The following is a 121,896-nucleotide window of genomic DNA, read 5'->3' on the forward strand; positions in this document are numbered from 1 at the left end:
CAATTGTTGCGAGTGGAGATTCATATTACAGTGTATTTAGCTATCTTCTTAATTGTCTACGAAAAATACGAAACAAATTGTTCAAACTCAAATGGTCGCTCTTTTAACCTGAAAATAAGGAAAATTAAATTGTGTATGTATTATCAGATATTAAATTTATATTTCCAAACACGCAGACAATATATTACAAATAACGCAACATCGAATACTCTCAAGTATTCGCGTAGAAAAAGAAAACTCGACAAATAGTCCCGACCCTAGTTTACCTAAGCAACCCACGCCTCTATCTCGCATCTCATCTGGGCACGAAAAATTTATGCGGGAAATGACGTTCGTGCATCGCGTGTTTGCTCGCACGATTATGCTATACCACCTAATACGACGTATATTAATACCGCAGTATAATATACTAAGACTGATGATTATACCAAAAATCCACAAGAAAACCACAACTCTCGAATAATATGAAAATCTCGAAATGAAAAATGTTTGTCGCGGTTCTTTCAAGTCTTTATTAAAATTTCTATTGGAACGTCCAACAGGAAGAAGATACTTTAAACATAGAAAACGAAGAAAAGGGCAAAAGTACATATTTGGTAGTTGCATATTAAATATTCTTTGCTAGTTGCAGCAACTTGCTTCTGCGAATTCCTTATCGATTGATCCGCGATTCAGGCGACAGATAAGAGCTCTTGAAACCCCTCAAGCTATCGGGTCTCAATATCAAAGAGGTGTAATAAATTAGGCGAAGAAACTATGCTAAAAATACCCAGCAAAAACCACGATTCTCGAACGAAATCTTAAATGAAAAATGTCTATTGTTAGACGGATGGTTCGGCAATACCTTTGTCAAAATGTCCGTTAAAAGAATTAATAAACATAGAGAAAGAAAAAGAAAAATTCGTGTATTTTTCCTGATGATTGCAGTAACTTGACAGCGCAAGTTTTCCATCGATTGACCTGTGACTCGCGGGACAGATAAGAGTTCTCGGAACCCTTTCACGCTATCAGATCTCGAACTAAATGCAATAAATTAGAAGGCGAAGAAACGAGCAGCCGTAATTCATCGGTGTTTATCAAAAAAATCGTAAACTAACAGATAGAGCAACCTTGTAGCGAGCCTGTCCACGTGGGAGCAGGTTAAGGACAGTCACGCGGGACACGAAACAGTTAAAAATATCACTGCCTGAACAAAACGATCGATTCGAGGACGAGGAACGTTGTGGAAGCTCGTAACTTGGCCCACCAGTCGAACAACATTAGACAACTTTGACAAGCTTGAAGTATAAATTTAAGTCGTTAGAAGAAAAGAAAGGGAAAATAAGTCGATTTGTTGGTTGTTGATTCGTTCTGCTTTGTGGAACAAGTTTTTTCGTTAATTTCAGGTGAAAATTTGATAATTGCGATATTTGTATGGAAAATAATATTGCGAGAAATATGAAGAAAATAATCATTGGTTATTGTGCAATTTTTGATGTGAACGATCTCTGTTTTCACGAAGTAAGTACGAATTTAAAGTTCTCTAAAGATTTGAAAAACTAAGAAGTTTGTACATCAATGGTATCATCAATTGTATCTATTCATGTGACTTATGTACTCATGTGCTTTTCCTTTTTTAAAAAAAACAATGTGTTTTGAGTCACTTTTTTAAAAAAACGCATAGTAGCAAGAGCGATCAACAACTGCTATCACAGTATCAAACATCCTCAATACTAAAAGCAAGGCTAAAATCCAAAACTCTAAGTCCGTAATGAGTATTCGTATATCTCCAAATTATGTAAAAATATGAACCACGTTTACTTTTCTCGATATTTCTCAATACTGAGGAAATTTAAACAAAGGAACATCAGCAAAAGCAAACCGACAAATTAAGATTAAAAATCACAAAGCACCATACAGTCGACTCAAGTTTATCCAGCGTCTCATAAACGTCAGCTATGCTTTCTCAGGTTCTTTAATCCCTTTTTCTCTTCTCCTCTTCGCAAAGCGAAACCGATTCGTTCGCGTTCCTCGTTCATTGTGCGCAGAAGAGCCGCATGAAAGGCAATTCCACAATAGGCGACCGACGATCCGGTTGGATCTTTCAATAAAGCCAGTGTTCCCTGGTCCCCTTGCCTCGCTCGTCGCGTTCACTCACCGGCGAATACGACTTGGAATTAAAAGTGAACGCCGATAGATCGCGAATATAAGAGGCCACGTCACTTCCTATTTCCGGGTACGGGACGATCCAGATCGCGTAACGCCGAAGCTGCATTGCGACTCGTTTAGAATTCGCTCTCATTTTGATTTTTTCATGGAACGCCGCTGCGGCTGAACAGTTTCCTGGGTTACGGTGATAGACCCATGGTCATCTCGTTGCTGTTACGACAAGGAAATTATTCAGTAACTGTCGATTTCTTTATGGAAACACGGAGAGAGCGTGTTGAGTTTCATGACAAGGGAATCAGAAAATTTTGATGGAATTTTCTATAAAAATGAGGATGAAGAATAATTGAATGCCACTTACAGGTGAATGTTTTAAGCATACATTTGTCGTTATGGGATTAGGAATTTTATTTTTCAAAATATTAAGAAATACTTGGATCTACAAGTTGTTTCAATAATATGAGACTCGCAAAGGTTTGTAATTAGTTTTTCTGCTCCAAATTGTAGGAGATAATTGCATAATTGTTTCGGGATTGTATAAGCCACAGAATGTTTAATTAACTTTATATTTCGTCTTTATCAAGCAACTTTTGAGACAACTTTTATAATAATGAAAGATATAATTGATAAAAGAGCAATAAATACATGCCGCAAAATAAGATTTAAAGATGACAAAAGCATATTGACACTCTGTTATCGTATAAGACGTACTGCAGGAAGCAAATGGAAATCACCATGGTGCCAGTATTAAAAGATGTCTATACTTACTGACGTCATTTCACATACCTGAATACCAATTAAAGGTACATAGATTGCATTATTATTTAGTGGTACGTCGATCTTTTACCAACTCGATTAATAACAATCATAATAATTTTAAACGTGTCGAAAAATGAAAAATATTCTCGTCCCATTAAATTTGTCTACCGTCGAAAAGACTAGAATACGCCATAAAATAATGGACATTGCGTAATAAATGTGAAAGTGGTACGATTTTTTGATACACGATATATCTACTTGTACAATAACTGCCTAAAACTTTTTAGCGAAATTGTATATTCTATCTCCCAACTTCCTTTCATTTCCTACTGAAATCCTACTTAACATATTACAATTTTACTTGAATACGTTACTATTCACGACGATTTTATGGTCAGAAAATCGAAAAGACATTATTCTCGGTGTAACGACCCACCGTTAAGCAATCTCTGGCAATTTCATGAAAAGATTCAACGCCGTTTTGTGTCCAAACGTCGCGACACTTAATTGTGTCCATCATTTGCTCGATGTCAACTTCTCTTACGTCAACGCTAGTTATATCCCTATGTGGCAAAATGCACAAAATTACATAGAACAAAGTACGAAAGCTTTAGATGCTCCTGTTTTTCCGAGTAAACGCGTACTAATCGATACAATAAGATAGACGCGAGGGCAATAAAACAAATCGTTGGTAGCGTGTTATCTGTGTATTTTAATATTCATGAGTTACGCAAAATTGGTGTCCGTGAAAGGATCTGAATCTAAAACGATCGGTTCGTAGCTTTATTTTATTGCAGGATCGTATCGATGATAATTACACGGTTAAGGACTTTTATATTAGAAAACAGAGGGAACCGTGGATAGTGTCTTTGTTGATTCTAGATTGTGAAAATCACTTAGATAATAATAACCAACGGTCTGGAATAATTAGCAGGTTTAAATACTAATTCTTTAAGATACTAGATAAGCCACGCGATTAAATTCGATCTTAATTCGTCCCTCTTTACAGCACAGATTCGTATCAACATCCATACGAAATGATAGATGACGGCAACACACGGAAGCAGGTATGTGCGTCGCGATCAACAATGCCTTTTCTTCTTTTGTCGTGTTTTTATGGGTGAACTTTATCTGTTCTTGTGGTCTTAAGGGTGGCTCTGAGATTTAAAAGTGGTCTTCTGATTTTTATTTCTCGTATAAACAGAGGAGTTGGGTCGGAAATAGATCTTGAATTGAAAATATGAGTTGAATGTAGTATTGCGAATTATTACGCTTCTTCTTTGTTAAACGCATATCTAGGCTCTTGTTACAAGATTCTTACAATTGGACAATCAAAACAGTACACTTTAAAAAATTAAATTTTTTACATACATTTCAGTAATTCTAGTAATCTTATTTATTAAGTTTGTATATATATATTCAACTTAAACATTTCGTTCCTGGAGCTTCGATCTTGGTACTCTAATAATCGATAGGCAACCAAAAAATGGTCATAAATTGTTCTTCAGAAAATTTGTCAAGGGAAAACTTCTATTTCTTCAACTAGTTCTAATTCTACTTATTTGATCTTCCTATCGATATTTCTTAAATGCTCAAGAAGATGACGGGAACTCGAATTTTAAACTTGCTCTTCTACAAAAACAGAAAACGATTATAATAAATTAACACAAGAATTCGATCGTTGCTAGAATAAATTCAAAAGCAATGCCAGAATTAATTATATGTCCTGAGACTTAATAGTTAGCCTTCCGACTTTTATTTCTTCTGTAAAAAATAACCAGTTACTCTGAAGTAGATTTCAAATTCAAAACACGAGCTACACGCAACGTATCATTACATTCCTGTTTCTCGCGAGACGCGTGTCCAAGTACTAGTACTAAAAGAAATAGAAACGCGAACAATTTCCCCTTACTCGACTTTCCTAAAAACCAAACAACCAACCAGAAGACAGAAGTCGAATCGTAAACGTCGGAAGGCGACGGGAACGTTGCGGAAGCGGCACCGTGAAGAAGGGGGGAAAGAAAAATCGCATCTCTTGGGAAGGGTAAAGCGTAGAGAGAGGTAGCGTGACCGGTGGTGGCGCATCGCGACGGAGTATATTTCTTCGGGGATCGATCGATAGATCACGGCCGTGCATACGTTGGCCGCGTAATTTCGTGAATGCACGCACGTAGCCGAGCCGACGCACCGAGAAACGCAGGTGGTGGCGTGCTACGATAGGCGCACGGTCTGCCCGAACACCGGCGTGATCTATAATAGTGGCGGGTGGTGGTCTTGTGTACACGCGGGGCTGGCATGGCAACGGGGTCGATAAATAGCCCGGCACGGCACCGACTTCCGATTTCATCGTCGATGCTGCCGTGCCACGCCGGTATCGTGGCCTGTACCGGCATTCCCCGCGGTCCCAGCAATTCGCCTCTAAATCTTCGTTCAGATTAGTCGAATTACTTGAATTCAAACGGCTTGAGTTTATGTTTATACGAGTCGAATTATTCAACTCGAGGACGTTGACTGGAAGGAATCTGGGTTTAGGTGAACGACTGGAAGTAAGTAGGTATGAAGTTTCGAGTGGCGGATACTTAGAACGACGATGAGGACATGGATGATACATGCGAGCATAAAAGTTGACGTAACAATTTGTTAAGTTATAATATCGTTGTTACTTTGAAGGGAACCAATGGTTGGAAAAATCTTGATTTTACTTAAACGTTCGAGGCAACCGGTTTACATTTATTTGAACGTAAGCAATTTGGGTCGCAGTTCACGCTAATGTTTCTAACGATCTTTGTTAGTATTTTGTAGGTTGATACATCTCTCTGTACTTTATAGCTACGGTGGTAGTATGAAGTGATAAAAACAGGACAAAGACATTTTTACGGTGTCCGACTTTCCAATTATGTCGAGGGTGCGTATGCAAATTCGTTGGTTAAGGCTTCGTAAATAAAGTTGTCTGATACGAAGGCAAATTACGAATGTGGTTAGAGTTCTAAGGTGTAATTAAGATGTAACGTTTAGCTGTACGGAGGGAACATATTCTTGAAAAGGTAATATTATATATTATGTATTACTATATTAGTAAATTTTGCAAAATAGATACTGCATTTATTAACGAGCTGAAATTACATTTTAGAAATCGATTCTTTTATATTCACGGAAGTCATAGTGAAAATCAATAGCACAAAATTTTATAACGCGCGATGAAGTCGACTAAAGATGCTTCATCGATGTATACTTAAAAAGAATCTTTAAATTCTCAAGTTAACAACATTCCGTATTTACACGAGCATCGATTATTAAATTACAAAGTGATGTAACTTATAATTAGGAATTATGCAACCGGTAGTAAACATTTCCAAGCTAGGAATTTAAAAAATCTGTCACTTTCACATCCAAGAATTACAGTAAAAAGAATACAAATATTACCTAACTATACTGATGAAAAATGATTTCCTCGACTATAAATTTGCCAAATCTGTTACAATCCATTTATCAGTGCGATCTACGCAATTGTAACAACTAATAAAATCATCGTTTCACTTTCTGTCGTGCTTTTCACCATTAAAAAACTGAATTTCACCTTTTTCCGCTTAACAGACTCTCTCTACTTAAATATCATTATCTGCAAATTATTTTAACAATCTAATCGTTATTTGTATTAAAATATATCAAGGAAATTGTACTTCCTTGTTCTTAGTTAATTATATTATAATTAATGCTGTGTTTAAAAGGAAAGAGGAAAGGGAAATCCCTCGGTAACGTGCTAAGATCACGAAAAAGTCGCAGCTGCCGCTTCTTTATCCTCGCAACACTTAACAAAGAGTAGCATGACATTTAACTCGGAGCAACAAAGCCGAGGAACAAAAAAGTAACGTTAATTTCACCGGATAGCCGGTAGCCCCCGCATTTGCAACCTGTCGCGATAGAAGCTCCTTATCTGAGGCAGGTGCGCGTCTCTGAGAAGATGTAGACGCCTGTATAATAACTTCAACACAGCACGTTCCAATGTGTGCGGACCGTTTCCTTTTCGCTGCATTAGCTGGACGAATCGCTTTTACAATTATTATCCTTTACGCAACGCGACTCGAGAAAGCGAAAAAGCAAATGTTACATAACTAATTTGATGAAAAAGTTATTGCCTCAATGATAAATTTTTCAAACTCATCCACTTACCAGTCCGATCTTTACGATTGTAATAAGTAACAAACTTATCATTTCAGTTTCTATCACATTCTTTGGCATTGTAACCATAAATTTCATATTTTCTCCTTTCACAAATATATTATTTCAATACTTTGACGTTGATTTAATGTTTCTTCATTTTAACCAAGAAACTATCAGAATTTCTACTTTTATTTACCATGTCATTTCCATCCAAATCCAAAGTGTTGGTTGAACTTTTGTGTAATTACTCGCGTATTATTCAAATTATCTGTTATTAGTGTAAGAATAATCATACTTTTGGAAAGATAGTACGTGTATTTGGATTAATATGCATTACTATCCCTAAGAAAATATTGATAGATTTTGTTCGTGGACTTGTTTAGAAGCAGAGAGAATAATTATGTGATTAATTCATCGAATGTGAGTCATCGCTACAGTTTATATAATGATAATGAACGAGGCAAACCCTTACTCCATTAATGTAATACGATTCCTGTTCGATCAATGTAATACGATTTGCATGACTAATAATCGTTACAGTAATTAGATGAAATTTTTAATTAATTTGTAAAATAATTGGAAGGTGTTCCTTTAGTTGTGGTATATTCCGCTGTTATTATTATATCATAGATATTTAGAAGGAAAAACGTTAAGCTTCGTAACATTAAATTCTAAGAAAAACTGGATTTCTACCTTTTACAAGAAATATACAATGTTTGTTACAGTCTTGCCTATCTTCCTTTAGAATATATTATCTCCAAAGTTACAACGCTTCTGAATATAACTATGATGTACGATGGTATTTATTTATTTTTCTTAAATTCTTCTTTCACGTCTACTTTATAATATTTTAAAAAATAAAAAATTCGATGAGAAAGACAAAGGAGGAAGGGACAATAGAAACGCAGAAGACATTAATCAAATATATTGTAATCTTTTTATTTATTTTATTTTATTTCATTTACATTTTATGTGTTTCATTGTATTACTAATATTCCATATTGTATGCATACGTATCTTTGCATCGTACCTGAACATTTTGAGATTATTTTATCCATTGGTCATCCACTCCTACAAAATATAATTTTCCATAATTTTATTTTCATTCGTATTTATTACACATCTAAATAACGCTAGTGAGTTGTTTATGTACAGATTCGAACTTAATAATTTACAATTCAGAAGTTCTTTTTAAATAAATCTGCATTAAAAATTGCTTTTAAACAAAATTGATTAATATATAAATTACAATTTTGCTAAAGTAATCGAGTCTATTATTTCTTGAAAGGTTTTCCTATATTTGCTTGTTATATATAAAAAAAAAAAGAAAAGAGAAATTACGATTAATTTATAAAAATGTAAATTCCAGCACTGAACTATTTCCAATAATTCTATAAATCTAATCCAATAACGCGTTAATGGTAAATATCATTATTTTCCTCAGAATATATTTTTATGAATTCTTTTATCAAGTTAATGCTTCAAACGAGTTAATTTCATTTCTAAATACCTCTTGCGTTTGAGAAAGTTTATGAGAAGAGCAAAGTAATTTATCGATCATTGACGTTGTGAAAGGATCGTAAACTTCCTTCCTTCATTAACGCTTCCATATATGATTTTTTATCAATTTAGCCGATATCTCTTTTAAACTGATCCTACGTAACATTAATCGTGTTGCTGCTTATCGACATTTAAAGAAAACACTGATAAAACTTGTTTTAAAATTAGTACTAATTTAGCCACAGATTAAGTACGATTATCACCTAACAATTTTCTATTTTCGTTTCATGTAAATATTGGAATTTTTCTACTGCAGAAATCGATAATAAATAAAGAAATAAAATAATTTTCTGCAACAACGAAGAAAAGTTGTACCATTTAATTCACCGCCAGAGAAATATATTTCTATTAAAATGGATTAAAGATTCCATATTGTTAAGATTATTATGAAATTCTTCATTCAAAAATGATAATTAATCGCCTTCGCTCTTTAGCTTAATTTCTAGTTTTTATTCTTTTACTTTTTATTCTTTCCAACCATTCTTTATCATTTTCATTTTTAACTTCTATTATCTCAATTATATATTTTTGTTCTTATCGTTTCTTCTCAAACGCGTTTCTCCCTTTGGCCCAGGATACAAAATACGTTACTCGATCTACGAATGTAAATGCAAAATGGTTTTTGTTCAAAAGTAAACGGAGCAAATCGTCGTTGAGATGGTTTCGTGCGTTGCATTCGCAACACTGCGAAGATGTAGTTAATCTTCGATCGACAACAGAAACGACACGCTCGACGGTGCAACCGTAGATGCATCAAGCGAAGTGAATCTTCTCCGATGCATCTACTTTCACCGATTAAAATGAACAACACGCTCGAACGATTCTCCAGACAACCATCCTCTTCGATATTCCTCCTAGAATCGATATTCGATCAAGTGGCCACCTAGCTACCTGTCTTTTCGTGTCGCAAGATCTTTACTCTTGTGATTGACACGATTGTTGAGATCATTAGGAGTCAGCATAATAGAGCTGCATGTTCGATATTTTAAAATGCTTCGTTGCAAAACGATTTTCGTCACCTTTTGCTCGTCTTCTTTAGAGTTTGCTAATGCATTTGAAATTTGATTGAATTGAGACGGTAGAGCTTTGTAATTGTTTGAAAATGAAAATAAAGGGTGTTATAAATTATTATACATTTGTAATGCCATTCAGAATTAATAGAAAATTTTATTAAAAGGAACCATTGACTTTATATATATTTAAGACATTAATATACTAAAAAATCGAAGAATTCAACAGTGGTTGGCCATCGAAATCTGTTAATTGGGGTTCCTCGTTATAGATCATTTTACAGACTTCTGTACCCACGAAATTAAAAGTTAATAAAGACGAATGAATCTCCATTAAGTCGATCTCGGTTCCCGCAATATGATGTAATTTATTTTCCCAGGTTGATGCCACGTAAAATGTTGGATCCTGATAACGCGAAGTTAACCCTGCTGCAATTTTCGAACATTTATATTTCGATCTTACTTTCATCTTATGAACAAACAAGAGGAATTTGACTATCGAAAATTATGGAGAAAAAATAGCAAAGTTAAATAGAAAAGTGATTGTATCGAAAGTAAATAATCCAAATAACGATTCGAATAGGCCAGTCCAAATAACAATATAATTCGTCTTTTTCGTTTAACAAGTTAAGTTGTCCTTTCTCTGAAAAGAAGAAACATTTGCCAAAGATGCGAACGATTTCGAAAATAATTAGAAATTATTATCAGTATGATCGATGGTCCACGATGAATCGGTATCCAGCAAGTGATGGCATTGCAAGATCCACGATTATACACTGCACATCTGTGAATTCTTCCAGTGCCAAGACCCGCCAGAACCTTTCCGATGTCCTTGATCTTCGCTTCCTCCTCCGCTTTTCCTCCGTCCATGCTTGTGCAACATATTTCCCTTTCTCTTTCTTCTTATTTTACGCTCGGAGCACGTGCTTGTCGATGTCGTGAACCGTTTCTCGAGTAAATCGTTCGATCTTGAACAGAGCCGTTCCTACATCGTTATCGTATTAGAACCGTTAAGTAATTTATAATGAGACAAAAAGTACATTAATTTACGTCGTTAGTTCTGCGCCCACTTTACTCGATATCAATCTTTCTGCAGTCGGATTAAGGTAGTTAAAAATTGTGAAAATATTTTTTCTATTGTCTTATTAGAGAGATACTCTGGATATTAGCGTAGAGTGATTACTGTATCTTGAGAAGTAATTACAAAGTAATTCTGTCGGGTAGAGATGGATGATAATACTCTTTAGTATGGTGTCAGAATGATAAATTACGTTGAATTGTTAGATTCTGTGAATATCAACATCGTAGGATTGTTTCATTTTTTATAATAATTTAGTAGTTATTCTACGAAGTAGAAATAAAAGGAAACGTATGATTATAGTCTTTCGCTCCATAAAATTGAAAAAACTAATTACGTTGAATTACTGGAGATCCTATACAGATTAATGTAATATAAGATACGCGCCCACTTTGTACGACAATTCTAAAACGGCGAAATAATTTTAGAAAATTAAGATGAATCAAAATGTGATATTTTTCATTTCTTTCGTGCTGCAAGATCGGAACGATAAATCATATTAAATTGTAAAAATCCTTTACGATTTAATAATCCTTTTAGCGGTATATACTTTCTACAATAATTTGGCAATAATTCTATAGAAGATAATAGAAATATTCTTGAAGACAATGCCCGTACGAATCATAAATCTTCTGTGATTTACACAAGACAGAAGTTTCAAAAATTTTCAACAAATTTTCTATAAAAAAATCTTCAACCAAAATAAAATTTCCAATACATAAACTTATATAACCATCATTCCTTCATCCGTTAAAAAAATTCCAATCGAAGAAACGAAAAAACCATCCAATTTCACACCGCTAACGCTGATCCATCAAAATTCGAGCAGGTAAACGAAGGTAGATCGTTTCGAACCGCGACGGCAACAGCGTGGAGATTTTACGAAACGAATTCGATAGAAAGCATTTTTTTGCTACGTGGGCGACGAGATTTCACAAGGGATTTGCGAAACGCGTTGACCTGCAGCAACAGTCGGTGAATGATTTACTGGCCGAGGATCAAATCGATTGCGAATTGAAAGTCCAATGAGCTGATTCTGTTAGGATTTCGCGAGACCGATCTTTATCGAATTGGCAGAAATGGTAATCTTCAATTATACGCGAAACAGTCAAAAGTCAAATCGTATTACGCATACGTTGAATCACTGGTCGAAAAATAAGTATAACTCTATTTCGTCGTGGAAAATGTTTAAAGATTAATGCTACGCGTATTTAGCGCGGAATGAGTTAAAAATAATATTCCCTCTTTCTATAAAAATTATTATCGTGTTTGTTCTACATGTGAAATTTGCGAAAAGATATTTGATATGAGGAATTATGGAAGGAACGATTGATTTCTGTGATTATTAATGAAATTTCTAACATAGAAAATATGCAAGGAATTTGTTTTATCAGATAATTTTGTTTGTAACTAATTTTATAATTTCTGAACTAAAATTCGAATTTGATTAATTTTCCATTGATTCGGTCAAGGAGAATTCTTCTGAGAAATCTTCCAATGCGGTATAATTTCTTTTAACAATTAACCAAGGCTTCTCGGCGATTATAAAGTCGTAACTAATTAAATGAACATTTCGATAAGAAAATATATATAAAAATGAATTTAATAAGCCTTTAATTCTGAGTACAACTAGCATCCATATCGAAACACAATTATGAAAACAAGCAAAGGAAGTAAAAAATTAGAACTTTGGCGATCTTATCATGATCGTACTCCGCGATAAATTTACTTCGTTTCGAAATACACAAGGATCGCGCTAAAATTACGTATATCTAATAATTGCTTCTAAGTAAATATTAACTTCAACGTAAGACCTGTTAAGGCTGTATTAAGGTAATCTGTAAAAAGTGCAAACAACAGCCGCGTAAAGTCAGTATAGCTATTTGAACGTATTAAATTACTATAAGCTTAACACTCAAGTGGTATTATTTGTTCATTGACGACGATAGCAATTCATTCGTATTAGAATCAGGTTACATAATACGTAACTTAATATGTATATTGAATTTTACGTTCGGAAGAAAAATTAAATGAAGTAAAAATATTTATTTTAAATTTGGTACATAAAAAGATAAAGTTACGTCACAATTAAACTGACTCGTTATGTTCAATCTGCTGCTACGATTCAAAGATACCAATTAGTTAAAGACATATATTTTTATTTGCAAACATAAGTCAGCAAAGCTAAATAATAATGTAACATTAGATGGTACATCGACTTCCAAATGCAAAGATATTCTCATATAAAATAAAATTTTATCAATTACAATAACTAGACACTAGGATCAAATTCAAATTGTACAGAATTAAATATCGATCTAATATTAAATCAACTTAGATCGCATTTCAATGATATTCTCTTGAAAGCCATTGATACCCTACAAAGAAAAAAATTTCCAATTACCACTACTGCGATAAATCGATAGAATCGAATTCAAATTATGCAAAGCTAAATAATAATCCGATGTCGAATCAATCCACATCGAACTTCCACGTTATGCTCATGAAAATCATCAATTAATCCTAAAACAGAATCTTACCGATTACCCTATCGCTGTAGATTAATAAAATCGAAGTTGAAGTATACAAAATCATCTAATAATTCCGTATTACGATATACGAATCATTAATTTTCTATCAAATAAAATTTTACCAAATAACGTACTGCTACAAATCGATAGAATCGTACTGAAATTATACGAAACCAAATAACAATCCAATATTCGATTAAACGACGTCGAAATTTAGATGAAATTATACGAAATAATGAAATAGAATTTTACCAATATTAAATCAATTAAAATCTGAAATTCAACGATATTCTCGCGAAAACCATTTACTTTCCGTAAAGTAAAATTCTAATAATTACTCCACCGCTATATAAATTAGTGGAATTGAGTTTGAATTACGCAAAACTAATTTCGGTCGGGTCGAATAGAGAATAGCCGGCGAACAAGCGGCGGGTGAGGTCTGTATCATGATCGAGCCACAATCGACGCAATTATCACGGCTGCGCAAAAAGCTGGCCGCAATGGCGAGGTCGTTTATAGTGCATGACGAACGACAATAACGATTCCGTGATAGAGTCGCCAGAAGTTTTCCGGCCGCAGCTGTAAAACTCTTTCGTTTCCTGTTCGACGTCGAATCGAACCGTCGCGCCACTCTTTTGCCTTTCTTTACTCCACCCTGCATTTTCTTTTCTTCCCTGTCCCTTTCTTTTTTCTCGTTGACTCGTCGAAATGATTTCGTCACGATTCCCAACCGCGATAAACCGAAACGAAATGGTTCACGTTGCGATATCGATGACGTGCGAGCGTTGCGAGGATTATCGCCGTGAATCGACGAAAAACACAATGAGCGAAGAAAATGCATCGTCTCGCCTTGCCAACTCGGAAAACTTATCGCGCTTAATAGGCAGACGTAAAAGAAGTTTTCTGAGAAGCGTAAAACGAGATATCTCCAAAGTAGAACGTATTGCAGCGATTTATTTACGTGAAATTTTAGGGTATTGATTCAGATCGATTAATTAAAAATGCGAAGGTGGTCTCGTACTTCGTTAATTAACTTGAAATTTTTTATATTACCTGCTATTAAATAAATTCACCGGGCGTATGGTAGTTTTAATGTAATTTGTTTCAAAGATGAAACGAAAATATTGATGATTCTTTTTAAGTGTATTATATACGATTCAAAAATACCAATTAAGTGTATAAAAAAAAATCACTTAAAACGATAAATACTGAAACAGGATAAAAATGTTTAATATAGAATTAATATCATTTTGTTTCCCAGAAAGCTTTTAGAATTACTTTAAAATTTGTTTATAATATTAGTGGAATACGAGAAAAATAAATTATGTTTGCTTCTTGCTTGAAGGAACAATTTCAAACGTCTTCGAACCACGTGTTATGCATTCCATGCATTCTTAACCACCCCTCTATTTCCATCGTTCTTTTCATGTACGATTCTATCAATTCGCAAATTCCATGGAATCATCTACATAACGATATTTCAATTAATAAAGTATTAGAAATTTGTTACATTGGATATAATTAATATATCAGAAATTAAATTAAATTGAAAAACATAAAAAAAAGTATTAAAAAAAAGAAAAGATCATGAAACGAAAAGTTCGAAATAAAACGCGCAATATCAAAATTTAAACGATCAATCAGCCAAAAATAAAATATCACTTTACATTAAAATCTATTTCAGTATTAACTCGATCGCACCTGAGAACAGTTTTCAGATCAAACCTTCTCATAAAAATTTCTTGACACAAAGAGAAGTACTTCACAAAATAATAAATTTTTCAATCATCGATATTAACACCACAAAAAAAAAAACAAAAAAGAAAAACGGACTAAAGTAAACCCAAGTAAACACCAAATACAATAAATATCATTGCCGATATCATAAACCAAAAATGCAAAAAATGAAAAAAGGCTCGAAGCTGTTTCCACAAAATTCAATAGATCCAATTTCCATGCAATTTTTCGTCGCGTGTATTCGTAAACGATACTCAATTTTCATTGCATATAAAAAAATAACTATACGATTCTAACGAAATATAATGTTTCAACGAGGAAGCGACGTGTTCAACGTGTACCTGTCCAAGGTGAAACGATCGCGTGAACGAAATGAAGAACGACGCACGGGCCGAACGCGGCACACGAACTGAACACGAAAAACCGACTGGACCCCCTCGTGAAACTTCGGTACCGGTCGCCTGGTGTCGTTTCAGCGTATGCAGCGTTCCATTCGGTTCCGCTCGGTTCTGTTCAGTTCCACGGAAACCACGATACTGATGGGCATCGAGCTTCTCCTGCGCGCTTCCCTCTTTTTCGCCCCCATTAATATACTCTCTCTTTACCTACGTTTCTCCCCTCGATTCGACCACGTCTTCTTTGACCTTGTTTTTTTCCTTGTTTCTTTTTCTTCCGTATTAAATTTTTTTTTTATTTTTTTCTGTTATAACAAAATTTCTTTTTAAATTCTTACGTGCGTAGCTGTTATTTAGAATAATCTTTTTAATAAATCTCAGGTTTTTAAATATTTCTTAGTGACTTTGTAGAATAATTTTGCTAAGGATTTTATTAATTTTTTTTTCCATGTTTGTCTAGCATAACTGAAATTCTTCTTTCATTAGTAAGTTATGCGCGAACGTTTCGCCGTTTAATCGAATTTTGTACTGGAATGTTTGTCTTTTTTTTGATATTTTTCTTCTTAATTTCATACTCTGAAATTTACTTTACGACTGTATTTCTTAGTTTACCGTCTTGGTGTTTATTTAATTACTCGGCTAGTCTTTGTTTCCTTAAAAGAGTTTCTCCTCGCGACATTAATTTACGATAGAATAAATTTCTTTTGCTCTTCGTTTAGTTTTTTGTAAAAAAGAACGCGATCCTTTATCGTTTTCGATGTTTCACGATCGAATTATTCCTTCCACTATAATCCGTTTTACCTTCTACCACAAACTTTCAACCACATTTTCAATATTCTCCCCCTTTTAATTCTTAATTCCAGCCCACTTTCTACTTCATTTACAAAATCTTACCCTAAAACTTTCCCTCTATATTACACACCGTTACTTCATCATCAATATCATCTTAGAATATCAAGAATACCTCATCTATCTCGTCAATCTACCTCTGCGTTCTTTTCCTTTCTAGATACTCTACCACAGAATTGTTACCCCCATTAAACACTAGCAAACATGATCTAACAAACCTAAACACTTCCCTCTCCTCTTCAACTCTCCAATTTCCCCTTTACTACAATCTTGCAAAGAAACATTTCCCTAACCAACTTCTAACTATTAGTATCATCAAGCGTAATCCAACTAACCAATTTAAACACCTGGTTTCCTTCTTCGTCCCTCCAGTTTTCCCTCTACCACAATTTTAGCGACATTCTCCGAACCAACCGCTAACCATTATTACTACCAAGCATAATTCACCTAACCAATCTAGCTACCTCGTTTCCTTCTTCGTCCCTCCAATTTCCTCTTTATCACAATTTTACAAAGCGACATTCTCAACGAACCTCTGACCGTTATTACGAATATAACTTCATCATGTTGTACCCTCGTCGTAGCCACGAATTACTCGACCTTACCGCGACTCTTCCCTTTTCTTTGCCTCGTTTCGTTTCTCTCACCTGTCTTCACTCCGTCTCTTCCTCTCTTCCCTCCATCGGTTTCCTGTTTCGCACGACTTTCGGCCGCCAACGACTGACCGAGACTACCAAGCCGCCGCGCGAGCAAGCGTGTCCGCGGGGGTGGCCGTTCGCCGCGACTGCGCCCCTTTTTTCGCCACGACCACCCCCTCCAGCTACCCTCTCGGGCATCGCAGCTCGTACGCGACAACACCGTACACATTCTCCGAACGGGACTAATTTCCTCGTGTTTTTTTTTCCCTCCTCGACCGTACGGTAATTTGTCGCGTCGTTGCTGTTGCGAAATTGTTTGCAATCGACCGCCCCTTGGTGGACGCTTCTTCGCTTTCCTCAAGAAAAGAAAAAAAAAAAGAAAGCCTCAGGAGTGTTGGAATAACTCGATGATGGATGATCTTTTGGTTTGGGTTAGCACAATTTTCAGTTTTACCCTGGAATTTCGTTCGAGTTTGACTCGTGTTTGTTTGTAGGATTTGCGTTAACGTTTGCTGTTGGAGGTACCGTTAGAAGATTCGTAGTGTAGTTTGTGTTGTATTTCACCGGCTCTTCGTGGACACGTCTCTGCTCTTCTCTGGAAAAAAACGAGAGTTCGGGGTGTTTTGAAATAATACGACGATGGATCTTTTGACTTGGGTTACAGTATTTTCGGCTTTATTCTCGGGCTTTATGTGAGTTAGGCTCGTATCTGTTTGAAGGGCTTTGTATTTAACTTTGCTGTAGCATTAGGCGGTTTATAGTATTGTTTGAATTGGTCCTGAGTATTGGCGGTGTAATTAGCAATGGGGATGATATTTATAGGATTACAAGCTTAAGAATTCTAAGAAAAATAAGTAGAAGACAAACAGAGTATACGATATATAATCACGAAAATAAATAGAAATGTCAAGTGTTATAATATTCAAGGAACGAATTAGACTCTACTTAAGAATTTCGTGGAGAAGAGCAAAGACTGGAAAATCTCCCCATTTCATAGAAACGGTATCCGTGTGTTTTATAATATCATGTTGAAAGAATGGCTTGATAATTTTTATAAAAACGACGCAGGTAAATTAATCTAGAGAGGAAAAAGGAGTCACGCAGGAAGGTAGTCGCTGTGTTAAAACATTAATCGTCTATACTGTGTGAATACCTGAAGAAAATGGCGAAATTTTTAAACGACAAAGGCACGTTATTTCGTAATTACCAATGATATCTACATAAGCTTTATTTAAGATTCAAATTTATCACCGTCCATTAAAGTCATTTGACACCTTTTTCCGGAAAGTTCTAAATAAATTATCCAACTCTATCACGCTGCTTTTATCAACTTAGATTCTTTTTATTCGTTTCGTTATTCATATTTTCTCTACTGTACGATTATTTATAAAATAATATGACGAGCGAAAAATCTCAGTGATATAAGTCAAGATTCTAGTCACGTATTTGAACTCTTAAAAATAGTATCCTCTTAGCTTCATAATTAAGTAATTATTTTAACATTGTTTTATGAACTATAATAAATGGACTGATTTACATCACTATGATTTTCATTCCATGTAATACTAGTATTTTCTTAAAATTAGAAATTCTCGAATCTTTCATCGTTAGATACCAAAAAGAACACACGTGAAAAACAAATCATCAACACAAGTTTCTAAAAGTAGTTTATAATATGATACAAATACTAGCGTTACCTATAAAATTCCAATAAACCAACTTTTCAACTCAGTTGTTCAAACTTTGCCCAATGGAATATCAAACGATCTCTCTTTATTTTTATTCCGACTTCTTCTTCTTCTTCTTCTTCTTCTTCAAAACACAAAGACTTCCAAATGATTTATATAAAAATTACCATAAGATTACCATAATAAAAATTCTTTGTCGCATTATTTACCAAACCCCAATGCTTCCTTGTTCGCGGCAAAAATACTCTAACGACCACAAAAGGATAAAGAACGACGAACGTAGAACAACGAAGTAGCAAACACGGTTGCCATAAAAATTCAGCGAACGCTATTTGCATATTGCGAAAATTCTACTTCGGTGTCAGATGGAATCCGTGTTCGTCGAAAAACGAATCATGCAGGTACGTGGTTTGGCCAACCGGAGAATCGCTAGAAATTGAAATGAGCGCGAAGAAAAGAAACGGGCAATTCGGGTCGAGAAAACTGGAACGTCCACGTTCCGCCCACGCGTCTCTATCCGCGATCGATAGTAACACGTCGCTCGGACTACACTGTTGGCATAATCAATACGGACTGATATATCTGTAATAGGAGCGAAAGACAGCCGGCTAGCAAATGGTAACAAAAAAAAAAGCCGAGGGGGAGAAGAGAAATAGCGATGATAGATCGTTGACGGACGAGCACACGATATAACTTGTCATTCGAGGAAGGGCTGACTAGCCGCAAAAATTGCGTGCATCCTGGGACAATGCTTATTCACGTTGTTTTCCCTCGCGTGGTTGCTTGTACGAGTCTTTTCCTCGTTGCTTTATTTGAATAGAAGGTAGTTTTATAAGGCGTACGTGATATTTTCAACTGTGATCGTAGATTTCTCGAATTGATTCTTTTTTAGTCTTTTCGATACGAAAATCGTACAAATAGTAGAGGATTTATATTGCGTTTGCTAGATAAAAGATAAGATATGTAGAGCATGTGAATTGTGATTGAGATTGAGCGACATTAAATTAATAAAAATTATAGTCATTAATATAGTGAGTAATAGAAAATGACGAATATGGTGAATCCAATAAACAAAGTAACACACGCGCGCAATTATTAAATTGTAATTGAATTTTTAAAAAGGATTGCAAAGGTGATAGGAATACTATGAACCACTTAAAATCGATAGAGTTACTTTAATCAAATAAATGTTCGAACTTTCGCGTGTTTGTAATATTAACGTGAAAGTTTAAGATTTATAATGAATGGTAAATGTCAATGTTACGATAAATCTTTCGATATCATGTAGTTTATTTTTTCAGTTACGATACATTCCGATGTCATGTGGATAAACACGATTAATAAATTCAATTCGAATTGGTTTTAATTAAGCTTTCAACAAAACGTAATTAGAGCATCACTTTTACGAGCATATCAAAATTTCTATAATTCGTAGAAGATTTTTATAATAATTACTTATCTCGTCTTTAATTCGTTGTACGTACAGTATGAAGGAAATTTCATTAAAATTAATTAGTTCGTCTCATTACGAGCACTGAAAGAGCGGTAAATTTGTTCATTTTCAAAGCCTATAAACTCCGATCTGCTTTCAGAAAATATTCATTTTTGTTCGCACGTTTGCATAGCACTTTATTGCGAGTGAACGTTAAAAATTTAAAAGTTCAAGTTTCCAAGCAACCATCGACTGACGATAAGTTTTACCGACTACAGGTAGATTCATAAGTAGCTTCGTGTTTCTTGTAATGAATGTCGATTGTCTCTCATCTATGTATTTACGTCTTTGTAAAACATTATGAAAGTAATATTATAAATGAGACCGATTATGAACTTCGTAAGTAACAAATAAATATTTTCTCATAAAATATTATCGACTTATCCTTCACTGCGCTTTTAATATCAAAATCGATATTTGTCTAAAAGGAAAGAAATTAAATACACAAGTTATCAATTACATCTTTTAATTTAAGATGTAACATTAATTTGTGTAGCTTAATATTTCAAACAAGACAAGGATTTGGACGACTAATAATTAGTAACAAATTCTCCTTTAACGTTATACTAATTAAATATGAACCACATAAATATATAATTAGAATTTTGTGTCATGCAAATTAAACGAAACATTGAAAGAACATTAAAGAACCAGTATATTATCAGCAATATAATTAATGTAATTACGTGTTGTTAATTTTGCAACAAAATTCCGTTTTATGCTCAACTTGAACATTATATACAGAATAAATTAATTTATATTATATTGTTTATTATACTATTAATATTAACTTTTCTATTCATATCTTAGTATAATCATATTGTAACAATTTATATTATTATATAGATGAACATTATGTACTAATCCAAAATGTAAATACTACCGAATAAAATACATTTGATTTGAATGTGATTCTACATAATAGCACAAAAGTATTAGTTAGATGGAGCAAAGAAAACTAGGAAATTTAAATTATTTCTCAGATTCAGAAAATAGTACTCAATACATCATGATCATTTCTTTATATCTCTACTAAAGTATCAATGATTGTAATGAGTATCAACGATTTTAATGAGTATAAATGAGTATAAACGAGTAGTACTTATATTGCCACGTTATAATTAATAATACCATCAATCTTCTAACTAACTATTAGACGTATCTACCTACTGTAATTACGTAGAAACATCAGTGAAAGTACAGTAAGCTCATCTCCAAATTACATCATTAGTCTGTAATCTCATTTGAACGTTGCACATGATTTCTCTTCTCCGAGGCATCATCGAACGAGACACAAAGAGAAGAGGAATTACTAAATAGTCATAACAATTTATTTCGTCTCAATCTCGTGTCAAAGAGTATCGCGCTAATTGAGAAGCTCAAGATGTTAAAGGATGGAAGTTCAAAAAATAATAAAAAACGAACCACTTCGTGAAGAAAGGTTCCATGCAGAATGTAACAAAAAGAAGCTATATGTACTGGACGTTTGTTTAAATATCATTAATATTTTACCCTTGGGGCATAGTATAAGGTAGCTACAAATAAATACGTGTAATTAATTTTATATATTGTTTTTACCACTTATTTTCCCATTTTCTTTCTTCATGGCGTTCGAGTGATAGGTGGATTGTTTCTTGTATTATACTTGTATGATTCATCATTTCAACTCATCAATTACCTAGTACAGAGAATATTCGTGTTAGAATAATTAGACCTAACTAATGACAAGCGCAGCTTATTTATTAATCCAATTTCATGGCTGTCAATTTAGCTTTGTTTAAACAAGACAAAGAACGCCGGAATATCACGTGCAAATACTATTGCAATCAGTCGCAAGTTGTTATTGTATAGCACGTATTCGCGTATGCACGCGTGGAATAATCGCTAACCAACTTGCGTGCCTTTACAATGTAACAGCCTTATGTATTCATAAAGTGCATCAATTATTCATCAGGCTTGGAGCTGAATGGGCCACGAGAAGAAAATCGCTAAATTTCCTTGCTTTCTCAGGCTTACTTGTTAGCTATGTTTAAAGAAATGCGAGACGCAGGATGATCCATCGTCGATTATGTAACTTTTTTGCAATTGTTACAAGCTCAATTACGATGTTGGAACACGGAAGAGGTGTACGGATCTGATGAATAACGCGAAAGGAAGCAAATATAGATACTTATACGCAGGTATACACACGCGTAACAACTTATGCGTATAAATCAGATCGCAACGCGTTCCGTATTGCGAGAGAATTAGAATTAGAACAGATCTGCAATTATAGAAAGTATCTAATTATAGAAACGTTAAATGATAGAAAAGTATCCAAGTATCTAAGTTCTTCATGATGTGATGTTCGTTTTCAAGTATTTTGTTGGGAAAGGATTGGTCAAGGAATAGCTTTCTTTGCTCGATGAAAATATTAATTATTAATTTATTAGTAAGAAAAACAAGTCGTTTAAAAAGAATTTATGAAGCTACTTAAAAAAAAAGTTTTTGAAATAAACGCTGCACATATTGCTTCATAATATGTTAATTCTCTGAAGATAAAACATCTTCCCATCCTTCCCAATTTTTTCTTAACGTGAATTTTTTAAACAAATTCATAGAAAATAAACCAGATAGTCCTGATAGTTCAGATAGGCCACATAGTTGAGGAATAGATCAAAATATGTCATCGATAAAAGCTAGAAATAAAACCTGCAATTTCAGTCTAGTCTTACAATGGCCAATTAAACAAAAACTCTAAATAGCACGTTTTGAAGGAATTTTTATTGACAATTTTGTTAAAACTAGAACTACCGAAGTAGTCGAAATCGATGGTTATTTTCCATAAAATCGGTTTTATAAATTTACAACGATCCATTTTGGGGCAGTTGAATGATGTATTTTGAAATACTCGTATTATATAAATTTCTTCGTACGTCGTACATTTTAATTTGTTGCTCTTACACTCCACGAATTATATACTTTATATATTTTTAAAATCTTACGCTGTAATAGTTCCAGTGTTAAGAATCCAATCGTTTTGTTCGCAACGACCAAACACGAGACAGAGAAACACAAAGCGAATCACATTCTGTTATCTACCAAGCCCTGCAACAGATCAAACAACTTCCATTCTCTCAGCGGAATTAAATCGAATCAAGAATAAAGGGTAAGGAAGAGACGGAGCGTTGATTTACTCGGTTCTCTTGGTGCCAACAGAGACTTTATCTTTATCGTTGGTTCGCACGGTCTGTAACGGTGCTGAATTCCCTTGGGATCAGTCGTCGTAGCACAAGTGTAGGATGCAAATTCGCCCGACGAACCCTTGGAATTCGACGACGCTTCCGCTGTTTTGATCGCGGTTCACCGAGAATTCACAGCTACGATCACATTGCATTTACATCTGAATAAGAGCGAAAAGAACCGAGTGAACGCGCTTTCAATTCGTGCGTATTCCGAATTCTATTTGAAGATAGGGTAGAGCATAGGTGAATTTGCTGCTGATTGAGTGGCAAGTTGCATGCGATTTTGATCACGTATTTCAGGATCAGGTTACCGGGTTGTCGCGTTTAAAGGAAGATAGTTTCTGCACAGCAAATTTGGAATATTTGTGCGTGTTAAATATGTAAAAGATACGTAGTATTTAAAATACGTGTATGTAAAAGTGCAAAATATGTCAGCGATATGTTCAGTATAGAGTAAAATTAAAGGGTAGAATAAAGAGATAACAATAAGAAGACGTATTGAGATTGTCAAACCGTTCGTGATAAATTAAAATTTACTTACAAACGCAAAATAGATATTTAACACTAGAAATACCACACCGGTCAAAACGACTGGTTCTACAATTTTATAAATGTGTCAACCCTCGTTTAGGGATCATGGTGCCAGATGGATTAAAATACCAAAAATGTACTATATAACACGGAATTCCTTCTATAAGAAAGTAATAAATCAATAAATATAGAAATATTTTATTATTACGTGTTAATGATAATTTAACACAGATTTTAAGTATTTTCATGTGTACTATAAATCGTATGCGATATTTAATTTGCGATAGAATATTTAACGATAGATATTTAACAATATCTTTGCAATTATTCTGATATTCTATGGTCTGTTTCTTCATAAACTATTTCTTCGAACTTACAATTTGCAAGTAAAATATAATCTATTTATCTACTTCTACGTATAATATATATATATTAAAAAGCCATAAATGTACGACTTGATTAATTAATTATTCTTGATATCGGCTAACCTTCAGAGGAAGAACATTACGAAAGAAAAAGCAACGCATTGATCTTCCTATCCCGGTGTTTGCACACAGTTATATTGATCAATCGTCTTCCATATCTAAACAGATATGCGTAGCTTGCGAAATTTCTTTACACAGAATTGCAATAGGTACAGGGACGCACTTGAAATTTCTTTATGTACCTACATATAAGTACACTCGATGGAAAGTAAGCGAGGCAACTAAGGTGGTATTTTGTAAACGTAATTTTATCGACACGAATCGACACACTTAGAAGAATTATCTATTTCACGCTCTCACGAGCATTTTTCAACCATTTCTAAATCAACAGAATGTCATGTTATATGAAATGTCAATTTTCTAAATCATTTTTTTTTTCAACAACTATCTTTATCTTTTTATTTGAAACGGACAATTTTCTCTTTCAAAGATGATTTTAATTCCTTCGCATTTTTATATTATACAAACGCATTTTTTCCTAACTCGTTGAAAATCAGATATTTCATATGTTAGAGCTTAGTATTTCTTCATATTTTATAAATATATTACTGTTTCAATACTTTAAATATCTTCCATTTTAACGCTGAGACTACCAAAGTAATCGAAGCGAACGATCATTCGTAATTTTTCAGAATTTTATAGATTTACTGCGGTGCATTTTGAAAGATTTGAACGATCTTCTATTTAATTTCTAGATAAACTTATTGATCTGTCCTTTCCTTGCATTATACGTTCTATTACTCGTACATACATATTTTGTATATCCTTTTACATGTATTTTCTTTTCGCAAATCACGTCCAGATATCGTTTTCCATATACACAGAAATTTTCATGTTAAGTTTCCCTTTCATATAAATTTGATACCTACGTGCTTCAATCATTAGCGATGCTGCTATTAAACTCTGTCTAAAATCTTATGCAATCAGCCAGAAACAAACGCTAAAGGATATTGCTCGAGGAAAGGAAAAGGAAATTAGCATACACGATTCAAAGATAGGATGCAAATCCATCGCCGATCGATCTTTCGTACACGATCGATCGTTCCTCCGCGATCGACGTGTTCTACATTTAAATACGCATAAAGATCGGATCGATTACGAAATCGTCGCACGTGGAATAGCAGAAAATCACTGCGTGCTCGTTCAACGACATCCAGAAAAATTTGCAACGGGAGTAGGAAAAAGACAGCAGACAAACCAGAGACAGAAAGTCTATTTGCATAACGAGCCACTGATAAATCAATCTATTCGCGAAGAAAGGAATTGCGAAGTGAAGCGTCGACAGGAATAAACAAGCGTGCAATGCGAAATGTGATTTGGTTTCGAGGCTCGTTTCGATCATTTCTGCCGAGGATTCGTGTTAATTGACGGTGAGATCGTTGACTGAGTATTCAACGAACGGACGTAAATGGGGAGAAAAGCGGCAAGTATCGGCTAGAGCGAAACGGTAACGTCACGAGGTACCGTTATGTACATTATTCGTAATATTAGATTGATATTCGTTTGATATGATAGTGCCGTTTAAGATGAACGATGCTTTGTAATAGCATCGTGGAGATCTGGCAGATACAATGACGAAGAAAAATATCGGTGAACCAACTTCTCCAAATGTTCCCATAAATTTGTCCTAAAGAATATGACTTTTTTACCTACGTAATCTTTTCGTAAAATATGATTCTCCAATAATAACATTCAAACAAGAGTAAAAAACATTTACGATATTTAAACGATATTTATTGTAGATCTAAAAACAGCATAGTTACGATAGTTTTACTTTTTGAAACATTATGTAGAAGATCTAGAGCTATTATTTTTTTGGTTCTAGATTAATCCCAAAATGTTTTCAGGATCAATTCTTGTATCGATTTTACAATAATGTAAATCTTACGCTCATCGCTTTTTTAATTCTCTTCTATTATCCATTTTTATTGCCCACTCTTATCGCGCAGTTGTTTAATAATATAAATTACGATACCTTGTCTAAGCTTTAGATTCGAAGAACAGATTTTACGAAACGATCGGACGAACGATCGTATGTTTTAGCAATGTATACTAAAGTTTACGGTAGTTCCTCGGTACACGTGTGAGTACGATTAGCTCGTAACAAAGATCGTAAGCTGCTGAACGTAACTTTTCTTCTCTTAAGGGGAAGAGATTCGACCACAAGCGGTTAACAAATAAACGACGAGGCTCGTATTCGATGCGTAGTCGGAGATTTCTCCGATCGAGTCGAAGTGAGCGCGAGCTGAAACTTTTCAACGAAGAGCAAAACGTTTCCGCGTTGCACGTCTCTCTACGGCAGATGCGTGCGAAAGGAACAACTGAACGCGAAAGTTCGCGTTTTATGACCGTGGCATTACGCCGGCGGCAGCCCGGTTGAAACGTTAACGATCGAAACGTTTTCCTGTCTAAGCGACGATGATTCGACGAGTTTCGTAATCCGAGGGTGAAATGCTCCAGCCACGCACACCATCATTCTCGAGAAAAGTTGAGAAACGTTCGAAACTCGTTCGATTACACTACATTGGATACAAGCCAAGTTTCAGTCGCTCACAAAATCTCAAGTATCTATCTTAAAATCTTTTCTAATTCGAGCTTCCAATTTTTTGAACGTTTAATTCGACAAGCCACATTAGAATCCCGAGATCCTCGAATTAACTTTGTCAAATTCGCCCAAATGAATGAAACGTATAAACAAAATATATTAAAAGCAACGCAGAAATTCCAATTCCTTATCTATCATTGCCCATTACACGATAAATTCCAACAAAATCTTACAAAATCGAACCATCGTAAAAATCGTCAAACATCTCACATTCGATCTACGATCTTACACGTATTTCACGAAATAGCAATAGAAAAGGAAAAATGGAATATCTTTTTGCCTCGAGCTCTCCAAAGAGAACTTCGAAACTTCGCTGTTCGATTTCCCGAAAGTATGCCTATCTATATACCATTGCATAAAAGCACAGACCTCTGGATAAGAAGGTACAACGCACCTATCAAGAACATCTCATATTCGCTACAGCGTATCCGAGAGATCAGGGAGAAGACGTATGATCGCATCTTGGTGGAGCCTCGAAAAAAACTATCGCGTGCGTTTTAGCCAGCTCGGTGGACGACTCGACTCGCGTTCCTGGACGTTCCGCTTCTTCCTTGTCCGCGCAGAGGCGGCTAGAAAAAGCAAAGTGACGCGCAAGGCAGCGAGATGTATCTTGGGCAAACGCCACCACAAATCACCGCGATCGTTTCGCGAGAACGAGCGGAACCAAGTCCCTCTGGACGTCTTCTTCTTCTTCTTCTTCTTCTTCTTCTTCTTCTTCTTCTTCTTCTTCTTCTTCTTCTTCTTCTTCTTCTTCTTCGACAACGAGGGGGGAAAAGAAATAGCCGGAAAAAGAGGGGAAAGTCTGGCGTGGAAAGGCTCGCGAGCACCATTTTCTCGCCTTCGACCAAGAAGCTTAATTGCGCGGATACCGTTTTAACGAAGTTGCGGGGAGAAGTTAATAAACTCTGGCTGAGCAATCAACGCTCATCCATCAGTTATATCGCGCCGTGTAAAACCTTATTGGCGAGTCGTGTTATGGTATACTATATATGCTCGGTGCCTTACTGTCTGCTGTCGTTTACCACAGAGAAACACTCGTTTAAATACTTGAACGCTTTCACCGTAGAATCTGTCGTACGTTCGAGAAATACAAACTATCAAGACTTATAATTATTACGACGAACAATTGGGTATCCTTCTTTTAAAATTTACTGTACAATCCATTATGAGATGTACGTCTCAAATGTAAATGCGCGATATATATATATATATAGGAGACGATATTTGTTAAATTTTGCAACATCGTTATTTTAATCGACGGTGAAAGGGTTCAAAGTTGTTCAAACGACACGAAAGTTTAAAGAAGGCAAATACGGGAACGAAGGTGAATCGCGTTTCTCGATGAAAGTCTTAAAACTATGACTCGCAAAGTTGAAGGCCTGTATGGCTGGAATTTTCTAATCTGAAATTGAATTGAAGTTGAAACTGGATTCGCACGAACAGGTATTGACGAAAGTAATACGAAACAAATCTTTGGAATTCCTTTGTAGGTTCGATAGTATAAGTTGATCCACGTTCGTTTAAAAGATTACATTAGTGGTTTGCCGTGTAAAATCTTTCCAATCAAAAATCATCTTTATGGCATATCTCTCGTCCAAAAATTCAGATACGTATACCTAGCTCTGTAATTTTGAAACAATTGAAACGATGTTTACAACGAATATATTAACAACGTTAACGAACAGAATTCGTGCAAATGTAAATAGATATAGAAAATCCCACGAAGACATCGATGCTTAATCAGTCAATTTCGCGATTAAATCATATCTTGTAAGAAACGAGTAGCTATGGAAAAACTTTTGAACGACCGTGTACATCCGATTCTTCTGCCGGCGAAACCACAAACAACACCATTCACAATACCTCTCCACTTGAAACCGATCCAGACCACGATGCTCGCAATCGAGGTCATACTCGTCCATAAAAATGGACGCGTTCTCGCACCACTCCCCTGATTGTTAATCGAAGACGCGATCGAAATACGAAAAACAGAGAAACAAATGGGCACGTTGGCTTAATTGCCGAGTTAATCTTCGAACAAACCATGGCACGCTGGTACAGTCGATCAACGACAAGAGGTTTCTTATTTTCACGAGGGGTATCGATAATCTTGCACTTCCTACGACGCTGATTACGTTCCTTTCTTCGTTTTCGTTCGCCAGAATGGCGCCGCTCTTCCAACGATTCGCTACGATTCTCTGAATCCTTGTCGTATATCTCGATCAACTTGGAACGTGCTTATTAACCTCTTTTAATCACCGATCATTCGTTAAATATCGACGAGAGCGCGAAAGGGGAGACGTAATTCTTAAGATGATTCTTCTGTATCCATTAATCGTCGTGGCATCCGCTTCATGATCGTAAAGACAAATTCGTACAAATTCTTATAGCTACGACCTTCCACTTTTCAATCTAATTCTTTAAGTTAATAAATATTAATAAAAAAGATCTATTACTATACGTGATATGATAATATTTGTACTTCTGTCCGCCTTGACTTTTGCACAAGTTCAGAATATCCTTGATCTTCGTAATAAAAATTGAGAATTTCACGGATTCTCCATTAAAAACAAGAAAGACGGATGAAATATCAGTGCACAAATTGAATTTCATCGAAACAGAACTGCTATATCAATTTTACAAATTATCGCCTAATAATAGAATCTCGTAGTCATAATCGAGTAACAATATCTCGAAATTCTATTTCCTGATAAAAGCAGCTGCAGTGCTTGCGAAAAGCCTCGGCTCTAATAATTTGATTGTACAAATGAAATAGCTTGAAGGTACTTGAATATGCAAAATAGGAAATTTTCTCATATTCTCAAATCTACCCTGCTTATCGTACTTTAACGTTAAATAACTCGACCTAAAGTCCTACCAAACTTAACGATATAATAATCTACGTTTTGTTAAATATGCCCCAGAACTCTACTTAATCCTGTTGTTTTCCTCTGATCCGTATGACACAGAGTATTATATTTTTATAGATACTATTAAAATAAATAATTACTAAATATTTAATTTGATATTCAATACTATTTCACTACTTTCTCTGTACATTCCATACATTTTACGAATAAAACGTTCCAAAGAAGAAGTAAGAAGAGCAGAACGATTAATGATCGAAGCAACAGCCCCAATAAATTCTCCGCAACTCCGCAAAATCACGAAAGATCTCAAGGATCCGCAGATTACTCACCACTTTGCAGTTTCTCCAATCCCAACTGCTTCCCACTTCCTCCAATTCCACGTTTCACTTCACAATTCACCTGCCATCGGAAGATTCACCTCCTGTATTTATTATTCTCACTTTCCAACCCCGAGCAACGTCCTCGCTATATTTCGTTGCGCTCGGTCCAGCACGGATTGTCCTAACGAGAACAGAATCGGTGAATAGAGACGCGCGATTAATCAAGCAGAACCCGCGTGCTTTTATCGTGTCCCTTGTGCGGAACTTTATCGTCGCGTTGCAGAGATAATGCCGGACCGTCTGCACACCGACACGCTCACAGCGTCCCCGAAGCCCGACGCGCGTTAAATCGTGTAGAAATCCAGGTTGGATGTGCACCGGCCTGAAGCCGCAGAACTCGCGTCCCTGACCTGCTCAACCGGTGGCCTCGATGAATCACGCGACCGGTAGATCTTCGGCAAGACAATCGACGAAAGTTCTCAGTCGGTTGCAGGGTCAGGGCACTCACTTTCGATTATAGCCAAACGCTTTGTTTCTAATTAATTAAGTAGATTATTTCCTTGGATTTGGTTGGCAGATTGACCTTTTTTAACGTGGATCGATAGCCAGTTTCAACGGTGTTCTGTTATTGGTTTTCCTGCTTCTCTAAGGTTTGCAAGCTTCTTATAGCTGGGTTCTAGGAACTCACGCAGAACACTCACATTCGATCGTAGTTAAACACCTTGCTTTTAGTTGGTCAAGAAGATTATTACGTTGGGTCAGGGTACTAGATCGATCTTTTAACGCGATTCGATACTCAATTTCTGCACTGTTCTATCGCCTTTTTTGCTTATGAAGCTTCTATACGATTTGCAAGCTTCTTATAGGTTGGTTCTAGCGAGGTTCTGTAGAACGCTGTAAGCTTTCGTTCGTTGGTTTCGTAAAGTTTGTATAATTGTGCACGCGGACGTTCGTGAACTCTTATAGTTCACTTTTTTAGATTTTGTAGAATCGCGCGAAGGTTTTTAATCTTGCTTCTATTGTTCACTCGTAGCAGTAGATTTTGCAACCTTTCGCGAACATTTCTTAGATGATGCTATTCTATAAGAATTTTCTATAGCTTTTGCAAAGTGGTCTCTTTAATTTGATTTTCTTGTTGCTTTCTCAGAATAGCGTAGGCTTCCTCGATTTGCTTCTTCTTCGACTTAAACGTAATTCTCTAGCAGTTTCTAGTACACTTTTATAGATTTTCGTATGTTTTGAGACTTTCTTAATTTACTTTTGGAGCTTTTGTAGAGTACTACAATTTACTTCCGTAACCTTTGAAACATTTTACGACAAAATACTGCATACTTTTCTTGCTCGCTCCCTTAATCTTTTACAGATTACAGTAAGCTTCCTTAACTTATCTCTATAGCTTTTGTGAAATTCTCTGAGAATCGTTAGCACGCTTCTGTACCTTTCGTGAAGTTCCGTAAACCTCCTCAACTTGCTTACCTAGCTTTTGCAAAGTACTAGGAAGCTTTCGTAATTCACCGTTGTAGCGTTAACAAAGTTCTCTGAACTTTTACACTTTTCTGTCTCTCTTTCGTCGATCTATTAAATCTTTGATCTTTCTTCACCTTCTACTTTCTTTTTTCTTTCTTCTACCGCGAACATGAAAAATTTCTAATCTTTGCAAGCTACCCTTGCATCGTAATTTAGTATAATTGTCTTACGCTGAAATCAATGACCTGTACGCACACTGGCTTTCAATGAAATTTTAATTTTAATTATTAGTTACTTTTAATTACAGAAACTCTTTTGCTTCGAAAAGTAATAATTAAATAAATAACTTCTGAAAATTTGGAAATTCTATTTCGAAAAATTTGTTTGCACAAACAACGAGAATATTATACAAATTAACGAGAATGCTTCGCTGGGAAAAGTGAGTTATCAAATTAGAAAAATTTATAATTGATTGCAATAATTCTACGCGGGTAGAAAGTATGTATAACGAAGCTGTATTTAATCCTGATTACAACGGAGTATACTTTTACGAAGTCTTAAAATTCCTTCCTTTATTATCTTCAATAATCTCGAGTTTCTTATTTTACGAGAAAGCTCGTGGTATTCCTTGGGAACAATAAATTCGTGGCCTTCGAGTTTAATCTTCAACGATGTTGCAGCCCTTAATTCCAGAAGTTGTTCGAGTTCGTTAGACTCGATTGAAGTGGAAATTTCGCGATCGCGGTTTAACTTCCCGATACGATATTTCACTCGATTTTATTACACTTTTGATCAACGAACTCCTCTTTTGATTCGATCTTTGATTAATGGAAGAAATATGTTTCTACTAACAATGTTGCGATTGGAATCTTATTTCCATTGTGAAAATCTTCGCCTCGTGCTGTACGATGTCCATTGAATAAAATGATCCGAAGAAAAGGAACGTTTCATAGAAGCACGATCACTGAAATAAGGATTTCTGATTTAAAAAAACAATAAATATTACATCGAGACGGCGATTCTCTATCGGTTCATGAAGATTTCATTCAATCCCGGAACTTTAAATCGAATCCGTTGTTGTTATATTTTTCTACAAATCGACTCCTCTTTATCGTGTCAACGATATATTATTCGTTATCTTCGAAATGTCAATACGGCTTATTATCAGGTCGCGTCTGAATAGGCTTTGAACAAACTAAGCCGGTGATTTATTCCACGATTTTACGCTACGATCCTCGATACGACACTTTTCAAACCGGTTTTCTCGCCTGGTTATCTCAATTCCCTCGCTAACCTAATTCTTTCTTTTCTACTCTAATGATCGTCGTATCTCTACGGTAAAGAAAAAGGAAAAACGAAGAAAAATCACCTTATGAATCATCGAACTATTATCGATTAATTTACTTTTCATTTAAAACGTTTCTCGATCTCGATTTCCTAATCCCAAGACCAAGACACTTTGCTCGTCCTCAAAGGAAAAAAAAGTTATCGCCTAATCCGAAGCTATTTTTCATTCAGAACATTTGTTTAATTTTTCAAGAGTACAAAACACTTAGATTCTCGCGGAGAAAAGAGTTATCGATCGTTCGTGCTAAAATCTCCTAATCTCCAGTTTAAGACACTTTATTCGTCCTCGCTACGACAAAAGAAATAATTACCGATCAATCACGCTAAAATTCCTTCCTACGGTGCACTGTGAAACTTCACGACGAACGAGTTAACCTTTCACTGCACGTGTTCGTCCAAACTTCGTCTCCGCCAAATTTCCATCCTTAGAACCCGCAATACTCGGATTATCACCCGGCAACTTGCCAATCTAATCCCTCTGTGGTACCAGGCCTCGTTTTCTTCTCGATCGGACAGCAAGAGACGAGGAACTCTCGTACCAGAAGATAGAACTCTCGATCTCGAGTTCCTTGGACTTCCTCTTGAGAGGAAGTTAACCAACAATCCCGTGGTGTAGCTCTATCTAGATCAGCAACCTGTTGATCAGTCCTTTCGACGACTCCCTTCGTTGCACGAGTCTTAACGAACAGATACCCGATCGAAAGCTTGCAATTTATTTACAGCCAGATCTCGTCGAACAATGATCAGCTATTTGAATTTCCGATCGATTTTCTCGCGGTTAGGTCTTTGTGCACGAGATTCGTGACGATACTGCCGTCGTGAAACGATAGACTAGTCAATAGTCGTTGGAATTACGCTTTCGAGGCTGCTTCAACTGGAAACGGATTCGTCGAGGCGTCCAAACTTGGCCATCCAACTTCTAGATGTCCAAGTTGGACTCTGCGGCGTTGAATCGGCTACTGGGTCTTCCTAGAAAGTGCTTGGTACTCCTTGATTGGAGGCAAAGACGTATTATGATCGATGGAACATTTGTCTCGTTGCATTAAGCGCAATTGTTTCTTAATTGTACAAAGGTATCGTAATTGGATTTGCTTCCTATTGGTTCTTCGACTGTATCTGTTCTTCTCTGATAACGTAACGATTGACCGTGAAGACTTTTTAATGTTTGAAGATAATATAGAAAGACTCTTTTAAAAGTACTTTGTTAGCTTTGTTGAAAGTAAGAAACTTTCTAAGATTCTTGTACCGTTTCTTCCTGTTATTTATTCCGCAAATTGTTTTATTCAACAATTTTACACGCGTAGGAAAGTTGTGCGGAATTTTCGAACGATCGCCGAGTCTTCGCAACCGATAGTTCTCTTCTCTTACGAAGAAGAATCCCTTAGAAATCCTATTCCAGTCTGCAAGCACGATTCATGTCTCTACTCACTTCGTCGCAGTATCAACCACCCTCCTAAACACCAAACAACCCCCCAGAAACACACTTCTCGACTTCTGATAACAACAATCACACATACACGCACAACGAGAGTCTTTCGATCTGTGCAATTATATCCAGACTTTTGCCAGAGTACAAATTTCCAGCAACGATCCTCCAACGATTGCAATTTGATTTTTCGATCTGTTTGCTATCGACGAGTGTCGTGGAGTATCGCGATATCCTCCGAAAGGAGGATCGGGAATAGATCAAAACATCGCGTTACTGGCGCGAACAAGGATCGAGTCGACGTAGAAGCGCGCAGACCGCGCGTTTTCGAACATGTTTCCCGGCGAAGTTCGATCGATTGGGGGCCGCGATATCGCTCGATCGGTAAGAACGGCGGCCGAGGGTTTAGCGACGAGCCGGAAGCGGCGGCGCGACCAAAATGGCGGAAGGTCAGGGTTCGCGCGGTAGATACGGACAGGGCACGCGACAACGAGACCGATCGGAAACGTGTCGAAGGATAAAACCGAGCGCACGGCGCAGGTAAGAGAGGTTTTCGAGCAACTACGAGCCGGTCAGAAGGCGGCGTGTCTTTCTCCCCTGCATCGTGCATCAACTCGCCGGAGAGAGGGAAATGGCGAAACGATGGTAGGAGGTAGAGTGTAGTGCAAAAAGCACGCGGGGAGGGGAGACGTAGGTGAACGCGATAGATCTCTGTTCTCCGGGAATCAGCATCAGGATCCCGATTATAGATCAGATTAAGTACAGTACGTACCCGTACGCGACGATCAAAAAGACGTAGTCGTCTTTGTATAATGCGATCAGAGGATTGCAGCTACCGTCCAATATATCGCGATCAAAAAAATTCCAATTACTCTCGAATAACGCGAACAAAAAAATTGACCTCGTGTCACGCGATCAAGAAATTGCAATCGACCTCGTTCCATATTTCCACGTTTTTTTTTTCATGAATTTTTGAACGGAAATCCTAGCGATCATGCCCGTGTATCGGGAATACTCTTCCTCTCTTAAGAGGATTTATAATAGGATTTATAATAATATTTCGTGTATAGCATAACGCGTCAGATACTTCGTAACTTGAAAAATAAACAGTAATCTACATTTTCGTGCGTGATGTTCCTTTGCCTAGCTTGAAGTCTGGAGGCGCCCCTACAAATATCGCCCACATATTTTTTAACCCTCATGTTTATTTCAAATTATCGGTTACACATTTATCTGTAATTGATACAATGTTAACGTCGAGAGTAAAAAGGAAAGTGTTACGTTTAAAAAAAGATACTTGTTGTTAGTAAGATATCGCAAATAATAGCAAACGATATGAAAAATATTTCTTTCTGAATGGTATCGTAAGATCACGTATATACGCTATTAAAATTATTTCTTCCAATGGAATTTCAAACATCCATCAACTGTTACGTCTTTATTAAGTATTACGTTTCTCGCAATTTTAAACGTCCATCACCTGTTACGTCCTTATATTAAGTATTACATTTTTCGCAACAGGTATTACATAATCGAGATGATGCGTTAATAAATTTAATTGCCGGTTAATTTGAAAGTCACTGAGAAACAAGCGGAGATATAACGGAGATTGAACGAAGATACATCTTTTTTAAATAATACTATATGTACTAGAGCCACGCTCTATTTCCATGATACTGTTTCGTCTGGAAATTGCGCGTCTGAACCGATTCTGAAAATGGAAATCATTAATTATCTGCGCGCTGCTAAAACGGTTAAAGAACATCACGATGTTGAAAGCTTGACTTAGAGGCCGGTTTTTACAGTTACGTTTATGAAAATATATACGTCTGGAATAGTAAACTGTGAATGCTTGAATTTCAATAAACCGGACGAAACTTGACGATTATCTAAGAACGCCGATTTAACGAATATTATTTAAAGCGAAGATAAAGTCTCCAATATTAGGAATTTTTAATAAAAAACGATTCAAGTAATTGCTTAGTTTTTAAAATGTCAGTTCTTAGCTGGCAACTCCAAACAACCACTGACAGATTTCGTAGTCTTCTTTTTACGATTGTTAAAGTCACGCACGAGTCTAGCAAAATTGATGTCCGCTCTTTTTGAGATAAAAACATAGTTATACGTATTACATCACTTTAATTACGGCTAAACCTCTTGGGGGAAAAACTAATCAACTTTAGTTTTATCAATTTTTCAATTTCATTACTCAGTTGGATAATTACTGTTCGACTTCTGGAAAAATAATAAAACAAATAACTTTGAACAAAATGACAAATAACAGAAACTTATTTCTATGATTGTAGTTATCTTAAGAACGTAATTATTTATATTAATCTTAAATCGCAGAACAAATTATAAATGCAATAATGTTTGTAATATCGCCATTATTGTCTGCTCTGTAATTTATCGAGTTGATTAAAGCTATAACTTTAGAACAGCTCAATTATGTAGCATACTTCTTGTAAAATGTCACAGGTCGACAGCTTTAGTTTTAATAACATTGTAGCGAACACCAACTAGATTTCGCAAAAAACTTAGTCGGCTCGAAACAAAGTAAACAAATAATAATCTTATCGACCAGAATTATTACTGTTTTATCAAGTAATCGATCTTTCACGGGTTCCATAAGCGAAGAAACATGTACAAAAAGTTGTACAATTTATAAAATAGTATCAATCGTAATCTCCGTATTACGATAATCCCAACAATACTATTTGTTGACTAGAATTTTATAATCGATCTTTTGATATAGAAAATTGAACGCATTTTTGCGTTTCGAGTAAAATTTCACTAACAAATTTGTTACTTAATTTCGTATTAGGATAAGGAGATTAGAACTTTACAAAGTTTGTGGGAAAATCTCTTTAAAGATCGCTTTTAAAATTATCTTCGTGTTAATTTCCTGAAGGATTCGATATAACTCTGTGAAGCATCGATTCGCAACGTTCACATGCTTGCTGTTGTAGAACCAATGTTCTACAAAGGAAGAAACATTTCAAAGACGACGCATTCGAGTCGCAATTTTACGCACAGCTGACTTCGCTAACCCTTTGCTGTCAGTTGGTTCCTGCCTAAAGCAACAGGTGGTCGTCGATGCCACGTGTCGATCCTGGAAACAACCTGCAATTTTGCATTTTGCAATCGCAGAATCTAATCAAACCAGCTACAACGATTTGAATAACGTAACATAATACCATCGACGTTAATTTCGCAAATTATTCGGGTAAAAATAGGCGAAGATTCGACTATAAATTTCAACAAATATATCGGATGTGAAGAAAGGTTTTGTACAGCTATAAATTAGATTTAGCTGCATTTCTTAGAAGGCTGGGATAATTTCAATTGTTCGATACTAAAGATACAAAGTGTCCTCTTTCACGAACAAAGTCTGATAATTAAAACTAATATAAATAATATCTATAAATAAGATCTAATAGCTTCATTTGTTAGGACGTTGCATAATTTCAATTGCTCGATACTAAAGACACCAAAGTCTCTTTTTCCACGAACAAAATCTGATATCTAAAAGGTACAAATCTGATAATTGAAAGTAAAATCTAATAGATGCAAAGTAAAGATGCAGAAAATCGGAACAACGATACGTATAAAGAAGATTCGAAGACTTCGAATGAAAATTGCTATTTTATAAAAATAAGAAGATTTAATAATTCCAATTAATGTTTATCGTTTTAATATTTAATCAAAGAGACGTCGCACGTGAATGAATTACAAAGCAGCCTTTACCGATCCTTTAGCTGCTCGTATATTGTTCGATAGGGATTTTACAGGTGTACATTAATGGGAACAACATCTATGTGTAACTCATCGTAAATACAGCCAGAGTTTTGTGTCCATCACGCTACAAATCGTTTAATACGTGTTCGATACAACCATCTATTTTAATAATCGGTAGACCTCGTTCCTATACATACGGTAGACAGATATACAAAAACATCATATCGTACAAAATAGTAGCAGTAGTATCACCACCAGTTTCGTTCCCACGGATTCTCCTTTTATGTACGGTACCCTCTCATTGACCTTCGATATTTCCAGCTTATCGTTCTATTTCGTAACAAACCTTATAAAAATACGATCTTCTAACTCTTTATTTGGCCACCGTTCCATTTTTTCTTGATTCGTTTCTCTTTCTAATAAAAATACGCAACCTTCCTTTCTTCGTTTCTGAATCTTAGATATATTTCGTAAGAAGTACGATACTCAAAGAGCTATAATAAATCGTAATTTTGTACTCCGTTCTTTCTTCACCTTTTTCTTTACTTTCAATTAGAAACTACGTACGATGATGAATGTATGAAGTCAAATAGTCTCTCCAAAATCAACTTCCCGAAGATCTCATTTTTTCTTTGCTCCTCCACTTTAACGAAGAAATTAAGAACTACGATAAATGAATTATACAACGACGAATCAATGATAGCAAAATAACAATGTATCTAGATAACGAATATTGATGTATTTCTGAAAAAATATATAAAATATTGAAAGTAAAATACCCATTATGATATCCAATAAATGAAAGGAATTTCCATTCTGATTCAATTTCTTCGGTGATTTCCTCAAAAAAATATGTGTCCATAAAAATGGACATCCACATTGTTCCAGCAATAAGCATACAAAATGATACCTGAATATATAAATAAGAAGTTTGATAAAGGCTTGATTAAATTATTGTCTCAGCCTGATATCAAGAAACTACTAAATATCAATAAAATAAACAAGAACTCTTTTTAACCGGACATCGAGAAACCACATTTTATTTTTAAAATAGTAGCAAACATAAAACAAAGAATAAACTTTGTTAAGCAATTTGTTCGATAATTAACCAAATTATCCTCGATCGTTTCAATCAGTCGCCAAATAAAGAGTTCACCTTATAGAGCAAAGAATCGAAACGATTACGGTGGTCGTCGCCTCGCTAGTTGCGCGTGTGTCTCGACCGTGCATCGTGGAAATTTGGTTCAACATCCTCTCGTTCACGTCGAAATAAGCTTCTAAACCGAAACTCAGTGGCGTTCATAGAAAAATTCGATGCTTTCTCCCGATTTTTCACGGTCGTTTTCGTCAATAAATACATACCATACACAGAGATCGGTCGAAAGAGGAAAAGAAGCGAAAAATCGCGAAAGGATTGGCGCGTTTCACGCGCCTCTTATTATCTACAAAAAGCCATATTAGATGAGCCATTCGATGACGAAAGACTTTTCTCACTTTTCTACTCCAACTTCCTTTCTTTTGCTCTTCTAATTTTCTCCTTTCCTCTTCGCTCTTCTTCTCTTTTAATTTGGTTGTTCGCTTATTTCTCTATCACTAAATAATAATTTTATTTAGTTAATAATAAAATCACTAAATAAAATTCGTTTCTTTTGTACTTGTTTTGTCCCATTTTTAACCCTTAATGGCCACCATGAGCGAAATTTCACTTTGTGCACAAATTTTGTTTCTTCGTAATATGTTAATCGCACGTTATATTCAACGTTACTCAGAGTTTTGTCTTATATTGATAATCGCAAACGATAAATTGCCTACTTTTTTATCGCATACAATAAAGATAACGCTGAAACTGATTGACCGAAACTAATTTGAGTAAACCAACAGAAACTAATTTTTTCAAACGCGCGATAAATTCACAGCCGACTAGTATTCCTAGTTATAAACCTTTGTATTTCTAAATATGAGAGACACTCAAGTATGAAACCTATAGTTTACTCTCTCCTCCAACAAATACAATTTAAATCTGTTGAGAATTGTGGATCTTGATGGCCGAAATATTGTTATGGAGACACTAAATTTACACTGGGCATTACTATTAACGTAGACATATATTTATTTCATAAACGATTTCTGGAATATTTATCGATACACACTTGTACGCGTCTTAGCACTTTTTTCCATACCCGACCTTTCGTAGACTGTTAACCGACCGAACTGTTTACATTCGTCTGTTTCTCAGTCGGCGCGCACACACATATCTCCACACACTGATATCCACATACAAACATCTCCACTACGCATTCGACCTAGTCCAGCACAAAAATTATACATATCTCAATAAAATCATTGCTGCGAGCCCGTCAATTGCATTTGCTTGACTTTTTCATTTATGAAAATAACCAAAAATGTGCCGAGCCAAGGGTGAAATTTCATTCACGATAGTATTAACGTGATTTTCTTGAACAACAGCTTCTAAGGGTTAGTTCTCGTTTTATCCTCGGTTATATTCGCCACGAGGAACTGAACAACGGATCAGAGGAATAAATGAAGGATTAAAGGCGTTTCGACGCGTGTTCGGATTAAAAAATGAAGACGAAAAGAAACAAACGAGGAAACAGCTTTGATTTCTATCCACGAAACCAAAAACGCGCTTGTATTATGATCCATGATTTTTTTATTAAACAAATTGAATACAAAAGGTCGCATCTTTTATTCTCTGTTTTCCTTGTTGCTCGTACTGCCGACCGCGACGCGCAGTCGCTCCATTCTCCAGTTAATATAGATAATTAAAAACAACAGAAGAGAACGAGGGAGGGCAAGGGACATTAGATAAAAAGTAAAAGAAGTCATCGAGGGGTAAGTGGAAGAAGATAGTTTAAAGGCTTTTTCTACATGTTCTGACACTCTTTCTCGCTCTCTCTCTCTCTCTTTTTCTTTCTCCATAAACATACTTGCATGCGCGCATTACACAAACTCTACAACAAGGTGGATCGTTTCGTTTAAAATTAAAGAAAGAAGGAGAACTCGAGCTTCGGCAATTCAAGACTAGTGAAAACTTAATAATCGTCTGTGGTTCATCATATTACTCTCATTCGAACGATTTCGCTCATTTCTTACAACTTTTTCGCTCATTTCTTACAACTTTTTCGCTCATCTCGCTTGCATCTCAAACCACGAAGTTCAATTCATTTTCAAATTTAATAAGAATGCCTTTTTAATCGAATTACGTTACGTTATATGACAAACGTCATTAGTAATTTGCCGATTTCATTCGTCGATTTGTTAAATTTGAATTTCGCGGGGGAAATGAAGCGCAAATTGAAAAATTCATAAAAAGCGACAAAATCGCGAAAATTGAAATAATCGGTGAAGCGTAAATGCTCTTTGGAATGAACCGCGTATCCTCGAACCGCCAAAGATGCAAAAAGAAAAACGAACAGAGGAAAGGAAAATTCACGAGCAGGAAGATCTTTTCGGGGAAAAGTTTGTAAAACAGAACGCAAAAGATGATCGATCTTACGATAAAAAGCTCGGATGAAAAAGAAAAGGGAATGGAAATAACATCGTTTTCCTGCCTGTTTCGTTCGTTTGTTCCTTCTACGCTCGAGTTACGAAGAACCTTCTGATCGATATTTTAAATGCTGCTGGACACAACGCTCGCCATGATCAAGCACTTCCTTCGACAACGTCCAATTAATTAATAATATTTAAAAGTCATAAAAGGATATGTACAAAGAGATATTAATATGAATATGCAGTAAATGTCGCCGTTGCCGCAAGATCCGCGCGAAACCCAGCGACTAACATGGATTTATCGATCGTCCTATGGTTCGACTTGATTTGTTCTCACGGATCGAACGTGACAAGGATCAGCGCGGTGTTCAACAATCTGCTAGTGTCTTTCGCGTTTTCTAAAACAGGTCTGGTCAATATTAACACATTGAGAATAATCTGTGACGTATGGGAAGTATTTGTGTCGGGTACGATTCACGATAGGACGCAACAATTAGCAACGCAAAAATGGCCAAAATATTATATACGAAATAATTTGGAAAAATCTCTGGTGGCATGTGCAGCTGTAACATATGAAATTTCTTATAGCAAGGAAGTATACGAGTAAAATATATAGTTTTAGTCTTATAATTGGTAAATTCATTCTACTGATGTCATTAAAAAGTGGTAATATTTTTACTGCTAATCAATTAATGGGACAATATTTTGACAAAATTGCAAAATTCTTGTATCATGAATATGATGATCTATCTGATATAAAACGAATGATAGAGGCAACAATGGCAATTATACATGAAAAATTAAGAATGATGGATATGATTGAAGTTAAACCTATTGACGTATGTTTCTTTTATATACATAGCAAATTTTTAACTTTTTCAGTAACCAAAAATCTCATATTGTTTTATAATTAAAGAATAATCACAAAGAAACAGTAAAACCAATTTATGCTATGGGAGCAGTTGAATGAGATGTATGGAAAGATGCAAATGCTTCTACTAATAAGTATTGATACTGAGGATTTTTAAGAAAGTATATGCTTTTCCTTCAATATTTTGAAATTTGTACAATATTCACATTAATATAAATTTATATTACCCAATACCATGTATTTATTGTACAGATATGTGACTTATATATTTAATGGTTATAAAGAGAATTTAAACAAATATTATGATGCAATATTAAAATATGCACTTTCTTCTGAAGGTTGTTTTCGTTATAGTCATAACAATTTAATTTCTAATTTAAATACAAGGTGGTCGCATGTATTTCTACCAAGAAATAATGCCTTTAGAGGTATGTTTTGTTATATTCGGTACATATAATTTCCTGAAATAAACACAGGATACCATATTTTTTAGGTAGTATTGGTTTTAGCAGAAGAATAAATGAAAAATGTGACATTCTTCATGAACTACCTATATCAACTTGTAAATTACATGTAGCAACTTCTAGTATAAACAAGTTACAAGTTTAATAATCACCACCATTTTTAAAAGTGAAAATTGATAATTAAACAAATATCATATGGAATAAAATTATATATATAATCATGATCGTGGAAAATTACCTCTATTATGCAGGTCCAAAGGATGACAATTACTTTTCTTTTCTGTCTGAAGGTTGGGAAAAAGAAAAAAGTAATAAATAATTATGTAATCAAGTAGTGGAAACAAAAAGAATTGAATTAACTCCATGAAAGGTAAAATTTCATAGTTTGAATATTCTAAATTTTAAACATTATTTAATTTCTATATGCTGATTCATTTATAGACCAATAAAAATTATACATTATACATTGACAATGAAGAGTATGAACTAAAGGCAGTTGAAATTAAGCTGCTTTCTCAGGCAGTGAAAATATTTTGTTCTCAACTGAACAAAAAATATATATGATGGAAATAAAATTTAAGATCTGTTTATTTCATGTGTTACTATATTGAAAAAAAAGTAAATATTAGTAAAAAAATTAACAAAACTTTTTATTATTGTAATATATTATAAATATAATTTATGATTGCATATAAAAGGTATGCTGTTATCACTCGAACATGACACTTGTGAGTATATAATCTATTTTTACCTATTTTATAACACTTGTATGTTATGTCATATTTATCTTACAGTATGATATTTATTGTTTCAAGTCCTATTAATTTTTTATAAGGTACTACATCGTAAACAAAAAGCGCGCTGATGTTTGTATCACATTCATAGGTTAACATTTTGAATGTAATTTTTTGTTATAAAATATTTCTAATAAAAAGTTTATATGAAATTTAACACAGATAAAATGTAATCTTTCTGACAATTAAAGAAATTCATGACTGTTTTTAAGATTTCGCAGAAGGTATTACATTATCATCACAACACATATTTGTTTCACAGTCTTTTCCAGTAACTTTAAAGAAATTTAATAAAGAGAGAGGAGAATTTCTCGGCATTTTAGATACTTTTTGTGGTTCTGTCGATCGTGATCTAGTATTTCTCCTAGCAAGCACTGTACAAGAGACAGGGCTAGCCGACTTTTCTGATAATGTTTTTCTGACTTTTCCATATTTTTCTCTTCGTATTCTTGTTAACCAATCGACATTTTCTTTGTACTTTTCTGGAGATAATTGAAGTAAATGCGGCGCTGTGCCATCAATTACAAAATTTGGAAGATTCGACGTAGGTGAAAAATGAATTTCATTATTCCTGTTTTCTCTACTAGATGAACTTGTACTGGGTTCATCAGATTCGTAGCCTCTGTTCAGTAACGAACTATTATCATTACATGGACTAAACAATCTTCGTGCACCGCGATTTTCTAAATGAATACGTTTTGCAACGCGAGCAGATGTGAGGTTTTCTTGTATAGGAGATAAAACTGACTTAAATTTTCCATCAGACCAGGATCCACTCATCATTTGAAAATAATTTCTTTTCATTGAAGTAGTAACATTACACTGATTTCGACTATCTTCTACTTGATTGTAAGCATCTGATGAACTTGGTCCAGGTGTAGCATCTAATGAAAGAAAAAAAATAACATTGATAACAATATAGTAGTTATGACAATTTAAATATTTTATGATTACATACTAGGTGTGGTATCAGATCCTGGTGTGTGTTCTTGAGATATAACCCAACGCCGCGTAATAGTTGGTGTAGTTTCAAGTTTTAGATTTTCCAATGGATTTTTATTAAAGATAGCTTCTGCACGACCACGTATTTCTATTTCTTCATTATCTAGTTTATGTTCATGGCCAACTTTCCAAATTCGATGACACGAATCATCAGAACATGTTACTATCTGTTTAAGTTTCAAAGGGGTATTAATATTACATATAATAAATTTTAATATTAAAAATCAAGAATGATATCGTTGTTAATACTTTTGTCTCTCGAACACTACACCAAGCAATGCAAGTAACTTCTTCTGTATGTCCTAAAAGTTGTACGATTGGGGCTCCTGGTTTGTTTGTGTGCCAAATATATGCAAGTTCATCACTGGAACCACTAGCAAGATAACGTCCATCAGGACTTAAACAACTTTTAACATAATAAGTACGATTTTGATGTCCATAAAATTCTGCAACTAATATATGCAAAAGAAATAGTAATATTAGTATTATTTTAAAACTTCGTATCAATAATGTTTCTTATTATTATTCTTACTTGGTTTAGGATTGTAAGATGATATATTATATGCATATATAATATTATCCATACAACTTGCATATAGTGTAATTGTTGCAGGACATATTAACAATGACGAAAATCCATTCCTTGTACTATGTCCAGTATAATTCATTGTATGTTTAGCTAAAGGATCTTTTTTGTGAACAGTATAGTTTTTACGCAAATCCCAGACTTTTATTAAACTATGTCAATAATATAATTATTATTTTATTTGTTCGTATAATTAGTAATTCATATAAGTGTATATTTAATTTACTAAACTTACCCATCTCCAGCAGAACATGAAATTAAAGTGAAATCATCCTGAAATACCAATCCAGTAATACTTTGTGCTCTGGATGAATGGGTGATTACCCTACGCTGTCGTACATTACTTATATTTCCAACATTATGTGCATTAATAATACAATTATCTGGTTTAGGTCGTTCATAATGATTAGCTCTAATATCCCATACCATGATAGAGCCATCTCTAGCTCCAGTTGCAAATACAGCTAAAAGATTTTTTTTTTAATTAATATTTTGTTTTGTGCAATATGTATGTCAAAGCATATTAAGTATTAAAGAGATACCTTGATCCTGATAACGAAACACTGCAGTCTTAACACTTCTAATATGAGCATGGAAACAATCAATTTGTCTTATTTCAGAACCAGATACATCCCAAAGTCTAGCAGTATGATCTCCAGATGCTGTAACTAGCTTTAATTCTCCTGGCATCCAAGCAACATCAAATATTGCATTACGATGTGCCTGAAAGATATCAATTAAATATATTTTTCTTATAGACTCTTAATAATATACTTTATGGTAACTTGATTATATAGGTAAAAGATTAAAGACTCAATACGATATAATAAGCATACCTGTGTTCCTTCCAGTGGTTGATTTGACATACTTTGGATATCTGTATCTTGTAATGCAATTTTTCCATCTTCATTAGCTAAAGCAATTATTTGTTCGTATCCTTTTGTAGTACAAAATCGACATGCAAAAACTGGCGGTTCTGGATTAAAATCCAGTGCATCTGTATTTGGTGTTATACCTTTATACACATCATCTTTATAACATTTCAAACGATACAAAGCAACATCATAATCGTGTATTGATGCTGAAAAAAATGTTTGTTTCTTTAAAATTCACGTTTTATCTTAAAAAATGAATATCATGCACAATCATTAGATTAAATGCAACATTATGTTGGGTCACGTATAACCTATCATTTTATATTCGCAATATATTTCAAAGTCTTTTATTATATAAGATCATAAAATGCAAATTACCAGATCCTTTTTCTCGTTCTACGATAGAATGCACTAAATTCATTCTGAAACTGCATGAAATTAATATTTATTACACAAAATAGTGTAAATACTTAAATTGTAAGCGGGAAAATCTGTCAGTTTTCCCGCACTTCTATGTCAAGATAGTCTAATAGGGACATTCAATTATGGTTGAACAATGGTGAGTTCACAAGTAAAATTTTTTGAGAATAAGACTGAAATAAAGATCAAAGTCCACATCATGTTCAACATTTACTGGTACCAGAAAGGAAATGCTAGTACATAAGTAACCAGTAAAAAGGAATAGTAACATATATAAAAAGAAGCGAGATTTTTAAAAACTGTTAAATTTAAAGTAATTTTAAACATGCATTCTCTCGCAAAAAATAGTTTTTTAATGAAGAGAGGATTTCCTAAATATGGTATGTTAAATTATTTGTGCTATGAATCATTGTAGAACAATAAAAACAATGCAAGTACATAGTTCGCAAGTAATGATTCTTAATTATTTAGGTACAAAGTACAAAATCGGAAACTTTAAAATAAAAATGATTTAATAACTTTTTATGAGCACTGATGCTAGTTATACAATGTAATGATTTTCTACTAATATATAGTCAGTCAATAAATTTATTTAAGATTCCTAATTTTATAACACACTTATTAATATTTACAGCATAATAAAATAGATATAATTATTTCCAAGTACAGAATATACTTAATAAATATGTTATGAATGTGTAATTTATTTGTACTTTAGGTTCTACAGTAAATTATTTAAAAACAAATAAGTTTTATGCAACTAAAAGCAATCATGCTGCTAAAAACATTGTATATATTGATGGTGTAAGAACACCATTTTTGCAATCTGGAACAAGTTATAAAAACTTAATGGCATATGATCTTGCCAGACAATCATTAGTGTAAGTTAATCTAAATACTAATTTTTATTCTAATTCAATTATAATAATGTATCATATTTTATTACAAGGGCCTTGCAAAACAAAATTAAATTTCCTAAAGAAATTGTTGAATACATTGTTTATGGTACAGTAATGCAAGAAATAAGAACTTCAAATATTGCTAGAGAAGCAGCTTTAGCAGCAGGATATAGTGATCGTACTCCTGCACACACTGTAACAATGGCATGCATCAGTAGTAATCAAGCTCTTACAACTGGTATGGGTTTGATTGCATGTGGTGTGTATGAAGTAATCGTTGCAGGTGGAGTGGAATTCATGTCAGATATACCAATTAGACATAGTAGACGTATGAGATCATTGATGTTACAAGCTAATAAGGCAAAATCAATTGGGCAAAAGTTACAACTTCTTACTAGTATTAGACCATCATATTTTGTACCAGATGTATATTACCTTTTATAACAAAATTATACTTTAATTATATCTACTTATATATTATATTTAATTGTACTTATATAATCGTAGTTACCTGCAGTAGCTGAATTTTCTAGTAATGAAACTATGGGGCATAGTGGTGATAGATTAGCAGCTGCATTTGGAATTTCAAGGAAAGAACAAGATGAATATGCTTTGCGTTCACATACTTTAGCTGCTAAAGCACAACAACAAGGACACCTCACAGATGTAGTTCCCTATAAAGGTAATATTAAAATAAATGAAATAAATAAAATATGTTAATTGATCTGGGTACCTTTTCTAGTTCCAAATGTAAGTGAGGTAATAAATAAAGACAATGGTATTCGCGTTTCAACACCTGAACAATTAGAAAAATTAAAACCAGCATTCGTTAAACCATATGGAGGAGTTACTGCTGCTAATGCATCTTTTTTAACTGATGGAGCATCAGCAGCTTTGATAATGACAGAAGAAAAAGCTCTTCAACTTGGTCTTACTCCAAAAGCATATTTAAGAAATTTCACTTATGTTTCCCAGGATCCTGTTGATCAGTTGCTCTTAGGACCAACCTATGTTATACCACAAGTAATACTTTATTGTTGTTAAATGTGCATGTTTAGAATTTTAACACATAATGTTTCAAATAAATTGTAGATACTCCAAAAAGCAAAATTAAATGTTAAAGACGTTGGAGTGTGGGAAATACATGAAGCTTTTGCGGGACAAATTTTAGCTAATTTGAAAGCATTAGATTCTGATTGGTTTGCGCAAAATTACTTAGGAAGGTCTTCAAAAATAGGAGTACCAGATCTTAATAAATGGAACGCATGGGGTGGATCTTTATCAATTGGTCATCCATTTGCAGCAACTGGAGTTCGGTTAGCTACACATACCGCGAACCGACTTATCAAAGAAGATCAACAATTTGGATTAATTGCAGCTTGTGCAGCTGGAGGACAGGTAAAAGACGTATAAAAAATAATTCACAATTATTATTATCTTATATTTATATTAAATAGATTTATTTTAATAACTATATAAATTATAGGGTGTTGGTATGATTATGGAAAGGTACCCTGGTGCTAAGGTTTGAAATGCAAAAAGGGGAAAATGAATGAATATAAATATTCTAAAAGAAATGTGGATATTACTTTAAAGAAAAAAGATTGTGTACAATTATATTGTATAATAAAATATATATATATTCTTTATAAGATAAATATATTAAAAAAAAATTTTGTATGTGATTTTTACGAAAAAAATTGTGTATTATTTGACATTTTTTATGTATAATTTTTTATTAATATATCTAATTTAATGCAACATGAAAAAGAGAAGGAAGTGATTGTTCTGTTAGATATTGTCTAACTGCGTGATCTAAAATAGTTTTTATATCTTGACATCCATATAATACACGAGCTTTTAAAGACTCAAATTGAGACAAATGCAACCTTTGGCCTGCTCCTTGCGCTACTACTATCAAACCATCTTTTGATTTACTATCACTATTTGGTAATGCAACAATAGACAAAGTAACACCAGGAGCACATTCTTCTAGATAATTTACATCTAGTACTCCTCTCCCTAATGTATTATCTTCATCTTCCGAAGATGGATTATTAATTAATGTTACAGTGCAACCTATAGCATAATTCTACAAAAAGAAAACAATAATAAATTTAATGGTAATGGTACTTTTTCCAATGAAAATTACAGGACATTTGTTTCATTTTATATATTACCTTGATAGGAATTCCAGCATCAATTAAAGCAAGTGTAGCTGCATTTACAGATGTACAATATTCACTTCCATCAACTTGTAATGCTTCTACATAAATATCTATCTGTGAGCGTGGATATATTTCTAAATGTATTATGGCTTCCATTGCATGTTTTAATTGAAGAGATCTTTCTTGCGACTTTCTATCTCCTCTTGGTCTGCGTTTACGTTCTCCAGAAGATAAACTAAATACCGCCATGCTATATTGACAATTCACTATGCCTTTAGTTGTATTCCTTCCTGTAGAACCTCTTGGCTAAATAAACATAACATTAATCGTATATGTTTCAATGTATTAATATAAAAATTATAACATACGATAAGTTGTTAACCTGATGAGGCCCATATACTGTAACCAAAATTTTAGTGTTACCCTGTTCGATATAAGCACTTCCATCGGCTTGACCAAAAACACCCATTTTTACACGAATCTGCCTTAATTCTAATGCTCGCCTACCATCTGTACGTAATCCACTTTGATCTTCAATATTTTCTGCTTCGATCATTTTTCTCAGGAACTTTAAAACCAATGTAACCTATAAGCCTATAAGGTAAGACTAGATCGTGGATTTGAACCGGTTTTAATTGAGACCCTTGAATGATTTGACCCAATCGATCTCAACCTTAGCTGAAACTATTGAAGATTTCCTTATAGATTTATAAGAACATATTGCATTGATGTATCTTTTTTTCATAAATTAATTTATTTCAAATGTTTAAATCTAATTTAACTATTTCATTTATTTGAATTTGAAATATCAATACTTTCATAGGTTTTATTTAACTAGTAATGTTTATATACATATAGTGTTTCATAAACATTTAATAACGTTCCGTTATAAAACATTAAATAAGATATGAAGACAGTGAAATGCACATAAAATAAGATATTTTTAACAAATAACAACTACATAATTATGTGTATCATTTTATTTCATCTTCATTTTTAAAGAGCAGTTAATACAATTTGTTTTTTTGCCAGTTTTTTGTACTAGTTCTATCCTAAAACTCCTAATTTTTCTAATAAATCATGTTTATCCTTAAAATAATTTTTATACCACATTATATGATCATACTTTTCTTCAATTGTCATATATGGGTTCTTCGAAAGTCCAACACACACCAATTCCATAAAATGTCGTATTGGACCCTTAGGAGGACACCATGGTGTCAACTCACGTTCTAAGAATACATGCTTTGAGAAATGCACATTTTGCTCCTTTTCCATCCCTATATATCATATAAAGAATCATATTTATAAGTTATATATAAAATAACACAGTCTAATTTTTCTACTCATACCTTGTTCATTATCTATAGGAAATTTCCATAGTTTTCCTTCTTTAGACCATTGAATCATTTCTTGAAATGCATTTGTAGGGTATTTAGAAAATGAAAATTGCAATTCATCTCTTTCCCAAGTGTCCCACATTTTAAATTTAGGAACATCGGTATTTTCCGAAAAATCGTCGAAGATTCTTTCATAATCTGTATTATCTCTATAAAAAAATTTTAAATGGATTAAACCATAAATTTTTAAATTTATTTAATAAAATATGCAACCTCTTATTATCATCAATGATGCTGAATCTCTTTTGCTGGCTGATTAGTCCTGCAGTTACAGGTGATTTACTCTCAGCCATATATTTTAGCATCCCATTTATTGATAGTTTCTTTCGTGTTTCATGTATCGAACCAAGCTTATCACTAACATAGCTTACTTCCTTTTGCTGACTTTTTAGCTCATAAATTATAGATGGTTTCGTTCGTCTTTCATATTCCATTTTAAACTTATCATCAATATCCTTTCTCTTCCTTGACTGGCTTTTAAGCATTTTAATTATTGATGGTTCCTTTTGTGTTTCATGTTTTTCTTCAAACTTATCACTAACATCGCTTACTTCCTTTTGCTGACTTTTTAGCTCATAAATTATAGATGGTTTCGTTCGTCTTTCATATTTCATTTCAAACTTATCATTAATATCCTTTCTCTTACTTGACTGGTTTTTAAGCATTTTAATTATTGATGGTTCCTTTTGTGTTTCATGTTTTTCTTCAAACTTATCACTAACATCCCTTACTTCCTTTTGCTGACTTTTTAGCTCATAAATTATAGATGGTTTCGTTCGTCTTTTATATTTCATTTCAAACTTATCATCAATATCCTTTCTCTTACTTGACTGGCTTTTAAGCATTTTAATTATTGATGGTTCCTTTTGTGTTTCATGTTTTTCTTCAAACTTATCACTAACATCGCTTACTTCCTTTTGCTGACTTTTTAGCTCATAAATTATAGATGATTTTCGTGGTACTTCAGATTTGTTATTAGTAGTCCTTGTCTTATGTTTAGCTGTATCTTTATTACTACAAATAACATCAATATTATATATTTATATAATTTATTAGAATAAAAATATAATTCAAGCAAAATAGTTATACTTAAACCTTTCACTTGATGTATTATCTATAGTCTGAATTTTATTAATAGTATCTAACAAAACTGAAAGAATTTTTCCTTTATCTTGGTCTGATGTTGTAGTTAAAATTTGGGTTGCTTTACTTAACTCGTTCTCTATGATAAGAAATTTCTTGTCTTATTATACAGCTATCTTAAAATAAATTATAATTTCTTACCTATTTGTCTTCTTTTTTGTTCTTTTTTTCTACTTTGTAAGTAGTCTATACCTCTTAATTTCTTCAGAGAAAAGGAACATGAAATAAAAATTATAAACATTGACACATATATTAAAAGAAACAAATTTTATATTAAAAGTAAAGAAATATTTACATTTTTAATTTTATCAGAAATTTCAGCATCAGAATCCGAATCAGACGAAGAAGAATCAGATGATGATGATAATAAATTAGTTTTTATTACATTAAACTTAATATTTAACCTTTGAAATAGCAATGTAATTTGAGTTTTAGTACTCCTAGAAGTTAATAATTATGGGATTATGTAATATTATTTATTTGAATTATCATGTAGTTCATATAGAACTGATAGATAGGTTAATAAGATTATTAAAATTACATAAATGAATACTTACTTCGAAAGAAAGAACGTAGCTAACATTTCGTTACGTTATTATATACATATATTGTTTAGATATATATATTATTTTATTCTATTTTGCTATTAAATCTATAGCACAAATTAATCAAATTCTAAATTACCATGTTACGGATTGATCCTAAATAAAGTTATCCCTGATTTTGTGAATAATATGTTTGTTAACAGTAAACTTAACATACATATTTTCTAATAAAATATAACTTTTTGATAAATTCTTTCTAAAATTTCTTTTTAAAACTATTTCAACATCACTCACTTAATATGAGCGTATAAATACATATATATGTATATGGTTACATATCATATGTACAGTTTATAGAAACATGTTTACTACTTTTAAGTCTAATTTTCAACTTTTCGAACTCAGAAATCTTGTTTAATAAGTTAACACATATCTTACATGTATTTTTGTACATTTTTGTAGATATTCCGTTTGAAATAAATAATGTAAATAAAATATGTAATGTTTTCAAATTGATTTTGGCTTACCTTAAATGAAAGAAAAATATATGAATTTTTACATATTGAAATTATGTTTTATATTTCTTGATATAAAATGTATTTGATTTTTATGAAAAAAGTGGTTTATTTACAAATTCGTAATTTATGAAGCTAGTTTATTGCATACACATAACAATATAATGTATCTTTTATTTTTCCTTTGAAATTGTGAGACAAAATATGTTATTAAAGGTTTATGAAGTTCTATATCTCTTAATGAGATACAATAACTGGAAACTAGGAATTGAAGATACAATTATAATTTATAAATTTACATTTACAAAGCTTATAGTATAATTTTAATATTAAAATAAACTTACAAAATAATGCTATATCAAATCTTAAACGGGTTGTAATAAAACCCAACACCGCCAATCTTGTAACAAAACTTAAAATGTAAAATAAATTGAAATTTCAAAATAATGGAAAAATTTAAAATTTATGCATTATTATACAGCAAACGAATTATACTCTGACAAGAAGTTTACGAATCATCGTTCTTCTTGTCAGTCACAAAATTTAAAAAAATGATTGTTTGGCAAAGCAACTAAAGTAATAATATTACATACGTGCCATTAAAAAACTTAAGTGAGCTGCATGCGTAATTACAAGGCGCGTTCTTTATCATATTAGTTTCTAGTAATTAATTAACTTATGCTTAATACCTAACTTGTTACTGTGATTGGGAAAATAAGTCAATTTAATGAAAGGTACAGCAATAAATTACGTAAGTGAATAAATATATATCAAAATATATGGTCAATATGAAACAGGTCCATTCATACTGCAATAGATAAAATTTCCTTCGTTGGACACATATAACTTTGGCTCTTTTTGCATGCCAGGGTAATAAAAAATATCAAATGTGTAAATGTGATATCAATCAAGACGAAGATAAATGGAGCATTATGTTTGGATCTTCTAAAGCTGATAGTGGTAATTCACTTTTCTCTTCTTCAATGCGGGCATCTGAGACTTTTAGGAACTTAATCACCTTTTCAGTAGCAGCAATTCCACAGCTGCTTACTTCATTCTAAAATAAGTTACTCATATGTTCAAATTTTCTGATAATTTTTTATAAATGTGTATAAATAAAAAAATTAAAAACAATTACCGATGCCGTTAAATTCATGAAATTGAAGAATTTCTGAAGTACAGACACCATAGTAGTAAAATTATTATCTGGAAGTCTACTGCGTACCAACAATTCATAATCCTAAAAGTATATGTATTACATTATTTTCTTCTATAGTATTAGCATTGTAATTTTAAACTTAAAAATTTATTACCTTATTATCCATTATTAAGTAACCAAGTAAAAGCACTACATATGCTCCTATTAAAGTATGTTCCATATGACGTCCCGCTTTTTGTAATACTACAAAAAGAATTTCTAAAATTATATTTTACAAAATTTATAATATCTTAAACAAAAATTATACAAACATTTTGTGACAGTTTCTTCAATGAATTCCTCTTGAGATTTAGTTGTTGTCGATACAGTTTCTGTTTGTTCCGAATCTTTTTTACCATCTAAAATAGCATCAGTTTTTTGTTCTTCGGCACGTGCCAATTCTTCTTGTTTATAAAATAGATCGATTAAACATTCTACTCCACTTTCCTCTGCTGTTTTTTTACAGAAACAAATACAATATATCAGATCCACATCTTCGTGAAAACAATATATTTTGTAAAATACCTACCGTCAAAAATATTTTCTATTGATGGGGGAGCTTTAGATTCGATAAGCAGCTGTTTATTATCATCACATTGTTCTACTAAATTTATTAATAAAATCAAAGCTAACATCATCATATCAAAACGTTTCTCTTCAGGAAGTGACTCGGGGACGCGCAATAAAAGATACAAACTGCAATCTAAAACACCTGGTTGCAGGCCTAGTGATTTACTCCCAAAAGCTGAAATAATTATAAAACATTGTATTATACATTGGTAAAAGTAAATTATTAATATCTTTTGGAAGATAAAATATAATAAAGTCCTACATTGTCTATTAAATCGATGTGTAAGGTTAATAAGAACCTTAATAATAGCAAACAAGCATTCTCTAATAACAGCACCAGTGGAAGTTTTATCACTTGGGTCTATAGTAGGATAAATAGGAATTTCCTGTCCACAAAGATGATATAAATTTGCTAAAGTGCTGACTAAAACTCCATTCTCATATTTCAATAAATACACTTGATTTTCCTCATTCATATGAGTAACCTAAAAAAATTTCAATTAAAAAGGATAAATAAATGTATCGTAAACTGTATTATAAATTTTAAGTATGTATATCATTATATAAAACATAGATCTCACATTTTCTAATACACGTAAACATCTATCAACTTTACGCAATTTGTCTAATAATGGATCTGTCCAGCCAGATTTTGTAATATTTTGGGTATTAATATGGCGATGACAATCTCTAATAGTCTTTACGATATGCTCTAAACCTCCCAATTCTCTAAGTTCTTCTTTAAACCATTCACCAGCACGTTTGGATGTAAGACTAAGAAGTGTCTCCATAGCAAGTTGACCAACCTAGAATTAATTTGTTATATATTTGTTCATTTACTTTTTATATTTCTTTCCTGGTAACTATGAATAGAAATAATACTCACGGTTATATTATCAAGATTTAAATGTTTTGCATGTCCTTGAGCTTGAATATCAGCACATAACTGACGTACTTTTTCTTTATTTTTTAGAAGTTCTGCCCGACTAAGGCCACAATCATCAAGTGCATCTTTGTGACTGGCATCAGATTCTAACAAACTTAACATTAATTCTAAACAATCACGATCTAAATCCATAGCTAAACGATCTTGACTTAATACAAACATTACTGTTGCTGTACATAAAGCAAGACTCTACAAAACACATAGAGTTTCATTTAAATTTTCACATATATTATTAGACCTGATAAAATTTACATATATTACATTCTATGAAAATAAAACATATTACCTGATCTTTTGTTGCATCATGAAGAGCTTTGAAGAATTTAGCAACAGTGCCATGAGCACGTACATGCATACGAAATGCAGGTGCCATACATTTGCTTGCCAATCTTATAGCTGAAAGGCAGCGAGTAGCATTTGGATTGTTTTCTCTTAAAGTGTCTAATATATATTCAACATCATCATTAAACTCTTGAAATTCTCCACTTTCTTGAATTTGATGAGCTTTTTTCACATTTTTTACTACAGTATAGAACTAAAAAGACAAGTATTGTTCAATATCAAATTTGTAATAAATTAATATATTACAATGCATAAAGTATAAAATATACATACTCCCTTTACTTTCTTGCCACAACGAACACTAGTTATAGCGTCAGATTCATCTTCAAAACCTGCATCAGCTTCAGGATATTTTACAACTCTTGTTAATTGTGAAGAATCAAATTCTTCTTCATAAGCTACAGGATCTGTACCACTATGAGATCCTGAAGCGATAGTAGGTGTACTATTTCCAACATTAGAAGTATCTGTGGTACTAGATTCTTTATCACTATCACACCACTTGTGTTTGTACAAAGCTCTTCTTTTATTTCCATTTGTAGTACCTGTTGAACGACTTTTAAAAATACTACCTTTCTTAGTAGCAGGTTTTTGGATAGTTGTACATGGAGTATTTAATGGTTGTAATTCTGTGACTGTACTAGTTACATGTAATGCTATATCATTTTCTGCATTACCACTCACACCTTCACTGTCATCACTCCCAGAAAACCAATCTTGATCAACTAAGGTTTTTGCTGTAGCTGTGTCATTATCAATAATACGGTTAGTTTGTTCTGTCTCTACTTCAGCATCAGGTTCTGGAGCTGGATCTGGTTCAGCTTCTGGCTCTGTTTCTGTTCCTGATCCTAATGCTGGTTCTGTACCTGGACCTGATTCTGGTACTGGGTCTGATTCTGACTTTAATTCATGTTGTAAAGTAGGTCCAGAAACTACTTCATTTGTTGGAATATCTATAGAACAGTGTTGGATTTCATCTGGAACAACTTCTGTATTTTCTTCAGTCTCTGAAGTATTTATCATCATTGGTCTTGTTTGCATAGGGTCAGAATCACTTGACAATATATCAATTAGTTCTTGAGTTGTAGTTGGCAGTGGTTGATCACGCCCAATTAATGGTTCAATTGCTGGCTTACAAGAGTACGTAGAACCACAATCAGTCTTAACAATATCATAATGAGATATTAATGTATTGTTGGAATCAGTAACAGATTTCCTAAGGGTTAAAGAAAGACCAGAACTATGTGAATTAGATGTTACTGGTGCTGTAGACACAATAGAAGATGTTGTTGTTAAATCTAACTGCAGATTTTTTGCTCGACTACGGGTAGTTCTGCGCATTTCTGAATTTTCTAAAGGTATTGATACAGTCGAGATAATGGGTTCTTGAGAACGAACTGCTTTATGATCAGATTTAACATTCACATCCACATTAAAGTTTTTACGTTCCATATCTACTTTTGTGGGACTGATGAGGGGTGTAGAAATTCTATATGTTTCAGGTTCTGGCTGTTGAGTGTTCTGCACATTCCCATAGACTAGTCGTGCTGTACCTTTGCATATTCTTAATACAATAGGAGGTTTCCCTTCTTCTCTAATAGGAGGATCATTATTGATTCCTTCTAAAGTATCTGTCACTTTTTTAGCTGGAGCATTTGATACTTTTGTTAAAGATTGTTTTGGTTGTAGTTGTGGTGGTGGTGGTGGTGGTGGTAGTGGTGGTTGTGGAGAGATTTTTTGAGCACGGGCTCTACCATAATGTGAATCAGGTACTTGTCTATATATTGCCATATCCTGGCGAGATTCTTCTATTGAAGGTGGAACATTTCTACTTTTAAAAAATTTCTTAGGTTTAACAACTGGTGGTGCAACATCTGATTTATTGTCAGGATCAGTTTCAAAGGAAAATGGATCTTTCCCAGAATTTACACGAGCATTCTGATTTCCATAATCAAGCTTTACTCTTTTTGCACCAAAGGTATTATGAATATCATCTCTCCTTCCTATAAATGAAATAATATTCACATAATTTCCTATAAAATTTATTCTTATTTGTTAAATCATCAATCATATAAATATTGCAATTGATAAATGCACAATGTATAGGTAGATTTATCTTTTGAATAGAATCATATATATAAAGGCAAAGTATGTGAAGTATATAGAATAAAACAAAATCTTACATTAAGTAATTTTTTGAACATTCTATGTTGTTAGATACTAAATATATGTTTAACATTTATTAATTAGATATAAATAAATATGTGTGACAAAGGATATAATTTATATTGACAAGGAAAATACATACCATTGATATTTGTACTCCTTATAGATGTAAAAGATGTTATACCCCATTTCCCAACAGTGCCAGCTGATTTAGCAGCGGAAGGTCGATTGCTATTTTCCCTAAAAAGCTTATCAAATTGAATACTCCCAGGTGTCACACTACTGACCTTACGGCTGTAAGATTTTGTGTAACTACGGGACGTCATACTGTATTCTTCAGTATTTCAAAAGTGTTCCACATCTCAAAAGACACAAATAATATTTCTCTTCATTTTTTTAATTTAAGCATGTAGGAAATAAGCATTGATTGTTTGCACACTTGCGGAGAAGTGTTATGAGGAAAAAATCCTCAATTCATCGGAATCGTTATTCGCGTTGATAATTAAAAACTTGAAATAAAAAATCAAGAAGCAATATCTTCGGAACATATGAAAGAAACAAACGCCATGTTTCATTTGCTATTTACCCCGATGCACAAATATATGAAACTGTAACTTCAAATTCGATTTATGTTCGGAAACATTGTTCTTATCTTAGTTATTCTTGATCCTATATTTTTACACTTAGCTTTAATTATTATAATTTTTATATGTCAGCATAAGTCCAACTAGAAATATTAGTCATAACATGATCTTGAGCCATCTGTCGATGTTTTTCGTTTCAAGATTTAGATACATACCATACACAAAAAAAAACGAGTAATACAATATACAAGATTGTAATACTTGTCATCCTATCCAGTAGGTAGAGCTAAAATGCTATCTTCTACCTTTTATCTACCTTACCGGTAGAAAATCCTCCAATCAAAATTTATTTTATCTAATAAATGATGAATTGTGCTTTATGTGAATTTCAAACTTAAGAATCTTTAACTTTTAGGGACTCTTAGAAACAAATCAAATTATATATATTGTATATACACATAGACATGCAAATATGCAGATATGTATTTTGTAGATATGATTTCAATATTTTTCGATCTCACATTTATTTTATTTTGAAATATTTTACTGTATCTTAAGAAAATATTTATGAATGGAATTAGTATTTTATACAACAATAATTTAAAAAAAAATAATCAATAATTCTTAATTATGAGATATTATAGTTATTTATTTTTTAACACTGAAACAAAATTTATTTAATTTTATATATTTTTCAATAAATTAAATTAATAAATTATATGGGGACATTTTTTAGGAACGAAAACACTATTACGATACAATTATACAACAGCCAATAAAAACCGTATTGAGAAAACTTACTACATAGAAGTGATAATCTGTCAAATAATGCTTGCAACTGTCAAGTTTTACACATATCTATACATATTTGACAATGTTTGTTGCTTTAAAAATTACATACATATAATTCTGCAAATATATGTACTGTTTTCATGTGTACCAAATGAGATTAAACAGTTTTTATACCTAAATTGAAAGAATATATACGAAATTTTACTTTCTCTTTTTTAATTTTTAGAAGACATCAAACCAGAAAGTAATCTATGAATTTAGGCGTGTTTAATAGAGTTAATCTTAAGGTAATGGCGTAATACTTTCTTTTATTGTTATAATATTTATTACAATAATTTTTCTATTATTATAATATTCTAATTATTATATATATATATATAGGATACCCAAGGAGGAATGTATTCCGAATGGGCTTCTCTAAGTGTTCTAATTCAACAAGGCTCAGAAGAAAGTCAAAGTGTCCTAGAAAAGTTTTCTCCTGGAGCAGGAAAAGAAGTTGCTTTATCTATTGTACGTCAATTGGCTGCAAATCTTGGCATTACACAAGCAGCTGAGCCTAGTCCATTATGTACAGATAAGGAAGTACAATGGTGTATGGAAGTAATATGTTTTGGACTATCCTTACCTTTGGCTGAGCATGATACTGTTAGAGATTGTGTTAATGTATATTGTGAGTGGTTGTCTGCACTATATTCTACACCGAAGATATGTGTACCTAGACCAATCATAGATGATCCTAATTTCTATGCCAGAAAAATAATCAGCCATTTTCATAATTTATTTGTTCCACGAAAAGGAGAAGGTAAAATAAATCACTGTAATAAAATAAATCACCTTTTTCATATTTTCCTTTTGTTTTTTACATGTTCTTATAACATATAATGTGAATTCCTAACTCCAAAAAAGTTTAGTATTAATTAAATATTTAGCATGTTGGATATATTTTTATCTAACAGTTATTATCTTTTCCTTTGTAGTCTGGCCATTTTTATATCAGGATCTAGGTAATTTTGTAACTAAAATAACCACATTACATGAAGGACTAAATATAAAGAAATTACATTTTAATGGCAGTTATAAATACTTAATGCTTGTAAAATATTAAATATTATTTACAGGAACAGATACAATTAATAGGCAAGCTGTTTTATGTCATAGAGTACTTAGAACATTGCAACAAATTGCAAGAGGACCTGCCACTTTAGAAAGAGAAACATGGGAGAGTTTATTATTATTTCTTATTGGTATTAATGATGCACTTTTAGCTCCTCCAGCAACAAGAGAAGATGCTGGAGAGCAGTTATGTGAAAGAGTTCTAGGTGTATTGTTAGAGGTATTATGTTTTTGTAAAAAAATATTGTTATTGAATAAGCAGTTTATAACAAGCTAATAAGTATATAAAAATACTTTTAGGTATGGTTAGTAGCATGTGAACGCAATTTTCCATCACCACCATTATGGCGCACATTAAGAGAGTCATGTCTTCGTTGGCGACACAGATTAGCATTGGTAGAACAATGGAATCGTGTTTGCCTTGCTCTTACAGCAAGGCTCTTGCAAATTATGTATGGTCCAATGTTTCCAGAATTAAAAATAAGTTAGTTATTTCAATTTATAATTTATCATTATATACATAATTATATTGTTCTTCACATAAGTAATTTATATCGTTATTACACATGTAAATAACATATTTAGGTGAAGAAGATTCTCAACTTGTGCCACCTACAATGTCAGATGAAGCAGTGGCTCAAGCATGGTATAGATTGTTGCGAACTATAGGTGATCCTGTTGATCTATGCAGACCCGCTGTTATTTCACAGACTCAAGCATTTTTACAATATGCTATTGCAAGCCCAAATGTAATAGATCCGTGTCAACATCCATGTTTACAAAGCTTGCCACAAATATTTTTAAAAGCCATTAAAGGTATAGCTGGACAAGTGGATGCTTTCCTTGGTAAGTGCATATTTATATAATTGAATTATGTAAAGTTCTGCAATATCCAAATATAACTGATATCACACTTTTTTGGGGATCATATATATGCAAGTTATAAATTGTATATTCTACAAAAAAATTAAGATGATCTGTTTCAACACTTTTCCTATTTACTTTGAAATACCTATAATAGGATATGGAGTTTCCAACTTGCTTTGTTGGTGATGGTTGCACGCAGTCACAAATGTTTTAGGAGTTTCACAGGCATGTTGCTGGGAAGAATGTTGTGTATCTACCATCACATGTGGATCTGCTAGCACTGGAAGTGGAGGTGTAGGATGGGATAAATCAAGTAGTAAGGATATGACACAACCTTCTCCTACACCTCCAACACAACGCAGACTTGCCAAAAGTTTCAGTGTAACACCTTCTGCAGTGACTAAGGGTATTCAGCACTTATCTTTCGGTGTTTTACATTTATACACATGTCTTCTAAAATTGTATATATTTTTATCAAATATTTCTTTATATTTCTTCTCTCTCTCCTTTCTTATTTTGGAGCAATATTACATTCTAAAAACAGTTAGAAAACATTCTAAAAACTATCAGAAAAATATATTAATTATCATTTATATTTTATAATTGTTTCCTATTATAGGAATTCCAAAAGCTTCCTTGATTGGTTTAACAACAAGTCGTGTGTCAAGTACACCACCTATGTTGATATCTAATTCAGGACCATCTTCAGCCTCCAGTACAACATGTAAGATGTAATAAATTATTTTTATTTAATAACAATTTTATTTAGAACATTATAAAATCCTTATATTTATAGCTATGACTTCATTAGTCCAAGACATTAGACCTCCTTTAGCTCCAGGACGACCAAAATGTAACAGTATATTACATCTTTTTGGTGAATGGTTATTCGAAGCTGCATTTATAGGTACTGATGGATGGTCACAAAATTTACCACGTAAGCATTATTCGATGCAATATTCAATTTGATTAAGTAATATAAACATTAATGTTCTTGATAAACAGAACCATCAGGTGCATCAAAACGTCCATCTTCTGTACTTGTTGAGGGTCCTAGTTCTTTGCAAGAAACTGTTAACGATGTTCCACCAGCTCTTTGCATAGATCGTTATGAATCCGGAAGAGCAGAAGCTTTGGGAGCACTATGTCGAATATTTTGTGCTAAAAAGACCGGAGAAGAAATTTTACCTATTTATCTAGCTAGATTTTATCAAGCAATGAATCATGGTCTTAAAGTTGATGAGGTAATAAATTATTCATTATAATTTTACACATAAAACATTTGTAAAAATATATATAATCCGTATTTAAACCTTGTTTACAGTCCCGAGAATGCGGTGAAACGTTAGCAAGTATTCTTTTAAATTCTGCTGATTTATTTCGTCTAGATCTAAATGGTGTACAAGTGTTAGTGCCTGCAGTAATATCGGCTTTAGAAACCGTACTTCCAGAAAAAGATTTAAAACTTAAATCTAATGTTGTATCAAAATCGGACTTACGAAGAGCCTCAATACATTTGTTAATATCAACGCTGGCGTTACCTCTACACTTTCAAGTAACTAATATATATAAAATATTTGTTTTATTATAATAATACAATCGTAAATTAAATAATTTCATACAATTTATACAATTTTTATCTTACAGAACCTTACTATCAAAGAACTTCCAACGTTTCTAAGTCCTATGGTTACTGACAAAAATCATGTAACGTTTGCACAGTTAAAATCGAGACTTATGAATTTGCTTATAAACGCACTACAAGTTGAAACTGATTCTCAGAATACTCATATGTTGTTAGGTAATATTGCTTCAATATTTAATATACTGCAATTTTTATAATCTATTTTCCTTTTTAGGTGCTCTTTTGTTAAGTGTACAAGACTCTGCAGCAGCAGAAGAAGTTGAGCAAGTCACACAACCTGACGCGCTGGCACATGATTCTGCCGTAAATTTATTATCATCAGGTTTGTTATTTCGTGTATTACTTAAATGGTATTAAGTTGTATCTATACATACTGAAATTCTTAAAATTTTTAAAGAATTATCCTAATGTTAAAATTTGAAAAGTAATTCCAAATTACATAATTCCAGTAATAATAACTGGAACTAATATTTCATTATTCGAGATGGCAGCTTATTAACATTTATCAGTTGCTTGTAAATTAAAATTGAATTTTGCCTTATATCCAATGCAAGATCATAATGCTTAACATTACTTTCTTGTATTTGCTTTGTACCTGCTTCTGTAAGATGTCATTCATTTTTATTATTATAAGTTATGTTTTGTTATGCATTCATCATTGTACTGTTTCATCATTGCTTAATAGTCACCAGCGATTCTGCCAGTCAAATAAGTATATCCAGTGACCAACGTTCGCTCGGTGACACATCTGATATTACAACTCTTCAAGAGGAATGTGTTGCATTTGGTAAATACAAGTATTTTTTATATTAGTTTTGTGTTTAATTATCGTGCATATAAGAAATGTTGTGAAATATCATCTATTTTTATTTCGATGTTTTTGTTATACATTGAAGCTTTCTTTGGATAACATTATGCAAAAGCTTGCATTTCAAAAGATTTGTAACATATATTGTACATAGTATTATATTTTGAAAATTAGTTAAATTCGTACGTTTTTTATAATTAAATATATGGATTACTGTTACAGATTCAGCTCATGCTCTTTTTGTAAGAGCTACATATTTAGTTTGTCACAGATTAATATCATCATGGAAGACAGATTTAAATATTTCTCTAGCAGCTCTTGAGATATTATCAGGATTAGCTAGAACACGTATTCGTGAAACAGGTAAATTATAAAATTTATCAAAATATATAATAGTACTTTTTGATTTAGGAAATATGCCAACTCATATAATTTTAAATATTTTATACGCAGCAAGGAAACTAACAGGTTGAATTATATTCTATGATACAATTTATAGTTTAAAATTTAATTACAAAATACTATATTTTTAATAAATATTGCAGATGCTTTAGAATGTAAACGGGCTGTGAAATGGCTCTGCGACTATATTGCATATCAGTGTTGGCGTCCACCACCAGCTCATTCTAAAGATCTTCATTCTTCTATTGTTGCTGCATTTAGTTGTTTAAAAACTTGGCTCACTGCTCATTCACAACTGTTACAAGTTATTATTTTATTTATATCTAATTGCAACAGATGTTAGCATTGCAACAAATTTATACTTACAATTAGAATCATTCTTTTAGGATAAGGATTGCTTAACAACAGTTCTGGAAGTAGTCGAACTTGGTGTGTCAGGAACAAAAAGTGTAGGAAAACCTGGTGAACCCATTAAAATGAAAGATGAGAAAGAATTAAAACCAGCATCTATGCGTGTTAGAGACGCTGCTGACGCGCTTCTTACCGTCATTTTAGAACAAGTATATTAGGCAATGTTATAATTGACAAATAATAAATTTATAAAAGTATTTTAAGTAAATTTATTTGTTTACAGGTTGGTTATTTCCCTAGTGCATGTGGAGCACAATCATTGTCATCTTTACTAGATGAAGTATCACTTCTCCGACATTGTAATAGTTGGACTGGAGGTCGAGTTCCACGTCAAGCAGCAGTTGAAAGATTTCGATATTTTGTTGCAGAAAATGCTACTATATTAGCATTATTAGAAGAACCACTTGGAAATGATCAAGATCCACAACCTACTGTAACTGTATTAATACGTGGTCCATTTGGAAGACATGCTTGGACGATGCAGCTTCGACATTTACCAAGACATAGATCTAGTATAAGAAGTGTAAATACAAATCCAGGTCGACCACTGCCATTAGCTGAAGCTGCTCCACGAACAGATTACAAACCTAAATTCTTTCCTGATAATGTAGATCGAATTCCACATTGTAAAGTGTATGTTAAATTTCATCAACGTATTTCCATTTAATTCAAAATATTAAAAAATGGGATTTTATTGAAATACCCAAATTTTATTTAGGGATGAATCTATTCCAAGTTTAGAAGCAGTTATGAATGATAATGATGTAATCAGAAATGAACATCAAATTTTGTCACAATTGTTAGAGCGTCAAATGAATATTGAAACAAAATATTGTGATGGAAATGATAAAGTTTCAGAGGAAAAGACAGAAGAATGTGTACCACCTCACATTTGCCATGAATTTCAAACTGCACGTCTGTTTCTAAGTCATTTTGGTTTTTTAAATATCGAACCTAAAGAAAACAATGAATCTAGAAACAGTGGCCTTACTGCTTTAGATCCAACCATTCCAGGATTTTATTTAGACTTAGAAACTTTAGATAACATTAGTCCAAGAACATGTGATACTGTTTACATTTTTTATGTAAAAGCTGGTCAAAAAACTTCTACAGAAATATTATCTAACGTGGTAATTACATTTTTTATTTTAGAATACTTTATCATTATATATTTACATCTTTGTAAAGTAGTTTTATTTTTATAGTTACATGAATCGAATGTATCATCGAATTTCTTAGAATTCTTAAATTCTCTTGGCTGGCCAGTTTCTGTATCAACACATGCCGGTTGGACTGGACATATTTCTACTTCATGGAGAGTAACACCACAATTGAATGTACCACAACCAGCTCATAGTGATCATGGTGGAGCCCTTTATAATGGTGATACTCATGTACTTTATTGGGCAGATGTTAGCTCAGAAATTGCCTTTGTTGTACCCACTCAGTTAAACAATATGGTAAATTCGGACTCACTGGAGGAAACAAGTTATGGTAGTGATATCAGTTCTAATCAAGGTACAACTTAGACGAATGACAATGTATTAAAGAAAATAATATTATATTATGTGAACGAATTATACAATAATTAATAATTGCAGTTTGGTTTGAAAGAAGCATTAGTGAAAGTACTTCACCTCGAAATAGTGGGACAGGACAGAATACAATGCAAAACTCGCGAACAATGTCACTTGATTTAGAAAAACAGCCACCTAGTTTAACAGGATCTAATTCCTGTACCTCTTCTAATGTGGATTTAGTAAAACCAAGAAAAACAGCTAAACAAGTTTTACCTGTACAAACTGACATTAAAATTATGGTTGTTTGGCTAGAAAGTTTAGAGGATTTTGCTCAATTTCCAATTAGTATTATCACTTAAATAAAGATTTTTATTTATTTTAATCAAATAAAGAAAATTTTATAATCCCATTTTATGTGCAGGTGATCTTCTTCCTTGTACTTATAGCGGTCTTGAACAATCAAGAGTCATTCAAGTATCAGATGTACAAGTAATTTTTCTCCAAGCTCTCAGTAGTGGATTAATGAGAGTCAGATTGCAAGGTCCAGTTTCTAGAATTAATTTGGCCACTCCACTAATTGATGGGATGGTTGTGTCTAGAAGGGTATTGGGAACACTTGTTAGACAAACAGCATTAAATATGGGACGTAGGAAAAGGCTTGACAATGATAGGTATATAAAATTATAACTATAGCTTGGTTATATTAATATGTACAATATTTATAATATTTTACAGTTACCACCCACCACATGTACGTAGACGTTTGAAGATTCAAGAAATGGTACAAAAATATAAGAAAAATTTAACCGAACCAGAGCTACTAACACTTTTATTTAGTAGTACCCAAACTTATCAAATTTAGTAAAATTAATATAAATTAAATTTACATTAAATTACACATATAATAAAGATATATTTCTGAATAATAAATATACATTACCATAGAATGATAAATTTAATTTTCCCATACTTTATAATTTAGAATATAACTGTTTATTACACATGTATAATATCCAATATTTATATCATATTAAATCATGATCATATAATATTCATTATATATAATATAAAATATAACACATTCAAAATTAATATAGGAGAATTTTGTTTATATGAATAAAATTTTAGTAATGCCTGATTAACTGAACTTTAACTGAGCTCCTATTATTTGAACTACTACCGAGTGTCAATCTACTTACATGAACATTTAACAATAAGGTTGAAACAGTAAGGACTATAGGGATACGTGTTATATGACATAAATTGACAACATTATTATGCATTTAAAAGTACATGTTTCATGGAATCTTTTATATAAGTATGATCTATTGACTGAATGAAAAATCATAGCTGTTGAAGAGAAATAGGTGGATTCTTATTATATGAATAACCTAGTTATACGAACCAATTCGTTCCGTAGCAGATTCATATAAACAGGGTTCTATTGTACATATTTATAATATACAAGATGTTTTTTTTTATCTCGAAAAATTAAAGTATCTCGTAAGTGATTGGTTCCAAGAAAAAAATTCTTTTTACAATTATTGTTTGATGTCAAGGGCACATCATGTGTTGCAAATTATATTTTCACAGGTAGGATGATGACGAGGAACATTAAGGTTAACTTCATTTTTTTAAATGGGATCATATATTTTTTAATACATTAAACGATTCATCTCAGCATTAGCTATAAAAAAGTATTAACCTATTTATATCGGAAAACTACTAGTTTAGCAGATATTTTAACTTTAATTTCTCAAATTTAAGGTATGAAAGACAAGAAAAGCGCGAGGCGGTATTTACGTTTTCTTTGTCTTTCATTTGATAATTTAAAGTGAAAATATCTGTTACAGTAAAGAGGAAATGCCAAACTAACATTTTTCAACACAGGCAGGTTAACACTTTTTTATAGAGAATGCCAAGATGGTTCGATTAACGTATGTATTAAAAGATATATATATGGTTCCATTTAAAAAAATGAAGTTGACCTTAATATCCCCCCCCCCTATCGCATCTGCAAAAAGATAGTTTGCATCACATGATGTGCCCTTTCATAGTAAATAATATTTGTTTTAAAAAATATTTTTTTATAAGATCAATGCCGTACGAGATATTTCGATTTTTTGAGATAAAAGAAACACCCTGTAGATATGTAGCAATTAAGATATTCGAATCATTGAAAATATGTTATGTAACTTGTATAACAATGTTGGCTTTCTAATTATAAGACAGAATATATTTATTAATAATGTCTATAATTGTAAAAAACAATAACTATATAAGGTAAATACAGCACAATTACATAATCACATCATTTTTTCTTCCTTTACTTTTTATATCTATATTAACGTTATAGTTATATAAAATGTTTTCCAACTAAGTTAAATATAAAATAATATACTACAGCCAATTGCAAAAAATTGCATATATTAAGAATTAGGTTCCTATAAAATTGTTTTATCAATATACGTATAAAAAATATTATATTGTATCATTGCTTAGAATATTATTAAATTTTAATAAAAATAGACATAAATAATCAATAATAATATTTTTCAAAAACAAATCTAGCGATTAGTAGATGTGTATTTACACATACATTGCGTTATTATCTTTTATATCAGTACGCTAAATATAGCTGCGTCATTCTGTGACTTTGCACATTATGTAGTATCGTACACGTACATTGTTATACAATTTAGAGTGATCTTATGAAATACATGGTAAGAAACTTCTGGTATACAATTATCGTTTAAAATCAAAATTAAAAATCTTGTATACAATCAATCATTATCTCAATAAATATTGTTAAATATTGATAGAATATTAAATAATCTTTGGTATCGTATAGTTTAAGTAGATATCACACCTTCGGAAAAGCTTTATATCACGGAGACTTTTTCGTATATGGAAATAAAAGCATAAATAATCTTTATTTTGTTCTTTCGTAATAGTAAAATGTAAAGTACAATTTTTCATTTAATTTTTTTTTAGTTGCTCTGTTAGATAAAGAACTGGGATATGAAACATAAAAATTGACGTAATTTATATTTGATCTAAAAACTTATTTTGATTAAAAAAAGTGTACCTTTCATACATACTACAATACAGCATATATCAAGAAATATAACAATGAAAAATAATTACATAATTAGTTATGTTTCATGACAAATCAGAAAAATAAGCATAAAAATACGAGATACACAGGTATTTTTAATTTAAAAAATGGATATATACTTGCACATGTGAATGAAAATCATAATGAAAATAAAGAATTAGATATACATCTTTAAAAGAAATAAAATATCTAAAAATTCTTATACTTTAATAGAAAGTTATGTTACGTTTTAAATATATTGTTTTATTAATAATATAAATTACTTATGATACATTTTAAAAGTTTCTATTATTCTCATTTTATCGAGTTTTCCATTTTCGGTTATACAAATAATTCTATCTTTTTAAAAGTTGAACCGTTATTTCAGAATTTTGCGCATGTAATGTAAGCGATGACGTAATGCATCTTGATTGGGCAAATAAGCCAGTGTTAAAATGTGAATCGGTCTCTATTCAGACACAGTTTACGTTTGTTTGAGAAAGTGAGCGGATAGTTGTGTACCAATTAGTTTTAGATAGATATATAAGGTAATATACATATAATGTAATTGTATATTTCTTCAATTGAACGTCTTCTAGTTGAGTACGATCATTTATTGAAATTAACTGATATCTGTGTTGTAGTGTACAACACTTTATCTTGCTCAAGAAACCTATAAAAGGGTACTGATAAGTGTAATTCGGATATATAACTGAAGAAAAAACCTATGAAGTAGTAAATGTATTTTTATGAAAGATCATACTATGGATCAATTTTGTGGTACTGACTTTTGGGTAAGAATTCTACTTGTACTTTCGATATGTTTTTGTTTTATTTATGTTGTAAGATTTTTAAATTAAACTATAGATTATATATAATATTTGAAAATATAATATTATGTTTAATATTAAAGAATAGAGATATTAAAACATATTACTTGTATTGTTTTAGTAGTATTTAACAAATTTCAAAACGAAATATAATAATGTCATTTTGTTTAAATTAAGAAGGAATTTTTGTTATAATCTATAATAATATATATTTAATACAAATGTTATAATAATTTATGTCTCCACATTTTAGAATAATAGTTTAACATGGAATACAGAAGATCCAGACATCACAGAATGTTTTCAGAAAACTGTGTTGATATGGGTGCCATGTATATTTTTATGGCTATTCTCTGGAATAGAAATTTATTATTTTTTAAACAGTAAAAGTAAAAATATCCCATACACATGGTTATTTATCTTAAAACAAATACTCATAGTAGCATTGATTATACTTAGCATTGTTGACGTAGGAACAGCTATACATAGAAGTACTTATGTCAAAGTTTATAATGTTGATTATTGTACTCCAGTTATAAAAATTATTACTTTTGTAAGTATTATTAGAATATAAATTATTAAAATAGATTACACAAAAAATTAATGAATTTGAACTTACATATTAGTAATATCATTTTTTTAACATTTTTATAGATTAAGGCAGGTACTTTAGTAATATATAATAGAAAATATGGCATGCAAACCTCTGGACTGTTATATTTATTTTGGTTTCTCCTTACCATATGCGGAGTTGTTCAATATAGAAGTTTATTAAGGTTATATATAAATAACGTATGTAATAATGGATTCAGTAAATAATCAAACAATTGATATAAATTCATTATTAATTTATTAATTCTTTTCATATCATTTTTTTAGCATGAAGTTACTTATCCATTTGTATCATACATGATATATTATCCAATAGTGGTACTTTTATTCTTATTGAACTTCTTGATTGATGCAGAGCCTAAATATTCAGAATATCCCAAGGTAAGTAAACATATATCATATTCTTGATACATGACATTATGCATGAAATAAAATATTAGGATTTAATGCTCTATATTATATTTATAGGTTGAGAACCCATGTCCAGAACAAAGATCTTCATTTCCAGCAAAAATCTTTTTTACTTGGTTTGATCCAATGGCATGGAAAGGTTTTAAAACACCTCTGGAAACTACAGATTTATGGACAATAAATCCAGAAGACACAGCTAAAGAAATTGTACCTAAATTCAACAAATATTGGAATAAAAGTGCACAAAAAAGTAACAAGTGAGTGTGATATTTATGAATATTTAATATTAGAGAATAAGAATATAGTAAAAATGAATTAATAAAATCAAATAAATTTTATCATATATTACATTAGTAATAAGATATCAATTTACTTTTGCTAACAAGAGTATTTTGGACTTACTGTAGGTAAGTTAATTAAATCGTATATATAGCTGAGCATATAAATATAAACTTAATTTTTATCTGTTTCTAGTGTACAAAATACTAAGGCATCGTTCAGAAAATCATCTGGTCGAGTAGATTTTAATAATGAATATAAGAAAAAGACATCATCAGTTCTGCTTCCTCTTTGCAAAGCTTTTGGTGCCACATTTTTATTTGGAGCTGCACTTAAATTCGTGCAAGATATTGTAATTTTCACTAGTCCTCAAATATTAAGGTAAGCAAATGAATTTTAATATTATTTATATTAAAAATTAATTACTTAAAATCATAGCTGAAAACTAATGATGCTTCTAATATAGGTTACTCATCGATTTTATTGAGAAACCCGGACCGCTATGGAAAGGCTATTTTTATGCAGTTTTACTCTTACTTACAGCCACATTTCAAACATTAGTTTTGTCTCAATATTTTCATCGTATGCTCTTAGTTGGATTACGAGTACGTACTGCGTTAATTGCAGCAATTTATCGGAAAGCATTGAGAATATCTAATTCCGCCAGAAAAGAGTCAACAGTTGGCGAAATAGTAAATTTAATGTCCGTGGATGCACAAAGATTTATGGATTTAACGGCATATATAAATATGATTTGGTCTGCACCAATGCAAATAGTTTTAGCATTATATTTTTTATGGGAAATTTTGGGGCCAGCTGTGCTCGCTGGTTTAGCTGTTCTACTTATTCTCATCCCAATAAATGTCTTAATCACTAATAGAGTTAAGACACTACAAATTAGACAAATGAAATATAAAGATGAAAGAGTTAAATTAATGAATGAAGTACTTAATGGTATAAAAGTATTAAAGCTATATGCATGGGAACCCTCTTTTGAGGAACAAATACTGAAGATACGTACAAAGGAAATTAAAGTACTTAAAGAAACAGCATATCTCAATTCTGGAACAAGTTTTATCTGGTCTTTTGCACCTTTTTTAGTAAGTTTTTAAAGATGAGTTAAGGATGAACATGATTTTTATGTTTACCCATGTTTTTATTGTTTTCTTTCATTATTTATTTACTTTTTCTTTTTTTTTTATAAACTTTGTAGGTCTCACTGGTGTCTTTTGCAACCTATGTACTTATAGATGAAAACAATCGTTTAAATAGCAAAGTTGCTTTTGTTTCACTCAGTCTTTTTAATATCTTAAGGTTTCCACTTTCTATATTACCTATGATAATTGGTAACATGGTTCAGGTAAATAAAAATTTCTTATATTAAATTACAATGCAATCACGATTTTTCTTTTTTAATATAATGTATAATACTTAGGCTTATGTTTCCGTAAAACGTATTAATAAATTCATGAATTCAGAAGAGTTAGATCCAAATAATGTTCAACATGATCCATCTGAATGTAAGTTTCTGATGATTTTTATATATTTGCGACTATTGCGTACTGGATATGTCATATATATTAATGTGATGTAGCATACACATTATTAATTGAGAATGGTACCTTCGCATGGGATTTGGAAAATATTGAAAGACCAACATTAAGAAATATCAATCTTCATGTAGAACAGGGTCAATTGATAGCTGTTGTTGGTACTGTAGGATCAGGGAAAAGTTCTCTTTTATCAGCTCTTCTTGGAGAAATGGACAAAATAAGTGGTAGAGTTAATACAAAAGTAAATACTTCATTAGATAAATGTCAAAATTTTTAACATGAAAGATTTCTTTATGTTGTTATATGTTTTTTTTATAAATAGGGTTCTATAGCATTTGTGCCTCAACAAGCATGGATTCAAAATGCTTCATTACAAGATAATGTTTTATTTGGAAAGTCAATGCACAAAAATGTATATAATCGCGTAATTGAATCATGTGCATTAAATCCAGATTTAAAAGTGCTACCTGCGGGTGATCAAACTGAAATTGGAGAAAAAGGAATAAATTTATCTGGTGGGCAAAAACAGAGAGTATCATTGGCAAGAGCAGTATACAATGATTCTGATATTTATTTTTTGGATGATCCATTGAGTGCAGTAGATTCACATGTTGGAAAACATATATTTGAAAACGTAATTGGCCCTAGTGGTCTGCTTAGGAAGAAAACTAGAATACTTGTCACACATGGTATTACTTATTTACCTGAAGTTGATAACATCATTGTTCTTAAAGATGGTGAAATAACAGAAGTTGGAACTTACAAAGAACTTTTAGAAAAAAGAGGAGCCTTTTCTGAGTTTCTAGTGCAACATCTTCAAGAAGGTATATATCACTTTTTCTAATTTTTCTAATTTCTTCTATTCAGTTTCTATTTAGGTATTCTATTTTGTATTAATTTTTCATTATATTTTTCATGAATCTAAGTTGGAAATCGTAAGTCAGTGAAAAAAGTAATTGCGATTCCTTTTCCTACTTCAATTTATGTGATTGTCCAGAAAATGGTTTATATTGCATTTGGCTTGTGATATTAGAGTATCAAGGATGTTAGTATTTTTTGCAACTTGCTACTATTAAAACTTATCAGCCAGCTTGTAGCATAAAGTAACCTTCACATCAATTTTGTTTCTTATTATTCTTGTAGCATAATATATTTTCTCCTTTGTTCAAAAGAGAAAGATATGCATGTAAGATTTTATTGCATGTTAAATTTGAGTCAGAGACTTATTGAAATGAAGTGACTAGTGTTATAATTCTTTCTGTAATTTATTTTTGAACTATTGAAATTAACAGCCATGATTTGCTGAATGCATTCAAGGTTTTGTTATTTTAATGTAAAAGTGTATCCTATTACTATTTTCTAATTTCAAGATACTATTCATGATATTTATCTTTTAATATGTTATGTTAGTTTATATTTTTCTGTGACAAATTTGAAATAGTACATGCTGATGGCGGATCAGAGGCAGATCTGCATGAAATTAAACAACATTTGGAATCTACAATTGGATCAAATGAACTCCAACAGAAATTAACAAGAGGTAGATCAAGAATGTCAGAAAGTCAAAGTGAATCTGGTTCAATGGTTGATAAAAGATCCTTAAATGGTTCGTTGAAAAGGTAAAATTATATTATATATTATTATATTTATATAAAATATATTTGGTATTATTTATATACATATATCTATATGTGTAGATCTTTTATTAATTTTTTAGACAGTATTCTACAAGTAGTCAGCAATCTGGTACTTATGAAAATAGCAATAAGATAAAAGAAACAAAGTTATTACCTCCGAAATCAGGAGAAAAATTAATAGAGGTGGAAAAAACTGAAACTGGAAGTGTAAGTTGTTATTTCTCTTACTTGATAAAATTATTGAAAAAAATGTAATTTTATGTATTACTTTTACTATCAAGGTTAAATGGCGAGTCTATTCTCATTACTTCAAATCCATTGGTTGGTTTTTATCAATATCGACAATTATAATGAACGCTATTTTTCAAGGATTTAGTATTGGTTCAAACGCTTGGCTCAGTGTATGGTCAGACAGTAATTTAACAACTTATAATGATACAGTCGATCATGCTAAACAAAATATGTATCTTGGAGTTTATGGTGGACTTGGTCTTGGTCAAGGTATGTTCTTAAAAATTTATAATTATTTGTCTTTTAATGATTAGTGTTTCTTAGAATTAGAATTTTCCAAATAACAATTATATAAGGTAAGATTATCTCTCAAAAATATGTAATATCCCAAGTATTTTTCAACACAGTAATTGTCTTATTTATCATAAACTAAATATTGTTTTAAAGGCGTGTTCCTTCACAGACTACACAGTTTTAAGACAATTAAATTTTGTTGATTAATTTTAAACTGTTATAATAAAACAAAATGTGCTTGTACAAAATGCGTATGTGACTAACTGTTTGTATATGAACATTATAAAACCATTATATTTTTCTTCGACATTTTGTTTGAAATTACGCAATTAAAACTAAAATACTAACGAAATCTTAAAATATTAATGCGAGTGCGGTTTGCTGTGTTAACAGAATATTTATAAATAAAATAAAGCTTTGTTTTATATAAAGCTTTATATATGTTTTATGTTAATAAAGCTATATGTATGTTTAAATGCAATTATTTCAATTACTTTTGCTGTTCAAAATTAATTTTATCGCATTTTGTCGCAATTAATATGTCGCATGTACTTATTTACTTTATTCACTGATCAATTCACATATATGTATAAACTCATGTAATATTTATGTATAATATTTGAGCATGAAGTAGAGAGATAACAAAGCTTTCTATTACCTATCTATTATCAAAATATATAAATTTTATATGTTTTATATTTTTAAATTTTCATACTTATTATAATTCGATTATTATTGAAACTGCAAATTTATTTATTTTTTATATACATATAAGTGTTTACTTTTATATTTCTATCTAGTCAGGTTGAATTACTAATAATATTAACATGCTATATCATTTTTTCATAATAATAGAACAATGATTATTTACGTAAAAATTCATTTTGTTGTAATAACCAGTACTTAGACAAAGAAAATGTTATTTTTCATACTATAATCTTTACAATCTCTTACCAATTCTGTTTGATACTACATTATTTTAGAAAGGACAGTAATGTAATACTTGATACTTTATCATCAAACATTACATCTACAAATATTGATATAAAAATTTGATCAATCGGTATTAATGAAAAAAATTTATGCAGAAATTCGAAAAGTAGTATCTAAAATTTTAATACGTTTGGAATATAAGAATTTGTTTAAAGAATAATAGCAATTAAAAGATGATAGTAGTAATGTGCACGTTTATTAATTAATTTATGTTACTTAGTTAATTTTGCTAGGATAAATAAAGTTAGGTAATTTTGATGTAAGGATTTATTCATGTTCTGTTAATATGCTACAATAATATCAGTATCTTTTAATTATAAATGCATCTTAATACATGTGTAACTGTAAAAAGGGACTTGCACGTGGTATTAAGCAGATGGTGAGAAATAACGAAACTCGATATTATTGCTAAAAAGATTAATTTTTCATTTAAATTTATAATATATGTGAAATGGAAATATTGCAAGAACTGATGCAGTCCTTGATATATAATCGTTAGGTTTAATGATATACCAAAGTTCTCACCAATCATTGTAGGCTTGACAGTGCTTGGAGGGGCATTAATCTTGGCAAAAGGAACAATACGCGCTTCCGTGCATCTCTTCGAGAATACGTTGCAACGTGTTCTTCGGAACCCAATGTCATTTTTTGACAAAACTCCAACCGGTCGAATTCTTAATCGACTCTCTAAAGACACTGATGTCATTGATAATACGCTGCCATCCATACTGCGTTCTTGGATTACTTGCCTCTTTGGGGTATGATATTTTCAAGTTGTAAATACTGTGCTTAACAAATTCTAAATCTCATCAAAGATTATGAATTAAGTTTATATCCACTTACGCAGTGGCTATGTTTAATAATGGTTCCAGTCATTTATATCTGATTTTGCTCATAAAAAATGTAAGCTTTTTAAATATAAAAAGAATTATGAAACTGAAATACAAATGTTTGCATGCTTGTACAGATCAAAGGGTTTCATGTGCTGATTATTTGAAAAAGAAAGTATTTCTATTTATTAATATCATTATAATAGTCAGTTAATAGTTATTTTATTCGCAAAAGTATATTAACTTATTGGACAAGTGTTTGTTAAAAAATATTTGAGATTTTATTCATAATCTATATTTTTTTAATGTAAAATCTAGTAGAATTTATTCTTATATTTGGGGGTAGATAAGATCTTACTTTAATTCATGATTATGTTTTCCTTAGTATAATAAAATATATTGTGTGGTGACCGTATTTTGTTAATATCTACATATATTTTGTTTAATCAATATCAACCATATTAATGTTTAAATCTTATCATAAAAAAAGGTAATTAGCAATAAATGTCAACTTTAACAATCTTTTGATACAGTCACCAACAATCTATAGTATAAAAACCTACAGAGCAATAATAACATCATAATCAGTAAGGTAATGGACACAATTATACAATCAATGTTTTTATAAAAAATTAACATTGCTTATGCTTCAAAGTAGTATATATCTTTTGTATCAAATATGAATACCTCTCTAAGTATGCTTGATTTGCTTGTGCATTGTTTCATTATTCATATCTGGCATGCCACACCACAGCAAACTTCACCACCTCGCATAACATAAGACAGATTAGTATTTTTAATTTTTTCATATTACAAACTTATAGTATTTAAAAGATATAGATGAAATGAACTTCTATTTGTTTATGGATACTAGAAGCGAATAGTGCTTTCAAACCATTCTTATTATATGATAATAAATTATATTATAAACTATTTGTTTTGAATAAAACTTCAGAATAATAATGAAAAATTCATATAAAAATATTAAATGAAAAGAATTTATAGAGTGCCTTAGATTCTTAAAATTTTGGTCATATTTGTACCATTTTATTAGAATGGTTACAATGAAAGCAAATCATGTCTGATGTTGTAGCGATGGCGAGTTTTTTCTGCGATTTGGCACCGCAACTGGGCTGCTGGCTGGCTGCTCGCCAGATGCACATAATGATGCTGCGTGCAGTGATGCGTGCCCCATTGACCTTCTTTGATACGACTCCTACTGGTCGTATTATCTCCAGGTTTGCTAAAGATGTCGACGTACTGGACACATCTCTTCCCCAACAAATTTCCGATAGCATCTATTGTTTGTTTGAGGTAATTTTTGGAAATACCTGAACCAAATTAAGATGATTGACTATAACCATTTCCATGCTATAATTCCTTAAATCATAATTCATTGGATGCTCGTATACTTCTATTTCGCTAAAGGGTTGGTATTTCCTGAATAATCATCAAAAACATCTTGGTCATTTAATCATTCTGCAATTTACATCGAATGATGTATTACATTACTTCAATTATAGTTCTTTAATGAACTCTAAGTAATTAATAATAATATGTAATTTTAAATAATTTGGTGTAAAAACATTGTGTAAATTGAGATCAAGTATAATTGTGTCCCTTCCAATAAATTACTATTATAATTTATTGTGTTAAAATTACCAAATATGAAGAGAGTATGCCTGTGTAATAAATGGTAGAGATGCTGGTGCAAGCATTCTTTAATTGAAATGAATATAGTTTTGTATTCAATTGTGTATTAATATCTGGAAATATAGATATGGGTGCTTCATCTAAGAACTTGCATGGTCATTAACTCATAAGTTCTTTGTATCAAAGCTAGTTTCTGGTTACTATTTCATGATTATATACATGTATTTATATGTATTGATTATATGTATATGAGTGTTTGATTTTATCTTTTGTTTTTATTCTTTAAGAAATATTTTTTTTTTGTACTGAATATTATCTTCATATTGCAGGTCATAGCCACTTTAGTGGTTATAAGTTTTAGTACACCAGTATTTATAGCAGTCATAATACCGATAAGTGTAATTTATTACTTTGTTCAACGCTTATATGTTGCATCCTCAAGACAGTTGAAACGTTTAGAATCTGTTTCAAGATCTCCTATATATTCACATTTTAGTGAAACAGTTTCTGGTATGTAAAATACTTGTTTTATTATTGATTTATAATTTTAGAATAATTAAGTAGCAAAAATATATAATTATATATAGTTAATATCAGTATTTGATTTATTAGGAGCACAGATGATTAGGGCATTTGGAGTGCAAGACCGATTTATTCAGGAATCTGAAAGTAAAGTAGATTTTAATCAGATGTGCTATTACCCTAGTATAATTGCAAACAGGTATAAATTTTTCCTAAAAATTTTAATGTCAAATGAATATTAAAGTTAAAATGATTGTATGAAATGTGATTCATTGTTTTGTTGCAGATGGTTGGCAGTACGTTTAGAAATGGTTGGAAATTTAATTATTTTCTTTGCTGCATTGTTTGCTGTATTAGGTAGAGATACTATACAATCTGGTGTAGTTGGTTTATCTATTAGTTATGCTTTACAAGTAAGTTATACATATAAACGAGATATGAGATATATGCACCACTCATTACTGATTTTATTATTGGTTTCATTACTGAGTAATGAATAAATGTTGATTAACTTGATTTTAAAACAAATTTTTATAAAAATTGTTACTTTAGGTTACTCAAACATTGAATTGGTTAGTACGAATGACTTCTGATGTTGAAACTAACATAGTAGCTGTAGAAAGAATAAAAGAATATGGAGAAACCCCTCAAGAAGCAGCATGGAAAAATCCAGATTATACAGCACCTAAAGATTGGCCTTTGCAAGGGCGAGTAGAATTTAAAGATTACAAAGTTCGTTATAGGGAAGGCTTAGACCTTGTTCTTCGTGGATTATCATTTTCCGTTAAGGGAGGAGAAAAAGTTGGCATCGTTGGTAGAACTGGTGCTGGGAAATCGTCTTTGACATTAGCTCTATTTAGAATAATAGAAGCAGCTGATGGAAAGATTATTATCGATGACATTGATATTACCAAATTGGGACTTCATGACCTAAGATCTAGATTGACTATTATTCCTCAAGATCCTGTATTATTCTCAGGAAGTTTAAGGATAAATTTAGATCCTTTCAATTATTATACTGATGACGAAATTTGGCGAGCTTTGGAACATGCGCATCTTAAATCCTTTGTAAAAAGTGAATACTATTTTATTGATAAATAGTATTGAGAAATTACATGGGAAATATAATGTCTTATTACGTTTTAGACTTGCCAAATGGTCTTTTATATGAATTATCAGAAGGTGGAGAGAATCTAAGTATAGGACAACGACAATTAATATGTTTAGCAAGAGCATTGCTTCGAAAAACGAAAGTATTGATTCTCGATGAAGCAACAGCTTCAGTTGATTTAGAAACAGATGATTTAATTCAAACAACAATTAGGCAAGAGTTTCAAGATTGCACAATTCTTACAATAGCTCATAGACTTAATACAATTCTTGATTCAGACAGGTATGTTTTACAAATTTGTAATATAATTTTCAAAGTAATGATTGATATTAAATAAAAAAACTTTTAATAGGATCATTGTGCTGGATAATGGGCGCATCATGGAATATGATTCTCCAGACACATTACTGCATAATTCGACTAGTTTGTTCAGTAGTATAGCTAAAGATGCAGGCCTTGCTACATAGATAAAATGCATATCGCAAATACTGTATAAGCAATAAAACAATGATAATTTCTAATCTATGAATATATAATAACAACAAAAGATATAGCAATTCATTTATATAGAGAAAGGCAAGGTATGCTTAGATTTGAAAGAATCCAAAATTTTGTAGAGCATTTTTCAGTCAAATCTTACATCATTTTTAAATATTATCAAGCACAGCCCATTTGTAAAGTAGTACGGATGTCCGTTACTTAAAGTACTGCCATTTTAGCGGCACAGTTGTGCTGAGTAGCAACAATTTTTAAACATATATATATTGTTTTAATAATTTAACTTTAGTAAGCTCAAACTTACACAGTATATAAAATTTAAGCAACGTACAAAATACAACAGTATTGTTTAGTTATTTTTATTTCCATTAAAATTTATTATACCCATACTGCCTTATTTTTATTTTACATCACAGGAATTATATATATATACAAATATGTAGCATTATTTACTTTTGCTGTTGATTTGTCTTGATTAAAATTGTTACTCCATTCTGTACTGTTTGACAAATATGATGCATCTTCAAGCTGTGTAAATAGTATTCTCTAATATTTATGAATTTAAGACAAAATAAAAGATTACAATTTTATATAATATATGAAGGTTTTGTTTTTATTGTTTAATATTTTAATTCTTCAAATATTATAAATTATGTACGTTTTATACATACAGTATATTAATGAACAAAATAATAGACTTCGCTAATGCCATGCAATCTTTAAAATGTAGTAAAGAATAATTAAATTCTGTTTCGTTTACAATTTGTCACGTTTTATGAATATTATTTATAGTATTGTACTCGATAATAATTGTATTCTTAATCTCACATTTCATTGTTTTCAATTATTTTTAATAATTATTTCGAGAGAATAAATGCTTATATGAACATAATTATAATTGATATGGTACTAAACAAAATGATACAAGAACATTCACGAATATGTAGATGCATAGTTCCTTGACCTCAAAGTAATTGTATTTTATGAATACATTATAGATATATATGTATAGCAATTTGTACTTTAAATTGTTTGTAAATCTATATTACATTGACAGTTTCATAGCACATTTTATACAAAAAATTAGTCATTTGATTCAGAAGTATTGTTGCTTCGTTTCCTGGTTACGTCAAGTCAAATTTGTTAATAAAATAATTCATTCCTCAATTTAGCAACACTAATACTCATTTTCGAAAATCAAGTAAGATAAAAATCTTTTAAAGTCAATAAATTATATAAAAATAAGGTAACTTTAACTTTTTTCTCCTTTTATTCATTTTCATAGACAGAATATTCTATTGCTGGTAATTATGACAAAATTAAATATTCGTAGAAGACACTGATTTATTAAAAACAATAATTATAATTTTGTTTAATAGCAAAGATAACTTAATTTTTAACATATTCATCATGTAAATCGTTTAGAATTCACTATTTTTTGCAAAAATGTTACAATATCCGATACGTACATAGACAACAGTAAACACAAAATATTTGACGCAAGATTTATATTATTTATGGTTCATTATATATAGATTTGATGTACATATACTCATTACAATATTTGTGTATGCAAGCAATCAGAATTACAGATCGTTTCATGTATATATATATTATATATATTATACATATATTATATATATAATTATATACATTATATATATATATAAACAATTTGTGGCTTGGGATATCTTTAAACATTCAAATAAACTTTATATGTATATGTTTGATTTGATATAAAATAATGAAGATTATTACAAAGCATTGAAACATAAACGAAATGTACGAGTTTAAATCAAAGCATGATAACAACTGCTTCCTAAAAAGAGTACATTTTTATAACATTCTTTACAATCGCACTAAATCTTTTTCTAATATTTTGCCGATTGCAATAAACATTGATATTCTTATTCAAACACATCAATGTCTCTGCGAGACCTTTCAATTAGCTAGATCTTAAAAGCAAAAGAATATATACATACACACGTAGTTATATCAAACTCACAAAGGTATACGTTAATGCGTATAGATATATCCTTTGGTACTAATAAATTTATTAATTTAAGATAAAGTTTGAATAATATATTTAATGCTAACATTATGCACCAGATATTACTCGTTCTTTTTATTTGCTTCACTTTTTGGACGATCTTTGATAGATTCTTGTTTTTTGTCTTTAATCATTTTAACTTCCATTTCGCCAGAAAAGCCAAATTCATTTACTCTAGCATGATCAGTTTTATATATCCATCTTTGGTATAAAAATATAAAGAAAACGATGTCATCGCGGAAACAACCAATTCTATATAATGTTGGCATCTTTACAACAAATGCAAAAATATCATCAATAAATGTATTTAAAAATTTATAAGACATCATACGCCATGGAAGATGTGCCACGCTTTTTAATTTGTAATTAATAAATAGCTGTGGTGTCATCATAATAAACCCAAACGTTAATAAAAATCCATAGAGCATATTAAGAACCCAAGAATACCATCCTTTATGTTCTAAATACATCAATGAATAAATTGCATATCCTCCTAGAAGAGGATAAAGAGTCCATGATAAATATTTAAAAGCAAGCCTATCATATTCTTTTGTAGATGATTCTACATATGATCCTTTATCATGGAAACTTATTTTTGGGAAGATACTAAGTATTTTTGAGTTTCTATCAACAGTAATATTTACGACCTTATTAATTTTCCATATTTCTATGCATAAACCTATCGCGCAACTAATCCGAACCACTGTATTTGTGTCGTTGTCAAGAACATACAATGAAACAATCAATGATTGAAAAACATTGAAAAATACAGATCGAACTGACAGTCCTTCCAATGAATTACGATTGTTCCAGAATTGTATATCTAAAAAAAATACATAAAGAATGTAATAATTGTCTATTTATAAACATTAAATTATTTATTTTTAACTTTACCATTTTTAAATGCTAAAAATTCGAACACACTGTGTAATACTGATACAATTATAGTCAGACCCAATAGGTAAGGATTAGTTTCCAATAGTGTTTCTTTTAAAGTATCTTGATCATCGTCTTCTTCGTCCGTTGAATCTCCTATATAAAAATATTATTAGAAAATTTTGTTTGTACTTACTTTAATATTATTCACAAAATAACATACCCATAAATGAAGATATCCATTTATTTCTCATTGACTGAGCTGCATAAATTTGCCACTTAAATAATGAAAGTGGTTGATAGGTTAATCTAAGTTCAAGTTCTTTAACAGTATCATTTAAGGGTTGATAATCTCTTTGCATATTCCAAAAATCGTTCATATATAATATAGGCTTATAGAATTTCTCACCAGGTAAAAAATGAATATCTATTGAAAAGAAGTATTTATATTAATTACATGCATTTACGTAAATAAAAATTAAAATGTGTTAAGGAGAAACTTACATGTATCTAAAGGTGGAGATAATTGACCATATACCCAGTTAGTATGATCTGTTACTAAATTAATAGTTAAATTTGGATGCCAATGTGATAAATATTCTTGATTCATTAGTTCAGCTTTCTACAATGAATATAAATATAAATATCTTTACCTTCATATATACATAAAATGAACTACAAGGTATACACACCTCAATTTCTTCTTTACTTGCAGTAGTTTCACCAGTTAATAGATTGTGCCTTTTTTGATATTTAACTTTTTTGAATTTGTTTAACATTTTTCTAGAGTACGACATATAATCTCCTGCATAGTTTTTTCCATCTTTGGGGTTCGGAGACTTTCCACTTTTAGTGACATATATATGAAGATATATAGACCCATTATTTTTTAATTGATTGGTTGCAACGAATTTATAATTTCTAACTTTTGATCCATCTTGAAATGGTCCACTGTACCAATCTCCATATACTAATCCTTGTTCTAACCATACTAATGTTCTTGGATCATCAAATTGCTTAAAATTCTCTGATTCTGATAAATAAACATGTAAGTCAAATAATGTTCCATTTTCAAATATATTTACAGCTTGTGAATGTGCTGGATTGATAACACCAGGAAACTGAGAATTATCAGTTTGAAGTCGTCTGAATAGATGACTAATACAATAGATGATGAGGGCACGTATAATTAAAGATTTTGTTATTGCGAAGAATGATTCTAGGCGTGTTGGTTGATACCTCTTCCTTTGTTCGTCAATTTCTGCGTTTACCTATACATAGATAAAAGAAAAAGTAAGTTTTTAACATATAACTTTGATAAGATTAAAATAAACGAAATCTGCAATATTATCGCTGTATTGAACAAAACAGGTTGCAACGATTATTTACATTAGGTTTATTACACCACTAAACAATCATTTATATATCATTGATAAATTTGCAAATTTGATAAATTATATGTTATACTGGAATCAATTTTTAAAGAAGTTTTCAAATGAAATCAACATGTGAAATGACAATAAAATTAAGCTCATTACTTTTGATGAAATACGATAAATATTTCCAAGGATAAAATAAATTATAAAATGAGAAAATACAAGGCAACAATACATATAATTAACACACATCTATTTCTTCGTTGTTTTCTGTAGAAACTAATTCTCCATTTTGTTGATTGTTATCCATACTATCTTTGATGCTTAGTTCCTTACGATCGTGATTATCATTTTCAGCACCCACCATTTTTGTGTTCAGATTGTTTCTCGTGCCCGTTTATTGGCGTGTATTCCCTTTGCATTTTCAGAGGGAGTTGTACATACCGGATATACAATATATTTCATAAATCACATGTTTCATGACACTGAACTTGAATTCCTCGTATATTTAATCAAATAATATAAAATATATGCGATGAAATGTATTTACTATTTTTAATATTATAACTAAATTCGTTAAACTTATAAATAATAATACATAAATTGATTTTTAGTAAAATTATAGATAATTTATAATCATTAACATTCCAACTTACAAAAAAATAAAAACGTAAAATACGAACTAGTTCTCTGTCAATTTTCAACTTTTCTAAATAAATCTCTTTTAATAAATGCTATTCAGCTTCATGTCTGTTGTTATATTACTAGTGATATCTAACTAGGAGAATAGATAGTTAATTAAGATTGGACCTGAAAAAAATCATATGTTTTGGCGGGAATAATGTGACATCTTGGAACAGGTTAGATGCAACCTGTTATCAATTATTATAATAAACTTTTGTGACGTTATTGTATTATATCTTTAAATTAAAATTATGTGGTGCACTACGCCTGAAATTTCATGGCATAATCGTGATCCAGTTTTAAGTATTGATATACAGGCTGGAGTTTATGAAACACCAGAGAATGAAATTTTTTGGCGACTTGTCACTGGCGGTGCTGACTCGCACGTCTTGGTAATATTATGCAAATAATTCGTATTAAATATTTTTATATTAAATATAATTTAGAATAGAAATTTTTGTTTTTGAATTACTTCATAAAATTAGATATGGCATTTAACAACGAATGATAGTGGAGTTGCTACTGTGAAATGCGTAACCGATTTAGAACGACATCAAAGAGCAGTAAATGTAGTGCGATTTTCACCGTCGAAAGATATTTTAGCATCAGGAGACGATGGTTGGTAATATTATAAAGGATTAATTAGGAAGAGATTTTTATTAAAACTAAAATGCATTGCAGAATCAACTATAATTTTATGGAAACAAAAGGAGGACTGTGAATTTTTTATTAATTCTGATGAAACTAAAGATAAAGAACAATGGATTTCCTGGAAAGTATTAAGAGGACACCTCGAGGATGTTTATGATATCAGTTGGTCTCCAAATTCTAATATGTTAGTTTCGGGATCTGTAGATAATACAGCTATTTTATGGGATGTTCACAAAGGGCGTTCTGTATGTATATTATCCGACCATAAAGGTTTTGTACAAGGAGTTTCATGGGATCCTTGTAATCAATATATATCTACAATAAGTACAGATAGGTAAATATATTAAACCTTAATAATATTTGTGATGCTTTTAATACAATCATCAAATAATTTATTCATAGGATGTGTCGTTTGATCGATATAAATACTAAAAGGACAGTGCAACGGGTTTATAAGGCAAAAATTCCAACACCACCAGACCATCCACTAAAAGATAAAGTAGTACGCTTGTTCTATGATGATACTTTTAAATCATTCTTTAGAAGATTAACATTTTCTACCGATGGATTATTACTTATTGTACCTTCCGGTATAATTGAACCTTTAGAAACTACTGAAAGAATATCTAATACAACTTTAATTTTCTCAAGATATAATTTAAAAGAGTAAGTTATTTATATTTTACATATTGACATATGATTATTATTATATAATAATCTAATTATATAGTAGATATAATATGCGATGTCATTTTTAGACCTCTTCTACTTTTACCTTCTTTGGATGATTGTACTATCGCAGTTCGATGTTGTCCAGTTTATTTTGAATTACGAAAGAGTGGCCCAACACCAGTGATAGCATTACCCTACAGAATGGTGTTTGCTGTTGCAACTCAGCATTCAATAATGATTTATGATACGCAACAAATTTCACCAATTGCTGTGATATCAAATATTCATTATACCAGATTAACTGATGTTGCATGGTAAGCAATGATTACATAACATTATTTTTAAATGAGAAGAAAAAATTAATCTATTTGATGTTCCCAGGTCAAGCGATGGTAGAATATTAATAGCTTCTTCAACAGATGGATATTGTTCTATAATACAATTTCAAAGAGGTGAATTAGGTGAAGAATGTAAAAGGCAAAGTAATACTACAACAAAATCTAGCACTGTTAATAATGATTTTAAGCAATCTACGACATTAAATTCTAGTGCTAAAGATACATCAAAAGAACATTTATCGACCAACGATATAGATAATAGTGCTATGGATATTGAGATCATAAAATCAAAAGAAAAAGAAACTTTTATTAGGAATCCAGAAAGTGCCTTAAATCAAGATAATAAATTATTAGATAACATCATTAACGAGAAAAATGACGTAAATAATAAGGAAACAGAAGAGACTGAAGATATTGTATTAGTTTATAACGAAGAAAGTACTACTGAAGTTACTAAAGCAAATATAAAACATGCACCTAAAGAAAAAGAAGTGCCATTAATAATTTCTAATAAAGCACCCCGAAGAGTACAATTAATTACACTTTCCAGCCCAAAGGGATTTAAAAAAGAGTAATTTTGAGTTTGAAATACGACTAGCAATTAAAAAATATATTGACATATCTATATATATTTTTGTAATATTTCCTTTTGTATATTATATTTTGTATTATTGCAATAAATATATAAATTATAGATTTGATTTATAACTATTATCTTCTTTCATTTAATTTATTAATTCCCGTTTAATTTTCCGCGGCATTCGTTATGTAGTACGATATAATTAATGAATTATGTATAAATCATATATGACCGTTATAATATTTTTATTTATATTTGTATAGCCGTTCACATAAAAAAAAATGCTTGTAATTCTGATAAATTTTCATAAATTGTTTCATCTCCTTTATTTAGTACCTAACGAGTTATGTAATCTATTAATTATTACAATTTGACGATACGTTTGAGGTATCATACAACTTTTTGTCGCATTTATATTTTAACTATACGCGGACACTATAGCGGTAGCCTTTGTCACCTGTGAAACTTAGAACAGATATTATATATCTATGAATAATAATATGGCGTATCACAGTGATCTGACTATTCGTTCAGTCAGACAGTAGTTGAATCGTGGTTCGTCCTGACACGGTTTTTTACCCTTAAGATTTTACATCATCAACCATGGTAAGTATATTAATTATCATACATTTTATTGCTATTTCATAAAAATTATAATTAAAAGCTATAATTATAACCTGTTATAATTAAAGTTATTTTTAATAATTATAGTTATTATAGGCATCCATTAAAAAAAATTTAAATACAAAAATTTGAATTTTCTTATTATATTATCATTGCGAAAGATTGAACTTTCGAATACTTATAGTGATTCTTATCTGCTATAATAGTTAATAGATTATAACTCAATTCAAAACTATGCAGTATTAACATTGTGTATAACCAGCATATCCTTTAATTATAATATACCGTGCTCCCTTATAGTTTAATCGACCGATTAGAGAACTGTCAATAGCAAATCGTGTATAAGACAGTTTCCGAAGTTAAGGTTCATACGACGAATACATTATAGTTGGATAAATATTTCAGGGAATCGAGAGATCGATTTTTAACTAACGCGGCATAGAACCCAATAAACAAAACTCCAATTTACATACTTACAGCTTGAATTTCAATTTAGCTTATTAATTGCAATGCAAATAACGTTTAAATAATATATATTTTTGTCTTTGAAAATATTATAAATAAATAGTCATTGAATGAAGTAAAGTTTTTAACTGCTGGTTAGTACGAGTGTTTCGTAATTCACAGTCGGAAGATTTTACAGAAGACGAATTAAGTCGGTCATTTTAAAAAAGAATATCTTAAAATATTCATGTTTACTGCAACAAGAGTAAAAGGAACGTAACAATTAAATTGACGCGTATACTCTGGCGAGAATCGGAATAATCTAATCTCTTTAAATTCATATCGATGCCATAATAAATTCTGTTTCGTATTAAGAATTAAAATATTCTCTAAATTTAATTACGTTATAGATCATAAGCGTATTAGTACGTACATTTGAATGAATAATATACATGTGTATACAAAAATGATCGATCGAATCGGTAATTGTTCCTTTCGCTGCGAAGATCGTTCGTTTGGAGAACCGCAAAATTGTGTCACGTACAAAACGATGTTCGATCAAGCTGCTATGGTTACAGTATGTCAACCTGTAAAAATCGATTTTTAGCATGATGCACCTAGAGAATGTAAAGTACCGGAAGAGTCTATGACTCTCCTATGCCCCGTACGCATAGCGGCAACGAGTCGATCTCTAACTATAATGTCCTCTTTTAGATTGCGATTAAATTATTAAACGAAGATATGACAGGTCAAGGTAAAATAGCTCTGCGATTTACTGACAGGTATAAGATTGCTTTATGTCGATGGAATTTCGACATGTCAGTTCGTAATCACATCCTGTTGAGTGCTTTAACTGATTCAGTTTAGAAACGTATAAGTCAAGTGATTCGCTTGTTTCAATCTGCCGACGTCTTTTATAAATCGTTCCAACGGAAAAATTCGATCCCACTTATTTCCAACAATGAAAATTCCTGTTTCATACCTTTTTAAACAACAACAAAAAACAGCTTATACAATTTGTGTCATTTGAAATGTTCCACAAAGCGGAAACGTATATAAACATTAATCGAATACATTTAAATATTCTTTTGTTCGTGCTTTGTACTTTTTATTAATCCTCTCCATACAAAGTAATTGATGCTGCAAAAGAGTCAGTCACATTAAAAGATAATGGCAAAAAAGGTATAGCGTTCAAGTTATGGCAGACAAAGTCGTACAAGATCGTAATTAAAATCAGTTTATAATAATAGCGTTAAATACGGCTATGGCAATTACTAAATATTTTTATTTATATATTGTTACAGCGGGAATGTATATCCATTCATATTGGCCAAGCTGGCGTCCAAATGGGTAACGCTTGCTGGGAACTATACTGCTTGGAACATGGAATTCAACCTAATGGACAAATGCCCAGTGACACCACCGTTGGTTACGGGGATGATTCTTTCAACACATTCTTTTCCGAGACGGACTCGGGAAAACACGTTCCAAGAGCCGTGTTTGTCGATCTCGAACCAACAGTAGTAGGCAAGTTATTGTGGAAAAAATCTCGATTTCCTTACTAAAATGTTTCCACCGTGTTTTAGATGAAGTTCGTACAGGTACATATAGAGAACTGTTCCATCCGGAGCAACTAATCACGGGCAAAGAAGATGCGGCGAATAATTACGCGCGAGGTCATTACACCATAGGTATACGTCATACGTGCAATTTGCGTAAATTGAAAATTTGAACAACGAGTTATCTTTACTCTCGTTTTCTTCGTCTCTTTCAATTTTAAATTGTACTCTCTAGGGAAGGAAATTGTGGACCTGACTTTGGATCGAATTCGCAGACTCACTGAACGATGCAAAGGTCTGCAGGGTTTTCTAATCTTCCATTCGTTCGGTGGTGGCACAGGATCAGGATTTTCGAGTTTAGTGATGGAAAGATTGTCCGTTGATTATCCAAAGAAAAGTAAATTGACTTTTAGTATTTATCCCGCGCCTCAGGTAAAGACGATTAGAAACATGAACTTTTAATATTCGTTAACAGTAAATTATGATAATTATGTGTTATACGATGCGTTATTTATTAGGTATCGACTGCCGTTGTAGAGCCATATAACGCGATTCTTTATACACATCCAACACTAGAACATTGCGACGTGGCCTTCATAGTTGACAATCAAGTATGTATTCCTACTCTGTATCTACGATTCTTATGATCAGTCAAAGTTCAGGTTTAAAATATCACGACTTTGCGCCTTCTATATCAACTTATTAATAATTGATAACATTTCACATAGGCCATTTATGAATTATGCAGAAGGAATTTAAGCATCGATAGACCTACGTACACAAATTTAAATCGTTTAATTGGACAAATCGTTTCATCGATAACCGCAAGTTTACGATTCGATGGAGCTCTTAACGTTGACCTTACCGAATTTCAAACAAATTTAGTACCATATCCGCGTATTCATTTTCCTCTTGTAAGTCAGTCATAAGTATTTTGTAATTCTGCTAAAAATAAAAATATAATATATATATATATATATATATATATACATGATTTATTATATTTTTATTTCATATATACATATATAGATTTATGTAACAATGTTGCAAAATTTCATTTGTGCTCTATGATACAAATATTTCTTATATTCTGTAGGCAACTTACGCTCCAGTTTTATCAGCTGCGAATGCTAGTCATGAGAGAATTACTGTAGCGGAGATAACGAATTCGTGTTTTGAACCAAATCATCAAATGGTGAATTGTGATCCGCGTAGAGGAAAATACATGGCAGTTTGCATGCTTTACAGAGGAGATGTTGTTCCCAAAGATGTAAATGCTGCTATTGCGACAATCAAACGACAGAAACATATTCAATTTGTCGAATGGTGTCCGACTGGTTTTAAGGTTCGTTCGACAATTATGTAAGATAATTTTTCCTTATGTGAAAAAGAAAGAAGAATATTTAACGTGGCCTTTACGAAACAGGATTGCATAAGAAATATTTTTAATTAGTTAGAAGACATTAACCTTTGTCAAAAATTCTAATTATACCAACGGAAGAGGTAGTCAGATACAGTTAAATTCCAGTCACATAGACAAGAAGAGATAGTCAAACAAATAAAGAATTATATTTTTTACTACACTTTTTGTAGGTAGGGATAAATTATCAACCACCCACTGTAGTACCAGGAGGTGATCTTGCAAAAGTAGAAAGAGCTGTATGTTGTCTTTGTAACACCACTGCAATAGTTGAAGCATGGGCTAGAATCGATAATAAATTTGATCTGATGTATGCTAAACGAGCGTTTGTTCATTGGTAAACTGATATCTCTATTATTTTGTCGCATTTAAATTTGAGAAGAATTTTTTTTAATCTTCTTGAACCTTTTTAAATATAGGTTTGTCGGTGAAGGTATGGAGGAAGGCGAATTTGCGGAAGCGAGAGAAGATTTAGCAGCTTTAGAATTGGATTATCGTGAAGTTCAAGAAGACGCAGCTAATACTGAAGACGAAGAAGAATATTGATTCTTTAAATGTATCGAAAATGTATTATTTACACTCAATTTTCTGATTGAAATATAATAAATAAGATTAACAACTTGCTCGTTTGTCGTGAAAATTCATATTTCGTTTTCGTTTATACTATACTAGGTAATATGATCCATGAACCAATCATTGAATTTTACTGAGTTACTGAGAACAAAAATACATTTTACTTTACAAGTGTAACTAGTTAATTATCTGAAAAAAAATAAAACAATTGTATCTTAAAAATATATACTATAAAAATTTAAATATAAATTATTACGAAATAAATTTTACATGAAATATTATTTTAATCCCCTCCCCCTAATTTTTTTATGAAGGAATCCTCCGCTAGTTCAAAAATCCTGTTTCTCTAAAATTTTAATTCAGTCCTACTAATCCGCTGACGATGCGCGCGCTCTATTTGCGCTTATGCGAGAAAATATATAAAAGGACTCTCTAAAATATTCTCTATTCACGTAAAATTCAAATCGTGAATATTTTAAACCGTCGACTTTGCGACTGACACTGTCTGCGGAGTCCAACCGAGGAACCGCAGCCTTGACCGATTTTTACTAGCCGGAATATTGGTTAATGTCGGACCCTGTAACTCGACATTCTCGGTCAGCCTATTCAGTTCTTCAGATCCCCACTGTTCAGTAATGGATAGGGTCCGATTGCTATGCCTTAAATGAACGAACTTTGACTGATTCACCGCAAACATGCGAAACGTGTACACGTGCGAAAAGAAAGTAGCTGCGAAAGAAATAGAGCGGCAGAGATAATAGGGTACCTAAAAAATTTATATAAACGGACAACGACGAGATCTCGAGAAAATCCAGACTCCTTGAAGGGTCATACGTGATTCGTTCCATAACTGCTAATTCAATAGGGCTCTCAACTGAACATTGCTTAATGAAGTGTTTCCTTTGCCAAGTTCTGACTTCCTCTTATTCGGCAACACTTGGTGAATATCTGGACAATGAGTTTAAATTTCCCCCTCGGTTTATACGAGATGTCTCTAGCCTCTAGATTCTAGATACAATTAACGAAACTATATTCAGGCGACTACATGAAAGACAAATTCACGCGATAGCGTAGTATATAAAAATATTGTTTTTCCATCCTAAACATCAGCAAACGTTAACATGTACATTTGAAAACATTTGTGTAATGATAACAAAATACTATGTGATACGCGTAGAATTTACGAAAGGTTTTTTTTCTATACTGACTATTTGTTACTTACCGAGTATATGTTAAGTGTTATAATATAAAAGTATTACAATGTTAAACCAACAATGTGCGATTTTGACTGTTATTGACTCGTATATCGAGCCACTTTTAATCCATGTTTTATCGACTGATAAACTTGGTTAGTTTAGTACATAAAATATGTTATGATAATTTATAATTATATTATTATATTCTTTTATTCTTTTATAAGGAGTTTGCTGCGAAACAATCGAGATAGATTCTATGTCATCCAGTTGTGGAAAAGTACACGGAGATCGTTTTAAATTATCTATACCTTATGCTAAACAAAATTTAACTTGGAATGTACTGTTTGATTCGCAATGTCCTGAAATGGGACCTGATTTCATATTTAATGACAATACATTCCTAGCAGATATGGACGTGGATTCGTTATCTGCCAAAGTACCTAGTCTTGCTAAATGGAATCCTAATGATGAAAATGCATTATTGAATGTTCTTAGAGAACTTTTATCATGCTACAAACAACATCAGGTTTGTGATTGTTACATATAAATTTTTTAATACTGGAACTACATTGAATTTGATACATCTTTCTTTTAAATCAGGTACAATTAATTCAGAAGCAAGCTAGATTACAATTAGAATATAATATGCTAATGAATTCAGGAGAAGTCAAAACAGAAGATGTTGAAGTAATATTGTTACCATTCAGTTCTAAACCAACAGAAGCTAGATTTTTAATAAGTTTATCAGTGGATGTTTCACAGTTAGAAATTCGTACTTGTAAATCAGAAAGTGACATTGCAATGCTTCTTGTAACATTTTCTGGAACAGGTTGGAGTCATGTTACTCCACAACTTTACTTTTCAAAATCTTTAGAAGAGTCTCTTAGTGAAACAGGTGAATTACATTTACCACATTTTCCATATGACATATACCTACTACGATATATACCAAAAGTAAAAAAATATATTGCAGGAAAGGTATGTAACTTGTTTTAATTTTGTTTTTGTGCTATAATAATTATGAATAAAATAAATATTGTTTTAGGTAAACTCAGTTGTGCAAAGCTTAAAGAGAAGAAGAGATTATATAGCAGCATGTTCATTTATCCACCATAAATGTCTTTTAGAATATGATGCTATAAACTGTAAATATGTGACATTTTTAGTATGTGTAGATGACTTTTATGCATGTGTGCATATTCAGTTTCCATTTGGATTTCCTCAAGAACCACCTCTAGTTGAATTACGCTCAATATATCATTTGATTCAACGTACTACCTACAGTGAAAGAATAAAATATCCTTATGATGTTTCATGGTCGCCACAAGTTATGGTAAAACGGTTGTGTCAAACCATTTACTCGTATTTACAAACATTTAAATTCAATTCTATCAAAAATTGTTCAGGGAATCAAAGTTAGTTTATTACATAATTTAAATTATTTTAATTACTTGTTACATTAACATAAATCTCTCTTTGTACATACTGGTAATTATTCTTTCTAAATAAATCCATATAAAAATAAAAATAAATATAACACTACCTACTACAAGAATAACCAAAAAATTACTCTATTATTATTTAATGTTAATATTTATTTTCTATATAATCGATAATAATAAAGTATTTTATACTTATAAGCGTGTAATTTTATATGTAAAATTAAAAACTTTGCCATATACATGTGTATATAAGACAATGTCAAAATGTAAACTATTGGAATCTGCGATAAACTTCAGTTTCGCTGTTCAATCGACTCATTGTCGTAAGAAGTACATGTAAATCTCGAAACGATTTCGAAGGATACAATAAAATTAATTCCATACGTACAGTTTTTAATGCAAGTGCTGAAAGATATTACTAAATAAAAATAATCAATATTTTCTGCTGAGATTAAAATTTCTTTGCATTAATAAAAAGAATAATCACAGTTTACTGTAAGAGGTTATATTCTTTCTCGTTATATGTACGTATATTTGTATGTAACAAAATTAATAAATGATATCATATATTAAGAGTTATATAAAACCTTGTTTGTCTAACAATAAATTTATTTTTGGAAGAGCATCATATACCAGTATGCTGAAATATTTGAATCAAACGGAAAGTATCAATGTAGATAAAGATTTATTTGAGAAATATAAGTTTAGCGTTGATCAATTAATGGAACTTGCTGGTCAAAGCTGTGCTATTGCCATTGCTCGTACTTATCCATCGCTTAAAAATTCTAAACAAAAAATTTTGATTTGTTGTGGCCCAGGAAACAATGGTGGTGATGGACTTGTTTGCGCTAGACACTTAAAACAATTTGGATATTTGCCTGAAATTTATTATCCTAAAAGGACAAACAATACACTGTATGAAAATTTACTGCATCAGTGCATTGAAAATGATATTCCCTTATTAAAGGATGATGTAGAATACATTGCTTCAAAGCAACTGCATCAATTTGGTCTTATAGTGGATGCAATATTTGGATTTAGTTTTAAGCCACCTATAAGAGATACATTTATTCCTATTATTCACCTGTTAAAAAATACGACTGTTCCAATTTGTAGTATTGATATACCATCAGGTTGGAGTGTTGAAGATGGACCACCTACAGAAGGCGGAATAAAACCAGAAATGCTTGTATCACTAACAGCGCCAAAATTATGTGCTAAAAAATTTGAAGGGAAGTATCATTATTTAGGTGGTCGATTTATACCTAAAAAATTGGATAAAGCATATAGCCTTAATCTACCTGAATATCCAGGAACTGATTTAATTCTTTTGTTAAATTAAGTCTTCATACAAACTTTAATTACTTGCATTTTTTATTACAAATATGTACAATAATCGAAAATAAAATATTTATAACTGTTGATAAACAGCTATATTGTCCTATATTTACAGATATGTATTTTATTTTCCATAGAAATACCGTACATATGTATAGTGAACCTGTTTTTTTACTTATGTTAATAATATTCAGTAGCTAGAGAAATAGCTTTCGCCTATAGCATCGCCGTGACGAATCTTGCACGCAGTTTGACATTGTTTTCGTTTCGTTTTGATTTAAATCCGCCGCTACATGTACTTTTTTCATGTATCTAGATGGCGGTTAAAATCTAACAAATTAACATTCATGCATGCTATAAACTGCTTATGGACATAGGAATATATATATTCGTATATAAGTGTAGGCGGTACATCTATGTCCCAGATATAAAGAAGTCTGGACCTCGATTCCGGACATTCGCTAGAGAAAAGTGGAACTTAAAAATAACATGGCTGGCAGAAGTAGGTTTCCAACGCAACTTTATTATTCTTGATGTTCGCCTTATTATGAGCTATAAAATCTTCCTCATTTATATTTTATATCACGGATTTCGCTCCATTTCGTATATTGTAAACAATATACGCGTAGTGTGTAAATTAATTTATTTATTATTAATTTATTAAAAAGATAACAGGAAAAATAAAAATAACAGGAAATTTACATGTTAAAGTATTCTATTTCCTTGAATATTTTGCCTGTTATTTAATAATATTTTTTCTTGGCGTTTCTTTTCCTCCTTAAACGCTTCACTATTTGCCTTCCGTTCTATTCGCCTTTCCTGAAATTAATAACAAACAATTTTTTATTTGTATTATATGTTCTTGGCTTGTTATGTATGTATACAATTAGAATGATAATTTTACTCTTCTATATTCTTTAAGTGCACTTTTTCTTCGTTTTCTTTCTTCCGTAGTTTCATTTTTAGATCTTATACTTAATGTACTTAGGGTAGATTTCATAGTTTCTGCAATAGACTGAGGATATTTTGGTTTACAACTTTCATTTTGCTGATCAAATTGAGCCAATGTTTTAGCAGTCAATTTTCCAAGACACCCATCTAAAACATTTTCTGGTATACCTGTTTTTGGATTGACTTTGATCTTTCGTGGATACTACAAGAGAATTCACACATTATAATTTCACATAACAAAAGGAATAAAATAAATGAACAATTATTCTTAAACAACAACCTTGGGTTCAGAAATTAACTTTGGATGATTGTAAATATTACTGTATGTACTAATAATACTTTCACAATCCCATTTATCTTTCTCTCTTGTATTAACTATAAGTTCTTCTAAATGACTTTCATCCTCGGAGCTAGAATACTCCTTGTCCAAAATTCTCATTCTATCTTCCATCAATTGTGCAACATTATCTGCCTATGAAAATGAAAAGAAATGTGCTTAATTCTCTCTATTACAAATGCAGTTACTATTAACTTACATCTTCGTTTTGCTGTTGTTCAAATTCTGCTGCACACTGAAGAACTAAATCTGAATTTGGTGCAATATATCCTTCAATTTCATCACAATCTAATGCGCCAATTTCATCATCATCGTATGCTATATACATCTGTATAAATAATGATACATGTTTATCAAATAAAATGTATAAGGAGTTGAAAAAAGGAGTCCTCTTGAATGCGGGTGTGATTGGCTATTTCTTATAGACACAACATAATCATAAAATCATAAAATTAAACTTATGTATTTAACACATATAGTAACATATAACACGTATAGTAACACATAGTGGTGAGTGATAGGGAGTAGTACCTCCCTTGATTCTGTGTACCCTTTCCAGCTATGTACAATATATCACATCAATAAATACTTACTTTTTCAAATTTATCATCAAGAAGAGTAAGTTGCTTGTTTCTTCTTATTACACTACTACTCATTGAATATTCTGTAAAACGGGATTTTGTTTCTTCTTCTTGAAAGGTATATTCAGATCTATTTAAACTACACACTTCATCTCGTTCTTCGTCGGATAATTCCATATGCCCCTCAGATGAAACATCAGATACTTGATCTGACTCATTTAAATCATATTTTTGAGATATAAGTCAATCATTTTATATACATAATGTATTCTTATAGATACATACCACTTTCTTCTTGTGAAATTTCATTATCGCTATTGATTGCATTAGCTAATTGTACAAAATTATCATCCAATTCATTTTCTGGATCATCATAGTCGAAATCATCATCCATAGCAGCAACTATATCTGGATCTAAGTCTAGTTGCAACCCTGAAACTGGAGCTGCTTTATTTAAAAGACCAATTTTTTCTTCTACATTTGAAGCAAATACAGAGGATGGTAAATTAATTTTTGGCATATTTGTTTGATCATTTGATTTTAAAGTTGTACAATCTACGCGTTCCCATTCAGCTGTCAAAGAATTAACATCTTTAAGATGTTTCAAATAATCATAATCATCATCAAAATATATCCCATATTTTCGCTGCTCCTCTTTACGCTTATCATCATCTATTTTCTTTTTCTCGAGTTTAGAAGCTTGTGTATGTCCAACAGGTACAAGCACGCGTTCTGGTGCTGTTTCATCGGCGATTAATGGATCTCTTTGTGATCGATGAACTAAATGAAATGTTACTGAATTTTTTTTATCAATGAATTTCTTTGTTTTTCCCTTCGGCTGAAAATTGTAAAAAATCAAATGCATAATGTAGAAATAACCTAATGCACAAATATGTGTATAACCTCATTAATATACTAACTTACCATTTTTTAAATATTTTTTTATTCAACAGGTTTCAGAAATTCACAGACAGATTAATAACAGAACATTTACTTAAAATTGCTTATAGATTTAATTCTACAATCACTGTTCTGATCACGATAACGCATATAGCTTTGCTCTATAATACTTTATATGACTGTAGTTCTGAGCGAACACGGAAGCATGCGATTTACCAGTAGTTCTCAAGTAGGGAGTTCTCAAGTCAGTTCAATCAAGTGGGGGAAATAGTATTTATATACACATACATATACATATTTAAGATATAAGACTGTGTACATGATAACTAAATACATTAGACATCGTAATTTTTATACAGTTTCTATTTAAAGTAACAAGATAATAATAAAATATGCTATTTATATTAATAAATTAGCTATAAATATACTGGAAAATGAATGAGATACATTTATCATGTTTGAGTGTATTGTCTTCCCTACCAGTCATTGTTATAGCGTTCACTATTGATATTCGATAAATACGTGACAAGCCTTCAAGAAAATACAGAAAATGGGGCTATTTGATCGTTTAGCAAATCTTTTAGGTTTTAGGAAAAAAGAAGTAAACGTTTTAGTAGTGGGCCTTAATAATAGTGGTAAGTCGACGGTCATAAATAATTTCAAACGCGAGGATGACCGTTGCATAGACATAGTACCCACTGTTGGGTATAATGTTGAAAAATTTTCATGTAAGTTAAATAATAACGAGTGAACGACATTCGATGTTGAATTGACGTGCTTAAAACCACATTTCTATACTATTATTTGCACTAGTTCATCTGATCGAGCACTAATTGCCGGTTAATAACGTAATAAAACGAAACAAATATATTTTATTTCAAATAACATTTATTTTTAAATAATAAATATATATATAAATGTATCAGTAACATAAACAATATTTTGTACATTCTATTAGGTAAACTATGGAATATTCATATTACAGAGATTTCTTAATCTTTTTAATTCTATTATGGAGTACATTGTGCTTTGAATTCTGTGATTTTGATTGAATTAAAGACTTTACTTTTTTCCTCATTTTTCTTTGCAATAATTTTACAGGTGTATGATTCCGAAATTGATCTCTTTTAAGTTTACTTGTTCCCACAACATTCAAATTATTTTCACTTGCGATATCACTAATATCAATATTAGTCGATAAATTGAAATTAGAAGAATGCTGTTCATTTTGACATATTGGAGTACTGGTAAATGGTTTATTTAATTGTTCATTTATTTGCTTATCTTTCAATACGGTTGCATCAGAAAATATAGTATTGACATTATTTTGTAATTTTGAGTCATTCTGTAAATTTGATTTGACCTTCAGTTTTGTCTGTTTTAATTTCTTTTGTTTTGAATTATTTACATTTGGTATTGATTTGATAACACTGATATCTTGTTGCCTCACAGATTGTTTAATATTTTGCAATCTCTGCTTCTTACTTTGTGAGGGGACAGAACTTTGATCAGCTTTATATATACTTGAAATGTTAAGGAACTTTTTTTCTTTTGATAATTTTTTCTTTTGTTCTTTTTTTACCTCCTGTTTCTTGGTCTGAAGTATTAAAGATTTCCTTTGTGGCAATGTAAAACTATCTAAAAATCCTTCTGTTTCCAAATTGCTCAAAGACTAGAAATACAAATGATGTTTTTAGTTGAATTTATGATTTTTGCTAGAAAAAATTAAAAATTTTACATACATTTATATCCAGTGAATTATCTTCGTTATCTTCTTTTGCCCATGCAAATACTTTCATATCCAATATATTCTCAAATGCTGTATGTAAATCAAATTGCTTAAAACACACTAAAGATGATTCTAGATGGTTTTTGAACTCTTTATGCAGTCCATTCTCTGTTACTGAATCTATCTCAATTTTATATGGCCTAGTTTCATTAATATTATATAAGAGATATATTATTATAGTTATATATGAATCAGTATTTTTATTATATACCCCCATCAGTTCTAAATTAATTTGGGTATATCCTAAATTTGTTTGTAACTTACAGTTTTTTATATGAGAAATATTATGCTAAAAATTAAAATAGATATTTAATATTTTGTTTCCAACCGTTATATAGAAAAATAAGTTCATAAGCTATATGTACCATCAGTGTTGTGTATTGTTCTTGTCTTATGAAATAGCAATCTATATATTGCTTACAAATTTTCAAAAAATGAGGTACATTTTTTAACTCATGGATAGGAAAATCACATATCACATCATGTAAATCAATACCCATTGGCATCACCCATTTTCCTAAAATTCCTTTATATTGATCATTCAAAATTTGTACAGCAAAAATATTATTTTTATCATATTTATTCAAAGGTGAAAAATTAAACACATGTTCCTGTTTTGAGAATTTGACACAGTGAAAACCGGAATATCTATATAATTCGGACTCTAATTGTAAATTGATATCCTGAACTTCATCGGTTTTCAGGCACTTGGTAATGTTTGAATGAACACATTTAATGTTCCCAAATTTTAATATGTCCAAACTACATTCAATTTGCAAAATTATAGATTTCAATTGATGTATTTGGTTTTTTAATTTGCTTTTCAGTTCATCTATAGAGCCTGAAATTGAATAATACTTAATATATTACCTTCACCACAAATGTTATAGGGTTAGACTTTTTTAGATGAACGTATAGCTTACTTTTATTTTCGTCTGAATCTTTTTCATTAATAACATTTTCTAAAATATTATATGCTTCCATACTTTTTAATAATTTATTTACAAGTTGATTATTACTTTTAAAGACTATCGCGTCAATATACCTCCATTATACTTCTCTTCAGTGATTCTCATTTATTTTAATATATAAAATGGCGCCTCATAAGATGAATAATATGTATATATTTCATTATATGTAATAATGTATTTATTGAATACACATATGTACATTTACGTTTTTCGTAAATCAATATTACCTCGTTATTTTATACTGCTCTTTATAATCGCATACCATAGAATACTAATAATACATTTTAACATGTTTTCAGTTAAAAATATTAGTTTCACGGCATTTGATATGTCAGGTCATGATCGTCATAGACCGTTATGGGAACATTATTATAAAGATTGCCATGGTATTATCTTTATCATCGATAGCAGCGACAAATTACGATTGGTTGTTGTCAAAGAAGAATTAGATATGCTTCTCCAACATCCAGATGTAGTTGGTATATATTATTTCCTTACTTTTTCATATTGAATATCGTATATCGTGTTTTCCTTATTGAATTTTATTTATCGAATATTATAGGTCGTAAAATACCGATTCTCTTTCTGGCAAATAAAATGGACTTACCTGATTCTTTAACCACTGTCAAACTTGTTGCTGGGCTTGGTCTTGATCGTATACAGAACAAACCCTGGCATATACGAGCGACAAATGCAATTACTGGAGAAGGTTTACAATTAGGCATAGAATGGCTTACAGATCAAATTCGTGACATATATATAAATAAAAGATAAAAATAAATTTAATGTATTCGATGCTTTAATGCTCGTGAAAGTTAAGCAGACAACAAATTAATCGATTATATGGTCTGTTTAAAATTCGACATTTAAATATTTCAGACACTGATTTCATGAATGAAATTGAAATAGAGAATGAATGAACATTATATACTCACGTGACTCTAGTCATCAACGAATCTGTCCAATAATAGACGAATATACATATGTACATTGAATTATATTTGTACCATAATTCATTCACACATTGCTCGATAGCAATGATTATTATTTAACTGTGTTATTGTTTTGTAAATTGTGTAATTCTGTTGATAAATTTTACAATACGTGCAATAAATTTATGTATCTCTGATAGATGGCGTTTCCAAATGCTTATTCTACGTCAGAAATTATCTGTACGTGGACTACAAGTACTGTGACCGTGTGTGATATCGATTGGTGACGTTTGATAAGACGACGTGGATTTCGTAATTAATGTAATTTAATGTAATATTTCGAAATATTGACAAAAAGATGAAAGGAGATTTCACGATTTATGTTTTATTTGCACTTTTATTTAAATTTATAAAATGTAACAGTGTAAATAAATATGCATTGCTTATGCCAAATGTTACATCAAGTAGGGTAAGTAAATACAGATTTTATATTTCAAGATACCAATATGAAATATATTTTTTTATGTGTTTAACGACGTTGTAATTAATATCTCTTTCGTTTTAACGTTTCAATCAAATGTTTAATTTATGTCAAGCAAATAATATAGGAAGAATATAAAGAGATAATGATAACATATTTTCCTTATTTTTAGGAGGAATTATATTTGTGTACTCCTGTTAAAGTAGATCCTTCCCAAAACTATTATTTGACAGGTTTTGAACCAAATGCAATGCCAGGTGTTCATCATATACTTTTATATGGTTGTGGAAAACCTGGTAGTTCAAAATCAGTATGGAATTGTGGAGAAATGGGATATGGTATAAATAATAACGAAGATACAATCGTTCCCTGTGCAGAAAATTCTCAGGTATGTAATATAAAATGATGTTTAAAAGAATAATTTAAGAATTTAAAGAGAAATATTATAAATATTTAATTATATTATCATTTTATACAGATATTATATGCCTGGGCCAGAGATGCTCCAACATTAATTTTACCAGAAGGGGTGGGTTTCAAAGTTGGTGGGGACTCCTCGATTAAATATCTAGTTCTGCAGGTCCATTATGCACATACTGCAAAATTTCAAGATGCTGGCACTGACGACTCTGGTGTATTTCTCTATTACACATTACGTCCATTGAATAAATTAGCTGGTGTTCTCCTTTTGGGAACTGGAGGTTTTATACCACCTCGAAGTACAACATACATGGAAACAGCTTGCATAATAAAAGAGAACAAAACTATTCATCCTTTTGCATATAGAACCCATACTCATTCACTTGGTAAAGTAGTTTCTGGATATTTGATAAAACCAGATTACACTTGGATAGAATTAGGCAAAAGAGATCCTTTAACACCTCAAATGTTTTATCTTATACATAAAAATGTTTCTGCTGAACAAGGTGATCAAATAGCAGCCCGTTGTACTATGTATAGTACACGCGATAGTTGGACATACATTGGTCCTACTAAAGCTGATGAAATGTGCAATTTTTATTTGATGTATTATGTTGAAAATGACGAACCACTATCTATGAAATATTGTTTTACCAGTGGCCCTCCTAACTATTATTGGAAAAATGCTGGTCTATTTAATATTCCTACTATAGAGGCATCTAGTTTATAATGTAATATCGATTTTAAGTGTCCTGGTTAAAGATTGGTACAGATATGAAGCTGTTAGTCCGGCCGTACACAGATAAACTTCTGAAGCGGAAGTATCCGTGTGATGCCGAGTTAATAATGAAAGTACTTTATCTATTTGTTACAAAATAAAATTTGTTTTTAGCAAATGATAAACTTTCAGATTTAAGTTGACATTACTCGCACTTTATACAGTGTGTTATGTATTATTATTTATTACCTTTTGTTACTAATAGTTTGTATACAAGAAAGAGTACTTAATTAGCTTTATACAAGTATACAATGTACACTAATGTTTTACATCCAACTGTAAAGAAAACAAGATTTTGTATTAAGCCTACCATCAATCAGAATGTTTCTAATGTACCTGTTGATAATTTCAGTTCATTAATATTGCCCATGTACAGTGAGAGAAGAAATATCTATTACTCCAGAGAAACTCTATCTTTTCTATCAAAAATCTTTAATTCAGTATAATATAATCAACAAATATTAACTAAAACTTTTTTGCCATATCTATGAACCATGTACATGCGTTAATATAGATTATCTTGGTTAATATTTTTGAAAATTCAGCGATAATTCGAAAATTAGAAGAAGAAGACGTCATTAATGATTAAACGTGATTGAAGGTAAAATATTTTCACAATATAATACCTATATCGTATTATGATCGTGATGCGATTTTACTTTATCTATAGGTGTAGCAATTAAAATTTATTTTTCAAATTATACAAAAGATGCAGAGATGCATTTCTATGAATATTCATTTAACAATATTGTTTCAATACATTAATAAATCATGCATATATTATAAAATATCTCAAATGCATAATTCTCATTTCGCTTTCCTTTCACGTTGGAGCGTAGGGATTACTTAGGGATTACAATTTTGATTACTATAGTTTTACAAATACGTGCAACAAAAGTGTTTTGCAAAGTTTATTCTCTTAAGATTTAGTTCTCTTGAAAAGTATGTCGATAACCTTGGTCGTACGTTTTTGGAAAACAAATGAGCGGAGAAAGTGCAATGAGTATATAAAAGAATCTATTGACGTGGTCGAGCACTTTCAAAGTTAGCGATTCTCTACTCGCTAAAGAAACGCACGATTTTTCACCGATTTTAAGTTCTGCATCGTTTTTCGTACTTCCATATAGGGGAGAACAATTTACACGAGGAACATCCTAATTCATTCGCTGTTCCGCGGAAAGAAAGTTAATACGTGTTTTCGCTGTTTTCGTTGAATTTGGGCGGAGAGGGAGTTGGGTGAATTAATTTTTAATTATATTTCAAACTTCTCAGTTAATCATATCGATTTGTAAAGTTATTACGTGTAAAATTGAAGACCGGTTTCTTTCTTTACGTCGTTTATATATCAGTGCATTTTGTTTCTTTCTTTCAGAACGATTTAATATATAATGATCGCGCGACTTTGTTACGAAGAAACAAAAAGAAACGATCTAATTTGCTATGAAAACCAAGCAGTTCCTTTTGAAATGTTGCATACATAAATTTATGTCATATATTTGTTTTTCCATTATATTTACCTACGATGTAGCTTTCTTCCTTTCGTACCGTTGTAAAAGATGTTACATAGAAACGAGACATCGACGCTGCTATATATAAAGTCAGAGTGGATTTTTATGCGACAGGGTAAATTAATGATAGATTTAGTTCTATGAAAGTAATTGATTGCACGATGAAGCGTAGTATTGAAATAATTCGTTGCTGTGAAAGTAAAATTGACTCGAAGCCACGGTATACTTTATACTTCCGGTTCTTAAACGTGTTCCTTCGTATATTACGACTTACGACTTCGTTAGTGGCTTGGTTGTTTCTTTTCAAACTTAAAAGCTAATAAAGGCCAGGAATTAAGCTCATCAACAGGAAAGAGAATGTTGTTAGAACAGGAACAAATACGATACAGCGCGTTAGATATTTCTGCGTTAACATACATTTTTCCATTAAACAAAAATAGGACATTGTCAAGATCTGTTAACTTCTGGTTTCATTAACGATTATTCAAGAGAGTTACTTACGAATATTTAGCGCGATAATCGTGCTGAATTTTTTGAAACGAAACGTTCAACTTTCGTTCCAAGCTTCATAACCTATAACATCGAAACGAAAACGAAAGAACTAAATTGTTGTAACTCCTTCTCCTTCCTCTTCCTTCTCTTTTATCTTTGTCCTTTGCAAGGATATACATCTTATCCTTTATACGAAGCCAATGACTACGATTTTTTGTAATAATATTTATACATATATATGTATGAACATGCGACACCGCTGATCGTAACAATCAGAGTTCAGTAATGCGTCAATGAAAACAGCACGTCACGCGCACATAAAAGTATCATCGTTGGTAAAAGCATGTCTCGTCGTTAGGAAAGCGACCGAAGCACATGCAGCCCGATCGACCATACATATCCTCTGCAGACAACTTCGAAAGTAAGGCCTCGATCACGTTTTGTTCGAGGCAACTTGGGGCACGAACCAAATAGATCCGACTTAAGTTTTGTTTCTTTCGTTTCTCTGCCCCTCGCTATCCCCCTTCCACATTTTCCTTGTTTCTTTTATCGAGCTCTATTTCTCATTGTCGATCGTAAATTACGCTTCGCGAATCTTCTTGCCTTTCCATTCCTCAAGAGGAAGCGATATAACCGAGTTATATACAATAGAGTCGAATTACGAATCGCTTTTTGCATTTTTCTTTTAAAATTCAGCTCAGCAGATTTCCATTTCAGAAGCGGACACTGCCATACGGTTAATTAATGCGCGAAAGTCTACGATCTAATTAAACCGTGTACTTGGATCGTGCAAATTTTCTTAAGGCAGCCGTCTTATCGGTTTGATTTCGCTACACGTATAGGTCGTATGAACCAGATATTACTGCAGACTAGAAGTCCGATTAAGCTTTAGATTCGAAAACATATCTTGCCCATTAACGGCAAACGAGGCTACATTGCGTCGAGTCGAACGCGCGTATTTGTCAATGTGGCACATCTTCGAAGAATTCTAGCGAGAATAGATACGCGTTAAACGCTCGGCTTTCCTTCGATAGTATTTTTGTATGCTGTACATATTTATTTCCCCCCTCTTCTTTTTTCCATTTTTTCTTTCTTTCCTGTTCTATCTGTCCGCCCTCCCACCCTCGTTTCAACGTATCGCTTTATACACGCTCACACAAATTCCTCGATTCTCTCAGTGAGAACAATCGGTACTTCGTGCCTTCGATCTAGGATCGGACAATCTGAGAGATCGCCGAAGACGGTGTAGAACTATCCTTGGAAATTTATCGCAGGAAAATTTAGTCGATACATTATGCGCAAAACTGGGGAACGTTTGGAGGATACGGGGTTGTGGTTGCATCGCATGGAGGGATGCATCGTTATGGGGGGTGTAGTTGAACGCAACGCTAGCGATAACTCTGCCGAGTGCAAAGTCGGTGGTGAGAGAAAAGAGGGTGATGGGAAGGAGAGAGAAAGAGAGAAAGAGAGAAAGAGAGAGAGAAAGAGGCACGTGGGACAAGAGAGAAGTCGCGATTGGTTAAGTCGGTTGGAAAAGCCCGTCTGACTCCTCGACCGGCCGGCACTTTGCTCAGTTCTCCACTGCGCTTCGAACGAACCGGAGCTTTCGCTAAACAAATCCGACGAGAGTCTCGTTACTTTTCGCGATTTTTCGGTTATATCATACATATCCACGCACGCACAAACATACACGCACACGCGCACGCATACGCACAACTCAACGATCGATCGTTTGATTTCGCAGTTCGCTTAAAACAACTCGGTTTGTATCTTTATCGCTCGAGAAAGATAATCTTCTAAATATTTTTCGTCGAAGAGATTTGTCCCGTCGTTTCGGTCTTGTTTCTTGTCTTGGTTCTCTCGATCCTCATCCTCGTCGTTACCCTTGCCGGTTTCTAATCGTTCAAAGACAAAGGAAAAGATAACGTAACGAAAACGAGAGAGATTACAGAGGAAGAGAAGCTATGCCCGTGAACGAAAGAACGTCGTTAGTTTTTGTTTAAGGTTGCTCGATAGATTTACAGCTATCGCTTCCAAATAGAAGGGATTACTGGTACAAGGAAAAGGGATTCGCCACAACCGCGGTAAGTTCTTTTCATTTCTTTTCGTTGTTCTTGTTCCTGTGTCGAATAGTACGAGCGAAGAACCGACGAAGCGACATGTATTATAGAACGAATACGCTATGCGTGTAAAAAGAGGAACGCTTAAAACGCATCTGCAGGGTACGATCGTATTCGTTTTACGGATTCGCCAGCTTGATGTTTGAATGTCGAGAACTGGATCATTCCATTGACAAGACGGATGTGAAACGTTTGAGTTTTGACGAAAGATTTCTCGAAACAGCGTAATACAGCATCTGCGTACAATTTGTGCACGTACGAACGAAAATGAGTTCACACTAATGCTACCCATTAACAGAGGAGATTCGTACCGCGACACGCGAAACCGTTGCCACTGAGGATTCGCGAATACCGTAGGTTCCAACATATCAGCGAAACTTGACCGAAGAGCGGCTTTGATCTAAGCACGATTCAAATTTTCTTTATCGTTCTTGTTCGTTTTACTTTTCACATGATTTCACCGTTTCCATCGTTCCTAGTCTCTGCAAGAAAGTACGTTTAACAGAAAAGCGAAGCTTGTGCGAGGAACATTACGGTTTCTGTACGCGATTCGTCCAGGTATAGCTGTCACGAATTCGAAAAACATGTTACAATAGCCACGTAGAACGAAATAGTCTATCGTGGCAGAATTACAATTATCGAAATTATTATACGAACCGAAAGGCTCGCGCAGCATCGAACGAACCACGGTTTTCTATGCTCGTGCAATTCGTGCAATTGTACGCTCTTTAATCGTTTCGGTTTACGGCTGTCCTTATCGATTTCTCGCGCTAACACGATCTCGAATTCGGAACTTAAAGCCACCTTTTCATCGACGTTAATTATCTTCCACGTTTACTTAACTTAGGAAGGAACGCCCCGGGTCTATGAATACGTTGCTCGAGTATCGTGCCTATGCGCGATTTTAAATTTGATGATTAAATCGGAACGAGAGACGCGCAGAGAAGCGAACGAATTTTGACGGATTCAGTTTCTCAGACATTCTAAGCGTCAAGAGGTGGAACTCTAGGTTAGTTGTTCAGACTCGGTTCATCGCGCACCCAGTTAGGGTTTCTGCAACGCGAACATACGAATGGAAATTTCTTTAATATCGAATCACGCCGGAAACTGTGACATCGACTTGGCAAGGCTTTTACTGAAATCAACTTTTTCATGCGAATCAGCCTAAACAGCGTTCGCGGATAACACATATAGAAACTATTCGAACTAGGTCGCCATCTTTTTTCCTCTATTCCGCAATACCGTACTCGGGTATCCAATCCCCGATTGGACTGTTCGCGCGCGCGAAATTACATCTGTGTCTTTCATCGACATTCAGGAAGAGTGCCAAAGTTTCTTCTCCGTATGTAGCGTGCTCGCTCGCAAGAAACCGCTCTTCCATCCTCGACATCCTATTCTTTCGATCGATGATGTTATGTACTTGTTATAGGTATACAGCGACTTCCAAGACGATTACGCTATTTCAAATGCGAAGCGTTTCACGTTCGCAACTGTCTCCATGTTTAACAGTTACACCGGTTCGAAGCTCCATCGATTTTCTTGCAAACTAATTAAATGCGTTTCGACTTAAACATATTACGTGCATACTACGACAGCACAGTATAGATATGATCGAAACACTTTTCAGCAATAGACTCGCAAATAAATTTTCGATACGACCGGATATCGCATATACATGTGATTCATGGTCGCATCTACGTACGAGCAGATACGAAGTGTTCTCGTTCTTCTTCTTCTTCTCTATGAGTTTTCTACGAGCGTACGGATATCTTTCTTGGTAGCCAAGAAACGGGAGCGATGCTTTTGTCTCCGACGATCTTCGTAAAGTCAGAGAAAAATTGATAAATATTCTTGTATCGTTGACGCGCTTGTACTTTCTGTATACAACTCGATCGAAAGATACATATGGCAAGAACATTTCCGATATTTAAAATTCGAGGTTTAAGATTCAACGAGTGGAAAAGTAGAAGATCGTTAGAAAATATTCGTTTTTGTATGCACATGTTTACGAAGATGCAATAAAATACCTGTCGTGTTAAAGAAGCGAGAAGCGGAGAAAGCTAGAGCCACGAGAGGATTCGATATTTTACGAATAATAGATTTAATCGGGCAAGAAAGTTTTATTTTATATCGCGCACCTTACTACGTCTTTTTCTTTGACAATAAAAAGTATCGATCGATATCCAGCGAGCCAGGGGAAACGCGAATCAAGAGCGGCAGCAATTTCGCGAAAAGGTCCATCGACTCTCTCGTGATTTTAACACGATGGCGCAGACTCTTAAATCGTCAATCGTCTCGATCGAAACTTCGGTCGCTATTCGATCAAAGAAGTTTCATAAATTTCGGTGAAATAAATATCCATATGAAGTTACTTCGCGAGAAGGGACAAGAAATCGATATATTTGTTTTTTTTTTCTTCTTTCTTTTTAACAACAGCGTCATGCAACTATAACCATACCCGACGACCTAAATTACGGATTGCAAGGAAAGAATTCGCTGGAAAAGAATACGAGCGAAAGAAATACGTCCCTGTCTCGTTGTCGTAATTTATTTCATGGGATTGATGCCGTTCACGGGAACCCATAACTTTCGTTATTTCTCCAATCAGGTGGAAGACCACCTAGAAAAGAACCGGTGAAATCCTCGTCGATGTAAGGAGCGAACACATGTAAATCGCGTGACCCCTATTCGGGACACGATTCCAACGGAAGTACAGAAAATCTTTACGAATTATACGGAACTACTATACGTACTTTCTTCTTTTAGGATCTCTGTATTAACGCTTCTGGCCCCCTCCTCTCTTTCTCTTTCCCCCTCTCCACTCCCTCGTGGAAAGAAAGAAAAAAAGAAAGACAGGCAAAATAGCGTCGTATAGTGGCAATCGATCGATCGTGCGTTAATCGAATGAGATTTTTACGTTGACGCGTAACCAGCGAAATCGGTGTTACGTTAAGTAACGACAAGGGTTCGATCGGTTTCTCGGATCGAATTGTCAGGCTTATCTCGACGTCTCGACGGGCAAGGTCCGAGGTCTGCGGGCCGACTACTTTTTCTCGCTTTTGCCGGCTTTTATTGCTCGCGCTACGTCGCGTCCAGCCGATCGGGAAAGATTCGTGGGACAGCATTTCGGCACGGTTTCGCATGAGTATCCCGTACACAGGAGAGGCAACCACGATGAAAATTTCATCGCACGCGAGAGGAGGAGCGGTAGCCGGACCGAACGGCCTGCATACGTAATACACCTTCTTAGCTAATATAGGCCGGTTTGGTTTTGGGGCCACGACTCCCCTCGCGGCCCTCTTGCCGATGTGTCTCGTTAAAGTCTTGTTTCTCCTTTCGATGAAAAGAACAGCTGTTTTCGTTCTATCGGACCCCTCGCTCTTCGCATTTTCACGACGCACCATCTCGCCTCTGTTTTCTTTTCACGATATCCGCTAGACGTCCACGATGCGCGCTTACTCATCGGCTGCAATTACGATCACGATTGTCTCGCTTTCGTGCAGCCAACACTTGCATTGCCTTGCCTCGCGATGCTCAGCCTCTACTCGCTCGGCTACTAACCTCGATAGGTAATTTCTCAACTTCAACATGTCGAGATATCGAGACAGCACTTTCGTTCGATCGCCGCGATTTTGTTCCCCGGAAGCTGCTGGTCGCGCGGGCCAACTTCAACGTCGATCATCCGATTCCCGGATCAACGTAGCTGGAACGTGGGACGCGATCGTGCGACGATACGTTTACGCACTAATACACGGGACACGGAAATTTTACAGGCATTTACAGACGCGTTCACACGCGCACGATAACCTTGTGTGGTCCAGAGGAGAGAGATAAAGTGAAACCATGGGGCCACGCTGTCTCGCGAGCCAACCTCGATCTCAGGGCCGTTCGCGCCGCACCGTTTCTTCCCGCTCCGGTTTTCATCTGCCCTTCTCTTTTCATCTCTTCTCTTCTTTCCTCTCTTTCTCTCCTCTCTTCGTTTCTCTTCTCACTCCTTCCCTTACCTTACCTTACCTTACCTCGCCTTTCCTTTTCTCTTTCTTCTCTAACCCTCCAAATAACAGCTCCGCCAATTCCCGTATATTACACCACGATAGTAAAGTTTTGCGAATCGAAGTGTTTCCGAATTACCCATTTGTTGCTCTTACTCCTCCAGACTCCCTCCCGTCCCCTCTCTCGATCTCAATCTCCGCGCTTTTTTGCTTTATCGTTGAACCGCGTGCAACCAACAAAAAGTAATTAAGGGCGCTGATGGCTACAATTTTCTGTTTTTGGCACACGGCGAAACAGAAGTATATTTTCGAGATACCGGCAACACATAATGCGCTGCATGGTTAGTAAGTAGGGACGGTTCGATGGCGATTCGCCACCGTCGTACACGAGAACCGAGAACTGTTGTGGACAATTTTTCGCGCGACTGGAACGGTATTCGAACAACCTTAATCTCGCTCTAATTTTTTCCCCGCTACTTACATAAGTGCGAGAGTATAAAGCTATTTCTTTAACTCGATCTCTCGTAGGTTCGTTGCAAATTCGATTTCTGTAAATCCGACGATCCGCTCGCGACATCTTTATCTTCGCGTGTAACCGGAAAGTAACCTACGACCGACCAAACGAGCAAATATCAGGCGTGAACGTTCGTCGTGCGTTGTGTCGCGATCGATTTAGAAAGTGTTTGCGACGACGCGTTTTGTTATTCATCGAGAGACAGACGTCTCGTTTGGTGTAGCACGAAAGCCAAACGCGGCCCGATAATGCCAACGATCTATCGACGGTCTCGCGAACCGATTCCGAACGAAACGATCGGGGAGATGCGTTCTATAGTAGCGGAAACGATAACGTCGCTATCGACGCAGTGAGAGTTATCGCAACGTCGATTAAACATATATATTTATATACGTGCGTAGTTCCCTTCGTAACGCCGTTGGAAAATTTCAGACGAACATTGTTTGTTACGTTCGATCGGAGGTTCAAGGTCGAATCACGGCGAATCAGAAGGCGGCATCGTAGAAGGCGGCATTCTTTGCTTGTTCGTTTATGCTGGCTACGTTCTTTCTTTGGGAATCTTATTCCAGAGACAGAGGGGAGAGAGGATCTCGGCGCCCGGAGCACCGTCTACCGTTACCACGTGTCTCTCTCTTTTTTTCTCTCGTTCCTCGTTTCGATATACATACATACGTTGTACCACGATCGCGCATGCAAATACCATGGAAACCGCTTCCAGCAGGCTTTCCGAAACCCGTGCATCAACAAACATCCCTTCGTCTCGACCTACTGTCCATTTTTGAATTAAACAGCGCCGACTCTAATATCGGGATAGAGATTAGGAGGTAGACGCGACCGAGAGACGACGATGTTCGTCGTTGTGTGACTGTTGCGTGTCGTTACAATGATTTGCACGTGTTTCGGGTGAAAGTATTACCATCGCGTCGTATCGTTCGACGCTTTTGAATCCGAATTCACGGGCGAGTTTCGCGCGTGCGCACGTGCACGTGCGCGTACCTCACCATTTCAACCGTCTTTTCTGGCCCACTCCCTGAACTCTACAGTCCCCTTTTACGGAATTTATTAATAACTCGCGTATAAACGCGACCGACAGAACAAACTCAAATTTCACGCAAGCGTGGTCCTTCCCGCGAACACGAATTTCCATGTTTTTCGTCAATTAACCGCGATTGATTTCGAACAGGACGAAAACAGTTTCCGAACGTCGAACCCGTTGGTAGTTCCTGCTGGTTATCGCGGTTCTACGCATCTCGATCGATCTTGAACGAAGCGTATCCATCGAGCGAAACGACTCGTCGATACTCTCGGAAGAAAAGATACGGATACGGAGTATCGTGAACGTGTCTCGATTCCAGAAACGTATTAGATTCTATATCGTTGTAACGGAAGATTGAAACTCGTTGATAACACGTAGCAATGCTACCTTATCGAAAATTTCACTGTTTCAGAAAATGTCGGGGAGATCGGCGAATCTACTACATAGATGGTTATTTTTGGCGGGGCTGATCTGTTGTTCGTCGTGTCAAAGCGTTTCCTCTACGTTCGAAAACAAGACTGGTAAGTCACCTGGATTTCTACCTCAACTTTCCTTCAATTTTTTCCTTATCCTTTATTCCAGACAGATACCGTAGCCGAGAGCATAATAAATATTTAGTCGATCGTAAAATTTGTCGAAGAGTACGATCGCCAATTGGGACGGCTTAATTAATCGAGCGTTAGATCACGCAGTCGTCGACGTCCTCTTCCGTATGCGGACAGAGAACGGTCGTGACACGATGCGATCGATGTTTCGCGTTACGGCAATTTTTCCGGTTGAGTATTTTAATCTACGTATCGTGGAAACTTCGTACGCCGTCGAAAATATTTCGAATCGGTTGAAGCGAACTTCACCAATTCGAAATCGTCGTGTGCCCTAGGCGTACGTGTATGTAAATGGCGAATATCATCGAATCGCCTAGTTTTCGACACTGTCGGTTGTCAACCATTCTGCCGACTAGCGAATATTTCAATCTATAGATACCATTAGGTTTGTATTTAGTAAAAACGTATTGCCATTGCCGAGAAATTTTACATATACGTCTCCTGTGTGCCTAAGCGTATGTGTCGGGTCAGTAGGTCACTCAGCTCGGTGCTAAAAGAACACTCACGCGTATCGATACACATGCAACGTAGGAAAACGCTTGTATACACGTGTGGTGTATGTTCGCCTGTTAGGCGATACACACCCAACATGTATATACATATGTACCTCTTCGACCTTACTTTATTGGAATAATTCTTTTCGAAAAATTGTGTGTGTGAGAAAGAGAGAGAGAGAGAGAGAGAGGGAGAGAATAACGTACGAGCGTAATAAGCGCGATATAATAAATAAGAGAAAGAAGCAACGTGGTAAATTCATTTATCGTTAAATTTATCTTTAAATTAGCTGCGACATTTGATTAAACTTTTGCAACGCGAGTAAACAGTGAGCGATGAAAAATTTGGAAAATAGATAATATTTATATTATCTCCATTTATATTTTCCAAAACAATCGAGTTTTTGGTAAGGTAGCGTTGCAACGTATATATATATATATATATATATGTTTTTAATAGGAGTGATTTGAAGCTAGCGACAATAAATCTGGGACACGAAAGAAATTCGTTCCTCTTGTCCCGACGATGGCAGGGACTGCAAGTACTTAACCTTAATGAATCTTTGCTCAGTTGTCAAGGAATGGAGCAAGGTGCTCCGGGGAAAAATAAAAATCAGGCGTACTAGACGATTATACTTAAGCCTGGTCCAGACTGACAGATTGTCTGTAAACAGTCTACATGTCGCCAGGCAGTGTAAATATACAGATTTTTCTGCGAATGTTCCGCGGGCAACATATGCGGTTTGACTGTGGATAATCGTCCGTTAGTCTGGGCTAAGCTTCACATTTGCTCGTTTTCGCGTATGTATACGTACCGTTGTGTGCGAGTATTTTTTGTTTGGTCAGACACTCGTGCGATAATTTTGTGAAAGTCGAGACGTATACGTATTTTGTGTTTCGTGTATGCGTCGTCCTTTGTCGCATGACACGAACGAACACGATCCTCCGGCCGTAGTTGTAGTTATTTGTGCAAACTATTTACTATCACTCGCGCGACTCGTTGCAACTCTGAAGCGCGTACAGCGAACTCGAATAAAATACATTTTTAACCCTACGCGCGTGTTCGTGACAGCGGACGACGCGAACGAGAAAAAGAATCGATTCGTTGAGAGACATATTCGCTTTGCCATCCCCATAGGTCGTCTCTACGCGACAACCACCGTTCCCTTTTTCTTCCTTTTTTTTTTTGCACCGCTCGCGTTTTCTCCTTGCACTGCACTGTCGCGTCGAGACGATCGGTTATTTAAAGCACATCAACGATCGTTACAAGCGGAAATGGACAAGAGAAATCATTCTGCTGTCGCGCCGTCGCACAATCGATATCGTTTTTCCTCTTTGAGCGAAAACGTTTGGCAACGTCACCGCGTTCTATTCGTCGACTGTTGCGTTTTATAACGCGTCGCTTTAACTTGTTCGATAAATTCCTCGGTACGGAACGACATTGTACAGCAATGGGATTGATAGAATTAGTTGATTAGAACGAGTAAAGAGATTGCAGTGAATCGTCGATCGATACAACTGGTTGCTGTTCGTTCGAAGATATATTTCATACGTTCGATTCGTATTTTCCACGCGTTTCTATCGTTTTTGTCTTTCAGCCAAGTGTACCAAACTATTTTGTTTGCAGGCCAAAATGAAGGCAAGCCGCGGGTATTTTCGCCAAGAATGGATTACGACGAGTGGACACCGCTTGGCCGTGGAGATCCTCTGAAGAACAATCCGACCTTCGATTATGTTCCTCCTGTGCTCGATAGAGTTCAATATTGGCTAGATTCTCACACGACCGAGCCATCCGCGAAACGCGACGTTCTCGTTTTGGGAGTTACCGCGAAGAAAACCAGCCCCAAAATAGCGGAACAGTTTTTGAAATTCGTAGACGGGCCAAAATTCACGAGATCGAATCATCAGGATGTTCCGTATAGAAACGATTTCACCGGTAGCACCGGTGCAGAACCGCCGAAAGTCGTGAGAACGAGCAACTTCAGAAACGGGCCGATCGACTATAGGAATCAAAATAGAATTCAATCGATACCAGCTAGCTATTATCCTAGTCCGTTTTACAATCAAAAGACAGAACCTTACACGATGATGTTACCACCACCGTTGACTCACAAGGACAAAATCGTCAGCTTTGTCGAGTCTACTCAACAGCAGCAGCAGCAGCAGCAGCAACAGCAACAGCAACAATACAACACGCAAACGGAAGAAGGGCCCGTGCTTCAAGACTCGCAATTCTACGCTTCGCAACCTCCACCGAAAAGTTACAACCAGCAGCAACCGGGAAAATCACAATTCCAGTCTCAAACTTTGTCCAAGTTTTCTCAAAACAAAAGCCCGCTTCAAACTGTCTCTATGCAAGTGGAAACGATCAAGAGCGTGCACGGTTCTTCGCCGTCGCAGCCTACGAAGCTCAAGTACGAAAGCGTGGCGACCACGCCATCCGTTTCCTTCGAAAAGTCCAATCTGATTTATCAGTCGACGCAAACTTTATCCGGCGGCTGGCCAACCGGTAGCAACGGTGTTCCGTCGTCTACGTCGACCATATCGGACGCTAGTCAATCTATTCGGCACACCACCGATTACTCTCACGATCAATACGAAATCGATCACCACGTCGCGGCGGCATCTTCGAATCACCAAGTTGTCATCGAACAGAATGCAAATATAATAGTCGACGGAGACAACAACAAGGATGAAGATGTGATTATAGGTCAAAAGGAGAAGGCCGATTCGTCGAATACGGCGTCACCCGTTACAACGACCTCTGCGTCAAATTTCGCTAACGATAAAAAGGAAAATACGGACGAATGGAATAGCAGCCGATCGCCCGAAAAAATGCACATCGTTATCGCTAATTCGCCCCATAGTCTCGACATTGAGACGACGCACGAAACGAAGAAAGGTCAAGTGGCGGTCGTGATGCCGGCCAACTATTCGGAGAAGAAGTTCGCTTCGAGTTCGGAATTAAAGCCGTCGGAAACTACCGCTGTAGCCGGTTTCGTGGAAAATTCGACGACCACGGGGACGGAAGCGGGAATTGAAAGCTCATCGAAAAACGAGTTTCAGCCAGTTCGAAATTTACCGATCGAGTCTTCCATCTTTCCACAGACTTCTCAGTCCACTGCCATTTTACCGAACAAATTGATGCCGACCTATCAGAAGCAGCACCACGCGGTGCATTTCCACTCGACGATGGCGCCGTTTTCGTCCCGACATCCTGTCGATTCTTTGCTCGCGTTTGCACCACCGCAAGCTCCTCTTTCTTCGATGATGCACCCACAGGGTAGACCTAACCATGGGGCGATGCACGTTGCCGATAGCATGCGTCCAACCGTTGGTTTTCGAGCTCCAGTCTCGATGTCGATGTTTCCGCCGATGACACACATGCACGCACCGCCTCCGCCCATGAGATCAACGATCGATCATATGGGATCATCGATCGTCGGAGATCAGTCGACCGCGCATCGATCGCCGCCGCAGTTACAGAATTTGCCCTCGATGTTCGTTGATTCGCCGCCGCGAACTTCCACTTTGATCGCGCACTCGATCGCCACGGAGGATCATTATTTCGATCGGCATCGATCTCGCGTACCAGAGACCACTGCGTCTATCCTTCCCACGCCTACTTCTCTTCCTTTTTTGCCTACCGCTCCATCGTCCTCGGTCGAGAATTCGGCTTTGACCGTTGTCGACGCACACACTCGACATTTGCAAACGAACGACCGAGATTCTTCGGAGAAAAAGGCAGCGGCCGACGAGAAGGAGCGAGAAGAAGACAGAGAAAAGGAGAAAGAGAAAGTGGAAATGGAAGTGGAAATGGAAGAACAAGAGAAGCGGGAGAAGGAACGAGACAGCCGGAAGAAGATATCGATCGGGTCGTCCTCGGTTCGTCCTCCGGACTCCACGACTCCTCCGATCACTACCATGCCGAGTTTGACCACGGATCCCATCTTCTCGCATTATAAACAACCGGCCAAACCTATCCGTGGCCCGATGTACCTTATCATTCAAGGTCATTCAAAGGTGAAGACTTACAAACCTACCGTGAGCAAGCACGGCGTACCGGTAGAGGGAAACGAGATCCCGGAAAGCGTCACCGAGAGACAACTATCCAAGTTCGAGCAATTCGTTCAAGAGAACACGAAAAACAGGAACAGCGCGACAGCGGCAGCGATCGAGAAGAAGAAGACGGAGGAAAAGGCGCGCGCTGAGAAGCTCGCGAAAGCTCGGCAAAATAATCTGATGAGTCTGGTGGCGAGCGGTTTAGCAAGTTTCACCGTACCACCTTCTTCTTCCGCGGCTGAAGACGAACACCGAGGAAACACAGTGACCACGATCGAGATCAACGCCAATTAAGACTGTTCGCGCAGACAGGTCGACGGATTTTCTTGCAAAACGCCACCGTACGATCCAAGCATCAATGAAATCGAGATTCGACTTGGCTCTAGGTTCCACACACCTGTTACGATAAACGCGAACGTCGTTTTATACGGAACACGACAAGTTCGATCGTACGAAATTCGATCGAGCAAATATCACGTTCGAATCGGTCGAACCAGCAAATATCTGTCAGCTAATCGAAATAGCTAACGATAACGCGAATCTGCAGCGAGTTCGTTCGATCGTAATCTGTCGGATATTTGGCTCGCGTTTCAACGATCCAATTTCCTCCGATTATTTTCAATTACTTTGTCACGTAATTACGCGATCACCTTTGCAGAGGCTCATCGTGGTAGATCCGCGATCTATCGATCTAGCACGGTCTCTCGTCTTCGATACGAGAACGCGCGCCAATTTCTAATGTGCCAGTATATGTACACACACACACACGATCGCGCGTACAAAATAAATGCGTATAAATTATTGATACACGCGTGCGTGCATATACGTAGATATATGCGCGCATGTATACGTATAAGCGAAATATATACGTCGCGTGTCGTGACGAATCAGCGGATCGCTCAACCTACAACTGTTTTCAACGCGTAAATTATTATTGTAAATTATTGCACGACCGACTGTCGTCGCGCCAAACAGTCTTTTCACTTGGTACTGTTCTTCCTGTTCGAAATAATCGATCCTAGCTCGAACATACACTTAGATGTACACGTGAAAAGGTCCAAGGTATCCGTGAAACGTATTTATCGCAATATCGTATCGTAATATCGTCAATTATTATCACAAGCATCGCGATCGATGATATATCTGTTGTATGCATCATGCGCGCAATAAGCGATTCGATCGGTCCAGATCGTCGATCACTAATTCTACGCTAATATTTATATCCGCGTTCACGATCACGTTGACGCTCACGATAAGAGTCAGACTTCCATAGACGTTGCCATCGCATACAGTTCGTATTGTATTATTAACGCTAGTCTTACGTCTACCAGTCATCGTGCTTATCGTATATGCACCAATATCCAACTTCGTATTTCAATCGTTTTATTTACTTGTTGAAATTGGTTACGATCGTAGCGGTGACTGTACGTCCGGTCGTTATCACGACGACACTTAACAGTTACGTTTCACGGTATTACAAAATACAAAAGGTATTGCGAATTCGGACGTTACACGACGAGTAAAAACGATCGTTTGTGCGTGGCAGCGTAACGGGTCACGTACTCGACATTATAAAATGTGTACGCGAAACGGATTCGGAGCATCGTTTTCGTACGTACTCTATAAGTGTGTACTATGTTACGTACGATGAATTGTACCTGACGGTCACACGTTTTGTTGTTTTTCCGTTTATCAATAAATTATCGCATTATAGGTTACTATAATTTGTACTTTTGCAAGCGTCTATCCAGACTTATTTGCCAGTTGCTCTAGAACGTTTTGGTTTCCGATGGGAGCAGAAGATCGGTCACGAAGCGTCGCGTCCGCGTCGGTCATTTTTATCCAGCATCGTTGATACCTTAGGATCGAGAAAGAAACGGCGATCGATTACACGCGTCCATTGAATGATTTATCGGCGAAACGAGGTTCTCCGGGGGGGAACAGCGT

At 33.3% G+C, this 121,896-nt stretch overlaps 17 protein-coding genes, 2 long non-coding RNA genes and 1 pseudogene across 37 annotated transcripts; 11 read left to right on the forward strand and 9 right to left on the reverse strand.

Annotated features, from left to right (window-relative positions):
* Positions 1 to 7,988: 7,988 nt before the first annotated feature.
* LOC126915001 (uncharacterized) lies at positions 7,989 to 35,046 on the reverse strand. Of its 2 annotated transcripts, XR_007709982.1 has the most exons (3): positions 30,088 to 35,022; positions 17,318 to 17,458; positions 7,989 to 17,219 (listed from the first exon to the last, which is right to left on the reverse strand). It is a non-coding gene; the product is annotated as an uncharacterized LOC126915001 (long non-coding RNA). The 2 variants fall into 2 exon arrangements; XR_007709981.1 differs by having other exon boundaries at positions 7,989 to 17,458; positions 30,088 to 35,046.
* Positions 35,047 to 41,532: 6,486 nt separating this feature from the next.
* On the forward strand, positions 41,533 to 43,085 carry LOC126914180 (uncharacterized; annotated as a pseudogene).
* Positions 43,086 to 43,524: 439 nt separating this feature from the next.
* Positions 43,525 to 46,684, reverse strand: LOC126914993 (protein lethal(2)denticleless). Its single transcript, XM_050719325.1, has 8 exons — positions 46,537 to 46,684; positions 46,120 to 46,364; positions 45,826 to 46,006; positions 45,519 to 45,747; positions 45,230 to 45,435; positions 44,947 to 45,149; positions 44,654 to 44,864; positions 43,525 to 44,579 (listed from the first exon to the last, which is right to left on the reverse strand). Exons 1-8 carry the CDS (start codon positions 46,577 to 46,579, stop codon positions 43,903 to 43,905), a joined length of 1,995 nt encoding a protein of 664 aa, XP_050575282.1. The 5' UTR covers positions 46,580 to 46,684; the 3' UTR covers positions 43,525 to 43,902.
* Positions 46,685 to 46,771: 87 nt separating this feature from the next.
* On the forward strand, positions 46,772 to 49,192 carry LOC126914995 (trifunctional enzyme subunit beta, mitochondrial). The gene is made up of 7 exons (XM_050719327.1): positions 46,772 to 46,958; positions 47,297 to 47,459; positions 47,528 to 47,903; positions 47,985 to 48,159; positions 48,220 to 48,500; positions 48,570 to 48,875; positions 48,964 to 49,192. Exons 1-7 carry the CDS (start codon positions 46,904 to 46,906, stop codon positions 49,006 to 49,008), a joined length of 1,401 nt encoding a protein of 466 aa, XP_050575284.1. The 5' UTR covers positions 46,772 to 46,903; the 3' UTR covers positions 49,009 to 49,192.
* On the reverse strand, positions 48,898 to 50,307 carry LOC126914997 (exosome complex component RRP41). 2 transcript variants are annotated; one of them, XM_050719330.1, is made up of 3 exons: positions 50,028 to 50,307; positions 49,658 to 49,951; positions 48,898 to 49,569 (listed from the first exon to the last, which is right to left on the reverse strand). In XM_050719330.1, the coding sequence occupies exons 1-3, from the start codon at positions 50,199 to 50,201 to the stop codon at positions 49,225 to 49,227; spliced, it is 813 nt and encodes a 270-aa protein (XP_050575287.1). In that variant the 5' UTR covers positions 50,202 to 50,307; the 3' UTR covers positions 48,898 to 49,224. The 2 variants fall into 2 exon arrangements, with proteins under 2 accessions (XP_050575287.1, XP_050575288.1); XM_050719331.1 differs by having other exon boundaries at positions 50,069 to 50,240.
* A 303-nt stretch (positions 50,308 to 50,610) lies between these two features.
* Positions 50,611 to 53,037, reverse strand: LOC126914994 (28S ribosomal protein S31, mitochondrial). The gene is made up of 7 exons (XM_050719326.1): positions 52,746 to 53,037; positions 52,484 to 52,628; positions 52,330 to 52,390; positions 52,141 to 52,267; positions 51,259 to 52,059; positions 50,998 to 51,194; positions 50,611 to 50,925 (listed from the first exon to the last, which is right to left on the reverse strand). Exons 1-7 carry the CDS (start codon positions 52,769 to 52,771, stop codon positions 50,693 to 50,695), a joined length of 1,590 nt encoding a protein of 529 aa, XP_050575283.1. The 5' UTR covers positions 52,772 to 53,037; the 3' UTR covers positions 50,611 to 50,692.
* Positions 53,038 to 53,516: 479 nt separating this feature from the next.
* On the reverse strand, positions 53,517 to 59,299 carry LOC126914443 (protein wings apart-like). Its single transcript, XM_050718402.1, has 11 exons — positions 58,613 to 59,299; positions 56,578 to 58,307; positions 56,249 to 56,497; positions 55,903 to 56,151; positions 55,598 to 55,822; positions 55,279 to 55,501; positions 54,976 to 55,191; positions 54,719 to 54,898; positions 54,562 to 54,650; positions 54,387 to 54,488; positions 53,517 to 54,305 (listed from the first exon to the last, which is right to left on the reverse strand). The coding sequence occupies exons 1-11, from the start codon at positions 58,794 to 58,796 to the stop codon at positions 54,156 to 54,158; spliced, it is 3,597 nt and encodes a 1,198-aa protein (XP_050574359.1). The 5' UTR covers positions 58,797 to 59,299; the 3' UTR covers positions 53,517 to 54,155.
* Positions 59,300 to 59,735: 436 nt separating this feature from the next.
* Positions 59,736 to 67,559, forward strand: LOC126914441 (ral GTPase-activating protein subunit beta). 9 transcript variants are annotated; one of them, XM_050718395.1, is made up of 26 exons: positions 59,737 to 59,930; positions 60,073 to 60,133; positions 60,228 to 60,356; positions 60,421 to 60,648; positions 60,824 to 60,850; positions 60,965 to 61,179; positions 61,260 to 61,443; positions 61,545 to 61,805; positions 62,041 to 62,232; positions 62,446 to 62,550; positions 62,623 to 62,763; positions 62,832 to 63,070; positions 63,151 to 63,381; positions 63,474 to 63,627; positions 63,686 to 63,793; positions 64,157 to 64,258; positions 64,502 to 64,642; positions 64,733 to 64,747; positions 64,825 to 64,985; positions 65,068 to 65,241; positions 65,316 to 65,725; positions 65,811 to 66,222; positions 66,298 to 66,610; positions 66,694 to 66,957; positions 67,034 to 67,283; positions 67,348 to 67,559. In XM_050718395.1, exons 3-26 carry the CDS (start codon positions 60,254 to 60,256, stop codon positions 67,472 to 67,474), a joined length of 4,557 nt encoding a protein of 1,518 aa, XP_050574352.1. In that variant the 5' UTR covers positions 59,737 to 59,930; positions 60,073 to 60,133; positions 60,228 to 60,253; the 3' UTR covers positions 67,475 to 67,559. The 9 variants fall into 9 exon arrangements, with proteins under 9 accessions (XP_050574350.1, XP_050574352.1, XP_050574351.1 ...); XM_050718394.1 differs by having other exon boundaries at positions 59,737 to 60,133; XM_050718389.1 differs by having other exon boundaries at positions 59,737 to 59,975; positions 60,228 to 60,648.
* On the reverse strand, positions 66,961 to 68,307 carry LOC126914500 (uncharacterized). Its single transcript, XR_007709669.1, has 2 exons — positions 68,152 to 68,307; positions 66,961 to 67,207 (listed from the first exon to the last, which is right to left on the reverse strand). It is a non-coding gene; the product is annotated as an uncharacterized LOC126914500 (long non-coding RNA).
* A 972-nt stretch (positions 68,308 to 69,279) lies between these two features.
* LOC126914442 (multidrug resistance-associated protein 1) lies at positions 69,280 to 81,760 on the forward strand. Of its 4 annotated transcripts, none has more exons than XM_050718397.1 (24): positions 69,280 to 69,335; positions 70,098 to 70,257; positions 70,354 to 70,503; positions 70,793 to 71,092; positions 71,194 to 71,331; positions 71,419 to 71,532; positions 71,620 to 71,819; positions 71,949 to 71,969; positions 72,037 to 72,222; positions 72,308 to 72,941; positions 73,055 to 73,201; positions 73,277 to 73,361; positions 73,436 to 73,635; positions 73,717 to 74,218; positions 74,836 to 75,013; positions 75,112 to 75,238; positions 75,313 to 75,532; positions 77,087 to 77,307; positions 79,362 to 79,542; positions 79,645 to 79,753; positions 79,841 to 79,967; positions 80,107 to 80,629; positions 80,701 to 80,947; positions 81,018 to 81,760. In XM_050718397.1, exons 3-24 carry the CDS (start codon positions 70,459 to 70,461, stop codon positions 81,130 to 81,132), a joined length of 4,620 nt encoding a protein of 1,539 aa, XP_050574354.1. In that variant the 5' UTR covers positions 69,280 to 69,335; positions 70,098 to 70,257; positions 70,354 to 70,458; the 3' UTR covers positions 81,133 to 81,760. The 4 variants fall into 4 exon arrangements, with proteins under 4 accessions (XP_050574354.1, XP_050574356.1, XP_050574357.1 ...); XM_050718399.1 differs by lacking the exon at positions 77,087 to 77,307 and adding an exon at positions 78,473 to 78,693; XM_050718400.1 differs by lacking the exon at positions 71,949 to 71,969 and having other exon boundaries at positions 69,281 to 69,335.
* A 727-nt stretch (positions 81,761 to 82,487) lies between these two features.
* Positions 82,488 to 85,972, reverse strand: LOC126914453 (putative lipid scramblase CLPTM1). Of its 3 annotated transcripts, none has more exons than XM_050718451.1 (6): positions 85,716 to 85,972; positions 84,782 to 85,360; positions 84,594 to 84,711; positions 84,313 to 84,516; positions 84,108 to 84,245; positions 82,488 to 84,036 (listed from the first exon to the last, which is right to left on the reverse strand). In XM_050718451.1, the coding sequence occupies exons 1-6, from the start codon at positions 85,830 to 85,832 to the stop codon at positions 83,276 to 83,278; spliced, it is 1,917 nt and encodes a 638-aa protein (XP_050574408.1). In that variant the 5' UTR covers positions 85,833 to 85,972; the 3' UTR covers positions 82,488 to 83,275. The 3 variants fall into 3 exon arrangements, with proteins under 3 accessions (XP_050574408.1, XP_050574410.1, XP_050574409.1); XM_050718453.1 differs by having other exon boundaries at positions 85,830 to 85,964; XM_050718452.1 differs by having other exon boundaries at positions 85,628 to 85,732.
* Positions 85,973 to 86,114: 142 nt separating this feature from the next.
* LOC126914462 (chromatin assembly factor 1 subunit B) lies at positions 86,115 to 88,518 on the forward strand. Its single transcript, XM_050718474.1, has 6 exons — positions 86,115 to 86,541; positions 86,635 to 86,767; positions 86,831 to 87,134; positions 87,203 to 87,466; positions 87,559 to 87,786; positions 87,854 to 88,518. Exons 1-6 carry the CDS (start codon positions 86,401 to 86,403, stop codon positions 88,383 to 88,385), a joined length of 1,602 nt encoding a protein of 533 aa, XP_050574431.1. The 5' UTR covers positions 86,115 to 86,400; the 3' UTR covers positions 88,386 to 88,518.
* Positions 88,519 to 88,873: 355 nt separating this feature from the next.
* Positions 88,874 to 93,060, forward strand: LOC126914468 (tubulin alpha-2/alpha-4 chain-like). Of its 2 annotated transcripts, none has more exons than XM_050718483.1 (9): positions 88,874 to 88,996; positions 90,763 to 90,985; positions 91,045 to 91,149; positions 91,253 to 91,449; positions 91,536 to 91,628; positions 91,746 to 91,931; positions 92,114 to 92,362; positions 92,611 to 92,774; positions 92,857 to 93,060. In XM_050718483.1, the coding sequence occupies exons 1-9, from the start codon at positions 88,994 to 88,996 to the stop codon at positions 92,981 to 92,983; spliced, it is 1,347 nt and encodes a 448-aa protein (XP_050574440.1). In that variant the 5' UTR covers positions 88,874 to 88,993; the 3' UTR covers positions 92,984 to 93,060. The 2 variants fall into 2 exon arrangements, with proteins under 2 accessions (XP_050574440.1, XP_050574439.1); XM_050718482.1 differs by lacking the exon at positions 88,874 to 88,996 and adding an exon at positions 89,922 to 90,640.
* A 978-nt stretch (positions 93,061 to 94,038) lies between these two features.
* Positions 94,039 to 96,173, forward strand: LOC126914474 (BRISC and BRCA1-A complex member 2-like). The gene is made up of 4 exons (XM_050718494.1): positions 94,039 to 94,358; positions 94,431 to 94,732; positions 94,807 to 95,184; positions 95,252 to 96,173. The coding sequence occupies exons 1-4, from the start codon at positions 94,271 to 94,273 to the stop codon at positions 95,624 to 95,626; spliced, it is 1,143 nt and encodes a 380-aa protein (XP_050574451.1). The 5' UTR covers positions 94,039 to 94,270; the 3' UTR covers positions 95,627 to 96,173.
* LOC126914483 (NAD(P)H-hydrate epimerase) lies at positions 96,028 to 97,098 on the forward strand. Its single transcript, XM_050718513.1, has 2 exons — positions 96,028 to 96,172; positions 96,270 to 97,098. Exon 2 carries the CDS (start codon positions 96,286 to 96,288, stop codon positions 96,988 to 96,990), a length of 705 nt encoding a protein of 234 aa, XP_050574470.1. The 5' UTR covers positions 96,028 to 96,172; positions 96,270 to 96,285; the 3' UTR covers positions 96,991 to 97,098.
* Positions 97,099 to 97,662: 564 nt separating this feature from the next.
* LOC126914465 (protein LTV1 homolog) lies at positions 97,663 to 99,946 on the reverse strand. Its single transcript, XM_050718478.1, has 7 exons — positions 99,780 to 99,946; positions 99,141 to 99,693; positions 98,868 to 99,064; positions 98,474 to 98,602; positions 98,218 to 98,409; positions 97,891 to 98,139; positions 97,663 to 97,805 (listed from the first exon to the last, which is right to left on the reverse strand). The coding sequence occupies exons 1-7, from the start codon at positions 99,780 to 99,782 to the stop codon at positions 97,692 to 97,694; spliced, it is 1,437 nt and encodes a 478-aa protein (XP_050574435.1). The 5' UTR covers positions 99,783 to 99,946; the 3' UTR covers positions 97,663 to 97,691.
* A 226-nt stretch (positions 99,947 to 100,172) lies between these two features.
* On the forward strand, positions 100,173 to 103,646 carry LOC126914489 (ADP-ribosylation factor-like protein 6). Of its 2 annotated transcripts, none has more exons than XM_050718522.1 (3): positions 100,173 to 100,483; positions 102,815 to 102,994; positions 103,078 to 103,646. In XM_050718522.1, exons 1-3 carry the CDS (start codon positions 100,306 to 100,308, stop codon positions 103,287 to 103,289), a joined length of 570 nt encoding a protein of 189 aa, XP_050574479.1. In that variant the 5' UTR covers positions 100,173 to 100,305; the 3' UTR covers positions 103,290 to 103,646. The 2 variants fall into 2 exon arrangements, with proteins under 2 accessions (XP_050574479.1, XP_050574480.1); XM_050718523.1 differs by having other exon boundaries at positions 100,173 to 100,390.
* Positions 100,622 to 102,818, reverse strand: LOC126914463 (uncharacterized). Its single transcript, XM_050718475.1, has 4 exons — positions 102,468 to 102,818; positions 101,910 to 102,385; positions 101,498 to 101,833; positions 100,622 to 101,427 (listed from the first exon to the last, which is right to left on the reverse strand). The coding sequence occupies exons 1-4, from the start codon at positions 102,526 to 102,528 to the stop codon at positions 100,735 to 100,737; spliced, it is 1,566 nt and encodes a 521-aa protein (XP_050574432.1). The 5' UTR covers positions 102,529 to 102,818; the 3' UTR covers positions 100,622 to 100,734.
* A 6-nt stretch (positions 103,647 to 103,652) lies between the features above and the next one.
* LOC126914477 (peptidylglycine alpha-hydroxylating monooxygenase) lies at positions 103,653 to 105,916 on the forward strand. Its single transcript, XM_050718498.1, has 3 exons — positions 103,653 to 103,916; positions 104,101 to 104,316; positions 104,407 to 105,916. Exons 1-3 carry the CDS (start codon positions 103,806 to 103,808, stop codon positions 105,076 to 105,078), a joined length of 999 nt encoding a protein of 332 aa, XP_050574455.1. The 5' UTR covers positions 103,653 to 103,805; the 3' UTR covers positions 105,079 to 105,916.
* A 2,588-nt stretch (positions 105,917 to 108,504) lies between these two features.
* On the forward strand, positions 108,505 to 121,667 carry LOC126914445 (mastermind-like protein 2). 2 transcript variants are annotated; one of them, XM_050718407.1, is made up of 3 exons: positions 108,505 to 109,210; positions 115,201 to 115,309; positions 117,515 to 121,667. In XM_050718407.1, exons 2-3 carry the CDS (start codon positions 115,204 to 115,206, stop codon positions 120,241 to 120,243), a joined length of 2,835 nt encoding a protein of 944 aa, XP_050574364.1. In that variant the 5' UTR covers positions 108,505 to 109,210; positions 115,201 to 115,203; the 3' UTR covers positions 120,244 to 121,667. The 2 variants fall into 2 exon arrangements, with proteins under 2 accessions (XP_050574364.1, XP_050574366.1); XM_050718409.1 differs by lacking the exon at positions 108,505 to 109,210 and adding an exon at positions 113,653 to 113,671.
* The last annotated feature ends 229 nt before the right edge of the window (positions 121,668 to 121,896 follow it).

This window comes from Bombus affinis, chromosome 3 (genome assembly GCF_024516045.1).
Source record: "Bombus affinis isolate iyBomAffi1 chromosome 3, iyBomAffi1.2, whole genome shotgun sequence".
NCBI lineage: Eukaryota > Metazoa > Arthropoda > Insecta > Hymenoptera > Apidae > Bombus > Bombus affinis.

What these genes read in the sequence shown, in the direction of transcription:
- LOC126914443 (XM_050718402.1), bottom strand. Translation starts at nt 58,796, where the DNA reads ATGACGTCCCGTAGTTACACAAAATCTTACAGCCGTAAGGTCAGTAGT. An exon ending in TAAATCTTGATAATATAACC is followed by an intron (nt 55,823 to 55,902) that starts GTGAGTATTATT and finishes AATTAATTCTAG; the next exon opens with GTTGGTCAACTTGCTATGGA. An exon ending in AATAGAAAATATTTTTGACG is followed by an intron (nt 54,899 to 54,975) that starts GTAGGTATTTTA and finishes GTAAAAAAACAG; the next exon opens with CAGAGGAAAGTGGAGTAGAA.
- LOC126914441 (XM_050718388.1), top strand. Translation starts at nt 60,098, where the DNA reads ATGAATTTAGGCGTGTTTAATAGAGTTAATCTTAAG. An exon ending in TTCTAGGTGTATTGTTAGAG is followed by an intron (nt 61,180 to 61,259) that starts GTATTATGTTTT and finishes AAATACTTTTAG; the next exon opens with GTATGGTTAGTAGCATGTGA. An exon ending in GAATACTCATATGTTGTTAG is followed by an intron (nt 63,628 to 63,685) that starts GTAATATTGCTT and finishes TTTCCTTTTTAG; the next exon opens with GTGCTCTTTTGTTAAGTGTA.
- LOC126914993 (XM_050719325.1), bottom strand. Translation starts at nt 46,579, where the DNA reads ATGAATTTAGTGCATTCTATCGTAGAACGAGAAAAAGGATCTG. An exon ending in AACCACTGGAAGGAACACAG is followed by an intron (nt 46,007 to 46,119) that starts GTATGCTTATTA and finishes GATATCTTTCAG; the next exon opens with GCACATCGTAATGCAATATT. An exon ending in TCATGTTCTGCTGGAGATGG is followed by an intron (nt 45,436 to 45,518) that starts GTAAGTTTAGTA and finishes TTATTGACATAG; the next exon opens with TTTAATAAAAGTCTGGGATT.
- LOC126914465 (XM_050718478.1), bottom strand. An exon ending in AATTTCACAAGAAGAAAGTG is followed by an intron (nt 99,065 to 99,140) that starts GTATGTATCTAT and finishes TAAATGAGTCAG; the next exon opens with ATCAAGTATCTGATGTTTCA. An exon ending in TTGATGATAAATTTGAAAAA is followed by an intron (nt 98,603 to 98,867) that starts GTAAGTATTTAT and finishes TTATTTATACAG; the next exon opens with ATGTATATAGCATACGATGA.
- LOC126914997 (XM_050719330.1), bottom strand. Translation starts at nt 50,201, where the DNA reads ATGATCGAAGCAGAAAATATTGAAGATCAAAGTGGATTACGTACAGAT. An exon ending in CAGTATATGGGCCTCATCAG is followed by an intron (nt 49,952 to 50,027) that starts GTTAACAACTTA and finishes ATGTTTATTTAG; the next exon opens with CCAAGAGGTTCTACAGGAAG. An exon ending in ATGCTGGAATTCCTATCAAG is followed by an intron (nt 49,570 to 49,657) that starts GTAATATATAAA and finishes TTCTTTTTGTAG; the next exon opens with AATTATGCTATAGGTTGCAC.
- LOC126914477 (XM_050718498.1), top strand. Translation starts at nt 103,806, where the DNA reads ATGAAAGGAGATTTCACGATTTATGTTTTATTTGCACTTTTATTTAAA. An exon ending in CAAATGTTACATCAAGTAGG is followed by an intron (nt 103,917 to 104,100) that starts GTAAGTAAATAC and finishes CCTTATTTTTAG; the next exon opens with GAGGAATTATATTTGTGTAC. An exon ending in CCTGTGCAGAAAATTCTCAG is followed by an intron (nt 104,317 to 104,406) that starts GTATGTAATATA and finishes CATTTTATACAG; the next exon opens with ATATTATATGCCTGGGCCAG.
- LOC126914442 (XM_050718397.1), top strand. Translation starts at nt 70,459, where the DNA reads ATGAAAGATCATACTATGGATCAATTTTGTGGTACTGACTTTTGG. An exon ending in TTTTAGTGAAACAGTTTCTG is followed by an intron (nt 79,543 to 79,644) that starts GTATGTAAAATA and finishes TTGATTTATTAG; the next exon opens with GAGCACAGATGATTAGGGCA. An exon ending in ACAATTCTTGATTCAGACAG is followed by an intron (nt 80,948 to 81,017) that starts GTATGTTTTACA and finishes AACTTTTAATAG; the next exon opens with GATCATTGTGCTGGATAATG.
- LOC126914445 (XM_050718407.1), top strand. Translation starts at nt 115,204, where the DNA reads ATGTCGGGGAGATCGGCGAATCTACTACATAGATGGTTATTTTTGGCG. An exon ending in TACGTTCGAAAACAAGACTG is followed by an intron (nt 115,310 to 117,514) that starts GTAAGTCACCTG and finishes TTTTGTTTGCAG; the next exon opens with GCCAAAATGAAGGCAAGCCG.
- LOC126914994 (XM_050719326.1), bottom strand. Translation starts at nt 52,771, where the DNA reads ATGTTAGCTACGTTCTTTCTTTCGAA. An exon ending in GCTACGTTCTTTCTTTCGAA is followed by an intron (nt 52,629 to 52,745) that starts GTAAGTATTCAT and finishes ATTAACTTCTAG; the next exon opens with GAGTACTAAAACTCAAATTA. An exon ending in GATAATACATCAAGTGAAAG is followed by an intron (nt 52,060 to 52,140) that starts GTTTAAGTATAA and finishes TGTTATTTGTAG; the next exon opens with TAATAAAGATACAGCTAAAC.
- LOC126914468 (XM_050718482.1), top strand. An exon ending in GTATTTATCCCGCGCCTCAG is followed by an intron (nt 91,450 to 91,535) that starts GTAAAGACGATT and finishes GTTATTTATTAG; the next exon opens with GTATCGACTGCCGTTGTAGA. An exon ending in GGTGTCCGACTGGTTTTAAG is followed by an intron (nt 92,363 to 92,610) that starts GTTCGTTCGACA and finishes CACTTTTTGTAG; the next exon opens with GTAGGGATAAATTATCAACC.
- LOC126914474 (XM_050718494.1), top strand. Translation starts at nt 94,271, where the DNA reads ATGTTAAACCAACAATGTGCGATTTTGACTGTTATTGACTCGTATATC. An exon ending in TTTATCGACTGATAAACTTG is followed by an intron (nt 94,359 to 94,430) that starts GTTAGTTTAGTA and finishes TTCTTTTATAAG; the next exon opens with GAGTTTGCTGCGAAACAATC. An exon ending in CATGCTACAAACAACATCAG is followed by an intron (nt 94,733 to 94,806) that starts GTTTGTGATTGT and finishes CTTTTAAATCAG; the next exon opens with GTACAATTAATTCAGAAGCA.
- LOC126914489 (XM_050718522.1), top strand. Translation starts at nt 100,306, where the DNA reads ATGGGGCTATTTGATCGTTTAGCAAATCTTTTAGGTTTTAGGAAAAAA. An exon ending in TAATGTTGAAAAATTTTCAT is followed by an intron (nt 100,484 to 102,814) that starts GTAAGTTAAATA and finishes ACATGTTTTCAG; the next exon opens with TTAAAAATATTAGTTTCACG. An exon ending in CCAACATCCAGATGTAGTTG is followed by an intron (nt 102,995 to 103,077) that starts GTATATATTATT and finishes CGAATATTATAG; the next exon opens with GTCGTAAAATACCGATTCTC.
- LOC126914453 (XM_050718451.1), bottom strand. Translation starts at nt 85,832, where the DNA reads ATGGTGGGTGCTGAAAATGATAATCACGATCGTAAGGAACTAAGCATC. An exon ending in ATGGATATCTTCATTTATGG is followed by an intron (nt 84,246 to 84,312) that starts GTATGTTATTTT and finishes ATTTTTATATAG; the next exon opens with GAGATTCAACGGACGAAGAA. An exon ending in ATTTTTAGCATTTAAAAATG is followed by an intron (nt 84,037 to 84,107) that starts GTAAAGTTAAAA and finishes TATTTTTTTTAG; the next exon opens with ATATACAATTCTGGAACAAT.
- LOC126914483 (XM_050718513.1), top strand. Translation starts at nt 96,286, where the DNA reads ATGCTGAAATATTTGAATCAAACGGAAAGTATCAATGTAGATAAAGAT.
- LOC126914463 (XM_050718475.1), bottom strand. Translation starts at nt 102,528, where the DNA reads ATGGAAGCATATAATATTTTAGAAAATGTTATTAATGAAAAAGATTCA. An exon ending in AGATTCAGACGAAAATAAAA is followed by an intron (nt 102,386 to 102,467) that starts GTAAGCTATACG and finishes ATTCAATTTCAG; the next exon opens with GCTCTATAGATGAACTGAAA. An exon ending in ATAATTCACTGGATATAAAT is followed by an intron (nt 101,428 to 101,497) that starts GTATGTAAAATT and finishes TTGTATTTCTAG; the next exon opens with TCTTTGAGCAATTTGGAAAC.
- LOC126914462 (XM_050718474.1), top strand. Translation starts at nt 86,401, where the DNA reads ATGTGGTGCACTACGCCTGAAATTTCATGGCATAATCGTGATCCAGTT. An exon ending in GTGCTGACTCGCACGTCTTG is followed by an intron (nt 86,542 to 86,634) that starts GTAATATTATGC and finishes TCATAAAATTAG; the next exon opens with ATATGGCATTTAACAACGAA. An exon ending in TCAAGATATAATTTAAAAGA is followed by an intron (nt 87,467 to 87,558) that starts GTAAGTTATTTA and finishes TGTCATTTTTAG; the next exon opens with ACCTCTTCTACTTTTACCTT.
- LOC126914995 (XM_050719327.1), top strand. Translation starts at nt 46,904, where the DNA reads ATGCATTCTCTCGCAAAAAATAGTTTTTTAATGAAGAGAGGATTTCCT. An exon ending in CTTGCCAGACAATCATTAGT is followed by an intron (nt 47,460 to 47,527) that starts GTAAGTTAATCT and finishes TTTTATTACAAG; the next exon opens with GGCCTTGCAAAACAAAATTA. An exon ending in AGATGTAGTTCCCTATAAAG is followed by an intron (nt 48,160 to 48,219) that starts GTAATATTAAAA and finishes TACCTTTTCTAG; the next exon opens with TTCCAAATGTAAGTGAGGTA.